General features: G+C 40.0%; 4 protein-coding genes across 5 annotated transcripts; 3 read left to right on the top strand and 1 right to left on the bottom strand.

Moving 5' to 3' along the window:
* Window positions 1-1,736: 1,736 nt before the first annotated feature.
* LOC132070220 (G-protein coupled receptor 183-like) lies at window positions 1,737-2,801 on the top strand. Its single transcript, XM_059466875.1, has one exon. It carries the CDS (start codon window positions 1,737-1,739, stop codon window positions 2,799-2,801), a length of 1,065 nt encoding a protein of 354 aa, XP_059322858.1.
* An 8,266-nt stretch (window positions 2,802-11,067) lies between these two features.
* On the bottom strand, window positions 11,068-99,016 carry UBAC2 (UBA domain containing 2). 2 transcript variants are annotated; one of them, XM_059466810.1, is made up of 9 exons: window positions 98,846-99,016; window positions 90,138-90,265; window positions 86,909-87,028; window positions 86,374-86,480; window positions 41,269-41,392; window positions 39,334-39,381; window positions 28,563-28,808; window positions 15,202-15,321; window positions 11,068-11,940 (listed from the first exon to the last, which is right to left on the bottom strand). In XM_059466810.1, the coding sequence occupies exons 1-9, from the start codon at window positions 98,874-98,876 to the stop codon at window positions 11,833-11,835; spliced, it is 1,032 nt and encodes a 343-aa protein (XP_059322793.1). In that variant the 5' UTR covers window positions 98,877-99,016; the 3' UTR covers window positions 11,068-11,832. The 2 variants fall into 2 exon arrangements, with proteins under 2 accessions (XP_059322793.1, XP_059322792.1); XM_059466809.1 differs by lacking the exon at window positions 98,846-99,016 and adding an exon at window positions 97,480-97,528.
* Window positions 48,432-59,068, top strand: GPR183 (G protein-coupled receptor 183). Its single transcript, XM_059466097.1, has 2 exons — window positions 48,432-48,497; window positions 56,183-59,068. The coding sequence occupies exons 1-2, from the start codon at window positions 48,457-48,459 to the stop codon at window positions 57,285-57,287; spliced, it is 1,146 nt and encodes a 381-aa protein (XP_059322080.1). The 5' UTR covers window positions 48,432-48,456; the 3' UTR covers window positions 57,288-59,068.
* Window positions 80,325-85,166, top strand: GPR18 (G protein-coupled receptor 18). Its single transcript, XM_059466353.1, has 2 exons — window positions 80,325-80,380; window positions 83,750-85,166. Exon 2 carries the CDS (start codon window positions 83,794-83,796, stop codon window positions 84,757-84,759), a length of 966 nt encoding a protein of 321 aa, XP_059322336.1. The 5' UTR covers window positions 80,325-80,380; window positions 83,750-83,793; the 3' UTR covers window positions 84,760-85,166.
* Window positions 99,017-101,378: the final 2,362 nt, after the last annotated feature.

Below are 101,378 nucleotides of genomic sequence, written 5' to 3'. Positions count from 1 at the left end.
CCTCCACTGCTCGGCACTCTGGGGGCACAGAGCCCACCGTGAGAGTTCCAGCTGGGACAAGGGGCTTTGCCCCACTTTCACTGCACAATGTGTCGTCTTAATAACAAAAATATTTTTCCACTGAGGGCAAATTGGTTCATTCAACTGGGTCTCTGCACTAAGGAGCCGTGCCTGGTGATGTCTATGAGTGTGTGAGAGGCAAATCTGGGTTTCACCAGAGGCACAGCATGGCTTGCACTGGGCACAGACACAATAAGCTCCTTCGAACATGTGCCACAATTTATTGTAAAAGCTGCCGCGGTCCGACCGTGCTGCCGTGGCCATGTGCGTGTGCCCGGGCTGAGCACTCCGCGCCGCACGTGAACCAGGGCTGAAGATGTTTTTGTCGTTCGGTTGCATTTTGCATCCCTGTAGAAGTTTTCAGAGTAAAACCCCAAGTCGGCTCAGATGTCGGGAGCGATTGCCGCGCAGGTACAGTCATTTATCTTCTCCAGAACAGCCACTACTGAGAATATCCCCCGCGGCAGCAGCGTGCCTCTCACATACCGAAAGAAAAAAAAAAGCCCCACCCAGAAAGAACGCAGTTTTACTAACCCTAAGGAAAAAAACCCCAACAAAAAACAACAAACAAAAAAAACCCAAATCTCACGGTGCTTTTATAATGTGAGCGAATCCCGGGAGGCGCTCACACTGCCGGGGAGCCCCGGTGCCGGACGCGGGCAGGAGGCTCCGCGCTCGCTGCCCCCCAAAAGTCGGGCGGGAGGAGGAGGAAGAGGAGGAAGAGAAGAAGGCGGCGGCACCGCGGCACTCAGGTTGGAGCCCCTGACCTCCCTTTGTGCTTGTGGGTTTGAGCATCCCAGCCCCTCGGGGTCCGCGCCGCCGGGGGAGAGAAGAGGCAGCGCTGCGCCCGTCCCATCCCGTCCCGTCCCGTCCCGTCCCGTCCCGTCCCGTCCCGTCCCGTCCCGTCCCGTCCCGTCCCGTCCCGTCCCGTCCCGTCCCGTCCCGGCGGTGCTGGCGGCGGGCGGCAGGCGCGTCCCGGGAGCTGCCGCAGCCCCGCAGCCGAGGGGACGCCGCTGTCACCAGGCGTGAGCGCGGACCCCGTGCCCAAAGCGGGGAGAGCAGCCGGAGGGCGTGCGGGGAGCGGGGCTCGGTGCCGGGCTGTTCCCAGCTCCCCGATCGGACTAGCACGGGTCACGGGATTTTTGGGGAAGGTTGGGGGTATTTTTTGGTGGAAGGCTAGGTTTTTTCCTCTGAATTTCTTCAGTTTGGTTGCTGCTTTTATCCTGCCCTAGGGTTGTGAAAGTGATCCTCAGCACTTCTGCCTGCCGGTGGGCATTTTCTCAATGAAGCTCCCCATTCCCCTGACAGTAATGAGAAAATGATATCATTGCCACCAGATGAGTTTGGGACCTTCCTTGTGTGACAGGCAATCCCCCCTCCCAGCACCTCCAGTCCTTTCTCATATTGATTGGACTTGTGAAGAAACAAAATTAAGAGTAGCTCGTGATAAGAAAAGGGGAATGAGTCACAGCCACTGTTGAGATGCTCTCACCAAAATCACAAGAGAAGCATTTTTCCAAATGACTCGATCTGTGTGCTGCTGGGAGGGAGCAGGGGACAGGGCTTTTGCTTTGTGATGAGGGCCAGCTCTAAGAGTGCTACTCCTGTTATCAATAAGCTGCAAGTTTCATGTCTGTTCTTATTCCAAGGGAGAGAGCAAGAGCTCGTGAGGCACCATGGAGATGGCTCTTGTGGAGGACGTGCTCCTGCCCACCAACTTCACCTCCAGCAACCAGAGCAGCTGCAATGTGCACAACCAACACTTCTCAACCAAAGTCATCTTCTCCCTTTTCTACACCATCCTGCTGGTGTTCGGTGCCTGTGGGAATATCCTGGCCCTCTGTATCACCTTCCAGCGCAGGAAGAAGAAACTCAACTCCACCAACCTCTACCTGGTGAACTTGGCACTCTCCGATGCCCTCTTCACCCTGGCACTGCCAGGCAGGATCACCTACTACATCCTGGAGTCTGACTGGCCCTTTGGGGACTGGTTCTGCCGGATCACAGCTTTCCTTTTCTACATGAACACCTACGTGAGCATCTACTTCATGACCTGCGTGAGCATGGACCGCTACGTGGCCGTGGTGCGCACCCGGCACCCCGGCAGGATTCGGAAGATGAGCCGGGCCAGGGCCATCTGCGTCCTCATCTGGGCCTTGGTGTTCCTGCAGACGGCTCCGCTGCTCCTGTGGCCCATGACGCGCAGGATGGGAGACAAGCTGACCTGCATGGAGTACTTCAACTTCGAGGAGATTCCCAATCTGCCCTACCTGCTCCTGGTGGCCTGCATGCTTGGCTTTTTCCTGCCTGTGGGAATCATCTTGGTGTGCTATGTGAGGATCAACCTCAAGCTCTGCCAGACGGCCAAGGAGAACCCGCTGACGGTGAAGAACGGGCACCACCACCGGGCCTTCACTGTCATCCTGGTGGTTCTGCTGGCTGTCCTGCTCTGCTTCAGCCCCTACCACCTCAACATTGTCCAGTTCATGGTCAGGAAGATCCTCTACCAGCCGTCCTGCCGTGAGCAGCAAGCCTTCAAGATGTCCCTGCAAATCACTGTGGCGTTCATGAACCTCAACTGCTGCATCGACCCCATCATCTACTTCTTCGCCTTCCGGGGCTACAAGCGGAGGCTGCTCCGCATCTTCAGGAACAGCGGCTCCCTGGCCACCTCCTCCACTGCCAAGACCCCCTCAGAGAGCAACAGCAACAGCCAGCCGCCCGGCTCCAGCTCCGTCTAGCAGCACCAGCCCTCCCTTTGCCCTGGCCTGTGGCTTATGGACCATTCCTGATGGCAGGAGGTGGAGTGGAGCTGCAGGACCAGCACCTTCAACAGGCCCATGGCTCCCCTGCCTGGAGCCAGGAGCTCTCACAAAGCCAAGCTGACAGGGACAAAGCCCTGCCTGGCTCTGCGTGCCTGGCTCTGCATGCCTGGCTCTGTGCTCAGCGCTGCTGCACCTGCCAGCCTGGAGCACGGAGAGGCTCCTTTTCATCCCAACCCTGAGGGGCAGCTCATGCAGCTGCCCTGCCTGGCACACCCAGCTGCAGGTGTCCCAGCATTGCACTGCTCCCCTCTCCCATGCCTCTCTGCACCCCCTGTGGGGCTGGGGCGGGCTGGTAACCACCATGGGTGTCCCTCTGCCCCCTTCCCTGCACTGCCCCTGGAGCACTACAGCAGCATCCCTGCAGGCTTCAGGGCAGAGAGCATGAGGAGTTGGACTCAGGGCACTCCAGGGAAAGGCTGGGATATTATTTGCATGCAGAAGATGGCCTACAGCTCCTTCTCCACACTGACAAACAGCAGCTCTGCTCTCTGCCTGCCCAGCATCCCGCTCCTGCACCAGGGCTCTGCGTGGGGCAAGCAGTAAGTGTGGGGCATGTGGGAGATGCTGGAAAAGCCCTCTCTTGAGCAAGAGGTGTGAGGATGTGACTTGTAGAGCTCCTGGATGTGCTGCTGCCTACATTCACCATTTGTGTGGCTGCTCCTTCCCCAGGGTGCCCTTCCTCGCACCTGACCGCACTGCAGTCACCCTGGGACCCACTGCCAGGAAGGGGATGGTGGGGATAGCCTGGATCCCAGCCCAGCTCTAAGGCTGCAAACCTGCCCTGGATGTGCTCATGGGGCAAACCTTCCCATTAGTCCTTAGCAGAGAAATAGGAACAAGAACTGAGAGTGGCCTTTTGTGACCTTGACCGGCCTAGAAGCTCGTGCCCTGAGGAGTCTCAGAGCCCTTCTATGGGAGTGTACTTGTGACTATTGCCAGAGCAAGAGAAGGAACCCTGGGACATCAGGTTCCTGCTGAGGTTTGTGCCTCTCAGACAAGGAGAAAGTTGGCAGGAGCCTCCTCAGCTCTTTGCTGAAATCACTAGACTATGATAAAAAACCCACACAGAGCATTTCACAGTTCCTGGCATGTCTAGTCTTTTCTTTGAAGTTGGAAGGGACAGACACACACACAGACATGAAAGGAAAAAAAAAAAGCTACTTATTTTACTGAAAATTATACCTGAAAATGCTTCATGAACAGACACTTGATTAATACAAATCATTCTTTAAGGTAACAACCTTTTTTATGCCTAGAAGGTTAATAATAGTCACATGCAGCCCTTCATTGTTTTAAATGCACATGAAAGAGCTTTTGGACAGGTTTTACTTATGGTATGGGTTTGAAGGCTGAAGGCATGCTGAAGGCTGACTAAGAGGGATGCCTAAAACAACTCAGGTGGGAAACAGACTCCACTAGGTCCTTTATGGAGGCTGAGCCCTCCTCAAAGCAGGTTTAACCTCAGTGCTGACCTGCAGAGGTCCTTTGTCTGAAAAGCATATTACAATGGACAAGAAAGAGCTGGGATGCAATAATATCAGGATGTCAGTGGTCTGAATACCCTTGAAGGAGTCTGGCTAGGTTGGTAGTTGCTGTACAGTTACATTGCCCTATTAATATGTCTGGGAAGTGATGGCTGGAAAGGAATCTCTGCATCACCAACCACCATCATCCAGCAGCCCACCCAAAGCAGGACTGTGGCTGGCACAATGTCAGGCTGGACATGGCTTCATGCAGACAAGGCTTGGCAAATCCAGGCAAGGAGGGTCCCCTTGCTGAGGTGACAGTTCCCACTCTGCATTGCCCTCTGGATAAAACCATTTTTCCCACTGTCGTGTCTGAACTTCCCCATCCACATGTGGTGGCTGCTGCCCCTAACATCACCTACTCGTGCTATGAAGAGCTTGGCTCTGCCATCTTTGTAACTCAAATTCCACAGGACTTTGTTGGGGTTGCCAGTGGTTCGTAGCTGTTGGTTTCCATGTGAGCACCAGAGAAGTGGCCAGCCCTCCTACTCAAGGTGAAGATGTTGAGATGTTTTGCCAAGCTGCAGCCCACAGCTGAGCAAAAGCCAGTCTATGACCAAGCCTTCTCAGGAGAAGGTGGAGTATAAACATAACCTTGTTTGCTCCTTATTGGACTCTGCTTTTCTCAGACGTACTTTATCAAGAAAGGCACCTCCACCTCTTGCCACTAGTAGGAGCCTTTGGAGTAGGAAACAGCTGAAGACTTTGGTGTAGTGATGCACAATACAGGAGGGATCCAGCCTTCCTCCTCTGAATGGACACCAGCCTCAGCTACTTTGCTTTTGAAAGTACCAATCCAGGGACAGCAGGCAATTAGCTGGAGCTGAGGGAACATCCATGAGATGGAGAAGGAAAGGACTTGGCCAGAGTGGGTCAAGAGGAATCGGGCCAAAGAAGAACTCTGAAGAACCCTCTATTGCCCAGACTAGCTTACCCACATGCAGGTGCTCCCAGTCTGCTTGCAAAAGGAGCATTTCTCTAAAACTGAAGAGAAACCATACACATTTTGTCCATAGCATTTTGTCTAGAGGCACAGTAACATTTTCCTACCCTTTGCTGTTCGCCTGTTCAGTCCAGGCTCCTTGCATGGTTCTTGCTGTACACTGCTAGCCCAGCGCTGCCACACTCAGACCCGCCAGCGATGCCTTGGAATCACAAAAACGCATTAGCACAGAATCTCATTTAGGTTGGAAAAGACCTCTGAGATCATTGGGACCAGCCATTAACCCAGCACTGCCAAGGCCACCGCTAAACCACGTCCACAAGGGCAGCACCTGCCTGTCTTTCAAATACCTCCCCACGGGCTCTGCCCGGCCGCTTCTCCTGCCCTGCCCCGGCTCGGGGTACCCGTGGCGGAGGGAGCCCCGACGGTGCCTTCGGGAGAGAGCAGCAGCGCCGGTTCCCTCCAAAAGAGGGAGTCGGAACCTTTGCTCGGTGCTAGAAACACGCCCACGGGTCTAAGCAGACGGTGACAGACGGGGCTGTGCTTCCCCCACGCGTCCGCTGCCGCGCAGGGATCCGGCGCCGTTGCTGGTGGAGGCTACGGGAGACACACGGGGACCGAAGGCGTTCCGTGCAGAGAGGTGTAACTGCACACTGTGCAGGCAATTCCTGCTTCTCTGCAGCCTATTGGTGCTGTGCTGTCTTCTAAGAGAAGACTGCACTTTTATCTGAGGGCAGAGAGTACCCTTTGTGGACACACAACAATAGGTAATACACGCACAGATATAGGATATAGAATGTACTGTCTGCATCAGAAGAATATCCTGGGCTGCGTCAAAAGCAGCATGACCAGCAGGTCAAACGGGATGATTTTGTCCCTATATTCAACTTAGGTGCAATCCCACCTGGAATACTGCATCTGGGGTCCCCAGCACAGGAGCAACATGGACCTGTTGGAGCAAGTCCAGAAGAGGGCCACCAAGATAATCCAGGTTGTGCAGTACCCCTCCTTTGATGACAGGATGAGAGCCTTGGGATTGTTCAGCCTGGAGAAGGATCCAGGGACACCTTAGAGCACTGAAAATCTAAGCACCTAAAGCTTCCAAGGCAGCTGGAGAGGGACTTTTGACAAGGGCCTGTTTTGACAAGAGCCTCTAACAACAGGACAAGGGGGAAAGAGGGCAGGTTTAGATGAGATATTAAGACAAAGTTCTTTACATGGGGGTGGTGAGACACTGGAAGAGGTTGCCAAGAGAAGCTGTGGATGACCCATGCCTGGAAGTGTTCAGGGGCTGGGTTTGATGAAGCTTTGAGCAACCTGGTCTAGTTGGCAGGGGGGGCTGGAGAGAGCTCAAACAGAACAGCTTTTTTCCCTTAGCAGTGGTTCCCAATTTACACACCTCTTCAGTCTGTGCTTCAAATTGTCCTGAACTGAAACTATTGCACGTTATACATGATATCGGTAAGCCATCTTTGTAAGCTAGTAAAATATTGCGATGTAATTACGCACAAATGTACTAAAAATAAAAGCTTCTCATGGCCAAGTAACAAGCCCTGGTGTGATTGATCAGGCCAGGAGATGTGGGCAACTGTTTTCTCCTAGAGGTGCACCTGTGCCTCTGCCTGCCCCCAGGCAAATGCCCAGAAGCAGTGAGGGGCAAGCACAAGCTCTCAATCCACTTCCCTTACACAGGTGCTGTGCTCTCATGGAACAGGGAATTATAAATCACCTTCGATGGGAAAAGCTGCAGGACCTGTGAGGAGCTGTGTCCTTTCTGCTGCAGGTCTCTCCACAGCTGGGCTGGAGAGGTGCCAGGAGAAGTCAGGCTGGCAGGGATAACTGCTTTGGAAGCCAGAACCATCTGCATTCTCACATACGACTGGCTCCAGGGTTTGCTGCACTGCCCAGCTGCTGGGATTACACTGCTTTCTCACTTGCCACATGTACCACCTCCTGCAAAACTGACCAGATAAAATGTGAGGATTTCCCCATCAGACAGCCCTAAAACAAAAAAACAGAGTGGATTTTCAGTACGAGATTAGCCATAACCTTGCATATTTTCATTTTCCACATGAAATCCTGCAAATTCTTTTAAAACTGAACTAAGTGCAATGCAATACTCTGCCCCTTTTCTCTCAGCGGGCCTTCTCTTTTTGTCCTCAGTTCTACTTTGCTCCTCTTTCCTAAACTCCATGAGTTTGCTCAGTTCCACCTGCCTCATCTCTCTCAAGTCCTTTCTTTTGCTAATCTTGCATGACACTTATGGTCCCTACCCATCCTCAGTCAAAAGGTTGGATCCTGCTTTCACTTCAGCCAGGATCCTGCAATTTTTCACTCATTTTTGATGTGTATTCCTTTTGGAGTGCTTTCTCCACTGCAACCATTCAGGTGTAGAAGCAGCCTCCTATAAACAGGTATGAGTCAAACTAACTTCTCCTTCCTCTTAAAACTCTCCTTTGGAAAACAAATGATGACAGCTGAACTCCCAATGTGTTGAGATTCTCAACAGTCACACCCATTTATCCAGCTCCAACATTCCTGTGCTCCCACTGCTGGTGTCTGACCTCATATTTGCACCAAACACTGATGGAAGCACACACCCTCTTTGAGTTTCAGAGTGCACTTTCTATGGTGAAAGAATCCTTTTACATATGGAAACAAAAGGAATGTAATCCTACTAAAAATTAAACTAGAATTTTTTTAGTAAATGCACACACATTTTATATATATATATATATATATATAAACACATACAGTGTTTGTGTATTCATGTGACTCTCCTAGTAAAGCAGTTCATTTGCTCATTTATATAACATACTGATTACTGTGGCCACACAGTTAAAGAAAGCTGATCTCACTTGTGGAAGAATAAAGGAAAAAACAAGAATTTAATTGCAATTTTGTATCAAACCCCTCTATCAGTTCAAATGAATGCTGTGCATGTATTTATCCTCAAACAGATGCAGTTCCCCTCCTAGCATGGGAGTTGTAGTTGGGGTGTTTCCAAAGCCTGGTGCCATTGTAACTGCACAGATACTCCAAACACACACGTTTGAGAGAGGGGGGGTCTTTGAATACAGAATTTGAATTTTCTTTTAACAAACTCTTAGCTCCACTTAAATTCATTGAATCAATACATAAATATTCTGACCCACTGTCTGTATATATACACATGCATACACACATATATGCATATATATAATCATATATATGCATATACATACAAGCAGGAGAGCCAGAAACGCTGTCCTTTGCCCAGAGTCTTGCAGTAAGTTTTTCTGGCTTGTTCTTCTGTTCCACACAAAAATAACAAGATCTTTTCTCCACCACTTATTCCAAAAGGCACTGGCAAGTGCTAGACAGCACAGGCTGGTGTGTGAACCAGCTGCAATAGTCCCTGTGCTCTCTCAGAAAACAGGCATTTGAGGGAGAAAAATGGTTTGGTAGGTCTTGAGACAAATCAATCTCCATCTTGGCAAAAAGTTAAGGCTTGAGAACCTGAGCCTGGTGGCTTATCAGGTAGATTTACACACGTATCAACCTCACTGTGGGTGTGTTTCAAAGTGTCATGTAACTGTCTAGGAAAGTCCCCCAGTAAGTTACTCCAGTGCTGTCTCACGAGATGATATTCCCTGTCTAGTAGGGAAATTTTAACAGCAGCAACTACTTTTATTTCAAAATATCAGATCTTGGCTTTACTAGAACTAGAATGAATTTTCTAGAGACTTGAAATCCAATACATAGAAAAGTATTCTGCCTTTTTCATGGTGCCAAAAAATATGACTTGTGTCACATAGAGATTAGAAACTGTGTGATGAGACATTCAAAACTGTATCAGACAAACCCAGCGTAGGCTGTGAAGAACACGCTCCCCACATTCCCAGAAACAGTTCATGAAAATTTCACCATCAAATGGAAACTGAGTTGTTTTCCAGCTCTAATGTGTGAATCTTTCTTCTATGGTTCTTGCATGAAACAGGAACTGTTTTCAGCAGTGTCTCAGACCCTTCTTTTACCACTTCTTTTTTTTTTTAATTGGAAATCACAACCCTGGAAGAATTTTGAACACAAACTTTTCTCACAATCAACTGGACTTTTCAACTGACATCACCAGGACCTGCATTTTACCCCTTAAGTTTATCCATGTTTTGCAGAAGGCCCAGCAAAATAGAATTTTCCAAGCAACCATGGCATTTGAATACCCCCTGTACAGGCAACAGTGAGAGAGGATTTAGACTTGGAGAATATCCACTTACATACCCCATATGCCACTCAACATGTTTTAAAATTCCAAGGAATACTCTTTGTGCTTGTCCCTACAGCAGGGCAATGTCTGAAAAGGGCAAGTTTATTTACTCTGGGATAGGTATTTTATTTCCTACAGACAAAATTTGACTTATGAATTAATTTACCAGTCTTTATTGCTATTTTTGGATAAAATATTTGTGAAGGAAGAATCAGTATGTTTCAAAATTAAAACCTGTACTTGTTTCAAAAGATTTAAGTAGTCTGCATATACAGATTATGGTAGGACTTCTTTTTCTGTATGCTTTGCTTTCTAAGACAGCAGGTTTCCAGACTTCCCTGGGTACAGAAGTGTCTGTGGTCTACACACACACATAGCTTCAGCTTCACACAAACAAAACCTTTCAAGCTTTTTTAAAAAGCAGACCCTCCCTAAATAATATGATCACAGAAACAAGCTAAACCCTGAAGGAGATTGATCAAAGCCCAAGAAAATACACTGTCATTCCAAACCCCCCTTACTTAACCCACTGCAAAATACCAAAGAAATACATACAGAACACTGACTTAATTAAAAATTATGTAATGTACTGAAAGCTGCACAAACTTGATGCAATTTCTAGATAATGACTTGTATGCCCAAAGGACTTTTTTCAGTTTTATCAGTCAATTAAAAAAGGAAAGAGAAGTATCACTCTCTCCCCCTAAATCTTCTCCTGTAATTTCCTGATATGTTTTCCAGGCCAAGTGAGACTGTAAAGGTCTGTGCTGTGGTACACAGTGTTCATCTGGATTTCCAAAACATCCCCTATGGCACCTGTTATTGCCTCTGTTACACTTCTTATGCCCAATGCCTTATTCTAAATGTATACTTGTAATAAATATGCCTGTGTGTATACAAACAGACACACATGCACATGCTGCACACACACACACAAGTACAGACAGAAACATACATGAAATGTCTAAGATACACGTGTAGATTGGTTCATGGAGTTGCACTCTGGAATCCTGCATTCCTTCAGATTGCTTTTATAGAGATGTTCCCCTCTCTGCCCCCCACCTCCAGCAACTCCTAAGGTTAAGGTGCTAATACTGAGCACTTCTGAGAGTCAAGCTCACAAAGCTGATTCAGGAATCAATCCAAGCTTCAAACCCAGCATGGCACAAACTTGGCACTTCTGTCTTGCTGCCTCCTGTGCCAGCCTGGATCACCCCTAATGTTAATGTTCCAGTGGTCAACACAAAGTTGACCAGACAGTGAGGATTCAGCAAATGCAGGGCCATCCTCATCTCTGACACTAGAAAACTAGACTTATATGTAGAAAAGTTAGCTTTTTATAATTTCCTTTTAAGACAGTATGTAGCCTGCTGAAAAAACTGAAAGCAGCACATAGGACACCACATACATCCACTGTTCTAGAAGTCATCTCTGAGTTAGCCATGGAAGTCATTCACATCATTCCAGTTCTGATCTTATTGCATCATTCAATTCACCTTTATTGCTTCCAGTGAGTGTCTTCATGACCCGTATTTGAACAGCAATTCACTCTGCTTGTAAAAATTCCAATTTACAGTGGTCACTTGCCATAGCTCACCATACACACACGAATCTTCTCTCACCTTATCTGTCTATGATGTGCTGAATGACAACTTTTATTCAAAAAGAAATTTGAGAAATAAAATATTACAGGCATTAACAAGACTTTGCAAAGAATGACATAATAGTCCCATAACCCTTTATTGAGTTGAAAATTAAGTGATCTTCAAACCTCTTATTACTGTAATAAAAAATCAAGTACTGTAAAATAACATTTAAGCTAGAGAAATTAGACTTGTAAATGAAGAAAATATGATTCTTCTTGACAGGTAAATCTAGTTGTTGTAGTTGTTGGAGCTTTTTTTTCCTAGTCATTAAGTCTGATAATGTCTAACAAAGATTTACAAGAAAAAAACCACCTATTTATTTAAAAATAAATTTAGGTGATATCCAGTAACGAGTAGAAACTAAAGTTAATTTGAAAAGGATAACCAGACTAGAAACCACCAAGTGATCCAAAGGCTTGGGAAGAGTTCACATCATTTCTTAACATGGCTCTGAGTCACCTGTCACGTGGAGCTGTCTCTCTCCCTCTTGCAGGCTGACCTTGGTGAGTCTGCCCAGCAGGTGGCTTTGATCCTCTCCCAGGCAGGTACAAACCCATCGGGTGAAGCTCCTTCACACACAAAACCATCAGTGCTGCAGTAGAAAATTAGTGGCTACATTTAAGTCATTATTTGAAGCCCTCAGAGCTTCTAGAGCATCTCCTCTGGAAAACCCCATTTCCATAAGTCGTGCAACCTGGAAAAGAAATGAAGTAACACCACTTTAAAACCAGAGTTTTGTCCACACTGTGTGCACATTAGTCAATTATGTCAGAAATCACTTTTCCACTGATCAAATACCTGTCAGGGACAGCATGCTTCAAAACCTTGCTTTCTACCACTTAATTCAAAGCTGATTGCAGAAAATGCCACACCTGCATTTTCCTGGCTGGTCCAATTTCGAAAGAAGAGTAAAATCTAGAGTCTGGTACCACACATGACAACTACAGTCTGACCTGGGGGCTTACTGCTCTCAGCTAGAACAGGATCTCAAGAAACAACACTGACCAAAACACAGAATTGTAGAGCAGATGAGAAAACCTATCCAGAATGCATCTTCAGCTCTTTTCCTTGAAAAGATCTACTTCTCCAGAGAGCATTAAAAAAACCCCTCAAAACTATTAATTCCAGGTGTTGGGGTTTTTAAAATAAACCTTAAAGTTAGTTTTTTAATAAACCTAAAGTAGAGGAAGTACAATACTCAAACTGGTTTAGGAAAATTCTTGGAGGGCTTCTACATATACTCAAAAAGGCAATTTTTTTTTGTCAAAAACTTCTGCAAAGCAAAAATCAATGACATCTGACAGAAGAAAAACATGGAAAAGGGCACATTAAGATAGTGATTTGTTAAATCAATAACCACTTGACCAGTCCTCTTTATAATATCACATACTTGACACCTAACTTTGTGCTCTGTGTTAACAGACATTAAAAGGCAATGCAAATTTAATTTATGGTTAAATACCAACTTAAATTACATTTAAAATCTGTAAGTCTCACTTTGGTATGACTGAAAGTCACAATATAACTAATTCACGTTTATAATTAATCTTCCAGAAGTGGAAAAAAGGTGTGGGAGGGCAGGGAATGGCATGTCAAAGTAACTGTGGCTGCTGGCAGCATAAAGATTCTTATTCCTGCTTCAAAGGGTCTCATGGCCAGACACCACAACTCTGCACCTGGAAGTCCTGGGCTACAGAAGCTGTCAGAGAGCCACTGGCACTCCTCCTCCTCTGCCTGCAGTGAGCCTGCAGCAGCAGAGTGAAGCAGGAACGCAGAGGAGGCTGTACACATCTCGAGAGGAATTTTCCCAGGGTGCAAGACCAATGTGCAGCACTAGCATTGAAAGTATTTTTAAAAGAAAGTTGCCACCAAAAGCAGCTTTTCTTTCCTCTAAGACACCTCCAGAACTTTCAGTATTTTTAGTCATCTCTGCTTTGGTGACTTCCTGAGAAATATACAAGTGCCAAGTTTGCCCAGAGGCACAGGTCCTCCTTTTCTTAATATAAATACACCCCCACAACACATTTGAGAACAGCTACCTTGGATGTCAGAACATCAACCTTACAATCCACTGCCACGTTTCTTCATCTTCTCATAGGGAGAGAAACGAATTGTTACTTTTAGCACTTCTGCAGCAACAATTTAAGTCCAAACTCAACTTTGTAATCTGTAACTCTTATTTTTCATCTAAGATTGTGGGTTTTTTATAAGAAAAAGGGCAGGCAGTGGAAGAAAAGCTAACCACAGAAACGCACTTCAGAAGTAAAGCTTTAATTGCAGTTGCCATGAATTCTAACTTTAAGAAATGGTGGATGGAATTGCAACGTTCCCATTTGCAGAAATACTCATCAAGCACCACGGGGAATAGTAATAACAAAATCCTCTTTTCATCTTAGTATATTTTAACCACAGGAAATTAATCCAGCTCCAGGAAACAGTGTATAACTGGCAACAGTAACTAAAGGTGCTAAAACCCCACAAGAAATGCAGAGATTTTTGTCCACAAGCATTGCAAATGCTCACAAACTTTAATGTGATGAACAGATGAAACCCTTGCATTTCTGCCATTTTAAGACAACTTTTGGCATTATTAGTAGAGTCTTGAAAAACCAAAGGTGCTTTAATGACTTCTTCTTTGCAGAAGAGCCTTGGAAATGACAGCAATCAAGTGAGCCCTACATCCTCAATGCATCAGAAAACATAAGTGCATATTGCTTTCATAAATCTGGGCCTTGGGAAGAATCCAGAGTGGCAACTATTTCATTAGTTTTGGCACAAAAAAAGAAGTCCCCATAAGCAGAATTTGCCAGTATTTAAAGGAGTAAGCCAACCCAGCAGAGAAATCTTTTGGTCCGTCCCATACTGGCACTGAGTAGGCCTTCAGGACAGCCAAAACAAAGTTTCTGGGCTTTGTCTCAGAACGTGCTTTTTCATGTGGGTTTCTATTATTATTTTCTTTTTTGTTGTTGTTGTTAGTTGGGGTTTTGTTGGTTTTTTTGGAGTTTATCTTTTTGTTGTTGTTGTTGGTTTTTTCCCCCTTTCTAGATGTAGCCCTGAAAGTTTGCAGTCAAAAGTGCAGTAAAAAGTTTTGAACATTTTGAACACAATCTAACATCCAATCAAAGCTAGAAATCAGATCATAGAAAAGATTTCTGTTTGGGAGAAGTTCAGCTTAAACTAAAAATCACATTGCTGCTACCAAGTGTTGACTTACCTCCTTATAAAAAAGGAAAAAGGGAAAGAAACCTAATCTTGTTCGAGGGCAGCAGAGACCTTAAACTATAAAATGGCCAATACAGCTAACTGCAGATAGGCTACAACCTGGAGAACTTGATTGCAAGCAATAAATTCTGAATGCAGGAATAACACTAATCTTAAATTCTTCAATTTCTAAGTAAATAATCATCTCTTTTGAGAATAAAACTATCAGAAAAAAGTCTAGAAGTGTAAATCTATACTTGATAGAAAGGACACAATCTTGTATGTGGCATCAGTATAAGGAATTAGTTAACCACATTATGGAGGGAAACATCCAAGTTTTAGCCCAAGTGTGTTTTGCATAACATTTTTATTTAAAAAACCCCCAAAATTACTGAATTGGAAACTTAAGCTGGGGATTGCAAAGATGATTTCTACATGACAAATAATGAAATTCATTTATCAATCTTCTTTCTTTGAAATATTTCTTATATGAGATTTGAATAGTTTCCACTACTGAAACCATCAACATCTTTAAATTCAAAATACAAGCAGTAACACATAAAAGTAGAAACTCCCAAGTAGCTCTGTAATTCTGGTTTGGATATTAATGACAATATGCTGTCTCTGTATTGCAGCCATTACCTTATATGCTCATTTTTGCTGCATAGAGAAACCGTGTAAACAAATGATAAAAAATTAGTAGAGATTAATTCCTAACCATTTAAAATGCCATTTTAAAATAGAAAGTGTTTACCTGCTCTTCAGAAACCTCAGTAGGTGGAGGTATGCCTTGTTCAGATGGGTGATCTTGATAATTTGCGTTATGTCTATGACGTAGAGGAGGAAACAGTCTATTCCAGTTAATCATCCCACCCTGAAAGCAGACACCACTGTCAGTCTTTGCAAAAAGAACTACAAATGTTTCAAACAAAAAATCATCTGTACCACATTATATCAAAGCAGATGTTTAAGTAAAGTACTTTATTTTAAAGTACAAAAACTGCTGTAGTCTCCTGTGAAGCAAAAACTGGACTGGTTACGTCTTTACTTGTTAATTGAAGTAATCATTGCAAAGTAAGGAAAAGAAGGAAGAAAGGATGTTTCAGATCCATTTGGATAGATCTGTTTAGTACAGTGCTAGGTTTCTGAGGCTGAAAGACAGCTGTCTTACTAACAGGGGTTGTCCTGCAAAGAGGGGCAACAGCAGGTCCTGCAAGTACTTTACAAAATTGCTGCTGAAGTTAACGAGGGAAAAAGAGTACAAGAAATAAGTAAGGGAAAAAAACAAAAGGGGCTTCTCAGTGCATCAGTAAAATTACATCAGGAAACAGAATAAACCCAACCTTCAGGACACCTGGGACTTCCATGCAAGTGACTACTTCTGTGACACCAGTGTGACTTGCAGACCCACCACATTTACCTAACTTCTGTGTATAAAATATTGTTGCAAAATCTGGCCATGTTCCAGTGCCAAAACATCTTGTAACTACATAGTAATAATGCAAACACACAGCAGTAACATAGGTATGGTGCAAATCACAGAACTGAAACTTCCTCTTAACAACCAAACTTCAACTCTTGTAATAGCAAGATATTTGGAACATAAAGAAGAAATACTAAAATACAAGCTTTATAATTGTCCAGAAATAATTAATCCTCATTTCATTAGCTAAAATCGACATTTTGGAAGGGATTTTGTATCACACAAAGCCCATAGATCCCATAAGCAGGTAACAGCATACCCCAATCTCTCTTTTCTATAGTTGAAACATTTTTTGCAGTCTGTCAGTCTGTGTTGTCCTTTCCCTCCTCCCCTGCTCTCCCTGTTACTATGGAGAAGATCTCCCTCCCTTTCTGTATATATAGGACATGGCCTTCCTTCCTTTAGTTGCTCTATTTTAGTTCTATAACGTTGTTTCTCAGAAGGCTTTCCTCTTACGACAGCTTTTTCTTTTCTTCCCTCAGAGTGCTCTTCCTGCCTTTATGTATCCTTAGAGCATTAAATACCCTCTGCTCAATCAGATCACCAACAGCTAAATGCGCTCACAAAAAAAAAAATATTTAGCATTCCTGCCCTTTCCTTTGTTTCCTTCCGTTCTGTCCAGAGGAGACTCAACCAGCCCAGACACCACAGGGGGCAGTACAATGGCACACTTAAAAAAAACATTTGAAGAGTCATGAGACTTGAAACATCAGCTTGAGAAATATTCTAGTCCCTTCTATACTAGAGTACATTTTTCCTTGTGAAGATGTGAAATAGCCAGAAGCCATCACCCATTTTCAAGACATAGATCCCACTGTTAGTGAATTTGAATTTTAAAAGTACATTTCCCATACTGTATAAAATATTTGCTTAACATTCATGAGGTTTTGATCAAAGAATTCTGTGTAAGTCTCATGTTAGTCAAACAGCACAGTGTAGTAAAAAGGAGAACTGGTTTGGTGCATCAGCCTAAGGAGAAAGAGGGATCAGATCTTCTACTGACACCACTGCACTCCCTTGTGGTCTTGGGGAATCGCCTCCTGTACTTCCCCACATATAATTTCCCATAACTAAGAATTACTTTGAGTTTGAACTTTGAACTTTGAATTTCTCAGAGTCTACTAAGCTCTACAGTTCAGTGAGAGCACTGCACTAATGCTGCTTTACCTGTTTTTACTATTTAGAGATGACTTGAGAAGAAAGTAATACTGCCACAAATCATTCACACTGAATTGGTAAAAATAGTAACAGGACTATGACACATCCCTTTGAGGCACCATAAGTCATACACAATAATGTATATCAAATACAAAATCTACAATATACCTTAATTTGCCTTTATCTCAGTGTACCTGAAGACCAAAATAAATGTACCTTTCCAGCAGTGCCCTGAGCTTCAATACTGAGCTACCTATTCCAGTTTGGTTTTGCATCCTCTCTGTCCTGAGCTCTCTCACCTAATGCTACAGACTTGTCTACTTCCTTACCTTAAGCTTACAATACAGTTTGCATTAACATACACAGAATTCATTCTTTTCAATAAGAACTGCCATTTCCTTACAAATATTTTCTTACAACTGTCGCTGTAATATACAACTATTTAGGTTTGAAGGTTTACAGCAGATACCTTAATAAATTACAGATGTTGACTGAAGCATTCAAAAGAGTTTCATGTGAAGACCTATTCCCAGAGAAAACAGACTAGACCAATTAGATCAAAATCAAGTATTTCAATTACCTTTGGAAACCGTGGTAAACATAATGTATCAGCTCTTAGCTATATTAATGAGAGGGAAATATCCAACATTAATGGTATGTGAAGACTGATGGTTAGGATTAACCCCGACATTGTGATGCACAACTCATCTGTGTAGTCTTTTAAACTTCACCAAAACTGGGTGCATTAGAATCATTTATCTTAACTGAAAGAAAATTGTTTCCCTTCACAGTCTTGCTTCTAATTAGATGACACACATCCACAAGGTCAGGCTCAAAAGAACAGGGATTCAAGGAACTGCAGCAGGAACTATGGGACTGGTAATGTGGTCAGTCTCATAAAGGTAAGGGAAAACTGGGAAGTGCAGCAAATGTCTTAAATCCACAGGAGACTGAGATCAAGGCTATGGATTCACAGTATGGATGTGCAAAGACCTTCAAACAACCTTAACTGTCACAGCAGAAACATGAAGATCTGTTTTAAATTGAGCCATACCAAGCACCAAATAATGTCTTTACATAATGTCTTAACATCAAGTAAGTATCACAAATTCCAGTTCAAAAATGCACAGAAGGAGATTTCCAAACCAATATTCATTCTTGCCTTACAGAAATTATTTTGCGTACCTTCCCTTCATAATTTTATTATCATTTCTGTAGCACACTGGTTTTACACTGTGCCACCAGACTTACTTGTGAGAAGTCAAGAAGATTTCACATGAAGATATCCAGTCTGATTAATTTATGTAAGTGATGCTTCTAAACCATCTGAGACTCCCTCCTGGGAAATCAGCAAACCGTATTTAAGCATTTCACACCACACTTGACCCTCAGCACCAACACCCAACAGCACAGGGGAGCTCACACCAATCTTCCCACTCTCCACAGAAGCTTTGTCTCAGATAACAAAGCTCTCTGGAGTGGTCCAAAACACTAAGTAGTGGGGATGCTCCAGGGTCAACTATGGAAGCTCCTTTCCTGAGCAGCACTTTCAGTGATAACACTTTCAGTGTGCCAGTCTAATCCATTTAGTGAAATGCAGGCAGTTCTTCTGTGATTCCTGTTGGCAGTTTGTTATAAAAAGAATTAAGTTCAACTCTACATGGTTTGGGGGCTGAGACTTAACATGACCCAGGACTAGGTCAGGAGGATGCCTTAAGCCTTTCACATCCAGAGCTAGATTCTACAACTGATAGACTTAGGATATCTTGCACTGAGATTATCTTAGGCAATATTTTTCTTGGTCCTGATCTTTGGTGTTGGGGAGCAGCCAGTGCAGGTGTTCCGCTAGAGAATGTGGAGCACTGAAAAATTCTAGACCATGATTCATAAAAATGCTGTGCACAATTTGGTGCCTGGGCCCTTATCTCTGTTCCCAGCTTAGTCTTTGACATGTCATCAGGAGAAAGATTTGACAAAAGCACTGCTTCATTAATTATTTGACTAGAAGGGTGACAAGACAAACCTAAGAAAGGTCTGTAAGACTTTCTTCCCCCTTTAATCCAATGCTGTAATTTTTTAGAAAAAGTCAGAAGTCTCCTTTTGTTTAGCAGCACAGACTGGGTGAATCAGTTGATTTTAAGTTCTTTGTTACTGCCTGATAGGAGACAAACATACCAAGGAAGTAATTTTACTGGTCTCTAATAAATCACTATTGGAAATGGATTAGGAGAACACTGGTGATGTTGGAACTTCTGTTACAGGATGACAACAAACTCATCACAAGTTTAGATGACCCAAGAATGAGATTTACAAATGGAGTGAACTAAAGAAATGGGGAAAACAGCAGCTCTTCATTACAGAGAAGGTTTTAAGGAAATGCCATATTGATGATTTACTCCTGGAGAGCTGCCAAGCCTTTACATACAGAAGCTGTGCCTTCTGAAGTCACATCCTTGATTTTGTTTTTCTTTTTTAAAATTTGGGTTGTTGTTTTTTTCTTTTAATGGTGCCTGGGACAATTCTGTTTACAGGAAAGAAGTATCCTCCTTTCCTGCAGAATAAGGAAGAAATATCTAGAACTAGCAAATGTCTCTGATTGTACAGCCTGCTAAAACCTGGCTATGCCACTTCTTTTCAGATAATCTCTTTCTTCTCTGTTTTGAAAAACAGGTCAACCTGTTTCCCATATACACACCTGCCATGGCATATTTTGTAAAAACACTTCTTATCCAAAGCTTCACAAATTAAAGTGTTGAATTATGGACAATTAACAAATATCCAGTTATGTAGCCTTCAGATATGCACATATTTTAATTACATTAATTTCAAAAGAAATTAAAGGCCTTTTAAAAATCCTTTTGAAAGTGATGCACGTGGTTAAGATATTTTGATAATGTTATCTCCTGTAGATGGTTAATGCCAACTTGCCATCTCCTTGCACAAACAGGAAGAACCTCCTGATAGGTCACGTTCACCTTTTCTTAACATAATAACCACAGTGAGAAAAAAGAAAAAGGAAATTGCTTTGCATTTCACCTTTTAAAGTTACATTTGTAAAATATTCCACTCTGTATAGAAGTCTTTACTTGATAAAGACATAAATACCATCTTATTTTTTTTTCATATAAAGCTTCATAACAAAATTTACTGAAAATAAGAAACACTGACTTGCTTTTCTGGCATCAATTTTTCAACAATGTATTGACTCCAAAGTCCATATACTGATGATATAAATAAACAAACAAAAAAAAGCATAGCCTTGGATGACATGATATCTGCTGCCCTAAACATTGCATAAGAAAGAAAAATTGTGAAATTTCCAGCACACTTACTCAAAGTCTAGCCTGTCTCTTTTTGTGACAATAAAACTCTTCTGTTTTTTGGTTGTTTGGGGAGAATTTTTTTTGTGTTTTGTTTTCCTCTTACTTTAATAACTTCCCTCTTTTAAAAGGGGGTAGAAACTATTATTAATGTTGTAAGTGTTGTTTTTAACAACAGAAAAAAAATTTGACCAAGTAAAGCACCCCAGCAATTTCTAATGATATTCTAATTTCCTGGAAATTTATCCTACAGACAAGTCTATTCAGCCAAAAGGCTCTGTCTCCAGCTCTTAGTTTCTGCATCCTGAACTTTGATGCCTGCATTGTCCCTGAGGAGCTCATATGTCACACAAGTTCAGAAATCCACATGTGGTCTTTTCTGAAGCCTGATCAGCTATTTCCTTTGAAATCTAGAAGGAACACCTTAATCTGGCTTCTGAAGCTGCCTGAGAGACAATGGAAGGGATTTCATGCACTGGCATGACACTGGGAGTGTCCAGTGTTCCAGCTGCTGAAGGCAGGTCCCACCAGCATGAGCATGGAGTCTGTACTTGCGGAAATAACTTTAGCTCTGTATTAGACATTTTGCACAAAACAGAGTCAGCTTTAATCCTTACCCCATGGCTCTTTGGATCTGGACTTGTGACACTGAACTGGTATTGAAGCATAATGATTAGATAATTCTTCACTCATCTCCTATGCAAAACCCTTTTCAAAGAGTAATAAGGAATAAGAAGAGACTGGAATCAAAGTGAGAAATCAGAGTTCTAAAATTGTTTTGATTTAACAAGCTGAGATAAACTCTTGGCACAAAGGAAACTCAAACCTAAATCCTCAAAAATACTACATCATCATACAAATACTACATAATGTAAATATACATCCCTTAGTAAATAAAAGACTAGTCTGTAATGACAGGGAAAAAAAAACAGATCAGCATCCCATTCTGGGATGTGAAGGTTCAAGTTCTGTCTTAGCTGCAAATAGGATTAGCTTCCATTTATTAACATCTCAAAGTCAGTATTAAAGGTGTCCACACTTTGCACCTGCAGCACCTCTTAAGGTATCTGTCCTGATTTCAGTTGGGATAGAGTTCATTTCTTCTCAGCAGCTGGTAGTGCTGTGTTTTGGAATCAGTACAATGTTGGTAACACACTGATATTTGGGGGGTTGCTAAGCTGTATTTATCTTAAGTCAAGGACTAATTTTTGTGTGGCTCATGCTCTGCCAGTGAGGAGGTACACAAAAAAAAGGCTGGAAGGTTGCATAGCTGGGACAGGTGAACTGAACAGGACAAAAGGACATTTCACACCATAGAATACCATGCCCAGGATATACAACTGTGTGAGTTAACCAAAAGGAGGGCTGATCCAGGTTAGGGAATGGGGTTTGGCCTCTGTCAGCCAGTGGTGAGCAATTGTATTGTGCATCACATATTTGTGGATTTAAAAAAATTATTATTATTTTTATTATTATTACTACTACTGTATTTTACTTTGTTTCAATTATTACACTGTTCTTATCTGAACCTAGTTTTGATTCTCCTCACCCCTCCACCAGGGTGGCAGAAGGAGGTGTGAGTGGCTGTGTGGTGCTTTGTTGCTGGCTGGGCTTAAGCCACCACAGCAGCACGTTAAGGAACAAGGGTGGAACCAGCTCACAGTTGTTATGTGCAAGTATCAGAGTTCAAACCAGAAAACCCACATATTAAGGAGGACCATGTAATATCTGAAGCACAGGCTTCTTTTTCACTACATACCATGGAAAATGGAAGAAGAAATTAGCCATCTGGAAGAATGGCACTCTGGAAGAAGAAATTGGCCATCGAGTCTCTCTAAGTGCAGACTGGAAGGACAACAGAAGCAGACCTGGCATCCAGTAACTGACTGCCCCCAAAACAGATGCCTTATTTGCACCATGTTCATTAGAAACGAAGGGACAGGTACACCTGAAAAACCCCTGCCTTCTGTAAACAGAATTTGATTCAACAAGTTCTGTGGATTAAATACTCTGGAAATGTCTGGGGCAATTTGGTATCTCATAAGCTTTTTGTAAGAAATTGCCTCTAGTTAAATAGCCAGAGGAAAGAAATATAGACCAATCACATAGGAGAATAAAATATTCTATTTTCCAAACAATTCATTTGCTTTGAAATAAAACAGTGTTTTGTTTTATGAAGTTGTCCAATCAGCTTCTCTAGGGAAGCTGATTACAAATCTTAAACCAATTTCAAAGGCTGTAGCTCAAAAGCTATGTCAAAATGAAAGAGAATTTCATCATTCCAGTCCAAGAGAAAAAAGGATTGTTCAATATATGAGCAGGGTGCTACCAATGAGTAGGAGATAGAGAAACTCAATCTTGTGATTGTGACAGCTGGCTGTTAATGAGACACACTCAGCTTATTCTAGTTGTACTAGTATCTGCTGGCTCTAGTTCTGTCAGCCTGTGGAATTGCCAACTTCCATAAACAAGACAGAAATCTGAAGTTTCTGTGGTAGTCTGTATAGGAAATAGTCATGAATTGTTCATTACCGGGAAATTCAACAGGAAATTCAACATTTTTAATTTCACACCTAGAATCCATTAAAGAAATCATGCAGCAAAATAATCCAGAATGTCTAGATAGCAGTGGGTTATCAGTTGCTGCAAATACATTGCTGAAATGAAACTATTAAAAACCAGAGTTCAGGCATGCCAACATCAGCAGCATATGCAGTTTTTACACCCCATACACTCTTGATATAAATACAAGTTTATTTTCAACACAAATAAAATAGTTTTAAACAACTACAGAGAATAACCAAGGCTTGAAAAATGCCAGAAGAGCATAAAAAAGCAAAGGATGAGTTTAAGACACACAGGTCTGAAGGAAAAGATATTGTTCTCTCTACAAAAATGGAAACTGTCTGTTATTTCAAAAGGTGTCCACATGTGTACATTGGCATGCAGAGGAAGGGAAGAGTGATGGAATACTGAGTCTAAATTTAGCCACAGTGATTACTGCTGCAGCATACAAGCATCATTCATGGGCTGAAATGAATCTCTAAATCACTCACTGCTTAACAGAATTCTTTAAAAATATGATGTCAAATCCTGTGCACACATTTCCCTGGAGTCTAGGCATAAAAGCTTTTTTATCCTATCGGTACCCTAAATATCACTGCCTTTGGAGTTTATGCAAGTGTTGCTAAAGGCAGATTCTATTCAAATATGTCACAAAATCCCAAAGAAGCCTTAGTAACACAGACTGATTGGAATGGAAACCAAATTAGAGAAAAGACTTGGTGTGACACTTGGCTGAAAGTCTCACTCATTTATTCAGGTAAAGCAGTCTGGTAGTTTCCTTCCTGACACTGATACACACATTTGTGGAACAAAATGGAAAAGCTGCTTCCATCTGAGGTCCTGGCTGTGACAACAAGGGGTTTTGTGGACTTGGCAATGTATAAAGTTGCAGAAGGTCTTCATGGTTCAAAATATCTGTTGGAAGGACTTCTTGCTGGTACTCAGACTTGTGAAGTGATTCAAGAAAACTTCATTGAAGTGCCACCTCAGTACCAGTAGAAAAGCTAAAAAATAAGCTGGGTCTAGCTCTTCACTTTGAAAAAGCAGAATTGGACTGTCTAGGAGTATATTCACTGGGGGATTTCTTTTCTACCCTCCTGAATGAGGATAACATTCCTGAGGAAGAATTCTTGAGCCAGGAAAACCTTTGCTCCATTAATCTATTTTTTTTCCAAGGTCGGGAGTTTATTCCTTAGATATAACCAGAAGGTAAATTACCAATTTAGACACACAGTCCTTAGTTGACAAAATCTGAAACTTGCAAATTGTTCAGGATATGAGGCTCCCCATAATAATGCAGACACTCAGTGTGCCTACCCACAGAACATCTCTCCTGTGTCCCAGGAGAAAGACATCTAATGAACAAACAATTAGAGGAAGTCCCTTTGTTATAAAAGTCTGGTCATTGCAAGCAGCAGAATCTCATATATGATAAAGATGAGATATACATATGAGATACCATATGGTATGAATCTAGGAGATTCTGCCCTCAATGAAAATTAATGGCAACTGGAAGAGAAGAACAAGAATATAGGAGGGAAAAGAGAGCATAAGCTTGAAGTGGCCAACAGGGTAGACAGAGAGGTAGTGAAATGAAGATTTTCATGTATGTCTGTAGGCTTGTTACAGTCTGGAGCAACCTGGTGAAGCCCTTCCCTGATATAAGATACTTAAGAGAATTAAAGAAGAAGGCAATATGATGTCCTTAACATGCTCAGCAAAAATGCTCTGCAGCTCCAAAACCCATTCTTTCAAGACAAAGGGACTGAGGTTGATACACTGCCCATCCTGAATGGGCACAGCAAGGAGTGCTCCAAGGAGTTGTACTTAATGCCAACACAAGGTGATCCTCACCTTTTTGCAACCTTCCACCACCTCCCCATAACAGTCTGCAGTGACATCAGAGTAGCCAATACCACCTAGGCACAATATCTTCCCTACCTATTCACAGTCTGGTTCTCTGCCAGCCTCCCTCCACGTTCTCAATGGGAAGTGAAAGTCAAGTTGATGCCCTGATACTCACACTGGTGCACAGATGCTGCAGTTGCTTCCCTTTTCCCACCAGGGTTTTATTTGGGTTACAATAAAGATAAACTTTAGAAAAATGCTGAGAAATAAAAGAGATCTAGAAATAGAAACATCAGGAGAGGAAGACCAACTTTTATCAATATTACAGTAGCAAAAGGATAAAATAGCAAATGATTACTGGTGGTCAGACATGACAGGAGAGAACTTCCCCAAAGTGAAGAAGCATTTTATATAGGAGCAAATACAAAGTACAGGAAACAAGAGAGATGAAGGTGAAGAGGTGACAAAAATGTAGGAGGAAAATGGCACAGTGGGGAAAATGTGACAGTGATATGAAGGGGAACAGCAGATCAGATAATGGGAAAAAAAGAAAAATAGGACAAACTATTTACAAAGTAGGATAGACAAAAGAGTGTGAAAGAAAATAACTACAAAAGCAAAGTTTAAAAAGCAGCAAAAAAATTGCAAGCTGGTATTTTCAGGAAATGAATACATATGGCACACATTTTATTCTACTGCCTTTAAAGGTGAATGTAGGTGATGCTATGTAATTCATTTGGGACAAGATTGTAATTTCTCAGCAATATCCACAGAAGCAAATAAAGAACACAGTACAATCTAGAAAGTTTTCTAGATGAACACTACCATGTGTTTAAGGGCTGTATCCACAGCAACTAGAAACAAACACAAAACCAGTCACCATTTAACCACACTCCCCTGAGAAACTATCAACATAACAGCTTCTAGCAACATATTCAGACACAGTGCCCGCTGAATTTTTAAGAGCTAAAATGAGGTACATCGAGTAATGAACTTGGTGGGTTTACTTTCAAATTCTACCACACACTCAATCCACTCATTGAATTCAAGGGTGTTTGACAACCCAGCACTCACACACACAGTTCCATGCTTCAGGTTCCTCCAGACCAGAAGAGTTCAGCTAGAAAAAGACTGGGAATGGTAAAGCTCAGAGAATTGCCAGCAAAGAAATTCTGGGGTGATTGTGCCTTCCTTTTTCTTTTTTGTAGAAAGCATTCAAAGTGAATTCTGCTTTGGATAGAAGTGTTTAATGAACAGCAGGGGAAAAAAAAGATACAATTATTTACATCTCAGTATCATAGAGGTATACTATAAACAACTTTTGAGAAAGGCTTTTCCCTCAGTTTCTTCCCTTCCCCCCCCTCCATTTTTTTAATTTACATTTTTTAATGTTGGTTTGCATAACCTGTCAGGCTCATGTTCTTCAGAATTTCTTATGAAGACTCAAATAATAAACTTACTTATAAATAGATGCTTATAAAAAGCATCTACTTAAGAGAAGAGCCTCCCTTATGAGAGTCTGCCAACATTGCCCAGACAATGGAGCCCCAATAGAAGCACTGATCTTCTCCATCCACAATGCTACCAACATCCAAGGAAACTGCATTGTCTCATTTCTCAAATAGATGAACTGAAGAGTAAAGGAGTGGGAGGAATGAGCAGAGCACCTTCTCAAAGGGCAGCTGAACAAAATTCTTGCACTATGGCATGGAGAAGAAAGCTAAAGTTCACTTCCCTCACCAAGCAAAGGAGAAGGTGTGAGAGAAAATGTTAATTTATCTCACCTATGGCTCAGTACCTACAGACAGCATATTGGGCCTTCAGAAATCCACACATTTACCCAGAATATAATTCAAAGCCTGTTTTGATGACTGACATGTACTTCACAGCTTTCATTATTTTAAATTTTACAAAAAAAAAAACTATCTAAGAAATGGAGCTGCATTCTTTATAGCTTCACTCCCACAGGTAAAATTATCATCTAAATTCTTTTCATCTCTAGCATGATCTCTTCCACTCCACTGTCTTCAAATTACACCTTGCCAAATTTCTAAAGGCCCAAGTACACCAATCCAGAAAATGGTTTTCAACTTTTCAAATATTACTTTGAGATGAAAATAGTCTGTTTTTCATTATTACCACTGCACAGCAACATTTGTGAGTGATGCTTTTTCCGATTTAGCTGATGACCAGTAAATTCTGTGAATGAGTCATTAAAAAACACCAGGTGGGTCCAAAGCTTTCATGACACACCTTTTCTGCAGAGCCTCTATGGAACATTCATACATTGATCCTATGGCCTTCTGATCATGGGTTTCACAGATTAGCACTACCAGTTAAATAAATGCTGTGCTCAAGTTAAAGGCTAAACATGAAGGTAACTTGAAAGTGTTTCAGCAACTTGTAAAGGGAAGCATCTTACTGATGTTCAAACAGTGTTCCTGCATTTTAGTCAAACCCCTCCATCTTTTTAAAGAATTCTATTTGAAGTCAAACATGAAAAGACATTTTTCCACTTTCATTGTTCATAGCCTAGGGAAAGGACAAGATGAGAAGAAAATGTTATCAACAGTTCTTTTATCATTTACCGTTCTGAACTTATTTACCACTTTTTGTAATTAAAGAGATATTAGAAAGACTGTCCTTCATAACTGGAAGTGGCTTCTTTCTCACATCTGAAGAAACCCGGCTGCACTCCTCACAGCTGCTTGTAGTGCAACATACAGTTTCAATTCATTTTCTATTACAAAGGCAACGTTCAAGAATTGAGTAATTTCTAGCTCAGTTCTTATGTTAAAACTGATCACAGTTCTAATAGGAATGGAGAAAAATAGATTAGAAGTTTCTGCTTGAGGAATAATTTCATCATATTGAAATGTTAAGGAAATAAGAAAACCAGAATAATGTTATCAGGGACTAGAAACAAAGATTCATACTCCAGCTGCAGGCCAAAGCTTTATGCCATCACACCTCTAATTCTGGGAATGCATTAAGGATAACACAGCTATGTCTGTTTGCACTGCACTACCCCCAACACAAAAAGAACTCGTGTATCAGTACACAACTGTGTTTCAGGCAAAGAAAACTCAGTGAAGACAGAGAACATATCTAAGATAGAGGAATTAAGACACCACCTGCCTTGTTTTGCTGCCCTACAACACAAAGACTGAGAATATCTGTATTTGTTAGTTTGTATAAAACAGAGAAAATAAAAAGACTCTGCTATTCTGTTCAATAAGGAAATAAACCAAGAGGATTAAACATGGCAAAAAGAAAGTCACTTGTGGTTTACCTCTGTAACTTAGAGATTTTAATTTCTGCCCTTAAGAAACAACCTATACACCTACAAACAAAGGAATTTCATAGAAAATTTTCAGCCTCTCTGAAAAGGCTGCTGACCAGACAGATACTCAAAAGAGTAAGGAGCATTTTGACTTTCTAACTTTACACAATGGCTTTCACTAAAGACACCAAGAAGCAATCACTTTACCTTTCAGGCTCACTTTTTGTGACAGAATGCCAGGAGTACTGATATCCCCACAAGATTGTCTGACATCCTGCTCCCATCTTGTGAAGCAGTTTTAATATACAAAGCTATACAAACCACTTAAATGGCTATCAGCAGTATAACAGTGTATGAAAGACTGATGGAGAAAAATTAAAAAATTATTTTAAGAAACAGGAACAATGCAAAATCTTTGAAGCAAAAAAATATAATCCTTAAAGAATGCATAGCAATACCTGCTGCTGCCTCTGCCGCCTCATTTGGGCAACCTGAGACATCATGATTTGACGATCCAGTAACTCCATTCTCTGCTGCCTCTGGATGTCAACTGTGGCTCCCATTCCCACTCGAACTTCATTCGTTGGCTCCGCAGATGAGAAGACTGGTTCAAGAGTCCAAGAAAATATCTTTGCTACCCATCTGGGTACACAAAGAATTCGATGAACTTTTAACATACTGCTATTGTAGCACATCCCAGAAATCTAAAATCAAAAATAAAATGTTAAAAAAAACCCTGAAAACCAAAAAACGTACGTACACCACATTTACTTTGAATTTGGTTGCAGGTAACAGTCGGTCTTTCTGGTTTTTTAAGCACTTTTACTGTATTTACTCACAGTTCTCAGTCAAGAATCAGAGAACAAACAGGGGATTTCTTTACTTCCCTACAACTACAAATTGCTTTTTTAAATCTGTGTGGTGCATTGCCTGTGACTCATAAAGGTTCAAGGGTTTTTTTTGCTTGTTTTGGAAATTGAGCCCAAGCCTTGAAAATGACCCTTTCTAAAACTGGTCAAAATGAAAACAAAATTTTAATTTCTAGTAAAAGAGCTGGTCAGGGTATGCTGCATGCTGACCTGAGAAGATTAAGACAGCTCTTGAGAATGCTGAAGCACTCTACACACCCCTTCAAAAAAAACCCACTAAACCCCTTTAAGGCTTCTGTCCCCACCACCTGAATCTCTCCTTCTAGTAAAAATAAAAGCAAACCAGCAGAACTGAAGTTAAATCTAAGACTATGCACACACTCATTCCAAAAGAAGCCCAGCTGCCTTACAGGAGGGAAAAAAAAATTTGAAAACCAATTCATTGAAAACTGTGATACTGAAAAAGCCAGTTTTCATGAGGCCCTTCTCCTACCTATAAGAAAAAAACCACATTCCCTGTGTTTGTGCCTGCCTTGGGGCTTGATTTCATTTCAGATTCTGCAGGAGAAAGAGAAATTATAAGCCCCATAAATGGAATTACAGTCATCCCTCAGCCATTATTTTGAATGCCATTGTGAAGCCACAGCACTTGAGCCCAAAGCAGTCCCATCTGCATTCTGCGTTATGCCACATTTCAGCATTTGTGACTCCTTACTGTGTGTTATGCCACAAGAAATATGCTGTCACAGCACAGTGAATTGAACAGGAAGAGATCTGAACCTCAACAAATCTGTAAACATATCCCAGCAATGAAATTACGTGAAAAGCATATAGAAACTCTGAATCTGGTGTATTTATTTATTTGGCATTTGTTGTGTTTCACTGACATTTGTATAAAGACATTAAATGCATTGCTGATTATACAAAGGGAGACAGTATAGGAAAAACCAACATTCTTTAGGAGTGGGGATATTTTTCAGACTATTAACAAGGTTATTGTTAAATACCCAATGAGGTAGCAAGACTTTTAGCAAAAACACATTCTGCTTTTGGAAACAATGATTTATGTTTTATATTACTTTCATTTTATAACTCACAATTGGATGTAGAGCCCAAGCTGCTGGTTGCTTGACAGCCCAAGCACAGGCTGTCATTCTAAAATGAGAAAGAACAACTCTAAACTGGTCTTAACCTCTTCAGTCTTTCAGTCATGCTATGAGAAAGGAGGTAAATGATATAAAGGCCATAATCACATCAGAGTGAAGGCTGCCTTTAATTAAATCTTCTTCTGTATTCAAAGGAAGATCCTAACTGGACAGGGCACTGTAACAGAAGCTTTTTCACGACCTCAGAGATGCTTTCCTCAGCTCTAGTGAAACTGTTCCAGATGACTGTAAACTCATGACTAAAACTGTGCACATCAGCTGGAAACTAAGACATAGCTATAATCACCAAAAACAAAAGGAAGAAAATTCTTATCACTTCTGCAATTCACTTGGTTTTGGTATGTACTGCTTGAGGTGTCTGCCTAGCAAGAAGGTCCCCCAGAAGCAAATCCCCTGATCCTGAGGGAGTTAGGTAGATAGGCCCCTCACTCAAGAAAACCTAGATTGCACAGTAACTGAAAAAGCAGTTCTGGGGGAGTGAGAATTACTGAACCAGATTACAAATATTACATACACATTTAATCTCATTGTTTTCGTCAATGCGAAATGCACAAGCAGCACTAGAACATATAAATTGTCTCCCTTCCTCCCACCTTGTTAGGTGTGGACATAGGTAGTATCATTAGGCTACGGAGCCAGGAGCCTTTTCATTCCAGGGATTCTGCACCCGATTGTACAGGGGTTAACTAAGCAGGGAAAGAAGTCCCACTCAAAATACTTCATCCAACATCACACCAACATTCCTTCACTTCTTTCAAATGTCCCTTCTAGAACTCATCTCTGCTCTCTCTTACCACCTTTGAAAAGGTCTAATGTTTTCAAAAATCTTGAACAGGTTCAAAAAGTCACAAGAACAAAACAAAGCAAGTGGTGATAGGAAAGTCTACATCTCCCTGAATATATGACAAATCTAGACACGTGTCTGAACATACTAACCACAAAGAGAATCATCATTTATCAAGTCAAGACAGAAAATAGAGCAATGAGACAACAGCAGCCTATCTTTGGTGTCAGTGCTTTGGAACTTGTTTGTCTCAGAAGGGAAGGCATACTGCAAGCCTGAATTAACAGCTGCATCAGTAAAAGCATTCTTGTATTTTTCTTAGTGGAGATGGCTGGGCGTAGAATCATTCAGGTTGGAAAAGAACTTTAAGATCATCAAGTCCAGTTGTTAACCCAGTACTGCCAAGACCACCATGTCCTTAAATGCCACATCTACATGTCCTTTAAACAGCAATAGAGATTGTGACTCAACTTCTTTCTGCCCTGGGCAGCCTGTTCCAGGGCTTGATGAACCTTTTGGAGAGTAATTTTTCCTAATGTTCAATCTAAACCTTCCCTGGCACAACTTAAAGGACTTTCCACTTATCTTACTTGAAAAAGAGATTGACCCTCACCTCATCACAATCTCCTTTTAGGTAGTTGTAGAGAGCAAGTCATTCCAGAGCACTTAATCAGGAGAAAAGGCTTCATAAGGCTAAAAGTTTATGGACATGCTAAAATGAAGAGCTATTATATGGAAGTATAAGAAACTTTAAAATGTTGTTGTCAGTTATATCAAATTTTCAATAATTTTCAATTAGTGAGGACAAGATAGCTATTTCCATATTTCCAATAAACACAGAATGGAGACATTTGTAGTTAAAAAAAGTCTCGTGATTCAGTCTGGCTCAGTGTCATACTCTCATCTTAATGTCAAGTGTTTCCAAAGAACTTCCTCTATAGCTGGTTCATATGCAGAACTTGATAGATATAATTTTAAAAATCATAAGCTTTGACAAAGTAAAAAGCAACTTTTTACACTGTTTTTGTTAATGACATTGAGTGAATTTTTAGTGTTTAAGAACATAAAGCAACATTGTTTATTCAATGAAGATAAAATAACCTCATTATCTTCCAACTTCAGCACTGTACATCAGATTAAAGGGCTACTTCCCCCAAACAGAGGAGCTTCCACTGTATTTTAGCCGCCAAAAGTCACCACAAAAAAACGTTGTGGTTATGTTCACACTGTTAAAATGGAGAATTTGTGGCCAGCAACATAAGGTGCATCTTAATTTCTGTTAGTCACATCTTCCACCATATTGTATGTTGTACAGTGCTAAGAAGAGGAAATGGAGGATACTGGAAATTCTCTGGCACACTGCAGAATAAAAGTGTGCTTAGATATTTTCAGTTTCTTCACGCTGTGATTTACTACTGATTCTTCACATGAAGTTTCCTAACCTTGTCCTGCCCCCATATAAAGCCTGACTTCCCCTCCTCTTCCCTCAAGTCCTTCCAAAGTTGTACATTTTTGAGAAAAAGGAAGTAGCTGTAGTTTCTCTGCAATTAGGTAAATCAAACATAGAAGCTCTCCAGTATTTTAAATTGCAAAGATACATATGCTCCACAAGTAGCTGGAATAGTATTTAAATTTTAAATATTTAAATTCACTGTACTTGATTAATACCAAAAAAGGAAATCAAACAGAAAAAAAAGTAAACAGACTGGTGTAGAGAATTATGTTGAAAATTATTTTAACTAACAGAACATGACATCAAATACTCGATTATTCTGTTCGGAAAAATGTAAATACATTCATCATATGTACTCAAGACTTGGCTATTTTCAGATACAACAAATAAAAAGCAAATAGTTTTCTTAAGGTGAAGTGACATTTTTATATCTATTTTATCTGCTTAATCCTTAGTATGTTCTAAATTCTAAAAATTAGACTCAAAAGATGGGTTGAAATTTATGTCAGGATTCTGTATTTATCTTCATTAGAGAAAGCATTTATCAAACCAAGAGGGATTGTGTGAAAACCACCCAAGAAACAAAACTACCCAACAAATAAACCCCACTACACATGTATTTTCAACTTCTGTTACAATTCTAACAGATTATTTTGTTTGGGTTTCCTTTTTGGAAATTGTTGCAAATACTATAAACAGCCTTTTGTAAAAGTTACCCTGAAAGAAAAATAAGATTATACAGATACTAAAATATTTTTCTTCAATTTTGTTTCCTGTTGATTTGGCTCATAAATTTTCCAGATACCTTGAAACATTTTTTTCAGAGTTTATCAGTGCTTCATTGGCATTATCAGCTAAAAAACATTGTGTATGTGCAAGCATGACTGTACTGCCATTTCAGCACAGTACAGCTACTCTTAACTTGTGCTGGTGTCCTAAGCATAGGTTCCCTTGGTCTCAGCCAGTGTTCTATAGGTGATGATTAACACATTGTTAATCAAATCTCTTTAATTACAAGATCAGGATTTGATTAATTTGACCCAAAATATATATCTGTAATTTAAAAGCCTACTTAATAAGCTGCTTATTTAAAGTTGGTGTCATAGTCACCAGAGAGAAATGGGCACTCTTAGGATGTAACTCATCCTTTGGCAGATGTCTCCAAAGTACACACACAGCTGAATTACTCTCATGGATTCCCTCTCTGAAAAAGGGCAACACTGCTGCCAAAAAAAGCAAATACTGACAGAACAATCTAATTCCTAAAAAACAGTTGGTATAGCTGATGAAACAGACCATAATTTGGACACAGAAACTTCCTCAGATCTAAGAGAAATTTAGAAGTGAAATACAAACTGAAAACCAATATCCATTTTTCTACAGAAGCCATAGATATTACAGATAAAGTGCCTTACGACATGTTATTACCTTTTCCTGTCCTTTCTCACTACTTTCTCCTTCTTCCAGAGCTGGAAATATCTGCATTTCCCCCCTCCCCAGACAATTACAACCTCATTTCCAAACCAACATCCCCTGTATTCCAGATGAATCAACTCCTTTTTTACACAGATGCATTAAGTGATGCAGGAGTAAGTGCTGGTAGCTTAGTCAGCTGTCACATGTTCACACCTTGACGTGGGCAGGGTGTCACAGCTCCCACCACAGGGAGCATTAGGTCAATAAAGTCAGTGGAATGTAGTGGCACTCAGATCAAGTCACTTACAGTCACTCAGCTGAACACTGAGCACTGTCCACACACAAATACTGCACGATAGTTTTGGGCAGGATTCAGCACATGTGTCAATGTACATGGACTTGCTGGAGCAAGTCCAGTGAAGGGCCACAGGGATGATCAAAGAACTGGGAGCATTTTTCACATGAGGAGAGGCTGAGAGAAGAGGGGCTGTTTGGCCTGGAGAAGAGAACGCCCAGGGGATTTTACCAAAGTAAAGAAATGCCTGAAGGGAAATGAAGAGGACAAAACCAGGCTTTTCTCAGTGGTTCCCAGCAACAGGAAACGAGGAAATGGGCACAAACTGAAACATGGGAGGCTCCCTCTGAGGATCAGGAAACACTTTTTCACTGTGAGGTTGACTGAACACCAGCAGAGGTTGCCCAGGGAGGTGGTAGAGTCTGCATCCTTGGAGATACTCAAAAGCCATCAAAACATGGTCCTGGGGCAAGCTGCTCTGGGTGGCCCTGCCTGAGCAGGGAGGCTGGACCAGGTGCTACCCTCAGTGATTCTGAGAACTGAGTACTTGCTCTTTGGGAGATAGTTCTATCAGGAAAGGGGAATCACATCCATTACACACAAAACACATGGTTTTACTTGGGTAAGTACTTAAGCATGGGCAGAATTTTTAGTATGTGAGTAGTATCACTGATATTAGCAACACTACTGATATTTATACTGTAATACCAATGTCAGATATTCAGAAATTAACTAGATCCAACATTTAGCAAACATTTACCTGAATCCACTTACAAGCACAGTTACAAAGTGTTCAAAAATCATACTTTGACTAAAGTCCTACATGAGACTGAATGTGGATGACTGAAGGATACCCAGACTAACTGGAGGATGAAGGACAATGAACAGCAGGACACAAATGTGGAGGTAACTGCATATATTAACAGACTCTGACCAAAGATTCTCTTTGAGAAAGCACATATTTAATATGAATTTTAAGTATGTAGAAGGGATGATATTTTAAACATGAACACTATACTGTGAGGTAATACAAATGCAAATACAAAATGTTTTAAAACAACAAAGAATTCAGGATGCATTCTTCAAAATCACTCAAGAAAGGTGTGAGAGAGGAAGAAAAACAACAAGAAAATCAATTATTCCTGATCAGCTGATCAGATGTGATCTGATCAGATATTAGCTACATAATAGTATTTTTAAGACAGGAACTAAAACAATTAAAGACTGGTTTAATTATTTTGCTCTCCCAGCTGAATCACTTTTTATCCTATATATGCCAATTATAAAGGACCTGAATTCACTATACAAACACTCCTCAGCTGGATGAATAACTAACAGCAATGATGGATAAAATTCTTTACAAACAGAACTCAAAAGTACTACTGAATTACACTTGAGAGCATTTAACAGTATCTATAGTCTTAGTAAAACTAAGCTAGCCACTTCAAAATTATGCATAATAACTAATGTACTCAAAAAACCAGAACTAACTGAAATTAAAATCATGCACTCAACACTGTCTGAGCTTTCTATCTTAACCTTAAGCCGTTACAGTACAAGCTCTAAATTACAGATTCTCTACATTTTCCAATATCTAAATAGAAAAAACACAACTTTTCATACATTCTGAGAAAAGTAAATTCCAGCATAGCACGGTAACAATGAAGAAAACTTGCATTGTGCTTAGTGAAATCTCCAAGTCAAGCAGGGTTTTAGAAACTTCTCAATTTCAATTTCCTAAGGTTTGAACTAAACTCTACATAAATTCAAGGCAGCTCACAGGAGACTTGGTGGGTTCCAAATTTTAAACTTTATGCAGTGCAGGTCATCTTGCAAACAAATAAAAAACTAACATGAGGAAAGAAGAAAGACTAAAACACTAAAATCACAGAAAGGGCCTGAAAGATATCTTCCCCCTATCAAATATAGCCCTAAGCTACTCAGAAAAACCCATGGCCTGTGATCTGTCTGATGACATTATCCTAGAAAGTGGAGGGAACTGCATGCCTTCATGGGACATGTCTTCTGCTGGTCACCAACCTGAGATGACTTCTTTAAGCAGATGAGCTCAAGCTATGAATGAGCCTTGACACACTTCTCAAATTTCAATCCTACAAAAGTATGGAAGGCAAGGAAAAATGCAAAGTGGGAATCCAAAAGATTTTAAAGGGGTGGAAAAAAAAAAGGGAGAGAAGACGTCTACATCCAATGAAACATGAATATCACTTCCTAAGGTGTTTTGACTATTTTAAAGAAAAAAAATAGTGAAGAAACTGTTTCAAGCCTTCACTTAACTTAGCGATATGCACTACATGGAGGCACTTCTGTAAACAACTACTGAAAGAATTTTGGGTATCTCTAGTATGTTTCCTAATTTTATGGCACAAACCTCAAAAAACTCTTATCACAAGAAACAAATTTTGTCTGTATGCACCAGGCATCATATATTCCTGGCAAAATAAATCACAAGAAACTAAATTAGTCCTATCAATCATAAGATGATTACAGATTACTGATGACATCAGATTTGTGAATTTCTTTACAGCCTACTTCATAAATTCTATCTTCCTTATACATAAGCATAATGTATTTAAACAGCATGTTTTATACAACATACCAGCAACTGACATACCAAAAGTACAATAATTGATTGTCCAGTTTCATGTGGACAGTAAAGAAACTGCCTTTAAGACCGTAATCCTGTGCTGGTTTAAAATTGGATCTAGCAAAATATACCTTATCACAAAGACAGACACAGCAGAGCTTTGTATTCCAATAACAAATCATGAGCTGTAATTTCTGCACCTGAGAAAAATTCACCATCGAAACCACAAATTGTGAAAAATTCCCTATCACCAGGCATATTACATCAATGCCCACCTGCCTACACAGACTCATACATGCATATCTGTAATGATGGCATCACTCAAAACCACTGAAAACAAGAACTCAAGGCAGTAGAGTTCCCAGTACCTCTATACCCTGCCTAGAATTCACAAGGAGGTCTCATGACACTTGCAAGGATGTAACTAGAAAGTCAGATCCCATTTAGTCATGTTCAAATACAGATTGTGAGAATTTAAATAAACCAGGAACACCCTGAAGACAAAGTGGAAACTGATAACAACTCAAATATTGTGCTGGCACCATCCATTTTAATATTCCACATAAGCAGAAGTGTAACAAAAGCTAAATGACAGAACAGCATCATAATGCACTCAATATGAGTGCCTAAGTGATCTTCAGTGCTTAAAATACAGTGAAGTGTCTACCAGGCAATGAACCAGTGACTAAATATTACACCTATCTGACCTGGTGCTCATGCCTTTACTCATCCTTTCCGTACAAATACCTGAAAATTTGAGTCCACAAAGACTAAGGCAGTAAGCTAGAAAAACGTTAAGACTTATAAGAATTACATAACATAGGTTGTCAGAATGACTTAACATTAATTTGACAATCTATTTCTGTAATTGTACATATACATGTGTTATCAACTAACTACACCTGTAGTACTAAAAGGCACCTTTATAGTGTTGCATATCCTTCCTTAGATTATCTAATATACCATGAAACTTTATTGCTTTATCAAGTTTTTGCAAAAGACACCAAATTATAATTTCTAACAGAGGAGAAAAAGAGACTTCTTAATCACAGAAGTGTGGCAGATATGCTATGCAAAAGAAATGGCTGAAAATCCTAACATGAATTTCTTTTCAAAATGCAGCACTTCTTACAAAGTCATGGAGTGCAGAAAAAAATTGACACTGAAAACACATCATAATTGATGATGACTTAATTCATGCTGACTGAAGCAATATGAAACCTTGAAATGATTTTTTAGCCATCTTGTGACACAGAAGTAACTCAATTTAATCCTATGGATTTACATCTAAGTAAAACATATTGTCAATCTTAAATTAAAAGAAAGATCATTTATAAAAAAGATTACTAAGAAAGTTCAGCAAGTTTTGTTATATAGAAAAATAAAACTTTATATTAAGAGGGAATGAAAATAAGAACTGTATAATGTATTATGAAAAAAATGAGTTACTCTTTATATGTCTGTATAATCAAGTATACACAGAGCTTCTGTCATCAGGAAAGAGGGAGTTAAAATGCCTTTCCATTTCTTTCCTTTCCTTCCCTCTCTAATGAACACCTGTTAGAAAGGAAGGGCTATTAAAAGAGCCAGCAGAGTAACAGGAAGGGTAGTGTGTGTGGAGGAAGTCACAGATCCTTCAGTGGGCACAGAGGCTTGGGCTGATTTCCAGGGGAGATGGATTCTGATTTGTTAGTTGCACTGCTTTCATCGATATTTATAGCAAGATCAAATCATGAACAGACATCACTGCTGCTCTGTCACTCCTGTTATTAGTTATGCTAGAAACTCACAGTCAATGCAAATGGTAAGAGATCAAATCACTAAGTTGTAGCAGCATTTCCTTCTGAGCTCAACCCAAATTCAAATTAGTAGGTTCTATACAGCAAGGGCATGATTTGAGTTCTCCATCAACTTAATAATGAGTTCCCTTGGAAGTGGCTGCACTCCCACTGTTGAAAAAGGTTACAGTCCTTTGGGCCAAGAAATCAGCCTGAGCTCCTAACTTCTAAGTCTGTAAAATTTAAAAAGAAGCTTATCAGTATCTAACAATCTGAAAAATTTAGCACAATCTGTTCCAGCACGAAGCACTTTACCAACAACAGAGTCAGAAAGGAAAAAGATCACAGCTCCTTTATCTGACTGATGTGATGAACATGATTTTGTGCCCTTACTGCCACTGTCATTGTGAGAAACAGCTATATTATAGATTTCCTTGGAGAACAGCAAAGCATGAAAAACCTTCACAGCAAAGTTATTAAAACCTGAGTTTTGGAATCAAAGCTTGAGGCTTGCTGAAATCTGAAAAAACAAACCTCAACCTGGGGTACACATTTCTACCATTTCCTCAATGATCTCATTTGTAGTTGTGGGTGTACAACTATATCCATGGCAACAAAATTAATTTTATGCGGGGAGCAGCAGCACCCTGAAAATATTAATCACCAATTTTGTTGTCTATCAGTTTGTCACCAGCTAGTCAGTGCTTCACATATTTAGAAATTGAAGAGGAAAACTTTCTGGTTAGCAACACAGAGTGTTACTTAGTAATTTCTGTTCTTTTTGAGCCCAAATATACTGTGCTGCTCACATACATAACAGAGTGTTTTAAGTAACATATGATTTTTTTAACAGTAAGACTTACCAATCCACTTAAGGCTAAAATCCAGATGTAGGAACCAGAGGTTAAGAGCTAGAAGACAAGAGCAGGGATTTAAATTTTTATTTTACAAAGTTCTTGCTATATGAACCGCTAAGTTGCAATATGATATAGGTTATGCACTCATCATGACAATGAGAGACGTCAGACTTTTACCTTTGTTAAAATTCAGTTTACCATTAAAAAAAAGAAGTATTCCATAAGGAGCAAGTGGAAAAAACACAGGGATCCAACAATTGTTCTCCTTCTAGAGAACAATACATTTTATTTTCATATAGCTTACTAAGTATAACAGGATGTCAGTTATAGGCTGCACAGAAAAACAGGTCTGAAAGACAGACTGAAGCAAAGGAAATGACTCAGCAGCAACAGGAGAAGAGTTCCAAGCAGGCAGGCACTCCAAGTGAAGCTCTCAGACATGCAGTCACAGACAAACTAAGCACCAGCATCAAAATTAAGGAAATAAAGTTCTTACCCAGTGACATATTTGCTGACATGAAATCACAGAAATAAGTTGGAGCAATTTTTTTTTTAAAAATCTTGATAAGTCAACATGGCAGCCCATTGTTTCTAGCAAAGTATGTGATTAATCACCTGGAGCAGGTTATTACCAACTGGAAAAGTGGACTGAAAATGGTCAGTAAAATGTTTCTGCGTGATGCTGACTGCACCATGAGAACACCTTCCCTCCAGAGTTCAGACTACGGAAACAGCGACTTGAGATAAGGGCAGAGTTTCCAAATGAGAAGAAGGCAAATGAGTCTCCCCTCAGGCTCTGGGTGATGGCAGCAAGTGTTCAGAGCTCAGCAGGGAGAGATCCCACAGAGATACAGGGCTCAGTGACAGCACTGATCCGAGCTGGACGTGCTGTGTGCATGGAAGCAAAAGGCAAAAGACCCGATGGAAAACAGCCCACACAGCAGCATGGCTTTCCCAAAGACTTCAATAATAGTGCAAGTGATGGGCTCAGAAGAGAGGAAACAAGATTTCTGAGACCAAGAAAGTAAAGTGCTGGAGCAGAAAGTGAAGGAAAGCAAAGGCTGAACAGGAAAGAGGATGAATGAAATGGTCATGTGGAGCACAAGTCAATATTCTGAAACTGACTAATTCTAAAATACTCTCTCCCACATTTCACATAGCTATGGTGTATTCCCCATTGCACACGCCAGAGCTATTTTTGAATCCCTAGAATATATAGAAGTGAGCCTAATTTCTCATAAATTTGCACACCTCATCATTCAGATTGTGACACAAATGTCTATTCATTTCTAGGCTGCTGGGTCTTGGGGTTTTTTAATTGTTTCTTGAATAATTACTGGCTTTCTATACCAAGTAGCTATATTTTCCTAGTCATATTTCACAGAACACTACATGATGCTGCTGTGCTCTATGTTACACTATTCTAAATTACCTGTCACATGGTAAGGCATGATATACAAGTAAGATTAATTTATATAAAAGTGAAATTCAGCCAAAATCTTGATTATTTACTAACAGTCTTAACACAAAAAATACCATATTCTACAGCTTTATTTGAGCTCTAATCGACAAGGAAAAAATAAGCAAATTCAAGAATATAAGCAAACTAGAAAGGTAAAAGATAAAAATGCTTTAGGATCACGTTCCATTTTAATCTCTTTTCATCTAATTCATTATACTGACCAAAAAAAAAAAAAAAAACCTGTGGAACTGTCTATTTATTTTCCCATGTAAGACAAGGTAAGGACAGACCACTTGCTCACCACCTCAGCATATTAGAATCACATGTTTCTATATGTTTTAGCTGATGGGATAGTTACTAGCTAAATGTATGCTCAATCATGCACATGGAAGCATCAAAATTCACAGACAAACAGAAATACTAACTACTAACGACATTATTAGTTTATTGAAAGATGAACAAGTAAGTACATACCATACCTGTAAACCCAGTATGTAGACCAGAGACTTGTTTGTGATAGAAAAGTGGCCCAATACTTGTGTCACCTGCACTCTTGGAATGGAGGAATAAAATGGAACAAACAGCGCAAACACAGGACCCAAGCTGCAAAAAGAAAGGTCCAGATGGTTATAAGAATGATACCAGCAACAGTAGTGCCAAACAATCAAAAGGAGTTAATTTTAAGTACATAACAATCAAAATGTTAGACCACTTTGCAAACAAAGGTCTCCCTTCAGAACACACACTAGGTAACTTCTGGCATTCTAGGTAACAGATTCATTAGCAAATAAGAACAAGTAACAAAAAGTATTTTATTTCCCAATGTTTAGGACTGGAGGCAGAAGAGAAGGCAACATATTTCATCTAATAGCAGATTCTTTCCATAAAGCACAGCACACAACAGTGTGAAGAGCAGTAATGTCCTACATCAGAACAAAATATGATTCAAATGGACAAATGGCAAGGATTTTACCTTTCCCAAAAGGTTAAGGAAACCACTTCACTTATGAAGCTAAGCTCCCGGTATTTACCCAGACTTAATGTGTTAGAGGATTGCCAAAAGACTACAGTACCTAAGATGGGAATAATGACAGTCTGATTTAACTTCATGGCCCTACAAATAAACTCCCTTTAGGGTCCTCATCTTAATCACAACACAAGATGTTTTTTAAGTTTTTAAACCATCACTGCAAGGATGACATAGAATCTAAGACTTCAAGCACTTTTTACAATGACCAGATGCCTAGACTGAGCTTGTGAACACGAGCTAGTGCATTTCATTCAGACACTCAATTTTGCATATAATCCTTTTTACACAAACAAAATACACTTGTATAAATAGACACAACACGTTACTGAGATAAACTGAAATTACTGAAGTTCTAAGAGTCAAAATGCTATAAGAAAGCAACATACAAAAATTATTCTTCATCTGAAGTTATTCCATTGTAGGCAATATTCACTGAAAAAAATCAGGTTTTACAAGTGAAGATAGAAGCAAAACAAAGAAAAAATTTATTTTCTCTTCTAAAAAAAGTACTTTTAAATTATTTCTTTCTACTCTGACCAAATTAAGAGAATACCACAACTGTGGCATGCTTTTCAGGTTTTATTGATCCTGTGATAAACAGTGACTCAGAGACAGAGATTCACATGCAACAGTGCACTCAATCATAAGATAGGAAAGTACAAAAAGGAATTTCCCAAGACTGCAAGTGCATTTTAAAAAGAGATCAGAGAATGCTAAAACGTTCCCTAAATGTTAGTACTCACCAATTATGTCAACAGAGACCACAGAAAGCACCACCCCAGTCCAGAGTGGCTATCAGCTAAATTCAAAGTCTAGTGTCTGACACTGCTCAGTATCCAACAACCTAGAGGAGCTGGAGGAAACTTAGTGATGGCCCTTTTCTGCTAAAACAGTAAGTTCATGGGCACTACAGATGTATGCTCCTCAAGGAATCAGTGTTTGTTTTTTAGACAGAGCTCACATCTAATACAAATAGGTATTACCCAAATATCCATTCAGGTATCTTTTTCTTAAAATGTCAAAACTGGTGCCCTTCAAAATGCTGTGTGAAACTCATTTGTACAGGCAATTCCACTGTGTGAAAATTCATTCCAGTTAATTTTAAAGTTCACCCTCAACTTTCTTTATATGATTTTGTACTTTGAAAATTTCCCTTTATTTTCAGTTGTCTTTCAATAGTTAACTAATGCCTTTTTTTAGAATATCTGTATGGGTACACTGCTCTGTCAGCAGCTCTGTCAGACAAGTCATCCACAGAATAATACTAGAATGTGACTGACACAGTAAAGTACAACAAAAGGATGGTCAAGGAAAATGTGGACCCAGTGGTGAAAAAAGGGACCTAGTGACAAAGGACAAGAAAAAAGCCAGGACATTCAATGTCTTTTTGGGTCAGTTTTCAATGGTTAGTTTTGCCCTCAGGCCTTGCAGGTCCCTGAGTGTCCTGTGGGACGGGAGCAAGACCTGCTGTGAAGGAAGACATTCTGGAGGCTCTTGAGCCCAGCTGATCATACAGGAGGCAAAAGGACCACATAGGCTGCACCCCAGGGCTCTCAGGGAGGTGGTCAAGGCTACCTCACTGGAATATCATGGTGATTAGGACAGGTTCCTGACTGGGTAAGTGCAAATGTCACACCCATCTTCAAGGAGGGCAAGAAGAGGATCCTCATAGCTTTCTATCCCTGGGAAAGTTACAGAGCAAAGCTCCTAGGAGCCATTGCCAGCTACACGATGGACAAGGCAGCTGCTAACATCCCATTGGATTTACCAAGAGTGACTCTGGTGCTGTGGATAAGGAAGGGGAAGATGGCAAATGTTGTACACTCTGACTTCAGGATGGCCTTTGACTTGGTTTCTTCTTCAGCCCTTAAAGAAAAACAGGGAAGATATGCACTGCATAAGCAGATTAGAGGGAATCTGGCTGCACTGCTGGACTCAAAGGGTTCTGATCAGCAGCACCAACTTTAGGGGCAATCACTTACTAGCAGCTTCCCTCAGGGATCCATACTGGGATAAACACTATTTATTGTCTTTATTAAACAACCTGGATGATGGGACAGAGTGCACTCCCAACAAGCTGGTGAGTGAAATCAAACTGGAGGGAGCCGTCAATACTTTGGAGAGCAGGACCACATTCAGCTATTCCTTGATGAAAATGGCTGACATTAGAAATGTTAGGGAGTTCAACAGAAGTAACTGTGGAGTCTCCATATGGGTTAGAACAACCTTGTGCAGTGGCATAGGCTGGTTAGAAAACAGATTTGCAGATAAGGAGCTGGAGAATCCTTTGAGTGTTAGCCAGCCTTTGAGTGTCATTTTATCCTTGCAGGAAAGGCCAATCATATACAGGGCAGCATTATCAATGTGTTGTCATCAGGCCAAGAGAAGTAATTGCTCAGCACTTCTGAGCTTAAACCTAAATCACTGTGTCCACTTTTGGGCTTCATGCTTCAAGAAAGGTTTTCATATACTGGAGCAATTCCAGACAGGATAATGATGGTCCAGTATTTTACCAGGCTGCCCAGAGCTACAATCTCCATCCTCAGAAATACAGCCTGGACACACAGCCCAAAATAACCCATTCTTGTTGGACATGTTTTGAACCCAGGGTTGAAGTAAACGACTGCCAGAGATCCTGTCAAACCTAAGCCACCTCATTGCTCAGTGAAAAATCAAAGCCTTACTCCTGAAGCTCAAGATCACTGGAGGAATTTCTGTTCCTGTATTTCACTGGACAGGTACAAACACCCATCCACATACTGTAAATAAAAGGACTGGCTCTTAACTCTTTTAGTTATGTTAATTAGCTGTTTGGTACCATATATCAGATTCAACATCTTCAAGTGGAAAACATATTCTTATTGAAAGACTACTTCAGCATTTTCTTTCCCTTCACTTCTTTCTTATCCTCTTGCATTTGCTTTTCCTCTCATCTCTTTTAGTCTCCTTTTCTGTGCTTTCTCTCTTTTTGCAGAGACCTTTGCCCCAGCCATTTGTTCATTATACTATAAGAATATCACGAATGTCCTTTCACGTGCCATGATTAACTTCTACTAGAAATTTGTGATGTCTATAGACACAAGCATATTCTGACTCTGAACTGAGTTTTTGCCCACTTCATATTTAGGAAGTTAATTTTAGTCACATGGGTTAGAAAATGAAATTTTCAAACAACCCAGAAAACTCTAAAACCTGAAAACTGAATTCTAGAGTTTGAACATTCTACATATCCATCCCAAAGATGTACTGCAATAGCTGTCTCTACAATAATTACATCCCCATTTTGAAGAGCACGCTAAATTTCAACATTTGAAGTGAAACAGAAACACAGTGACAAGATAGGAGCATTCTACATCATATGAATCTATGAGATTGGTTTTGTAAAAAGAAATAAAAAAGTCATATACAAACAATATCCTTGAAAAAAATAAGTCAGAGATGTAAAAATTGTCTGAGAAGGAAAAATCAGGGGCAGATACTTATTACAAGAGAAATATACTATTTAAAGTTTAAAAGAGTGACTGTTAAATGCAGATTAAAATAAACTATTAGCACGAGCAAATATATGCAAAATAAAGAGGAAAATATATACAAAACAGAGGAAAAATGCTTCTAAAATGCATGAACAAAGGGTTAGAAAGCTAAATAAATGTAGCTTCTGCAAAAATGCTTGCTGCTGTCAATAGAAGTTCTGTGGCATTAAGTTTGCAGAAATAACCTATTTTATTCATAATGACTCACTACACTTACTAACTGCTGGGCTGTGTTTTTCTTCATTCAAGTTCTCCAAAAAACCATTAAACTGACAAATTCACAACCACATATTTTTGGGGGGACTAAAAATATCACCTATAAAAACAGCTGCAGATTATACAGGCACACAAGCAGGACACTTGCAATTCAAGTTACTAAGTCACTTCAGCGACCTGCATTCCCACAGTCAGTCCAAACACTGCCATATTACACTTAAGGTTCCAGCCGTTACTCCGAAGATGCTAAATATTCACAAAAACATTCCTTAAAATTAATGAACTCTGTGGAATGTGACTACCCTTGATGGTTGTGTTTCTCTACCTGCTGGAGTCCTGGACTCAAAGGACTCACCTACTGCACCCAATTCTTTCACTACACATGAGCAGGACCGCCCATTGCCTGAGGTCTCTCAATAGCAGCAAAAGCCTTAGGCTTTTGTTACCCAGTACTCACTAGCTAATGCCAATATTTTACAGGAAAGCAGTAAGAATGCTAAGAGAAAAATTTAAAAATGCATCTGGAGGTGAAAAGAAAGGTTCTTCCTGTCCATGGATATCCCTGCAGAATCCATGCAACTTGCAGTTCATGAAAATTTGAGACTAACCATCTAACCAACAGCTTACAATCCCCTCATGAAGGCACAAGTCAGATACCTATCCTAAAGTAAGCTTTAATTTTTAATGCCAAGACTATCCAACAATATATTTTGTAACCTGGGTTCCACGTTCCTCACCTTGTCTGCCAAAATCTGAACAGTGTTTGCACATACATGGTAAACACAAATGTATGTCTGCACATATATGGTAAACAGAAACACTTTCTGAAACACAGCAATTTCTTAATTTACATGTTCAAATCCTGGAGCAGTCAAACAGATATTGGACCACAGCAGCTGTATCAGAACAGAAAACAAACAGCTAGAAGTATAAACAGTGAAAGAATGCAACCTGCACCATTTAATTTATCATCATGCTAGGCTGGATTGGTAGCCAATATGCAGTGTGACTCAAAGGGTACAATCTAGTACTGTATCTTAATCAAAGGAAGGCAATATTTTATCCGATCAAAGCAGGAAACACATACTGCCGTTGTTTTATAAAGATAAAACAATTCTGAAGCAAACATTTCCTTTAATAAGAAGCTGGGGTACTAATGTCAGCCCTTGAGCAAAGACATGACTGCATATCTCAAAATTTCCCATTTCCACAGCAGACCTTGGGCGCTGGGCACGGAACCACACTGTGGTATTACTTTGCGTACATATGAAGCAAGTTCCCTGTGCGATTTCCCTTTAAGCAGTGCTGAATTCTCATTACTTCATTGAAAGCAATTTTAGTCTCTGATAAAGCTGAAAAATTAAAAAATTATTCAAAAACAAGTAAGGAAAAAAAATCCAGAATAAGACTGGTAAGTTTTCCCAAAGACTGTCTGAATGCGATGTTAGAAGATGAATGCTCCATTAAGACTGAGGAGCTGAAAGCCCTAGACAGAGCCTTTCAGCTCTTTGGCATCTAAGGGGAATCAAGTAATGTGTACAGGGGGAGTTCAACACCAGAAAAATCAGTGTGCAGTCTCAACCAAGTGCTCCAAGCAGGTACAAAAGTAGCTCACAAGGCTCTATGTTCTGCTATAGCAAAAACATTTCCTATAATACAAAGTAACTTTGCCATTAGATCTGTGTTTACTTTAGGTTTTCTGATGAGATGGACGTGTTAGCAGAGATCCTATCTCTCTACACACCTTAACCACTACAATGTCAGCCAACACCTGGGCTGTGAACACAGCCCTAACATTTCCAAGGAGGCATCCTGCACTCTGCATGGGTTGGACCTGCCAAAAATAACCTTATCATGCCTTGTTGGTTGTTTAAAATTAGGTCACCAAATGAGGTCATGAAACAGTCCTTTGCAGTCATGAATGATCAGTATCAGTTTTTGGGGAAAAGCCCAGGTAGCTCTCAACCACAACCTCTAACAGCAAACAAAAGGATTTTCCATCTGCCTCTTAACTCCAAAACCCTCTTAACACAAAATTTACCTCTTATATTAAGACTTCTTCACCCAGAAACAAAGTTATTTCAGGTACAAATGGGTTAACTCAAAATTTGACATTCCATTCCTTTCCTACTCCTTAGCCACTCATTCTTGTCAATATTATTTTAGGGGAATCAGATTTGTGTCTTAGAAGCTTTTTATCTTTCATGTATTTACCTTACTATATTATTATTATTATTATTATTATTGCTGCTTAAAATGTAATAAACAGCTTACAAAGGCAGACATTCTTACTAATCTCTCAAAGTCTCAGAGTTCTTTAACTCCCTCATACGTTTTTGAAAGGCATTTCTGTAAATCCTCATCATTATGATACTAAAACCGTGCTGGGAATGTCCACAGGCGTTTGAGGCGTCTTCTTTAACACCACATCTCGGTATGTCTCAGTTTTGAGGTTTCCTCATGCTGCATCAGATCTCCTCGGTAAGAAGTTGTTCTAAGTATGTACTGATTACACAGCTCTTTGCTGTAAATTAAGGTATTTTAAATGCAGATGGCATATAAACAAAGTTTTTCTCATACGAGAGGGATTTTAGTCGGTCAGCAATTACTCAAGTAAACCTCTGGTAAAGTCCCTTCTGTGAAAGTCAGTAGTGCGTAACTTCAGGGGGGAGGTGGAAGTGTTGTTTCTAATTACTCTCTTTGAGCAGACTAATTGCAAAAGGATCTAAAATAGATGCTTTCACATCCCATAAAACAGTAGGCAGCAAATCAGGGCTGGGTTTTTTTGAAGCACTTGAAAAAACCCTACCCCTCCCACAAAAGACTCACGTAATCACTCTTGAGAACAATGAGCAAGGGTAAACCTTCTCAGTCAGGCCATCCTGTCAATGCCCTTAACTGCTCAGAGGATCCAAGAAGCTACAGAGATGTAAGTACAGAAAAGAACTAACTTTTTACTTTTTTCCTTTGCCACTGAGCAACAGCAAACAATTCCAGAAATATTTCCTTTTTTGCATTATACTGGATATTTTCATGTGGTAGTAAGGATAAATGAGCTTTGTATGGGAAAGACCCATGGAAGAAATTCTCTGATATTTTATATTCCATATTAATATGCTGCTAGTTAGTTTCAACTTGAAGGATCTGTTGATCTACAGCATCAACAAGCTATTCCAACTCCTTTCTCATAGTACAGCCTTCTGACAATCACAGGGAAAACATTTCATACTGCCTTAACTTAGGCAAATTTTTAGCAACACTAATTTAAATTATACCAGTGCAGAAGTAACTACTGTAGAAGTAGTAAAGGAAGCACTGAAGCTCTAAAGTCACTGAACCTCACAGAATAATAGTAAGAGAAAGCTTTAAAACAAATCCATACCGGGTTGAATGCATAGCTTGCTTTTATCACATGCATTTCTTGTCTATGAAAACAGCCTTCATTATCAGCTTGAAAACTTCTCACTCTTCTCATGTCTGAACATTGCAACAGAGCATTTTAAGAGCTCAAAGTTTTATGAGCTAATTCCTCTTTTAACTTCTAGTGCACATTTCTTTCAAGGTTTTTAGAAGGCATTCTTCTTCAGAATTGCAATGACCAAATATATTTCTCCTTATTACTGCTCTTTAGATATATTACAAGTGGTATGATTTTTGTGCACCTTCCCAATTTAAAAGGATACATTTTTCCTATTATACTGGCAAAACAAGACAGACTGTTCAACAGACAGAAACTAAACTAAACTATCTTTTATCTTAAAAAGTAAGAGAGTACATGCCTTTGAGCATAAAATACAAGAGATCTGTCAAACATTTTCATGAAGGCTCCTGAAGACACAAGGCAATTGAAAATTTACCTGGCAATTAGTTTTTAAGAGCCCAAATATTGTTTTTTTTCTGGTCAAAAGACTCAGGAGCATGTACAGAGAATAATAAACTTAATACAGAAGCTATAATCTGAAGCTGTAAATCTTAAAATTAAATATTATACCTGTATGGGTTTCATGTAACACAGAAAAAAACCCCAAACTCAAATCGGTGTGCATGTTTTCTAGTAGTAAAATACAAATCTTCATTTGAATACTTTTTTCTTCTGCTAGAAATAATGTAATTTCCAGTGGCTCACACTTTTATTCTGCTTATTTGCTCCAGTTTTAGGCTCTCTCCTTTTTACATTTGGTATACCTAACAAGTGTAAACTGAAGGGAAGTTAATCATCTTAGCATCAGTACAGCTCTCCAAATCAGTATGTATTTTAGGCAGAGATGATTTATGTTAGATAGGTCTCACACTTTTTGTAGAACACATCATCCTTGTAAAGAGATCCAACAGATAAGACCAGGGTGCACCCTTCAAATGAATTCCACTTTAATTAGTTATGCACTTCAACTCAACTCCTTTTATTTCCATCTCAATTACTATAGTTTGTATTATTTTTTAGCACCAAATATAACTGTCATACAAAATCTATAGTAATGGACTATAGACTATATAAAGATCCCACAGTGTTGTGCACTTGCATATTCTGTTAAGCAGCTAAAGAATATTCTCATTCTTTTTAGCCACTGTTAAGACAATATGTGGCATTCTCTGACATGTGTGTTACAAATTTGAGTTTACTATGCCAATAAATTTGGATCTATATCAAAGAGGGATAAAAGCACTAGCCTGGAAACTGTCATCAAAATTAGCTGTGGGTTTTGACCTGAGGACTCGATCTTCAGGTCATCAGGCTGACTCACCGGCCTTTAGAACACAAACCTCAACAGTTTTGGAACAGAAATTAACAAACAGCACTAGAAGCATATGAGTGTTAAAGTGTTAGAAAGAAAGAGGAAGCTTTAGGACATGTCTGTCTCTCACCTCAGCTTTTATTAAACTACATGCAGTCCCCAGCTGCCAGTCCACATATACTATATTGTGCACCTTAGGTATATGTTCTTTCTATTTTGACAAGGTGTTCTGCTATGCAATGCAGCACACACACTTTTTAATACACATAGCTTAACTGAATCAAGCCCTTTTCTCAAACAGAGAACACTCTTCAACAGAGATCACCTGTACAGTAAAACTGAAATACAAACAGTAAATATGACTGCTCAACAGGAAAAAAAAATAGTTTTGAGATTAAGAAAAAATCAAACCTACAAAAACACAGCACTACATATTTCCCATCTTCTACTATTTTAAAACAATGTAAGACCTACACAGATTATATCTATAGAGGACTGTAAGATCAGAGAATCTTGCACAGAAGAGAAGTCTCTTTCCTGACCATTCCTTTAAAATAATTTATACTCTCCTTTAAAATAATTTATACTCTTTATGCAGAGAAAAACAACATTAACCCTCAATATGATTTGTTAAGGAAATATTGTCCATCTCATAGTGATTAAACCATACTATGTATCAAGAGCCAGTAGAGATCTTTCTAATGAACTGCTGTGCCTTTTCAACAATATAATTAGTAATCTTAAATTAGCAACTGGACCTGGGACATATGGACCAGGGATTCATCTTCAAAGAATGAAAATTATGAAGAGACACAGAGAAATCACACATTAGATTACAATAGAGTAAAAGGCTTCTACATGTCCCCTGTTCTGCCGAAAAGACAGATGGTGCTCCTCAGCAGAAGCAGGAGATGAGAACAAGAATAAATTTCATTTAGCATACAGAGAGAGCTTTGTACCACTGCTTGCACACAGTCCCAACCCATGTAATCTAAGGTGCAACACTGCAACTGTTGGCTCACAGCTTAAATCTATTCTTCTTAACAGTTAAATGTATGTAATATTATGATACTATATACAAAGCTCATCACACACAAACATGTCTGTGAAGCAGAGGTGTGGATTACACAGTACTTCCAGACTGGGGTCACCATCCTGTTCATCAAACACCTTCTGCTGTGGGGATTAAACACAAAACAAATGTATAAACATAAAACAAATGACTGATGCCAGTCAAATGTTTTGACACAACATGAATCTCCCACACAAGCTATTTTGCCTTCTTTGATGAGATTACAATATCAGTTTAGAAAGACATCTGCACAGATTTCAGACATGCTAGATTTTGTAAGCAGCTTGCCATTGTGCTGTGAATTTTTTCCCCAGAAGGATGCTATGGCTGTGAAACATCAAGAACCACAGAGAACAAACCAGTAGCTGCCTATCTAACAAACCTCATAAGTAATTGACTAAATAAATTTGCTGGTCAAAAATGCAAACACAGTCCTAAGATTTGAAAATGGCAAGGGAAAGAACATTATAGAACAACAACCTGCACTGGTTGCAAGCTTGGGCATAGTATTTAACGGTAAAATTAATTTTAAAATCTCCCAGACATAAGGTCCTCCCAGGTCAAAGCAGAGAGCAATGGCCATGCCCTTACACTGGAGATATCCTATGACAGTGAATCAGAGAAATACTCCTGGAGCAGAGTGACCTAACTTCACAAACTCCCAGTGCACTGCTACACAGCTCTATGTTGCATACATAATGCACTGAGCAGAAAAGGCAGGGATGGAGTGGTGAGTTTGCCTCCAGGCACAGCAATACCAAGAGGCATCTGGAACCCCAAGTCCTGTGTGGGACACAGCTGCAGTTAGAACACACATCACAGGATCATTTCACCTTGTAGTGAAATATTTGAGAAGCTTACCTCGAATTGCCTAAACCATGAGATTCTGTAAAGAGACTCAATGAAAACAGCAGTTCCAAATTAATTTTAGAGACATATAAGACAGAGACACACATTTTTTTAACAGAGAAGTACTGACCAAAGACAAGAATACAAAAGGGTAATTTGCTTTCTCTTCAGTTCTCCAAGACAAACAGCATCATAGAAAGTATGCTTAAAAGAAAAGTTACCAGAATCCATACACAATAACTAAAATAATATAATCTAAACTACACAGATGATTACATTAACTAAGTGGTCTGTGTCACTGAGTGTTTATAGACTCAGAAAATGTGAACACCTGAACAGCCATCTTTACAATACAGATATACAGACAGGAATTCTCAATACTTTATACCTTAACATTTTGGCATGCAACTCTAAGCCAAAAACCAAACTGGTAAGGGATATTAATATTATCTTTCTTCCAAGTATATATTTCAAAGTAGTATAATTAATAAACCTAGAAAGCCACTGGAAGGGTCTTTAATCCAACAGTCTAGAAGAGCAAAAGTTTTAATAGTGATTCTAGAGTTTTAGAGTGATTCTAAATTCATTGGTGCATCTGGATTTGGGACAGTACATGGCCATGTTCTCATGAGTTATTCAGGCACACAGCTCATTAAAACCGAGTCATGTCCAGCTAATCTGAGGTTTGCAGCCGTAAGGATGTAACATTCTCCATTTATTCTCCAATAATACAAAACTCACAAAAAGTATTCAAAATGTTCTTTTTTAAGATACATTCTGTAGAGGATGTCATATGATGTATGTGTAAGTGGATCACTCAGGATTGCTGCCAAGAAATAAACAGCAACCTGACACAAGGAGTAGGTTTTTTAAAAAAATATCTTATCTTACTTAATAGTCCAGACACCTTTCAGGAAGAAAAGAAAATGCGAAATACCTGCTGAGATGAATGGAGTTCATCCAACAACAATTAGAGTTCAGAAGTACAAAGAAGTTATCACAGCTTGGGTGATGCATATTATGATGGATGGTATCAACTTTATCATCTGTTTGGGCCACAAAACAGATAAAATCTCTCCTTTTTTTTTTTTTTTTTTTTTTATGAATATTTTCAGGTACTGTAGCACCTAAACACCTTGGTGGCTCTCAAAAATGCCCACACATACCTACAGGTAGATAAAACACTAATAGTAATCTACAGCATTGTCAAATGTGCTCCCTACATTAACAGTCAAAATATTTTGGGGATAACAGAGGATGAAAAAGAATACTTTTTGCCCCCAGGCCTGACTCCCACAGCAGGCAGAAGAGCCTGCCAAAGAGCACAGCTTGGCTGACTGCATACTGCCCCGGAAGATCCATGAGCTGTGCTTCTCCAGCTTTCTCCTCATCCATTTGTGGCCAGTTTGTCCTGCCATGGAACTGCTCCCAACATATATCCATGCTAGCACCATGGATAGACACAAACACTTGTCTCAGCTAGGACTCCTTCTCAATATAGCCACAATAATATATGAGGAGGAACAAGCTGTTTTGAACAACAACTTCTGGATTAATTTATTACATTAAAGATCTAACTTCATAGCACAAAATTAGGTAACATGCAATTTATGAAATTCTACTCTTGATGTAAAAAATTACACATTTTACTGAATATACAGGTTTCTTCCTAAACCTGTTCATACAAATACATGGTTCAATATATTTGTAAAATAGATATTCTACATTTTACTAATGTTTCTAGAAAGACATATGAATGGATGTGACAATTATGTGCACTATTTTTGAACCTAAATTATTACAACTTCAAAGCAAAAAAACCCCCATGCACTTTAAATGCTGTAGCTAGTTACTGCAATTGAATTGTTTATCACAAATCTTAGATTATCCTTTCCTAAATATGTTGAAAAAATTATTTTAACTTAACTTCAAGAAAGAGATTCATAGAAGATAGATGTGATGCTGGGAGTGTGAACAAGAATTAGAAGCATTTAAATATGAGAAACAAAACAAAATACCTCACCGACTCATATACAGGTACTTACATAAACCCACACCATTTTATGCAAAGCCTGTTACACTTAGGTAAAACAAAATCCATCCTAAACACTTCTGCAAGGGAAAAGATGGGAGGAAATCATACCAGAACTACACTCAGGGTAATAACTACTGCATTAATCAATCACCAAACACACTAACACCAAAATAGCATGAACAATCCAGAATTAACTAATATAAAATTACTGACATTCCTAAACCTGCACTACAGTTGGACCAGATTGGTTCCTTTATTCAAGGCACAGAACTCCCAATTCAGATTTGACATACAACCCTGAATGCAGTATCCCCATGTCTTGAAAGACAGCACTTACTTTACAAATACCTAAAAATCAGAACATTGCACATCTGTCAGTCAGAAATTACTCACCTGTCTTCCCTCCTATCTATGGAATGCAGCAAACACACACTTAATGTACTACCTGGAAGTCAAATCTCTTCCTTAAACATATAAAGTAACTAATTTACATATTTTAATACACATCATCCCTACCTGCAGGTTTACCATTTACAGAGAACCATTAATTGTGAACATCCTGAAATAAGCAGTACAATCTCCTCAAATCATGAAAGAAAATACTAGCCTTTAAATGCTTTCACAAGTTAGTACAAGGATAATGAATGCTTTCTAAAATGTGTGTTTTAAATCCCTTAAAATTGAGAGGTATTTCCTAGAAAGAGTTTTTGCAAGTGCAACAGGCTACAGTTGCTTGTAAATATTGTGTGTTGAATGACAGATGCTCAGAAATAACATAGACATGTTTATTAAAGGTACAAGACAGACTCAAAATTCTAATTACAACAGCTTTTATCTTCAGGTAGTATTCTTTGTTAAAAGAGAAGCAATCTTGTTTTGATTGCTGTTTAAATTCACAAATGGGGCCTCTAAGAGGCACCCTTTTGTAGAACAGCTGCCTGAGGAGTAACATGAGATGCTCCATCCTTTCTGAGCTTCATGCTTATACTACACAACTGTCAGGTAACAGCAGACCTAGGAAATGTTTGCACCTTGAGCAGTGTCAACAAAATGGGGTTCTTCCCATTTCTGAAATTCTGCTGGATTATTTTAAAACATTTTTCAGCCCCCCCTAATCACTGCCACTTTGCAACTCTTCTATGCTACTTATTACTGTTCAGATTAAAAAATTTCTAAAATCTACTAAATTGACAAAGTGTAAAATAGTTCACCTGCACTACCTCTCTTTAGCAGGGTCACTAAAGAGTGATTAAAGTAGTAGTCTTAAGAATTTATGTATGCAACAATATTTGAATTAGATTCCAAAAGCCAATTCTTAAACTTAGAATTAAACAAGTTGCTGTGGTAGGAGTCTATGATCTTAAAGGTCATTTCCAACCTAAATTAATCTGTGATTCTATTATAATGTCAATATAGTAAGAGTGCTGAGAAAAAAAAAAAATGTTTCTCTAAACAAGTTAAAGCATCACAGTGTGAATTTTTAGCAACAAAAATTCTCTTAAAACTAACTAAAACACATTTAAAACATTTTGTCTGCTTGTCTGATCCTTTGAGACTGCATTTGATGCTTTATCATGTAGTTTCTTCAGACTCCTTTTTCCCCTCAAGGTGCTTTAAACAGTCTCCCAACTCCTGAGTATCTATAGACTTTACTTCCAAATATATTACATCCCTGGTTTACTACACTGTTCCCTGTCTGATTTTCTTTATTAGAGAGGCAATTTGGAACAAGAAAAAAAAGCCAAAAGGAGGCATCTGTTTGTTTGTTTTCAGATAGAGTCTTGAAAAGTATTTCACAGCAATTAAGTTTCATTTCATTTTTTTAGTCTTATTTTGCAACAGAGGCTCTCCATTGTTACATAGAAGTAGTTTATCTGCATTTCTTACAAAATGTTCCCTTTTGTTGTTTTTTTTTCTCATGATAGGTCTACTGAGCTTCCTGCAACAACAGTGGTGGCAGAAATGGACCTTTTCACAGCCTCTGAGACCAACATTTCCACCTGTGACTTATACGAGCACAAAGACACAGCACGGATATTATTGTCTGTCTTCTACGGCTCCATCTTGATCCTTGGGTTGCTTGGAAACACCATTGCCCTCACTGTCATCTTTAAAAACAGGAAGAAGATCAACTCCACTACCCTGTATTCAACAAACCTCGTCTTCTCCGACCTACTCTTCTGCATTGCCTTGCCAACCAGGATCGCCTACTATGGCATGGGCTTCCACTGGCCCTTTGGAGAGGCGCTGTGCCGAATCACCGCGCTCCTGTTCTACATCAACACCTACGCAGGCGTCAACTTCATGACGTGCCTGAGCATCGACAGGTTCTTCGCTGTCGTCCACCCCTTCCGATACAAGATCAGAAGGATTAAATATGCCAAGGGCATCTGTGTCTTTGTCTGGTTTCTTGTATTCAGTCAAACTTTCCCATTACTTATACAATCCATGTCACAGAAAGAAAATGAAAGGACTACATGTATGGAATATCCAAACTTTGAGAAAATAGAACATCTACCACTTATACTTCTTGCTGCCTGTTTAATAGGGTACCTTATTCCTCTGGGGATTATTCTATTTTGCTACACTCAAATCAGCTGCAAACTTTTTCAAACAGCCAAGGAAAATCCACTGACTGAAAAATCAGGGATAAACAAAAAAGCCATCAATACAATCATATTCGTAATTATAGTGTTTATAATCTGCTTTACTCCTTATCATGTTGCAATCATACAACACATGATTAAGAAACTTCAGCGAGAACCCTCGTGCAGTGAAACGAAAATTTTCCAGAAGTCACTCCACTATACTGTATTTCTGATGAATTTTAACTGCTGCCTAGATCCTTTCATCTATTTCTTTGCATGCAAAGGATACAAGAGAACTGTACTGAAAATACTGCGACGACAAGTGAGTGTATCAATTTCAAGTGCTGCCAGGTCACATCATGAAGAAAGCTCCCGTGACGCAGGAGAAACGCAAATGACGGTACTTGCTAAAGCCCCCAATGGAAAGCTACCTGAAAAATAAACTCTGTAGTACTTCACAGTGAACCAAGACTAAAAAGCCAGGGTCCACAGCAAAAACTCTTAGTCCTCCCCTACAGCAGCTTAAGTAAAATTCTGTTTCTCAGGATGTCAGAGAATCAAGGAGTGATGGACTGAAAAATATTTGTCACAGGACAGCAGGAAAACTCAGCATTATAATCTTCTTGCTGTATCCTTTTGACTGATCTCTTATTTTTTCCAGGAAATATGCACCATTGAGGATGTTCAGATTCCATGCTGCACATACATATGCCTGGATGTTACTAACTCAAGCAGAGCCAAATCACAGTTAGGACTGAACACAAATATAGCTTACAATTCAACCAACTACAACCAGAACACCTGAAAATTTCAAGACCTCTAGCTGAGCTCCATTTACAGCAATGGTTTTGTTGGACCACTCACACAGACATAGGAAATAAAATTTTGAGATAAAATGGACAACTTCTTTGCTCATTTGCCTATGACAAGTTTATAGCTCTTTGGAGGTGAAACAACATTTTACAATATTTGGAGCACAAATGCCTTATTGAACAATTCACATAGAAAGCATTGTCAAATGTAACACAGGAAAAGCTAATGAACTGTTTGGTTCTTCCCAACACTGAACATCTCCTGCATGTAAAATCACTCATCTTCACAAGGTGTATTATCTCTTTACTCCTTTTCCTAAAGGAAAGCTTTCCTTTTTAGTGTATATTGTAAAAAGTCACTCTCTACTCCTGTTGTATATAGATTATTTATAAACACGAATTGAAGCAAGAGACTGTAATATGAAAACTGCACCATTTCAGTTAAAAGAACAGTGATACAGTGTTCTTCAGAACTTCTGCTGAAGTCAGCCAGGGATATAAGACAAATGCTTTAGAAACCTGAATAAATGTTCATAGTTCAGACCATTCAAAAAGTATATTAATGGATTAATTCTGATGGTGTGAGATGGCTACCTCTCTTTAAGCACTGTTTACCTGAAAGATCAATAAATGAGAACAGCAGAACTAGCAGGGAAAGAACAAGTTTTCCCATCATGCCTTCATACAGCATATCTGGGATCCCCTTAGGCATGCTGAAATCAGGAAATAGACCAAATGACTTAAACACATCCTGCTGGAATCAGCTCAATACCAGCTGAGAATCCAGGATGTAAGCCCTGGGTTCCTGCTGATGTGCCCTTCCGTCACGTTTCAGCTTCCTTCCCTACTTTATTCCTGGCACATCTATCTTTTCTTTAGTGTTCTATCTTATTAGTATGCCTTCACTGGCCAACACAACTTGGTAACTCAACCAGGAGGCTGTGATGGAAAATTAAAGAGTGCCTGATAATCATCAGTAAAGGCTATGCCACATGTTAGAACAAATTTTATTTATTTCAGCTGTATCTTTCTGACATTGAGGTTGTATTGGAAGTCAAACAAACATATTACATTTGTTGTCTTTGCAATTCCTTCCTTCCTCACATGCTGACCCCTGCCTACCTGCAAACACGGAAGGGCTGTACCTGACAAGCAGTACAGAAACATTAAATTAACCATTAATATTTTATGGCAAAGAAACCACAAACCCCCTATATTTCATACCACTTAGACTGCCAAAATTGAGTTTCTAATTCTAAACTACTAATTCTCTCTTTCCTAAATATAAAAGACACTATGCAACACACTGCAGAAAAGCAGTGCAAGAAGAATAACTTATCAGAAGTTCTACTTAATTCTGTATATTCTAGTGGTTCTGTTCTTGTCAGCTTTTTTAATAAACTATTTTAAAACATTATTTAATAATGTGTTCCTATTGAATTAAGCAAATGGTAACCAGATAAAATCATAGACCACTCATGAATACCTAGAAGTGGTAGAAATAAAATATATGTATTGTTAACATCTCACTAGTACAAGCTTACTTTATTCTGCTAATGTCTAGGCTTTTTGAATTTTTAGCATGCATTTAATCTAACTATGATTATAAAATCTTAACGACAAGAAGCCTTTTTTATATTTGTCTGTAAAATGTAACTTAAGTATGTATTAAAACACCACAAACAGCAGGTAACTACACTTTTCTAGGTGAAGATGTCTACTGAACATCTTTCTCTACCCCATTTTCTCATATTAGCAATTTTGTTATTTTCAATATTGGATTTTGTTTCTAAATCACACCAGCATTCTCAAACAGCTAACACTACATCAAAATACTGCTCTAGCATGAGTCCAGTTAGATGTAGGTCTGAGAAAAGCTACTTTTTTCTCATTATTTAAATGTTTCTCAAATGAAGAAGAAACCAATAAAATAAAAACTTTTAAAAGCTAAGATAAGCTCAGTTTCCTGACAAAAGTCCTGCAAGCACTGACATACAGATGGACAATGACAACTGACATCTCTGGCAGCTGATGTCACTGTTCCTCCTCACTCCTTGTCAGGATGCACTCACAGCTCAAGCACACTTGTGTCAATGAGGAGACTCTTTTCTGTCATCTGCCAAAAGCAGCAGTGAGGGATTCACTTGGCTTGGGACACTGCACTGAGGCAAAACATTTAGAAAGCATCTGTCCTGCTCCTTGTACCAGCTGTGGCATGGGGCTGGCAGCCATCCTCAGAGAGATAGTAACAATTTGCTGCATGGGAGCAAAGGAGAACAGTGAGTAAAAAGTTACAGATGTTCTCAACTGGTTTCCTCCATGATACCCTTTATCTAACTTGTGGCTTGAAGTAGTGTGAGCTTTGCAAGAAAAAAGAAGCTGTTTCTTTAGGGGAAGCTTTTCACACATTGTAAGCATTGTTCCTTTCTGTGTGAAAGGCTGGTATATGGCCACATAGACCTGGGGCTCTTTCATGCTTTTCACATACAAATAAAGCAACTGACAAGTAGCAATAGGTTAAATGGCATGCTCGCTGTGAGGATCTGACTGGAGCATTTCAGAAAAACTGGGTCTCTATTTGGAGGGTGAAGTCTAGCCAGGATCTTGAAACACATGTTCTTGAAAAAACAACAGAATCTCTTTTATCTCTAAACTTTGGAGTGTCAGTTGCTAAGAGGACTCCAACTCTGTGGAGTCCCAGTTCTCGTACTAATACTGCATGTCCACTGCTGACATCTCTCTCAAAACCTGCCTGGTAGGGAATGTGACAGAGCATATAGGAAACAAAAATTATGATGGTGGCCAACTGGTACATTTTAGCTGTCTCTAAGTCCAGAAAAGAAAGCTGGATAGGCATCTACTGTCAAACACATGATCAAGTAAAGGTGCACCATGTGAAAACTCCCAAAACACGCATGTTTCCAGCAGAAGAGCATCTAGTACCTTCATCTTTTCTTTCACTGAGAACAAAAAACTAAACAGGAATAGTGCAAGTACCCTCAGCTGCCTTGGACTCTCAGGTATTGAAGACTAACTGAAACTGTGGAGATAAAGAAGGCAGTCTTCTGCGGCTTACAGTCCCAGCAGAAGAGGACACGTATCTCCCAGAGGATTGCTGTGTGCCTGTGAGGTCTGTGGTTCTGAAAGCTATATAGATGAGGAAACTGTAAGCAGCATGGTCATCTAGCAAAAGACAGTGACAGCAACTGTCTGAAGTTGTAAACGTGCCACCACAAATAACACAATTCTTGAAAGTGGTGACTCCTCTTAAATCAGCAAACTCATTAGTGTAAAAAAAAAAAAAAGGAAGGTTTTGAGCTTTTTAAAATAAACATTCCATTTAAGGAAATTTTGTTCTGAAATTTAAAAGCTTTTACATAAGTAAGGAATGAAAAGACTCCAATAAACCACTGAGACAGCCTGCAACATAGGAAAAATAAATAGCATGCAGCTGAAGAGAAGAAAAGCTTTGCCTAATATGACCACTTCTGGAGGAACTGAAAAGCAGTGACATACTCTGTTCTCTTCTATCACCACGTCTGTGGTACAGAGCAGGGGAACAACTGGAGATAAACTAAGGTTTGCATTCAGCAGTCTCCCACTGTGCTGGCTCAATACAGAGCCAGTGTGTCAACAGATACACGAATTACTCGAAAAACAACAAATTCATCTGAGTGCAATATTTCCTAATACGCTCTTGGCTAATCTGCAGCCTGCAGACTAAGACTGTAGTACAAAATAAATACAAAAAACTCTGCCAAGCTGCAACCCTTCTCTGAAGAAAAATGGGAATTACTGTTTGTGTAGTAAATGCTAAGATATATTTCCTCAATTTTTTTCCCCTTAGAATACTCCCTTGGCTTCCTGCAATGTCTAACTTTGGACTTCCTGAGGCAGATGTCTCATCTTTGCACATGACAGCCCTCAATCAATGTTTTCTTCCATCAGCCTGTCTAGTCCCTTTTTGAACTCAAAGAAAATATCTGCAACTGCAGCGTTTTGCAGCAAGAAGCTGCACAGAATAACTACCCATGGTGTCTGAAGCCATTTTTGTTCATTTGTGACACCTGCTAGTTTCATCTGAAGTCCCTTGCTTCTTGTACCAGAAACGAATGAACACAGTGACTCCCTATTTACCCTGTCCACAGTACTTTTGACTTTACAGACCTCCACCAAATCCCCTTACTTCAAGTTATCTTGTCTCTTCTCCTGTAAACAGTCAGATAAAAGCTGTTCACCACTTCATTCAAGCTCTAAAAGAAGGAAAGAAGGCAAGTATAAATAAAGAATGGGAAGCCAGCTGTGTTTGTGCTGTGTGGCAGAAGAGAACAGGGTATCTCTATACACATGAAATCAACAGCATACTGATCTACTTTTCTTACTATATTTGCATAAAGGTTCTCTAAACTAGGATCTTGCCACATGACTGACAAATTTGGATAACCTTGCTCCAGGGCACTAAATAAGGAAGAACTGGACTTCAATGGATTGGAAAAACGGACTCACAGGAGCCAGCCAAATGCAGAACAAAGCTAGAATAACTCCACACAACATTGGAGGCCGGGCATGACCTGGCTAGAAAACAGATTGGCAAAAAATTCTGGGCTCCTGGTAGACAGGTTAAAGAGGAGCTAACAGTGTGACTTCACAAACAAACACGGCTGTGTTTAAAACGAATTCTTTCCCCTCCATTTGGTACTTGCGAGATCATGCCTGGAATTCTGTACTAAGTCTTGGGTTTCCCAGTAGATGAAAGATATTTGGCATATTGGAACAAGCCCAGCAGACTGCCACCAAAAATGTGGAAGGAGCTTGCAGCACATGTTACTGGAGGAGAGGCAGAGGGAACTGAGATGGTTCACACTGAGAGATGTTACTGCCATCTGCAACTGCCTAATGGGGAGGTGCCACAGACATGTTTTATGAAAAATCCTTTCCTTAGGATTTTTCCTCCTGAGAAGCTGAGTCTTCAGAAATAAAATGTAAACAATGGTTATCTGCTGCTGTGGAATGCAACAGGTGGATCTTTGATTGGTCCACATTGGTTGTTTCTAATTAATGGCCAGTCACAGTCAGCTGGCTCGGACTCTCTGCGAGTCAGGAGCTTCTGTTACCATTCCATTCTTCTTCCTTTACTTGCAAGCCTTCTGATGAAATCCTTTCTTCTATTTTTTTAGTATAGTTTTAATAATATATATATATCATAAAATAATAAATCAGCCTTCTGAAACATGGAGTCAACATTCCTGTCTCTTCCCTCTTCATGGGACCCCTGCGAACACCACCACAGGGAGGGATACAGAAAAATGGCAACACCCACCAACAGGCAAAAGTTGCATCAAGGACCAATTAAACATTAAGAAGCATTTTTTCATCATGAGGTTAGTCAGACAGTAGGAAAGGTTCCACAGAAAACCTTTGAAATATCTGTCCTTAGAGATACTCCAAACCTGATTTGACAGAGCCATGCTGAAATTTGTACTTCCAGGGCTGGGCAACATAATACCCAGTGGCTCCTTTCAACTTGCCTCTGTTATGACCAGCAAATTAGTCCAAGTTAGACAGGAAAGCAACATGAAACTCAACTGCCTTGCAGTAAAACTAGCAAATTACATAACTTTAAAATCTTCTGGTCTTGTCCTCTACTTATGTCCTTATCAAAATGCTGTCATTAGCATCCTCCTAAAATAAAAGAAAGGTCAAGACATGGCACAGATTTATTTTCACAAAACTGCATTCATTTTTCCTCACTGCAAAAGTATGAATTTCTCCTCTTCCTCTTTTGTTTTCCTCAGTTGTGACAGATGTTGTGCAAAGGGCTAAACTAAAAAAAGAAAGTTTTGCACCTGTTGGAAGGCAGCAAAGTTGTGGTTATCCTATCCCCTCCAGAAAAGTATGCATTATCTTATACCATGCAAAAGGAGAGCTGTGTTCCTCCCTCTAATCAGCTACACTTAGCAGTTTCATCCTTCCTGTATCATGTAACTTTCAAGGGAAGTTGTGGTTAGTTTAACTCCAAGGCAGCCTACTTTAAATATAGAGATGCTGAAGACATTATTCTCAACTCACCAGCCAAGAGTAGCCAGACAGTGTTTTATTGGCAGCGACTGATACCAAGGGACTTAAGTACTAGGTATCTTAGTATCACAGCTCTGAAGTATGGACAGTTACAGCAACTCTGTCTAGAAGTAACAATGACAAATCATTGCTCCCAGTGGGACAGGGAGAGATGAACCTCCCCGGCCAGCTGCATGTGTGAGGCATTTTTGAAAAAACAGGGACAACTGAAGATTCCTCACAAGTTATCAGACTATAAAGACAATTCTGGGTCAATTCTTTGTTTTTGTCTTTCAAATAACATCAATGCAGCTATTCAAAACAACTTGAATACCCACCAGAACCTTACTGCATTCACTCAGATGGGGGAAACCCAACTATTTTAAATGTGCAAGGAGCAGCTACCAGGATAATCAAGTCATCTGAAATTACTGACATAATAGATTACATTGTATTAATATCATTAAGCAAAGGTGTTTTAGAATTTAACTCCTTTTAAGCCAAAGCTAGAACAGAAGCTCTCCAACTAACACACTCAGATGCCAGCACCAAAACTAATGACCACGAACACCAGGGGTGAGTGCAAGACAAGCAGCTCACAACTCCAGGTACAGCCAGGACACCTCTGCCCCTCCTTGCTGCTCTCCTGCACCATTCCAGCTGTTCAGCCAGCACCTGCATCCCAGGCCCTTGGCATCCCTATACCCAAGAGCACAGGGAGAGCTGCCCACAGCTGGCAAACCCAGAGGCCAAGCTCATGGCTGAGAGCAACCAGCTGAGGGCTGCTGCAGATGGAGAGCCCAGGGTCAGGGAAACGCCTCCTGATGTCTGAGTTGGTTTTACTGCCTCCACAAAAGGTCTCTCTACATGTCCTCCACTGCATAAGGCAGCTGAACTTGGAAAAACTAATTCCTCTGGCTACAGCCCTGCCTTCCTAATAGTGTGGCTGCTGGTAGTGTGGGACCACTTAACTGTGCAGCTCAGCATCTCTATTCAAGCAGTCAAGCACAACTGCCATCACAATCCCTTTGCAGTGCTTCTTGTGCTGCAGCTTGTAAATTCCTGCTGAAATTAAGTGATTACTGATTGGATTTGTAATTTTTAAATACCCACAAAAATAACTTTTGGAACAGACATCAATAAATAGTTAGTACCATAACGTATTTTAACTACAGACAAAGTCTCATTTTCATATGGTCCAGACAAGGTCTTCACAACATGAAAAAAAAGGGAAAAAATTCTCAGAAATCTGATTCAAATGCTCTTTCAAGAAGTGCCACTTTCTAGTCCCAAACAAAAACAGGAAACAAGTGTGCCTCACTGGCCACAGACCCACAAGTAGAAAAAGGTTTTGCTACTCTCTTTTGACAGTGTTACTCAACTTTGTGAACATGTCAAAAAAAGGTCCAGGCAACTAAAAACCATGACTTATACTCCATTTCATCTGATGATACAACACAACTGCTCACAGCAGGATTCCTCCATACACAGGATGCTGACAGGGAAAAATGTCAGGGTGTACAGGGAAGACACACCAACAACTGCAGAGCACCTCAGAACTATGCAGAAATTTTTATTTTAGTTAAGTGACCTTTGCTTAGAACAGCAATACTTCTTCTATTGATGAGAAAACATAAAATCAGCTGTATTTTGAACCAAAATGTTGGCAGTTGCAGAAATAACCTTATCAATAATGATTTACCCACTGTAGCAGACAGCAGTGGACAGTTATTTTGTGAAGAGGCAGTGACCCCCATAACTACTAGAGGTGCAGGCCACTGGATCACACATACTACATGATCACTACTTACTCAAGGCACACCTAATCAATATTATAATTAATCACTATATGCACAGTCAATACATAATTACCCAGTGTGCAGTCAATGCACACTGAAATAGATGTGTATAATGTAATGTCTCATTCATATGAATTATTATCTGAAACAGTTTTGTGACTGCAGCTTTATTAATGATATAAGAGTGTATATTGCTCCAGGGGGTCTTGAAAGCCATGTCCTTACTCCCTGCTGGGTTCTGCCAGTGACTGATCAACCTGTACTGTGAGATGACCCTGAAGGAATACAGGTGATGTCAGAGCTGGTGAACCTCACCACAGATGGGATCTGCACCGTGCGCTGCCCCTGACCTGAGCTCCAGCCAGTGCTGCAACATCTCATTGTTCCCAGCATTGGAAAAGATAAAGGATTTCACAACTTGCTATTGGCTTTTCTAGGCTATTAATGAACAGTTATCTGCCTTGCAAGTGTTTGTGCCTTTCTTACAGGGATTCAATCCTCTCCTCAGTGCAAAAGACCTCCTTGGTCTTTTATTTATCACCTTTTCAACTGCAAATACCAGGAGGATAAGGGATGAGTTGTAATTCTTTTTCTCCAAGAAGTATTCTATCAAATCAAAAAGACCAAAGCCACTGAGCTAAAAAATTTTAATAAGTTAATTTTTGTTATGAGCAAAATGAACAAACAAATGAATGATAAGGCTTTGTGGGAATAAAAAAGGAATAAAAACATAAGCAAATTACTAGTCATGGAAAACCAAACAGTGAGTGATCTTAAAATCTGTGAGAGACTCAAGCTGTGCTCTCTCTGAGAAAAACTGTAATCAAGCAGTGGTTGTAAGAAAACAAGGAATTATAATATGAAATTGAAAAAAACCCCACATTTATGGTCTAGGGATGGTAAAAAACACACAAAAATGAAGCCAGCAATTAAGGCTACATGAACTTGGGAAAAAATGGCTAAAATTTTTAGTGATTCCTCTCCTTCATATGTAAGAGCTTAAATGTTGGTGTAAAAAAATTCACAAACACATCATAAGCTGAATAAACTTGTGTTTTATTTGTTCAAAACAAAAAAAGCTCCCTAAATATAAAAATTCAGATTTTACTAGTTGAGAACTCTTATCTGTGCTTCCCAAAAAACCCCACTTGCTGGTCTTAGGTAACAACACCAAGCAAATCAAATACTATGGGCAACATCACAGTTGTTGGGCTTAAGTTTTACACTTTTAATAATTTTTAATAAGCATAAGATTCATATAATTCATATAATTCAATAAGATTGCCAGCAGAGTGGTTAAAATTCTCTTCAAATTTATGCTTTCCACTCTTAATATCTACCCCCCTCTTACAAAAACTGTTTGTACGGAGAAACAATTTCTGACTAAAATGTCAGGTATTTCTCTTAAGTATATTATTACAGAAAAAAAAGTCTGCTTTTATTTTTTTCAAGTTTTGTTAAAAAACAAAAGATAGCAATTTATCTTTTCCCTTCTTTTAATTTTTTTTTTTTTAGTAAGTTCACACTGTTGGGACATTGTGCAACTCTCAGTAGCAGCCAACTCAACCCAAACTTCCTTACCATTTCTGTTTGTTCACACATAACAAGAAAAAATTGAAACTGCCTCACCAAAGCATCTGCTACCCTGATTTTAACAGAAAAATACTAAATCACTCAGACATGCAGTATCTCATCATAATGTGCCTACTGTGGAGTTTCTTCATAACAACTACTGCTTCTAATAGCCCTTGTTTAAAATTATCCAGTGCAGAAATCCAATTACAGCTCATTTATCTTCAAAAAGAGTTTAGACAGCTGGCATTATTTAGCCAGGTTGGCAGAGACACATGTAATGTTTACCTCCATAAGCTGCTTACAGAGTGCTGACCACAGAGATTAATCCTGCTGCAGGGCAGACCAGTTTCCAATTGGAAAAAGTAGTTCTCAGGTCTCTAACCATGCTTGGTACTTTCCACCTAACAAAAGCAACTAAACAGCAAGTGTGAAAGTGATGAGTGCCTGCAATTACAAATACCACTCAATAATACGCTGAATTTTAAAAGCACATCTCATTTCAGGAAAGCCTTTCAAAGATGCTCTATCTTGTTTCCAGACATATTCAATCATTCGTAATTTTTTTTTAACTTTTTGCCAAATTACCTCCCACTGCTTTTATTCTCTAAATACTTGTTACTGAACATGAGTGTGCCTATCCGAGAGGTGCAATATCAGACTGACTTCACGTCCCAGCTGCAAGGCAGAGGCAAGTATCCTAATTAATGTGAAAATGGAGCTTTCAAGATCATCCTCAAAATCCTCAGCAAATCTTGACACCACTTAAAAAACACCTGATAATGCATTTGTTCTTACATGTGATATCTTGAATGGCATAACTTTGTACAGGGCAGAGCTTCTGGGTGATAATAACTCCTCTTACAATTACTAAAATCAGAGTTTGTGATACACCACAGAGAACCCCAGGTCAGAGGTTATGATCTTCTGCCTCATCTACCCTCATCCTCTGTCAGGGGTTACCAACTCTGCAGCAATTTGTGCCTTAACATCAGGCACCTGAGGCTGGGCTGATGTAATCAACTGTAAATCTTGTGGTACAGAGCAATGGAAAAAGAAAGTCCTGTTCTATCTCCCAGCTACATGTTTCCATCACTTTCCTTGCTCTGGTGTTGGTATGCATTCACCCCAGAAGTGAGCAGGTTTAAAAATTTAAGCTGGTGGGAAATTATCCCAAATGACAAAACATATGTATATATATATGTTTTATATTCAAACATTATCTCCTGATAACCACTGCCTGTAAGAAGTCAGATGACTTGTGCTGCAAGATGTAGATAGGAAAGTCCACGTGAGAGCCAACTGGTAGCTCTGTAAGCAGCAGCCCACACTTCAACCAGCTCGGCCCTGCTACAAAACTGCACCTTCAGCAGGTGAAACCAAGCCATGAGTGCTTGTTCTTGCTGCCTCCTGTGCAAGGCACTGCCAGAGGATTGGAGAACATGGCTGGGAACCATGGTTATGATTTGAATGAGTTCCATTCTTTCCATCAGTTGAATGCAAGTCAGAGCCCTCAGTTCAGGTCCCTCAGACTCCCTTACACTGACCAAGTGTCACTTTGTATTCGATATGGGTATTTTTTGTCTACCATTGCTGTCTCTTCTGCCCCATATGTTAAGATCTTCCTATTTCCCTCAAGACTCTAAGTATGTTTGGTCTCATTTTCTGATCCTGTCCCTTTTTCATCTCTTTTCACAATCAGTCCTATATTAAGCAGAAATTACTTTAAATGAGTCCCTGCTATACATTTTTGGCACAAGTTTTTTTTTTTTTTTTGATGGAATTAATCAGTGACAATCTAGAAGTGCATTACTTAAGGACAAAGACATTTCAGCTTAATGCCAGAAAGGTGGACTCCTGACTGTCTACTCCCCTTGTTTGTTAAACACAGTGTGAAAGGAGTGAAACATACCCTAATGTTTCCATTTGCTTACCTCAAACTTCTGACACACAGAAGGAGTTCAGAGGTAGATCTGAAGACAGAGATATGCAGACAGATAGTATGTCCCTGTCTCCAGTTATAAGCAAGAAGTCCTTTTTTTCCTTTGAATGAATCTTTGCAGGAACATTCACTGGGATTACTGCAAACATTCACTTCTTTTAACCACAGCCCAAAAAAAAAGTTACTTGAAGAAGGAATGTAGTGATCCCACTGCGCAGCCCCAGCCTTGTGTTTGCCCCGAGCTCCCCTGTTACCTCACAGGCTGCTGCTTATTGTGTCAGCCTGTACAGAGACAGTTATTGCACCGAAGAAGCAAGAAAAACTCCTGAACAAACTTTAGAAATATAAAAAGAATAAAGTACTTGATGTCCAGGAGGTAAAGAAGTGCTCCAGTTCTAAAAAAAAGCAGAGTCTAAATGAAACACCAGCAGGTTGATTTTCTGACAAGTGATACAGGAATGTGGGATGAATTCTGAGGAAATCTTAAAAAAGAAAAGAGGAGAAGCACAGGATGTTCTACTTTTTCAGCCACACAGGTTTCAATCTTCTTTTAAACTTGTGGCAGAGCACACAACCACCAAAACACTATCAAAAGGTGAAAAAAGCTGGTGACCACAGCCTCAAAGAGCTGTGATGTGAGGAAAGATTGCATCAAACAAACATCTCACTAAGAAGAAGGATCATTAAGTGAAGGCAAGACAAACAAAGCCACCTCTCATCAAGCCTTTGCTAAAACCTCTGGTGACAAGAAATAGAAAAGCTCTTCACAGAAAAGCACAGAGATTAATGCTGAGTATCCCTTTATGGAACTGATTTTATTAAGTGTACAAGACACAGAAATAAAAAGCTAAAAAAACTGAACTGAAGTTTTAAAATTGAGAAACGTATTTTGTCTCATACTGATGGGAAATCAGCTCACTTATGAACAACAAAGGAGTAAGTGCTTCTTCTTAACTGTTTCTCAATGAAGGATTTTAGTGGACATGCTTTATGAAGCCCAAAAGCTATCTGCAGGCCAGAAGAAATTTACAAAAAGCAAAGAAGTAGATGTGGTGTGACTGCATTGCTAGCTGAGATAGTCCTGAACAAAAGCTCCCTCTCAGATGGAACACTGTCATCACAGCTAATTCATCTACATCCTGGCCAATCTCTGTGTATTGTCAGAAAACTGGAAAAAGTGTCTGTAAGAATCTGTGCCTGGTGGGCTGTTTCGGTCCAATCTGGCCAGCTATGGACCCCAGCCCACACGATCTTACACAGGATAAAAGGAAAAGATGAGAAGCGCTCTTCTCCACGTGGGGACAAAGTCTTAATTTTATTTCCTTGATAGGAGACACCAGATCATCCAGGTGACTCCCCAGGTGAAGAAAAGAGAGAGATGCCTCATGGCGGGGGGGGGGACTTTTAAACTCAAGGGAATGGGGGACGGAGGAAGAGGACCACAGCCAATGGGATACAAGTGAGGAGGGGGTGAGGGGAGGAGTAAACCTGGGACAAACCATCACCACCAGAGTTTCTGGGAGAGGGAAAGACCATGGGATATAAAAGGGGAATCCCATGAGGACACAAACATACGATTCTGTGCAATAGTACAGAACCCAGTGCAAACCAACTAAATAACTATTTAGTGCAATACAACAGGTGTCCGCATATCTAACTGGTTCCAGAACACAGGAAAACATTTTTAAAACAGCTCTGAGAAACCTCAGATTTCCTGCTTGTGACACACCCAACTGAAGCATTCAAAGTTCCTGTCAATAATTTGTCAATACATAAAATCAGTTCCACCAAATGATCAGTATCCCTAACCAAAGCTGGAGAGTGATGTGTCACCCTTCATGCCTGTGTAATGCACCATGGCACTGTCAGCTTTAAGCTGTACCTGGATGGACAAAGGGACCACCCAGCCTGAGGTTGCTGTCTAGCTGATATACAGATGGGCAAACTAAAGACACAGGGTCTCTGTTCCTCGAAAGATGTCACAGGAGGTTCCTGATTTAGGCCACAGAAATCTGTGACTGCACACTTGGTAATGATGACAATAGGCTATAATCCCATGGGCACTGGCTTTACCACCACTGTACACTCACTTTCTCAAACCGTGCCCGTGTGCAAGGCAAGCAAGGAGCAAAATATCACCTATGGACACGGTGCCAAGGCGCTCACAAAGACACATCCAGAAGGATGTGAGGCTGCACACCACAGCCTGAGTGAAGTGCCTGCCCTGCAGGCCTGGACAGGGATAGTCTGGAAGCAAACTCATGCTTCTATGAGGGACAGCCAAGCCTTTTATAATCTTTCTGAATCTAAAGAGAGCTGTCTAGCAGATCTTAAGGATCTTGACACTTATTCTGGTAAACTGCCACTTGGGAGGCACTCTACTGAATCAAGAAGAGCAGGTAACCTCATTTAAGATAAGCACCTACTTCAAAGGCCCTTCAGACACATATAACCTCAAAAGTAGAACCTTATACTGGGAATGATCCAACTTGTAATGGAGAGAGCTTTAAACTCTAATACATATACTTTTATTCTGCAAACTTCTTGCCTTAGAGAAAACATATTTGATAAGTAGTGATTCAAGACCCTGGCATGTTACACACCTGAATTTCCAGGGTTAAGATTTCATTGACTTGCTTTTCATCATTATTAGATTCACAGCTGTTCTTACTTCCCCTGAGAAATATTTTCAAAACATGCAGATGCTACCTGAACTTATAGCTCCCATAACTTCACCTGTTTAATATTTCCTGGAGTAAAGGAAGTGCAGAGAACCCCCTGTGAGCATTCAGTCTCACAGAATCCTTTCCATGGACAAGTCTGGCTACATGACAACTGCCTGTGCTGGAGAGGGAGAGGTGGGCAGCACACATGAATGAGAGCTGTAGCCTTTCCTACCATCTCCTGATACCTGATCCTTCACTGCCTATGAGCTCCAACATTTCAGCACAGAAACCCTGCTTCTCTCTACACTACTGATCCCACAAATGGCTCAGATCACCCAGGCCACACCTGAGTGTGGTGGGATGAAGAGGGTCTTCACTCCCAGCTCCCATCTGATACAATCATTAAATGATCTTATCAGGATCTGTATTTAGCATAATGCTTGGGCAGAGTGGAGCCAAAGTGCAGCAATTAATGTTGACCCATGTGGCAAAACACACAAGCTATTTTTGCCTCATTTACTATGACCTATTTTCATGGTAGAGACAATAAGTTGAAGCTAAATACAGAATGTGACTCATATATTCCGTGTTCGATATTTTAAGCATAATTCTGTAGAACAATTAAGTTATTGGCTACTCCTCAGTCCTCTTCTACAGTAAATATTATTAGTAAATGTTGTGCTATTTTTTAGCTGAGCCATTTATTTAACTACTTTTGTACTCTTGGTAAAAAAATCAAATTTCTTCTAACCACATTATGATGAGGATATTGTAATAGATATCATAACATATCTTCAAAGGCTGAAGACTAGTAAAGGGAGGTTTTAATGTTTATCTTATTCACACAGTTTGGCTTACTTCACAATACTTAAACCTTAAAATGCTTCCCACCATTTTAGGGCTTTTTAGTCAAGAGACCATTCACACCTCCTTGTGTGAATGGCTGTAGTTCGACTTTTCCAATGAGTAAGTACTGTAAGGCACAAGTTGCTGGCAGGAAACTCTTTAGCTTGTTCATGATAAAACAGAAACAAAATAGAAAAGCTGTAGCAGAGAAGTGATTTCTTTGCAAAACAAACTTCCCCATTAAGACCACCATATAACTCTTTTTCTCAACTACAGACCAAGGTATTTGAAGCAAAGTGATGACTAAACAAAAGGGGAGTATTCAGTAAGCATAAAATAAAAGCAAAGAGGAAATTTTAAAAGATGTTGTTACTTATACTGGAAGTCTTCAAGGTAATTTAACTCTGAAAAAGAGACATTTTTATTTCTAAATTCTTTAGAGAAACAACTGCAATACTTTTTTAATTAACTGTACACAATATCTTCTGTTTCATGCACATTTGTTTTTTAAAGTCTCAGTCATAAAAACTGTACCTTCTTAGATACCACTGAACTTACTGAATCAGTTTCTGTTCATTACTTTGGTAAATCAAGAGGGCTTTCTTTAAAGCATTAGTCACTGCAAGACCTTCTTTGTGAAGTTACTTCATTACCCTCCTCATCTGTCCTAGGAGACCAATCCTAGCACCACACTCCATTGTGCAGAAGGCTACAACAGGCAGAGTATCTCCTCACACTAGCAATGTCTTCAACTGCTGTGAAGAATTAGTCATTCATTTTTCTTCCTTCTTCTTCCACTGCAATCAAATAATTAACTGCCCTACAAATACAGGGAGAGGGAAGAGATTCAAAGAACATCACTGGAATGGAAGCAGTTCATTCTGTGATGGAGGACAATATCATTTACATGAAAGGATATCAGATCCTTAAAACAAAATGTAGCAATGTATCCTCGTAGCAGAACTAAACAGGAGACAACTGATGTTTCTAGGATGCAATGACTCCTTTAAGCTGGTTTCCCTTCAGATCAAATGACAGAGGGCACTGCAGTGAGCCAATTTGCAAACAATAGCTGAAATGATAACTTGTACAGAATTGTTTGGCACAGACATCTACAATTAGCTGCAGGATTTCCTTTTAAATTCCAGAGGGACTTCCACATCCCCGTCTTTCTTTACTACGGCTGAACATAACGAACAAACAAGGTGTTCCTAACTCCGGAAAGAGGAAGGGAAGAGAGGGGAAAAAAAAACGCAGGCTGCCAGTAAAGACAGAAAGAAAGCTTGATCATGGCCCACGTGGACTGAAAATAACCTTCAAGGGTCAACTGCTAAGCTAAAAAGGAGGCCCCTATTCCCACATAGGAAAGAAGGCATTGTTTATTTTCATGAAAAATTTAATCATAAAACTTTCACAAATCTCCTTCTGGAAAATGGAATGCTGTGCAAAGAGAGTCGTTGCTATTGTGTCTTATTTTAATAAAGACATATCAAACAAATACAACAACAAAATCAGAAAAAGGATAGCTTAAAAACACAGAGTTGCTTAATTTCTATTATTAGTTTATATCCTTGTGCTGCATAACAAAGCCAAAAGAAGAATGGTAAATGTTTCCAGTCTTTCTTCTCCTCCTCCACTAGGTGTCTTCTAATTCTTGACTTTTTCGGGGTAAACTCAGACTATGCTCAATAAGAAAGTCTTTGCTTACAACTCATTCTCAGAATTGTATCTTAATGTACAGAATTAATTGAACAGAAATGCAAAGGGGAGACCTGGATGAAATGTAACTATTTGAGCAGCAACAGAATTTAAAGTTCCACAACTATGGGAACAATCACAGCTTCCATGCCACATGGTATGTCCCTTTCATAGGAGAGACAAAGTGGCTTTCATTCTTTATAATCAGTTTTCCTGAAAAACTGGCTAAGTAGTGCATGTGTATAAAGGAATTAATCCATCAGCCATTTGTGCCGTTCCAAAGATGAGTTGCTATGCTTGCTGAAGATCCGCAGATGGCAGCATTGATGCAGTAATTAGTCCTCACCACAGCAGAGGTCAAATCAAAACCATTTCACCCAACTGTTCCGTATTTGAGCCTAAACCCCATTTTCCAGAGTGAGAAATCCTAGCACCAGGCAGTACAAGCACTGGGCCAGGAATTGTCAGGCAGTTAAAGAGAAGCCACATCCAGGATCACTACTACAAGACACTGTGTCAATCACTCACTGAATAACTGTGACAGGTTAGGCGCCATTACCTTGGAAATAAACTACATCATCTAGACAGTAATGAATGCTGTGAACCACGGGCTGCTGGTTCAGAGCCAGCCAGAGCTGCTGTTCACAGTTCTTATGGTCACCTCCATATGCTGCCAAATTTGAAAGAAGAAGGAATACAGAGATGTCCAACATCCTGCCACCTTTACTGCCCTTTCTTCTCTCACTGTTCCTGGTTCAAAACAAGCTTTGCACTCCCTCTCATTTCTGCTATTTGTGATATGAATTTGGTGGCCTCAATCATCAGACAGCACATGGCTCAGTTACAAGCAAATAAAGGCAATGTCCTAGATGTTCTAAGACTAAAATAAAAAAGCATTGACAGGCAGTATGATTTGGAGGCAAAGGATGAAAGTGGTACAAAATACGGAACACACAAGTCCCAGTTCAGTTTCACTGTTCCATCCTATCTTAAAACCACTTTTACCAACACAATCTCTAAGGATAAGGAAAACAGCTGCTTAAATTATTGAACTTTAGATTTATGCCCTGACTTACTCTCCTAGGCCTCTTGTCATGATAAAGCTTGGGATTTTCAGCCCCTTCCCTTTAATGTGCATGTGTGTGTGTGTGTGTCTAAAGGAGATACAATTTTTGTAGTTGAACAGTTAGTTGGGAAATACAGAATCCTCTGACTGGACGTAGCTCTGTACCTGAAAAGACAGTGACTCTGAAATCACCTACTTGCAGCCAGCTCTGCTGTCCACCATAGCCAGCTCAGAGCACAAGCTGCCCTTGTCCTGGTGCTCTGAGCACACTCACACTCAGCAGCTCTTTAATTTTCCTCCAAGGACAATGCTGAGCCTACACAGCAAGCAAACCTGCCCAGCAGAGCTCCTAACCAACCAGATTCACTGCTGTGCAGCAGGCACCAGGCTGCTTTGTCCCAGCCTGGATTATGCCAGCCCCTTTATCATCCTGATGTTCCTCCTGTGTCACCTCAACTCCACCACAGCACCCCAGGCTTCACAACCCCAACACACTGCTGCTGGTTCATCTGTGCCAGGGACAGGTGGTGCAGGCAGAGCAGCATTAGGAGACCATCACTTCTGCAAAGCAAGCTATGTGCCAGGGTTGGGAACACACTGTAAGGCACCCTTGAATTTGAAGTGCTTATTCTAATCCATACAGCCCACTTTCACTACAGGTACTTTTGATTAAACCCTTCACTGCTCTGCTAAAGCCAATGTAGCAATTTTTAATTGTTTAATTTCTGATAACATCTACTTGGGATAGTTACTGACAGACCTTGTCCAAACTCCTGAGCTCTGGAGGAGTCAGAACAACTCTCCCTACTCCTGCACTTGACTTCATCAAAGGAATCTGAGTACATGCAGGTCCAAATAAACCATTTCTTTTGAAACACTAACTCTATTCCTGGGAGGCATATCAGGTTTCAGAACAATACTTCTTATGCACCTGAGACCTTTAAGAGCAGTTTAATAGTAAAAACATCACATATGACATACTTAGTAAGGAAAGAGTATTGGGAAAAAACCCTCTCCTAGATACTTCCAAACTGGAACTAACTAGTTCCTGACAATGCAGCTTTAAGAAAAGAAAATAAAAAAAGTTGAGCATTCATGCCAGTTTTTAAAAACTGTGAAATATCTGTCATGAGAATTGTGCACTTTTTGAATTAGGAAAGCTGCTTCCCAAAAAACAGAAGACAGGAATTTGTCAAAGGCAACGTGGGGTCATCAAGGAGCATGGAACTGTGCAGGTATTTGCCATGAGCTAATATTAGACCATGGACACTCTGAGATTGCTGGTGTGTAAAAGACCACTGTCTCCAGCCCACTACCCCACTGTCACAGACATCTCAGAGATGCAACTTTCACTTTAATTAATTCGTAAAGTATTGTTTCTTTCAAAGGCTGACTGACAGTGATAAACAGATGAACTACAGGCCAGATGCACTGTATATTTTTAGGCTATTTAGTGACACAGGGTGTGTCTTGGCTGTACAAGAGGTGGTGTAGGGGGTGGAGGGAAGGGAGGAGGGGTAGGAAAAAAACGAAATTACCCAGGAGAAACATGGAATGTTGGTTTTTTTTTTTTAAGGGAAAAAACAAGATCTCCTTCCTCAAACCATACCATGTACTAGCAAAACAGGGAAGAGAAAGCTCACTATAACAGTAAGTAAGACATGTCAGGTACAGCTAAGTAGGCTGCAGTTCTCTTAAGCTGCTCCCTTTTCCATTCCTTCAGCTCTGCTGCACACTGCATTTATACCTCCTCACACATGAGTGGGAGAGGAGAGATAGTTGTGCCATGACACAGCCTCTGAGTATCACACACAGCAAAACTGGAAACAACTGCAATAAGTTTATGCATTCAGTGCTAACTTTTAACCAGTAGTTTATTCTTTAGTATTCACTGTGGTGAACACAGTATGGGAATAAAAAATGAGGCCAGTTTTCATTAAGGTTGAGAACAGTTACCCAAAAGTACATGTGAACTCACCCACAACAGCAAGCCAGTAAGTTAACACGCTGACATGGGAGGGTTGCTTCCTGCACCACTGGTGCAGTGAGCCATGCAAGAAGCTTCAGTTCTTTCTTTTCAATAGATCCCAACAGTGGAAAGTTTGAAAGGAGAAGAACATGAGCTCAAGCCAGCTCCCTACCAAACTGAGGCACAGGGTAATCCTTCTGTCCCACTGTGTGCAGAACTTCTCTGAATCAGCTGGACAAAGCTTACATTACACAGTAAGTGAACAGGAAAAGCAGACTTTTCTGTACCATGACTAAACCACTGAAAGAACCAGCAGTGCATTAATTCTGCAAAAGCAACAGCATGAAGGCAATCTCTTTAGTGCTGCACTTTGAGGTTGTTGCAAGTGATCAAACTCATTTCTTATGAGGCTTACTACCAGTCAGTGAAGACACCATGGCAGACCACATGCACTCTGCCCTATCCTCAGACAGGAAGCACACTGGCTTAGCTTTTAACTACTTAAAACCAGCTTTAGCACAACATAATGCAACTAAAATTACCTTGTCTATTGCTCAAAGTTCAGAATAGCAAAAGAAGACCCCAGATGGAACTGAGCATTTAATTCAGTAGAGGCTGGAGCAGAGGAAGTACTCACCCATCTGTGGGAAACCAATGCAAGGCACTCATTTCTAGCTGATAAAACAGCAAAGGAAATAAAAATAGAGCCAGGTGCTTCCTACAGCAGAAACCAAAGTAACAGGGGAATGTGGCACTGCAGAGCAGCCCACTGCCTCTCACAAACCACAGGCAGCGCAACTTTTGACTTGGGTGTTCACCTCCAAATGCTTAGCACCCTGCAGCTGCAGCCAGCTAAGCACCTAGACAAGGAGTATGCAACTGCTGGTACTGCAAACACCTCTTTTCAGCCTCCTGCTGCCAAACACAGCTGCCTCTCCATGCCTGGGGGAAGGCCTGCCAGCCTACAAGCAACAGAGAGGTTTGGCTGCCTCTTCTCCACCAGGAAGGCTGTGAAAAGCCTGAGTGAAAGCAGAACACACACTGATATGCTGCAGCAAACAAGATGGATGGCTAACCTGCCAGCAGACTCAACTGGGCTGCTGCTGGCCACCTGTGTAAACTGTGGGATTTGATCTCAGTTGCCCTCACAAGGCATGACCTCCCTTGCAGGGTCAGAACATCAGCCACCCTCCAGACAAAATGACACAGCTACAATAGGTCACACTTTCCACCCTCCCCCAAGCAGACAACAAGCCTATAGACAACTCACAGCATATGGGTTCTCTGATCCCAAACTCAACATCTGCCTGCCTCCTATTAAACCCAGAATCCCTTTTGTACTTCCTCTTTTGCTAAGGGAGGCACTTGCTGTCCACTTGCCTGTTTTGGCATAAACAGAAATGCATAAACTGCATTCACAGAGCAGTTCAGCTTAGAAGGTGCCTCCACAATTCTGTATTTTTACCCAAAATAAAGTACTCTTGCCCAGGAGAGTGCAAAAGTCCAGTTCTTCTCTTCCACAAGATAGACATATGGCACTGAATTTCACTGAACAGTTGAAAACAGTGCTTTGTTCTGCTGAAGCATGCTCTGGAGCTGCTTTACTAATCATAAAGCCACTGAAGAGTTTTCAGCACTGGTTAGCCCTTTTAAGATACGCCTTAGTCCTAAAATATTAAGTGCTTTTAAATAAATTTATATTTCCCTAGGGTGATCTGGGAAGGATTTGCAGCTCACTGCATTTAAAAGGCCTTTGGAAGGATCATTAAAAAACAAGTTTCATATTAGTTCCCCTGAACAGAAAAAAACCCTAAATATTTAAAGGTAATCTACACACCAAAAATCATGCCCAGGTCCTTCCCTATAATTACTTTAACAATCACACTGACCCATGCAGACACCTACATGGTAACACAAACCCATTCAGCTGATATAAATTACATTATTACAGTAGAGAGGGGTTTCTTTTCCCAGAAGTTATATTGAGCACTAAGTGAGGATAACCTACCCACATTAGTTTTACAGTCAGTGAAGAAAGACGTTCCCACAAACAAACCTGATTCTGGCAATTTCTGAACTGCAGGGCTTTGTTGCTTCTGGCACCAAGGGAACATCCTGGCAAATTCTTGACCACATGTCAGGTGGAGACCAAAACATTATTGCTCCCCTACTCAACACAGAGCTCTCTGCTACCACCTCCCAAAGACTGCCAGTCAGAGACCTGAAGCAACAAGCACTCTACAGAGAATATGGCATGAGTTCCTTCTCCAAGTTGCTCTTCTAAAGGGTGGATCTTTTCTCAAGCTGACAAGAGGAAACATGGGAAGTTAGTCTTCTCCACCTATAAACCTTTGTGACTACTCCCATCCCACCTAAGATGACTTGCAGAGACACAGCTGAGAGATTTTACTCCATTTTAACACAGGCTAAAACCCCTTTTCATACAGCATTTTTCAGCAAAGCTCTCAAATAAGCATGTTATTAATTTAGACAGCAAATAAAAAATAGAAATATTGCTGCTGTGTAAATAAAATGTAATTACAGGCATAAACAAAGTTGTGTATTCAAGTGAATCAAACTTCTCATTTCAAATGCAGTGACTTTCTGTCACTTTCAGATTGACTGCTATCCAAGGCAATATAAATAAAAAGGGGATTTCCACAAAAAATCCACCAGACTATGCTCTACTGAAAATACATTTACATTGTGCTTATTACAAACTTATGCATAACCAAGATGTGTATTCTTGCAGATACCTTTTTATGGAAACTTTAAAATATGCTTTAATGATACCACAAACATTTAAAAGTTGAAAATATATGTAGTACAACAGCCCAGTCTGACCACACTGGAAATATTACAAACGTTTGACTGTTGAAAGGTAATAGAAATACCAGTTCATACACACCCCTTCTATGTGAAATAGTAACTTTTAAGTATGACCAATAAAAGAGCTCAGCACTAGTGAGATTACGTCATTGTTTCCTGCCTGAGAAGAGGAGCTATTTTAGCTAAGTGAAGCTGAGCAAAGAAGAGGAAGTCTAGACCTTCTACAGATTTGGGGCCATGAAAGAAGCATCTCTGAAGAAATTTTGTAGAGCACAAAAGGTGAGTAACAATCCCTCATGCTGTGCTAACAAAGTAACTTGGATGTTCATACATGTTGCTAAGAGACTTTGTTCAGAAGCAGAACATGGGCATTAATTCTAGAACTAATGAAAAGATATTTAATTTTTAATGCACTTTCAAAATGTCAGCAGCATTCTATAAATAAATTTAAAGAAAAATGATTGCATTTGTAAAAGCATAGTACCATAAATACTGGATTTTAAGATTTTAGGATTTTAACAAAAATTTTAAGAGTATGCAATAAACGAAAACATTGGTAAGTACATTTATCACTAAAAGAAAAATGTTTGTTTTCATGAAATGAAAAGCAGGAGATCATGTTACTTGGTGCCTCTGTGCTTCAGTGAAAGCCGTGTTATCCTTGGGGAACTGCAACCAAATATAAGGGACAAAGTAAAAAGGGGGATTGGGAAGAGAGATACACACATGGCCCTTTAAATGGAACTACTGTTACCTAACTAACATTAGGAATCTGAAGGAAAAGATTTAATTGTGATTTTCCTGTCAACATCTTTTTCTCATACAGGGCACCTAGCCTTCACAATTCACATTAGACATTCAGAATGTTAGTTATCATTAAAAAATTAAAAGATTGATAAAATATAGAGATAAACAACAGAGTAGTCATTCAGAATTAACACAGACAAGTCTTCCAGAAACCAGTGAACCAAGGGCTCTTCAGCAAGTGCTCTAATCAATACCAGTAAGTAAATGTTCCCATTATGAAAAATGGCAACTAGAGCAAAAACATCCACCCAGAGGCACCCAAAGATACGCTTGGGCTGACCTGGGAGGTACCAACCTGAACTCCGAGCAGAAAAGCACCAACGAAAAAGCTAAATATCTCCAATTGTGTATAAATGCAACGAAAAAGCTAAATATCTCCTAAATTGTGTAGAAAAGCATATATAACATATGCTTTTCAAAAATCTCAATATTTCTTACCTACATAAATGCTACATTTTAGGTTCTTAAAAATTAACTGGCATGCATTTAAATTCACAAAGTTGGGAAACAGTCTCCAAAAACCAAGGAAAAAAAAAAAAAAAACCAAACCCTTTCTGTTACAGCAAGTCAGTTCTTTGATATATCTCAAAACTGTTGCAAACTTGGAATAACCAGCAAACAAGGCAAGAAAAGTAGATGACACCAGATTCAGCTTCCTCTCTTCCCATCAACATCAGGCTACTGGTTATTTTGAAAATATGACCTGACCAGAACTAATTGCAGTCACTGCAAGTCCAAAGGAGACAAGAGCAAAATCAAAACTAAAATCCATGATGTTTCTTAATATTCAAGTGAATTATTCTACCTGTCTTATACATTACTACTCAATTCACCTGCCAAATCACTCAGGATATTGAGCTTGGTAGCTCTGCACTGTCAAACACAATCACTAGCAAGAGAAAAAAAATAACAGAACAAAAGAGGAAAAAAAACCACTTACAATGTGCAAGGGCAAGGGGGAGGTGTATATTAAGCAACATTTGGACAATTTTGCGCAACAATAGTGAAAGTGGAACAGTGTGCCAGCTAATATTTTAACTATGCTGCTAGCACATGCACAACATTTTTTAGCATATGCCATCTAACCTTCAATAAGGTTTGCTAGCATTATTTAATTATTTTATTTTTATTATTAGGGTTCTTCACGCAATGAGGAATTTGAGAGGCATTTATACAGATGCCCCCCAAACCTCTTTTTTGTATTACGTACATGGCTTTTCCCAAACAAAACATAAATTCTGTTGCATGTTCTAATGTCCTCATCTGAGCACAAAACACGCCTTTTTTGTTTTGTACAGCTGAAAAAAAGACCTCAAAGTTAAGGGTTAAATATTTCTATGCATAACTTTATTATATCTGTAAACTGGAGAACTGTAAGAAAATTAGAATTCCAAATTTTATATTTCAAAGCAGAAACTAACCTACATAAAGATTTAATAGGTCATATTTAAGTTAGTTACTCCATGGTAATCTTCTCAAATGCAGCTGCTATTTGCCAGTGTCAAACCAGGATGCCAGATTAATAAACACTGGTTCAATCCCCTATGCATTCCTGTAGCACTGAGAAAGCATTGGGTAACATTACAGAGAAAGCATTAACCAGATGGGCAGTGACAATAAACCTGGGTTTCAATGCATTCTTCACTTCTGGAGATAAAACACACAGGAACTAGGCACCCTTCTGCTCTTGAGAACAGTTCTGGTGCCTAACAGATACTGTGGAACTTCCTTGGCCATTTGTCACAAGTGGGAAGATCAGACAAACAACTAACTTGTTCCTCCTCCTCCTCTTCACAAAGCTGCCACAGGGCTGAGTAAAAGGCCAGACAAGAGGAACCCTCCCACATAAAGTCATGAAACTGTGATCACACCAAGGGCCAGGAAAGTGCTGGGGGTGAAGGTTAAACAAAGCACTCATGCAAGCACCAAGTAAGGTCTGCCATCCTCCAGAGAAAACCAGGGATCCTCTCCTTCACCTCTCATCACCTCAGCCTGCACAGGGACATTTCAGATGTCCAACCCCTATGATCAAGAAGCAGGATGAAGGAACATAACTGTGCTCTGGGGTAGCTGGCTACCAGACAGCAACTTTTCCCCCAGACAAATAGTGTTCCTATATGGCCTGGCTGGAGACTGCTGCTTTCCTCCTTTTTAGTTTTTTAAACAGGAAGTCTATTAATCTATTAATTTTACTCACATGTTGGGTGGGTGGTTCTGATGCCCTGGGATTAAACACTAATTAAACATGAGAAGCTATGCAGATACTCAAAGAGTTTTTTTAAGTGTCTTTAATAAGCAAAGCACCTGCTCTTTTGGGAGTTAAGTAGGTCCTACACAGATAAAAGGCAAAGTCAATACTCTGCATATCCAAATGTCACTAAATGCCATGCTGACTTGTTTCTATTCATAACTAATTTTAGTCAAGAATTTTTTGAACAGAGACAGCTTGAAGAAATATTTTCTTTAGAAAGTACCTGTCATAGCTCAAATACAACTATTTCAATCTAATTATCAGCTACTGATGCACACTTGAAATGTCAATCTTGACTTTTTAATTCCTTATATTAAAAGCCCTGTAAGTAATAAAAATATTTTATTCAAACATACTTATAAATACAATTTTCACAAGTCTGAAAATACATGTTTCCCTCAGAGGATGATAATGTATTTGCAGTCAGAAAAAGCAACAAAACTAGAACATTTCAGAGCTAAACAATAGTTTCATCACTGAACACCATCCTAAAACAAGGACGTTTGTTTTTAGGATGTTTCTTCCTGTTTGTTTTTAAAGACAGATTTTATTTGACTGAGAATAACTTCCCACATTTTATCTAATTGTAGGGGATTTATGGAGTGCAACAATTATTCCTGAGTTCAATTAAACTATGATGCCAGAAAACTCCCACCCAGAAGAATACAGGATTGCATCACTGGTCTTCTACAGCTTTGTGCTCACAGTGGGATTGCTGGTGAATGCCACTGCACTGTGGGTGTTCAGCTGTACTACCAAGAAGAGAACAACTATTACTGTATATATGATGAACGTCGCATTGCTTGACCTGGTTTTTATCTTCTCCCTGCCCTTCCGGATAATCTACCACGGGACGGAAGCGTGGCCTTTTGGAGATACCTTCTGCCGGATCCTCGGGGCTTTCACCGTGTTTTACCCAGCCATTGCTCTGTGGCTGCTCGCTTTCATCAGCGTAGACAGATTCATGGCTATTGTCCAGCCCAAACATGTCAAAGAACTCAAAAATACAAAAAAAGCTGTGCTGGCTTGCGCTGGAATCTGGATAATGACCCTCTCAACAACATCCCCGTTGGTGTTTTTACGATCTGATCCAGACCAAGCCTCAAATTTCACCACCTGCATGAAAATGCTTGATATCATCCATTTAAAGGAAGTAAATACACTGAATTTTTGTCGCTTGATTTTTTTCTTTCTGATCCCCTTGTTTATCATGATGGGGTGTTACCTAGTCATTATTTATAATTTTATTCATGGCAAGACTTCCAAACTGAAGCCTAAGGCCAAGGAGAGATCCATAAGAATTATAGTTACTCTGATTGCTCAGGTACTCATCTGCTTTGTACCCTTCCACATCTGCTTTGCCTTCCTGATGCTGCAAGATGAAAATACAAGTTACAATCCCTGGGCAGCCTTTACCACCTTCCTCATGAATCTCAGCACATGCTTGGATGTTATACTGTACTACATTGTTTCCAAACAATTCCAGGCAAGAGTCATCAGTGTGATCCTTTATCGCAATTACCTTCGGAGCGTGCGCAGGAAAAGTTTTCGAACTGGAAGTGTCAGATCACTCAATAATATTAACAGTGAAATGATATAAAAAGAGGAAAAATGTCAGGGGACTTTTACAATGCAAACAAGGGATCTTTTTCCAAATTCTAGCACTCAGCTACACAGAAGGATGTTCGATAACCAAAGGTAACAGCTATATTTGTTGCATTGTAAATGTGACAGAAGCAGAATAATAACTGCGCTTCTTTTTATTTGCTCAACATCTTTTGTTGTTTTACCTGAAATGAACTAAAACCTAGCACCAGTGTTAAACTTTCCAATGCTTTTATCACCTCAAACAACTGTGAATATTGTCAGATGTGAAAGTGACTATTAATATAATAAAGCAGACAACACTGAAGAATTGTGATGCAATGCATATATGAATTTTTTATATTTGCATAATCAAATGCTCCTGAAACTACTGTATATCCCACATTTCTAAAATTAATTTCATTCTCTCAGTATCAAAGTCATTATGACTTAATGACAAGGTATATGTAGTAAAATTTATATTTTACTTAATTAAAAACTTCTTTGATGCAGATTTCTTTGTAACTGACTACATTCTGCAGTCATAAAAATACCATCAAAGGGTAAAATGGTCAGACTGTTGATTACCTACCTGTGGGTATGGTGTGCACATTTATGACACCTTACTTTTGCACAAAATATCTTTTTACATATAGGAAAATATTAATTTCTCCAGACACATTAGCAGCCTATGTCCTAGCAACAAATTTTAGGTAACAAACACAAGTAATTGCAGAAGCTACTCAAGCTTTCAACTTCTTTTGAATACTCAGACACTACAAAAAATGTATCTTTGTAACATCAAACACATGCTTTTTGTCCCTTATAAATCAATCTTTAGATACTTTCAACAGATTCTCTGGAAAAGCAGAAATAAAAAAGAACACATCTGATATGGTGTTTAATATTAAAAATCTTACTCCAAGAGCTTTTATTATTACCTCAGAGTGTGCAAAACATGGAAACTCAAGTGTGTGTGATCTCATCTGCCAGAAGTTTAACCACAAAGGGCTGCAAGCTCTGTGGTCCTACTGTAATATGCATATATTTTATTAAGTGCAGAAATCTCAAACACAGGTTATTCAAAACTGAACCACTGAACACCTTAAAGCTGTAAGAACTTCAGCTGCAAGCACGAAATGGAGTAACAACCTCTGGCACTCAATTTTTAAAAAACATACAAAATACCAATACGAAATGCATGTGCATTTACAAGTGAACATAAAGCACATGACTTACAGTCCTGTTGCCTTTCTGATTTAAGACAGTAATCAGCCCAAACCGATTGCAGTTTTTACAAACTGAATGGATGCAAACAATTTAGACTGAACAAATACAGCAATAATTTGTGTGCTGCAAGCCATGTTGCAATCATGTTAACAGAGGAAATGAGACTAACAGATTGGAAACTAAACATTGTATGGATAAATTATAAATTAAACACAAATCATAGCTAAGAAATAAATGTTTGAAATTACAGTAGTTGTGCCAAGAACCTTTACACTTCAGTTCAAAAGAGGATTAAATTAATTTGAAGAGTTACACAAAGAAAGGTTTTTAAAATAAAATCTTGAGAAAACAATCCCTTGAAACTATATCTTAAGGAGTCAATTCATTAGAAGCTACTTACAAACCAGAAGGCAAGCTGTTGATGGTGATGCCAAATACATACTGAGTGAGTTCTACAAGGAGAAGATCAAAAAAAGCTGAGAGCATCCAAGCGCCCAGTAAAAAAGACTGGAAAGAAAAAGGTTAATTTGCATCAATTCAACAGTTTCAAAATAAGGTTTTAATATACCCCTAAATATAACAAAAAATAAGAAAACCTCTATAGTAGTTCGATTAAGTTAAATTCAATCTTTAGCACAGCGTAATTCCAGGTCTACTTGTCTAGATACTGAAGAATCAAGGGTAAGATTGTTTCCAAAATTAAATTTGATGAGTCTGATCTTACAAGTGATACTGCAAATAGAAATCGGAATAATCCACTGACTGCAAGGTATTATCAATATCAATTTAAATTTATTAAAACCAAATTATCTTTACAACCCTATAACACATTTCTATACAACACGCTAGAAATAAAACTTCAGTATTGATCCAGGAGTACAAGACTAAACTGTATAGAAAAGTTTCTATTAAAAAACTCTCAAAATTGAACTTACTGAAAATTTTCTGCTGCCATATCTTCTTTCAAATATTCGGAAATTGTAAATGAGCAGAGTGCTGCAGAATGTGTCTTTCAAATCAAGACATATTGTTCTTCCACAGACAAGTCTCCAAATCTGGAAGGTTAATATCATCATGTTAAGGCATTCCTCTTTCAAGGAAATTCTTTACAGGATTTGTGCTCAAAGAGAATGCAATACTGGGGTCAGATAAGAGAAACACAGCACAGTTAAGGAGGAAAATACAGAGAGTCTCTAAAATATTTTCAAAGCAGACGTCTAAGTGTTAAAATAAATAAAAATTGAAATTAACTCAAAATACACTTTGAGGTTCCTAGTTTACACTTAGAAATACAAATGTAAATCACATCCCTAGTGAATTCAGAATTACAAAAAAAAATTTTTGAAGAAACCTCAAGATACAAAGTAGTACAGTGTAACTGTTCTAAGAAGGTCTAACCAGATCAGCTTGCTCAGGGCCATGCCAAGTTGAGTCTTGAACATCTCTAAGGATGGAAACTGTTCCTCTGTTCCATCAGTCTTACAGTAAAAACCTTTATCTTTAAATGGGATTTCTTGTATTTCAATTCTTGCCCATTGCCTCTTTGTCCTTTCACTAGGTTTGGCTCCCTCACATTAGGTATTTACAAGCACTGGTAAGATCTACCCTAAACCTTCTCTTCCCCAGGTTAAACAATCCCAGCTCTCTCAGCCTCTCCTCATACACCAAATCCTCCAGCCCCTGACCAGCCTGGTGGTCCTCCACTGAACTCTCTGCAATATGCCAAGGTCAATTTTGTACTCAGGAGCCCAGCACAAGGGACAACACTTCAGATTGCCCCCACTGAGAGTAGAGATGATCACCCTCCAGGCCTCCTTGTGAGGCTCTTCCTAATGCAGCCCAGGATGCTGTTGGGCTTCTTAGCCTCAATGCTGCATTGCTGTTTCATGTTCAATTTAAGCCTCCACCAGGACCCTCAGGGCTTTTCCTGTAAAGTGATTTCCAGCTGTTCAGCCCACAGCCTGTACTGGTGCATGGCGTTACTCCTCTCTGATGCAGGAGTTTGCATTTGTCCTTGCTGTACTAATGTTCCTACTGACCCTTTTCTCCCCTCTAAACGGCTGCAGAACTAACAGGTGTAGCAACTCCAAATCCAAGTTTTACATCACCCACAGGCTTGCTGAGGGAACAGTATGTCCTACTGTCCAAGTTATGAATGAAGACACTAAACAGTACTGGCCCCAGTCCACTCCACTCAGCATTCCCACTATCCCATGTCAACTTGCCCAGTTTTAAATGCTAGCCTGAGTATGATCCCTCCTGAAGTCAAGACTGGCAGGGCCATGACCTTGCAGCTGAATATTTCATGCACTAACTGAGCAGCTCTCACACAGACTATGAAAGGCTTCTAGCCTTACTGCTCTTTGCTTTAGCCAGCTTAAAAAAACACATAGATATGATATAATGAAGATCTTTTACACACAGCATTTTCACTGCTCTTGAAGGCCCTCTGTATGGAGACAATGACCTTTTAGTTTTGGACAGCACATATTTTGCCTTCCAATTCAAATGTACTCTTCTTCAACTGTTCACTTTAATTTGTGTGCTCTCTACCAGATTTAAGAAGTGCTAAAATCCAACATCCAAAATGTTTGTTCATTCCTTGAAAAAATACCTTTCCACTAAACACATCCTTGCAGGTGAATTTATTCTAAACAAAATTTCTTTTAAGAGTTCTCATTCGAATATTAGCACCAGACAGGAGTTAAACAATCTGTTCTCTCTGATCTCAGAGGTACTCAGTGATATAGTACATAGCTTGCTCCAAGGGCTGTGGCAATAAATGAAATGATCTCATGAAATAAAAAATCCAAACTCACAAATTCCCCCAAAGCAGCACAATAAAAGTGTCACAGCTTTTACAGATACTTGCAAGTGTTAATGGTTAAGACACGGTAGAGATGTTTTCTTTGAAAAAAATGCAGCTACTACTGTTTTTCAGCAGATCAAACATATGGAAAGACAGGATTCCTCTGAAGACAGATCTCAAAACAAACAAATAAACAAATCCCAAACCCACACAATTTCCATTAAAACTTGAATAGTTTCTCAGACTTTTTCATTCCCCTCCCCAAACACTTGGCTGTAACATTTTTAAAAGGCAGACATCATTTATGTATTTTCACTGCCCTGCATCAGCAAGATACTTGGTAAACAGGAGCAGTGCTCTTGCAGAGTTGTAATTTATTATTACAATAAAGCTCTTGTTTCTGACAAGAAAGATTACAGAGACCACAATAGCACAGAGATAACTAGCTAGGTCTAATAATCTTTTAATGTTTACAGGCTACAGCTGGCATCCTCAAAGACATTAATTTGACTACATACCTTTTGTTTGATGCAATTGTAATATCTGTGGGGTAAGATAAACACAGAGGCATTTGCTAACCTTTCTCTATTGAGCAGTAGTTTGCCACTTCCAAAAACTAAAAACATCCCAAAACAAATACCCACACAACTTATGAAAGTGCATTATTTCAGCATTAGAGCTGATACTATAGGATCCTTAATTAAATTTAAAATAAAACGTTACAAGATACAATATCTAAAAGAAAAAGTATCTTTGTTTGAAACAGGAATGAGAATGAAATTAACCAATTCAGCCAATTACTGAAGAGCACGACAAACTCCCCCATCATCTGGAATTTTCAATTTAGAAGCAGCAGTTCTATTCAACAAGCAAAGTTTAGTTTTCCGCAACTGACTACAACAGTTAGATAGAGAATGAAAATTATGGCCTCCATTGTTAAAATAACTAATTTATAATCAGCATGCCTAATCAAAGTAGCCCTCTTCAGCCTCAAAAATTAGGCACAATAAGACACCGACATTCATATCAAAATACTTGTATTAATAAATGGGTTAAGTCAGATTTCATTCACAGCAAGTTTACATATGCCAATGCCTGAAAGGAAAAACAACACAAACCAAGTAGTTTCCCAGACAAGAAAAAGAAATGAAAAGCTATGTTGATTGTTTCAGATCAGTTTTTCTCATGTTTTCCAAAAAGCAGCATACTGGGGTGATATAAAAAACTGTAAGAACAAGCTGGTCCACAGCAATAAACAAAGGGAAAGAACCAAAGGACAAACAGACTGTGGGGGAAAATTGCACAGAAAACCACAGTTTGCAGTCTCTTTTCACACAAAGTGAACAGACTCTTACCTGAAAATCCTCTTTTACAGCTTGTAGGTTATAAGCAAAGAACTTCTGATAGTGTTGGAAGAGCAGAGTCAATAGAATCGAGATGGCACTTGGGACTAGTAACAAACTCTTTGACAAAGGCGCTTTATCTTAAAGACAAAACAAATAAACAATCAAACCATTTCAGAGAAAAGTCTTTCACATTCAAAAAGTGACATATTTAAACAGGTGACTGGAAGACATAATAGCAGTGACACCATCTTGACTTTTTAGCTCAACAACTTCCCAAGTTCTCAAAAACTTGTGAATAGATGGGAAGAACACACTAATCAAAGGAAATGTTTAGAGATATTAATGACAGGTGAATATTAACAGACATTTTGTTTCCAACACTGTCTCATGAAATTAGCTCAGCTAAACCTAAGCTCTTTGCACCTACTGAGGTCATGTCCTCCTATACTGCCCTCCTAAGGCTCCATTGCATTTCAGGAAATAAAATAATCACTCTTTTTTTTCTAGCAAAATATACATGTACATACTTCTGTTTCCCTTGCCTTAGGGATTAAGATTTGATTTTTCTTAGAGGCTATGAAGCAGGAACCACCTGAATAAATGGACTTTCTTACCACTGCACTTAGATCCACCATTCAAGGAATCATATCTAAGTCAATTTACGTGATACTAATCTTCCTTCCATTCAGTCATTACAATTATTCATTTAAAAATTATTAGAATCAGAATGTTTATGAAATCAGAACGTCTTTCCCTCTGGGGGTGTGACTTTCAGAAAGGACACTCAGAAAAAGCAGGCAAAGAACAGCAAAATCTGCAATACACATTTCACATTTACTAAAATCTGCCAAGTAGGATATCCAGCAGGAGCACAGCAGCAATTCACCCTAACCTTCTGGTGCAGCTGATGCCATAAAACACAAACTTTTGCCCAAAAACTCAAGCCAACACAGAGACTCTGAAATATTATTTATTCTACAACTTTTCTCCTTCTCACAAATGCAACCTAAATGACATTTACTTTCTTTCCAAATACATCAGCTATGGCACAGAATCCATTCATTTTCACACAACTGTTTTCACAGGGTACTACAAAAATCCATAGTTCTGTTGTCATTCTTCCTAATATAATAAAAGGAGCAATAAGATTACATTAAAAGTACTAATGGGGAGTAAAGAGCAGGAACACAGCAGGAACAAAACTGCATGAAACAGCATAATACAATAAACATTTACTACCTGTCCAGGATAAAGTGACTATCGTGAATGATTTTTTTAACATCTGCTGTGCACTAGAACAGTAAACTGGTGTTTACTGAAAGAAAAAGCAGATGGCAATAAGCACCAAAGAGAAGACTTTAATCATGGCACAATCCCACTGCCATCAAAAATATGGCTCTTGCTACATAGTATAAGCATGATCCTCATCCAAGTATTAACTGATGACATCAAGAATTACTTTGATGGGCACAGTGAGCTGTTCACCACCTTGAAGTCTGCAGTCTTCTGATGTTCACCATGGGAAGAAAACATCTATGTGTATCATTATGAAAACTTGTACTTAAAACTATTAATTCAGTTCACACCCATACCTTTTGAGTTCATTATTTAAAAATGCAGTTTTCATTTAAGCAAGTATGGTCTTGAAGAACCATCCTTTTATAGAAATTAGGCAGTGACTTGGATTGGCAAAGGTTGATGTTACTATGCTAAATATAAGCTCTACTTTTATGACTGCATCAGACACCAGTCTGGCTGATTCTTTTTATTTTAATGCAAGAAAACTGTCCACATTTCAATCTGCTATCTTTCCTTGGGTTTGTTTTTTGGGTTTTTTCCTCCAAAAATGGTCTACATTCTTTAGACATCCTTTTTTAATTTAATTATTCATTCCTCTAATTCAGTTGGACTTTTCAAAACCATCTGAAGCCATTAGAGAACTGTACAATGGGGAGGAAAAAGAAGCTGGAACTTCCTGAAAGGTACTACAAAGACAATGCACACAGATATTCGTTTGACACCTCAAGCAATACTCCCTGAGTTAACTTAGTTAAATTAACATTTCTTAATGTGAAAAGGTCAATTTTATAATCAGATACAGATTTTTCATACTTGGAAGTACAGCCTAATTCGGAAGAACTGCAATAGTCACAACAATAAACATTTCTGAACCAAAGTTTGATAAAAATTGTTACTTTACTGTATTTTAAATTTAAATTTTACTTTAAAATGTTATTTTACTATATTTTACTAAATGCATTTACATTATTTCAATTATTTTAAGAAATTAATTCGCTCACAAGAACTAATTAATCCTATAAAACTTTTTACACAAGGATCACATTACCACAGACATACATGAGAACAAAGTCTCTAGACAACCCATCATGACTATATTTTTCTATACAGGTTTAATATGTAGATTTTACTGCAATTTTTTTATTAGATCATTTTTACATTATAGGTAATATACACTGAAATACTTCATCCTATTAAGTTAATTGCTAATTTGAATGCTTTCAAAAAATCCAACCAACAGAACCATATCTGTTTTCTCCAAAAGTGTGAACACACATTTTTATTAAAAGTCTCCTTTTAGCTTTCATCTTAGACATTTTAAACTCTGATACAGGGAAAAAATACTTATTATAAAACATGTCATCAAGTGAAAAACCACAGAAGCACCTAACCCATAAATCTGACTGTCACCCACAGGAAACATCACATGAGCGATGGAAATTTCTACTCTCCAGCTTCTCATAATGCCATCATGGTTGAGAAGTTTATTCTTGTCTGGTGAACTTGAAAAATATAATAATGCATCCTCTGAAATTCTTTTTCCAAGTGTTTCACTGCACAGTGTAGCAGTTTGCTTTATCCCCCAAGAGCATATAGATCCTTCTTGAGGATTGCTGTGAGGTTGTGGGGAAGGAATAACCTTCCCACCACTGTGGAATGCCTCAAGCATGGCAGACCAAAAATGACAACAACGCCAGATTTTGCACAATTGGGCATTCTGATATCCAAGTCAAATTCCTGGCTTACAATGCAAAGGTAAAATTTAGAAAGCAGAATTCTAATCCAATGAATGTGCAAACATGGATGAAATGGAACTAGTTACCACAAACCTACCAGGGCACCAGTCTGCTGGCAGCACGATGTCTTTATACCACATAGAGAAAGAAGAATGAAAGGATAAACACTCATTTTGACCTTGAAAGTTAAAATATATTAAATACTGTCTTCAAAGATCTTGGAATAAATTTGCAATCCCAAAGTGCTCCTTAAGTGGCATTTCTTTCAAACAACAGGCAGTTATAGCACTGGTGCTGCAACACATCTACTGAGCATCCACCTAAGTACCCAGAGAAATTTTGGTAATAACCAGCAGAATAAACCCACACTATGATGAAGAGCAAGGAATCAGATTCCACTACAGATCTTTGCTTCCTCCTGGTGCAATGGAGAAGTTCTGCCCCAAAACTGCCCTCATAATCTCATGGGCAAGTGTCCCAACCTTCAGGCTACCAACTGTGCAATGCGAACCTGATCCCAGAATTTGACATAAGTGAGAAAACCACTTCTAAGCCTCCACATTCCACCCCTGCACCTACTACAAGGCCCACAGATCCTCTTCTTCCAGAACCTACTACTCTGTTGGTTGCCAGTGCCTCTTTTACACTACAGAGTGAAGGACACAAGTGTCCATCTGTCACAGAGGGGGAGGTTTATGGCACAACTGCCTGAGTTGCAGCTTCAGAAATCAGCACAGCACTAATGGCAAGAATGAGAAGATACAGCAACAGCTACAGTTTTTGAAATTATTTCCTGTCCCTGCCTGTTCACTACTCACAGATGAAGAGACAGCAGATGGGCATAGCAAAACAGGCAGCCAGACCAAGCTACTGTGGCAGAAGAGCCCTTGCAGGAACAGCTTCACCCCCCCGGACTGCAACTCCAGGCTCAGGACTCAGGTGTTGACTTGGGACAGGATCTCACTGCCGGTTGATGTGAAGTGATGAGCCGGCTGATGAGCAGCGGCTGCAGAAGTCCAAATCAGCTCAGGGCAATTTCTGTGGGGATCCCTACTGAGCTCACACAGCAGCTGCAGAAAACATGCTGTGTAACAACTCTTTTTTTCCACTTTCACCTGCAAATTTCCCAAACCCAGCTGCTATAAGGCAGGCATGTCATTTTCAAACACACAATTAACTGTTGGGTCCTACTATAATAGCACAAGATACCCACAAAACGGTTTTGAAATGCTCATACACAAGATCTGTGAATTAAACCATAACTAATACACAACTGAATCCACAGTACTTCCCAAATGCACTTATGCAATCTGCATTTTGAGTGCTTGTTTTTCCTGCATTAAGCCATCATGCAGATATCAATCTATCGTATTCTAAGACCTGTCCAAGAACCTTCAGCTGGCTAACCAACCAGCAGTGATGTTCGTTTGCAAGTGAAAACAGTAAGAGTATCACTGCAGGAACAGTTCTTCACCAAATGCTTCTAAATTCAATCCAGAAGCTGAGAGGTGAATAATATTAGTATTAAGAAAGTTGATAGAGAAACTTATGATCATGTTCTAAATCTATTTTTTAAAGGTACAGGCAAGACTGTAATCAAACCACTTGCCTATACTGTTTAGAAAACTGCTAGGTGTAGCCTAGGTCACAAATTAAAAAATAAAGGAGATACAAAAAGAAAAAAAAGAAAACCTTTGTTTCTAAAAGCAATACTTGAAATAGAAACTGAATCAGGTTGAAAGTTTCAAAAATATTCACCCCATTCAGCAAACTTTTCCTCCTTCCAACCAGAGCTGTTACCATACTACTTTTAGTATACACTGTCAGAAATAACAGGTACCACAAAACCATGTGGAGATCCCCACACGAGCTTGAAATGAAATGAGCTAGCTCTGCAGAAGCAGAATAGCCACAGTTTTGTGGCCTTCAACGCTGCGCTGCTTTCAGGGCTCAGGCTAACCAGGCTGCACAGTGGCATGCTGATGTACAAGCTAATTTGCTTTCCCATACACTACTGTACTGCATAACACTGTTATGCACAAGTGTTATGTATTCAGTACATGCTTCACTTTTCCTTCAGTCATATCACAAAGCATTAATTTACATCGCTTTATTATTTTCCTGACGCCTCTGCACAACAGAGTTCAGTCCTGCCAGTTATGCAAGCAGAGGAGCACAGAGATCCCTTCTTGCCTTGGGGATTTTTAACAAATTGCTAGCTCTGCACTACAAGGTTCACAGAGGTAAAAGGCTAAAGTTGCACTAGCTAGTTCAAAGGGTTCTCCTCCCTCCTTCTACAAGAAATAGCTTGTGTGCAGTAGTCAAAGTAGTCAAATGTTTTTCAGGTGTAACAAGTGTATATGCTTTAAAAGATGTACTCAAATTTTACCTTAATGACTAACTCATAACAGACTTTCTTACTAGTACATAAACAGCATGAAAAATACTGGGAGGGGATACTACAATGTCTGCAGAAAGGTTTCGTGTCGGTCTAGCTGGTTTAAACTGCTGGTAAGGCCTTTGTGTCCTATAAGGGAAAGCCTGCCTGTGTACCATTCTTTGCTCATGGCAAACTAAGCAGCACTACAGTAAAGCAAACAGCCAGGCCATTCACACACTCATGTGAGCCCTTGCAGAACTGCTCAAGCATTTCAGCAGCATTGTACACGGGACTGAAGCTGCCAGCAGACTGCAACACGAGCAACCAGCCTGGGTCTGGCACCTCAGCCCAGCTGTCAAGCACACCTAAAGCCAGGTGCTGCCAGGATGCCCCCTGAGCACACTGCAATGCCCTCTCACAAGTCAGCTCAGCTGGGTTAGTGCTCTGATAAGCCATCTGCATATATCTGCACTGTCTCTTATCTCACCCAGAGCCACTGGCTCTTTTCTCCAGAGCATACCAGCTCCTCCAATTATTCCAGATAACAGAAACAGTTTCCACAGCAGAGGCAAACTATCTTTGTCCTTTTAGAAGGTGGTGTCCTTTGTTTCCTGGCTTCCCTATCTCACAGTCGTACCATGTACCAGGTATGTTTATTTTTACATTTCCATCTCCCCGTCCCAACATTATAGATGTTAATTAGTCTGTCAGAGGTGGCACAGCAGGCTACAGGAGCCTTCAGTGTGACCTGGCATGATCATTGTTATTGCTGCTGAACCAGGTGTCCACCTATTTTATTCAGGGTCACTGACACAGGTCCCATAGCCCACCAACACTGCCTTCTGCCAGAGGTTCCCAAGCCCCAGGGGCAGAACACACACACACAGTTCCCTGATACAACACCAGGCACCAACTCATTAACTGCCTGAACCATCAGATTCTGTGCATCACTGACAGAATCCCACACTCCTACTGCTACTGCAGCAACTTCTGCTACACACACAGAAACAACTCTGAAGGCACAGGGACACCTGAGACTGCCACAGTTGTGCCCTAGGTGAGCATATGTCACTGCACCTCAATCCATGCCTCTACTGGAGTTTGTCAGTGCACCCGTACCAGCCAAGTCTTACTGTAAAAACCCACTTTAGGTTAACAGTAAGGTCAGTAAGAACATCTGTGTATTTATTTCTGAGAAGGAAAAAAAAGCACAACACTGAGTGTGGAGCTGTGTCAGGGAAGGTTTATGTTAGAAAGGTTCTTTACCTAGAGAGTGACCAGGCACTGGAACAGCTCCCCAGGGCAGTGATCACAGCACCAGCCTGACACAGTTCAAGAAGCATTCAGACAATGTTCTCAGGCACATGGTGTGCTTCTTGAACTGCCCTGTGCAGGGCTAGAAGCTGAACTTGTGGGTCTTTTCCGGATCAGGATAGTCTATGATTTTCTTTCTCCAGAATGACATATTATCTAGGTTTTTTTCCCTACCATATATATGTTTCTTATGACAACCATTTCCCACTCATCCTTCTGATGGATCAAACCTGGAAAAACTTGTAAATACTGACCATGACTTTCCACTCATTCAGTCTAACAAGGATACTCTTCCTCGTCCATTCTTTCTCATAGAATTATACAAAGACACGTGGCATTGAAAAGTCCCTCTACAGTATCTATATACTGGGGGGCACAGGGAAAGATTAAAAATCAGGAGCTGCAAATCAAGGTACAGTATTATCAGATCCATCTGAAAAAGACTTCCCTTCTTTGGATTCCTCATACAAAATACAGCTACAACTAACATCCCTTTTTAAATGCCAGAATTATTCCCCCCTAGTCAGAGGGTGCTTTCACACTCAAACTGATTTCACAGAATCAATTATGTTAGAAAAGACCTCTGAGATCATCCTCAGCCCAACCTCTGACCAAACACTACCTTGTTGACAAGACCATGGAACTGAGTGCCACATTCCAGTCTTTGCTTAAACACTTCCAGGGATGGCAACTCCACCACCTCCTTGGGCATCCCATTCCAATATCTAATTATCCTTCCTGTGAAGAAATTCCTCCCAATGTCCAACCTGAACCTCCCCTGGTACAGCTTGAGGCTAAGTTCTCTGGTGTTGCTGGTGACCTGCAAGAAGAAGGCAAGCCTCACTTTGCTTCCTTTCAGGTACTTGTAAAGAGTGATACGATCACCCCTGAACCTCCTTTTCTCCAGGCAAAACAAGCCCAGCTCCCTCACCCACTCCTCATAGGACATGCATTCCAGATGCTCCATCAGCTCCACTGGACACGCTGCAGCACCCCAATGTCCTTCCTAAATTGAAGGGCACAGAACTAGAGACAGTACCTGAGGTGCAGCCTCACCAGTGCTGGGTACAGGGGGACAATCACAGCCCTGCTCCTGCTGGCCACACTATTGCTGATACAGACCAGGATGCCACTGGCCCTCTTGGCCACCTGGGCACACTGACTCATGCTCAGCTGGCTGTCAACCAGCACCAGATCGTTTTCCTCCGGGCAGTTTTCCAGCCCCTCTTCTCCAGACCCGTAGTGCTGCCTGGGGTGGCTGAGACCCAAGTGCAGGAGCCGGCACCTGACCTTTTTACACCTCCTTCTGCTGAGTCTCGGCCCATTGATCCAGCCCGTTCAGACAGCTCTGCAGAGCCCTCCTGCCCTTCAGCAGACGGACAGACAGACACTCCCTCCCGTTTTGCAAGGAGCGCGCAGTCAGCAAAGCTTTGACTTAGCGTTTGTCCTCGCCTGCTCTTAGGACTGTGATGCCCAAGTCCACAGCGCAGCCAGGTCAGCTCCCCACTGCTGCTCCCAGACGCTGCAGAGTCTGTCCTGTAAAACAAGCTCAGAGCCAGCCCCACACACCTGCCGAGTCAGTTCAGGCAGCACCGGGACACGAAATTATTTACATGTGCCGTGCAGAGCTAGGGGCACCTTACGTTTGCCTTATCAATAAACTGGATTTAAAAAATAAGTTAAATTTCACATTTAGAAAAGAGGGGTTGCTTGCGTTTTCTGACACGTATCTTGGCACGGAGATCAATATCGATGTATGCAAGTACATATAAACACACAGAGAGACACGGACAGGCAGACATACACAGGCAGACATACAGACACATACACAGACACACCCGCGGCTCCTCCCGCCGTCACGTAGTTTAAAAGTCCAGCCAAGGGAGGACCGAAGCCAGCGGCTCCCCCGGGGCCGACGGCGGCAGCGCCGCCCGCGCTCCCACCCCTGGCCGCCGCCCTCCCCGGACCGCGGCGGGGCCGGTACTCACAGAACCCGTTGGAGCCGGTGCTGGTGAACATGGCAGCGGCCCGGCCCGGCCCGGCCGGCGGGCGCGGCTGGCGGAGCCCCCGAGGTCGGGCAGCCCCTCAGGAGCCGCGGCGGGCCGGGACCGGGGCCGGGGCTGGGGAGGGCTAAGGCGGCCGCGATGGGCCAAACGCCGCCGCCAGGCGACCGGGCGGCGCCCCCTGCCGGACCCGCCGGGCGAGCGGGGCCGCGGGCGGCGCTTCGGTGTGCGTGTGTTATCTGTAATTACTCCTGTCCTCAGAAATGGGAATAACTTCTCTCCACTGAGGGTGGCAGAGCGCTGGGACAGGCTGCCCGGGGAGGGCGTGGGGTCTCCCTCTCTGGACACATTCAAAACCCACCTGGGCACTTTCCCGTGTCACCCGCTCCCGGTGACCTTGCCTTGGCTGGGGCGTTGGACTAATCGATCTCCAGAAGCCACTTCCAGCCCGAACTACTCTGTGATTTCGTGGTGCAACACGATTTAAATTTTAAATTTGTAGGTGCCTTGAGGAAGGCTGACTCCTTACTCTGGGGAAAACTCTGGCCCTCGAGGCTCACCCTGATCTGGGGAGTCCAGCAGGTAAATGTCTCTTTAGGAGCCGTGGGCGAGCTGTCATTGCAGCTAACGGAGACAGAGCCAACACAGTCAGCAGAGTTTGGAGAGCAGAGTCTGGAGAGCTTTTAAGGTGGCCGAATTAAGGTGTCGGCTTTAGGATCCAATTAATTCCTCCCCAGGCTCCACCAAGGGACCACATTGAACAGATCACCACGAGCTCTAATGGCACATCAGACCCCAGCTCTCTAACAGCAAGGTAGGCACTCAAAATGAGGTGAGCCACATTCCTGATTTCATAGGAGATATGGTATCATAAGGCTGAAACTGTTAGGGTGCCAAATGTCACTGACGTGTTCAATGAAAATGCAGAACTCAGACTTCACTGAAATAAGTCATGCTGGGCATTAAAAAAGGTGACAGTGCTTTGCAGCATAAGGTGTGTGCGCTTTGTGTTCATGTGGTGATGGAACTGTGGGCCTCAAAGTTGCATTTACCTTACTGCAGTGCAACACTGAAAACAAATGGCACTCTGGAACTGCAAAATGTGACTTTTCAGCTAGGTAACAATTTTTAAGGAGCAACCAATAATAAAAAAATGTTTGGTAAGTCATGTATTTCTTATATTCCATAAATTTTGTAATATACCCTAAAAATGCATTTTAATATTTGCATTCAAATGCAACTATTAACTAGCACTCAGAAATGCTGAGTTCCTGAATCTTTGTAAACATAATCTCGTAAACACTGCCAAGGGGACATAAAAAGACCTTTTGCTTTGGTTCACAAAGGCTTCAGCTAAGATCAGCATATCAGCATGTCTTTTGAAAATGGCCAATTTCCAGCACTATCTTCCCATTTGTGTTGCTCACTTGTCCTCTCTGTACAAGGCCTGCATCAGGCAGGTGGGATTGGGAGTTACAATCCGCTCACAGAGCAGGAGGTATGTCTAAACCAGCCAGGAGGATGAGACAAAGAGATAGCACATTGGAAATCCTGACTTATCCCAAGCTGAGGTTCTTTCCTCTGAAAAGAATCTAAATTGGATTCACAGCATGAAACCCATCCATACTTTGTGTCTTTGGCTACAGACAACCAGCTTACTCTCTGCTGTTAAAGCGCAGCTGGAAGAAATGATTTGCTACAGAAATTTTCCTTCTTTCTTTCAAATGCAAATTACTCTGGCTGCTGTATGCTACATATGCAAACTCTGTCTTGCCAGTGCGCTGCTGAATGCCTGTAACCACACAAAAGCGACAGGCAACCCTCATTTCTAAGGAATGGAAGGTAAATAAGGAGGTGCAAAGCCTGCAAAGCTTGTAATACCTCCAGCGTGAAACCTCTTTGGGAAAAGCTTGGGTGTCTCCTGAAGCTTTAGGGCTCTAATGAGGTACTCATGGCTTAATTAATTACCATTTTGAACTTTTTTGACTAACCTCCACTTAAAGTAATTAAGCCTTTTTGTGGATCTGGCTTTACTATAGGTGAGGATAAAACCTGTAAACTTTTCCAGTATTGCCTGTGTAATAGGTTTAGGAATGTAATTTCAGTGCTGAAGATAAAACTTGCCTTTTTTTCTTTTCTTTCAGTCTCACAGAATCAAGTGACAGAGCAATCATTATTTAAAAGTTTACAGTCCTAAGAGCCAAGGCCTAGTATTTTTCTGTTTTATAGGCTCTGTTTTGAAGATTTCCTTAGATTGATGTCCTGCAAGGTAATCATATTAGAGGGATTCTCCTCTGCCACGTCAGGCGCTAGAATTGGATTCAAGTCATAATCACTGAACGTACTAGAGACTTAGGCAGGTACTCCACTCAGTGAGGATGCATTTGGGAAATGTTTAAGGGCCTTTTTGAAAGCAGCTCTGTGGACTTGTTATCATTGACAGATACAGCAAAGCTGGATGAGTAGCAATAGCTGGCAAGCTTCTCCCAACAGCAAACCAAAACCCTTGCAGATTTGT

The sequence above is a fragment of the Ammospiza nelsoni genome, chromosome 2, assembly GCF_027579445.1.
Source record: "Ammospiza nelsoni isolate bAmmNel1 chromosome 2, bAmmNel1.pri, whole genome shotgun sequence".
NCBI lineage: Eukaryota > Metazoa > Chordata > Aves > Passeriformes > Passerellidae > Ammospiza > Ammospiza nelsoni.
This window is presented reverse-complemented; position numbering and strand designations above follow the sequence as displayed.

What these genes read in the sequence shown, in the direction of transcription:
- GPR183 (XM_059466097.1), top strand. Translation starts at nt 48,457, where the DNA reads ATGCCCTTAACTGCTCAGAGGATCCAAGAAGCTACAGAGAT. An exon ending in ATCCAAGAAGCTACAGAGAT is followed by an intron (nt 48,498 to 56,182) that starts GTAAGTACAGAA and finishes TTCTCATGATAG; the next exon opens with GTCTACTGAGCTTCCTGCAA.
- GPR18 (XM_059466353.1), top strand. Translation starts at nt 83,794, where the DNA reads ATGATGCCAGAAAACTCCCACCCAGAAGAATACAGGATTGCATCACTG.
- UBAC2 (XM_059466809.1), bottom strand. Translation starts at nt 97,513, where the DNA reads ATGTGGCACTCAGTTCCATGGTCTTGTCAACAAG. An exon ending in AACAGCTTGCCTTCTGGTTT is followed by an intron (nt 41,393 to 86,373) that starts GTAAGTAGCTTC and finishes TTCTTTTTGCAG; the next exon opens with CTTGGGTCCTGTGTTTGCGC. An exon ending in CTGAGGTTTCTGAAGAGCAG is followed by an intron (nt 11,941 to 15,201) that starts GTAAACACTTTC and finishes TTTCTTTTCCAG; the next exon opens with GTTGCACGACTTATGGAAAT.
- LOC132070220 (XM_059466875.1), top strand. Translation starts at nt 1,737, where the DNA reads ATGGAGATGGCTCTTGTGGAGGACGTGCTCCTGCCCACCAACTTCACC.